We start from the raw sequence: 144,179 nt of genomic DNA, 5'->3' as shown, positions 1-144,179 counted from the left end.
TCTTAGTTGTCATCCATCTGCCTCTCCAGGAAACCTTCCCAGAATCTTCTGGCTAAGCTAAAGACCCCTAATTTTGGTACTCTTAGCTCTCTGTGCATATCACTATTTTTATTATTCAGAAGATGAGACTGAGATTATGTATGCCTGTGGCAGGCTCCTACACTGGACCAGAAGCTCCAAGAAGACAAGGCCTGTCCCTTACTGTCCTTCATCCTCCAGGCCTTAATATAGGGTATGGCTCTCCTTCGGGGCTCAAAATGCTTATTGGACTGAAATGGGAAATGCTTCCCTTCTCAAGCCCTCATTTCTCACTCTGAGCTCTCTTCCTCCCTCCTTGCTGACCACGTGGGCTGGGCACAGAGCACCAGGACAGGTCACAGATGCTTCTGGGACAGGTGAGAAGGGCAGGGGCCAGGCCACCAAGGGAGAGGTGAATCTGCAGAGAATCGGTTACAGCTTCACCCAGGCGCCTTGGTTAATCAAGACATTATGGTACTGATGCAACTAATGATGCATGTGCTGGGTCCTAGCCTTGTGTTATAAATGATAAAGCTCAGCTTTGTGAAGAGCCACAGGTATCACTGAGCAAATAGTGTGCCAAATTTCCTTTTAACGTCATTATTTTCTTCTTTTTCTCCAATTACGTAGGGGTTTATATGTGAAGTCTCAGTGAAAGCAAAGCAGGATCCTGAGGCAGCCCAAGAGCCGAAGCCTAAAGTCTACATGCGGGGGCTACCGAGTCATGGTCATGTGACGGAGGTGGGACAGCAGTGGGCCTGGGAGGGGACAAGGGCAGGACTGTTGTCCAAGGGAAGAAGGGACTTTTGTGGATCATGTGCACAGAAAAAGTGATGATGGACATTCCAACCAGGCAAGTCCAGTGAAGTCACTGCCCTAAACCAAACCCAGTGTCCTGAGTTCCTGCCTTTGCTGGTGCCAGGATGGCCTGGGGCTTCCAGGCGATGCTGAGTGTCCACCTGTATACAACGTGAGCAGCCAACTGCCCACACATGTGTGCTTCCACAGAATTCTCACTGGCCTGCCCTCTGATCTGATGGCCTACGACAACAAAATAGGAATATTCACTATCCATGGAAAAAAAGAGATAAGATTCAAATTAGCAGAAACGTAAGAACCCAGTTCTAGCGAGGTGGGCTGAAACAAAAATTATTAGCATTGATTTAGCACTTTAGTTTTTCCAATCTGTTTTCAATCATATACTGTCTTGTATTATGGGGACCAGCCTCCAATGAGAAAATAGCTTGATATGTCATATGACCCTAGGTCGAACCCCCAGCTTTTCCCACTAGTCAGTGTTGATGTTCTAATCATACATTACAATGCACTGCAGCAACCCACCTTCAGAGCCACTTTAGTTTTCTAGGTAGTTTTATGGAATAATTATGTATATTTTTTCTATATATCAATTTAGAAGAAAATTCAATTTTATAAAATCATATTTCTTTCTTCATTTATTCAAAAATTATTTTTTGAAACAATTGCATGCCAGGGCAAAGGTTAAGAAACAAACCGTTTTTGATTTTCACAGAGCCTGAATTAGCGGGCTGAAAATTAATTGTTTTCTTGTTCATATTTCCAGCCTTCAGAGTCTTTTTATCCTGCGACTGGCTTTATGGGAGAAGTCCTCCAAAGAAGTGCACACCTCGGGCTACCTCTGTCTTTCTCATGAGATCTCTAACGCTAGTGTGGTCTTGTTCATGAGACTCCAAATTTTATAGTAAGGTTGCCATGGCAACTCTTGTAAATGGACAGCTCCTATCCCGGGATGAGCAGCTGCCCGGAACACTCCTCTTACTGGGGGCTGCCTCTGCAGCCCTGCAGCCATTGCCTTAGTAGGGCTTTGCGAGAACTGGCGTGTATGTTCCCACCCAGTACAGGTCATATTTGACACCCCTGTCATTGCAACCTCAGGACAAAGTCCGTGTATGGCTTGCATCTTCTAGCACTTTCACGACAGTGGTTTAGCATCATAATAGAATATGTCAATGGGACTAGAGGCAGAGAACATGGTAGGATCCGTTTTCTACCAGATGAGGTGGGAAGGGTCTGTGGCCAACCCTAGAGGGATGTCCGGGAGCTTGCACCCAGCCAAGCCCTGGGCACCTTTGTCCAGGGCTGCATGGGGTGAATGGGACTGAGCTGGACCCACTAGAGTTTCAGTTCTAGTGTGGGAGCCATATAACTAATATGTGGCCAGTATGTGACTAGGATAAAAGAGGTTGGAGTGTTTGACAGGACCTGGTGTGGGTGGGTAGGTGGTGGTGTGACTTTATACGGGTGTGACCACTAGGGAAGGCCTCTTTAAGGAGGCAGCATTTAAAATCAGGTGGAAAGATGAAAGACCCTGGAGCCTCAGTTTCCGCATCTGCAGATGGAGACAATGACGCTTCTTAACAGATCCAAGGCTACTGTCCTGCAAAGCAACTTTAAGCTACACAGAGGTGAGGCATTGTTATTGGACAATACCGCCCTGGAGGCTGGGGAAGGTTGTGGCTCTGTTCTGGTGTCCCACATGGCTCTCAGAAGGGTGTTTGCGTACTGCCCGGCAATTCTCTTAGAATCAGGGGTCCTGGCCTGCAGAAGAGGTCTGGCCTCACACTCAGACTCTTGGCCTCCCAAACTCTTAACTCTTCCAAGACTCGGGGCAGGAGCTGACGCCTTGGCAGCACTGTGCTTTGTGGCCGCAAAGGGCCCACACCTCCCAGACTGCGTGTCCAATAAATCTTCCACGGTCACTCTTGGCACAGTTTGGTTGAATGGGGCCCCATCCTGCAATGTTGGAGATCACTATTTAATTATGCACGACCATTGGACAATTATAGGCACTTCTATAATAGCTAAACATTAATTTTAGCATCTTAATTTTATAAATGTTTAAGTGTGTTGCTCATGCAGAGCTATTCAAATGCAGATGATTAAATCAAATTATTGAATTTATAACTTTCTGGAGGTTTTTTCCTTGGAAATTAAATTTCCCAATCAAAAGTTTCCCTTTGTTGTCACCCTCAGTCATCTGCTGGGTTCATATTCATGGCGCTAATTGTTCTTTGCCCACAGTGTGCACGTTCTGCCTTGGCTTCGGCTGCCAGATTAGTTAACCACCCAGTATGTGCGTAGTGTCTGCTCAATGATTCACTGCCTGGCCCTCCAGTGTCAAATTGGAAATAAGCAAAAAGATGAACCCACACTCACAGGGAGCTTCGGGAGCTTGGCAAAGTGGATCACGGTGCAGTAGAGTTTACACCGTGATCTTCAGGTCGACACATGTGTAGACAAGGAAATTTGGATGCGGGTCCAGCCCTCCCTCAGATAGGCAAAAAAATCCTGTGGTCGCAGTGACTCCTGTTGATGTGAGGTCGGCAGATGGGCATGAACTTCTCCTCTTCTAGAGCACATTGTCCCATTATAGTTTGAGTATCTGTCACTCAAAGAGCAGTGTGCTCATGGTGGTCACCAGGCAGAGATGTTTCCAGCCCACTGCTCCAGAGCATTTGGTCATCTTCATCGGCCACTGCTCCTCTATCACTTGTAGCAAGGACCTTGTTACCTCCATGGCATTGGGACCTCAAAGTCTTGGAGCTCTCCTGAGTAAAGGAGGCCTTTTCACAAGGCTGGCTTTGATGACTGCCAAGGAAAAGGATGTTGAAAACAGACGTCTTTAAAGCTAAAACAGCAAATGCAACAGAAGACATGTTGGTTCCCTTCTCTTGGACACCTTTCCAGCTGTTTTTATTCTTCCACCTCCAGGCCAGGTGGTTTTCAGGATCTCAGCCAACCTGGCAGAGAGGCATCCTTGCTCGAGTTAGCTCTGGCCACTCCCATGGACGCCCTGGGTTTGAGAGGAGAGGGGAGGGGACCCTGTGTTGTGTGACTCTTGGTGGCAGAAAGGATTTTGTCAGAGATTCTAGAAGTTGAATGGGGCCTTGTCCCTGGCCCAGACTCAGCCAATCTGATGCCCCAGCTGGGAGTGTGGGACACCAATGAGGGGACACTGAGAGGGAACTCACAGCTATGGTGGTGGTGTCAGGGACAGGGCACAGTTTAGTGTCCAGGGACAGTGTCCTAATCAGATTGTTCTTTGGGTGTGACCACAGTGTATGTTCTCTGCTTGGACCTTGCTTGTTCTTGCCTGTTTTTGCTTCTGGAGACCGGTTCTTTGTCTTCTCTATCAATGCTGTGAAATCCGTCCAAGGAATTGCTAGTCTACTCAAGGTAGCTTGATTTGGGTTCTGTTCCTTACAACCAAGACTCCTGATGTAGCTACTGATAGAGCAGCTCATCTTCTTCACGTCTCAATCCTTTTTCCTGTGGTGATTGAGTTTTCTTTTCTGCACCTGCTTCAGGTTCCAGGGCTGACTCTGTCCTCTCTTTACCTCCTGCAAACCACCTCCTGACCCTGAAACCACAACATTTCCCCAACATTTAAGGAACCTTCCGGCCAACAGCCATGTCTGGCTGTCCCTGGATAACTGTCCATCCTCAGGCTCTGTGCCTTGGCACTGCTGCTCTCTCTCCCTAGAAGCACATTGCTTCAAAGAGGGAATTTTCAAGTCAGAGTCCCTGGGTTCAACTCCAGGCTCTGCTATTTATTTTTATGTGACTTAGGCCTCAATTCTTAATGTCTTTGCATCTCACATTCCTCATCTGAAAAATAGGCATCATAACAGTATGTAGCTCACAAAGTTGTAGTAAGAACTAGGTTCATTAAGACATGTAAAGTGCCTAGGAGAGTGGTAGGCCCACAGTCAGTACTCAGTAACAATAGCTATTTCTGAGTGCCTTGTTGGTTTGTTATGCAAATTAATTGAGGTTCCTGGCACATAGTAGGTAACTTAGTTGTGGTTAATTATTTTCATCCTCCATCACATGGACTCTTTCTTATCCTTCAGATCTGCCCAAGTCATCTCTGTGCCAAGTGTCCTGACCTCACTTGCCTTGGGCTGCCTTAGTCCAAAGGGGCAAGTGGGGAGAAGATAAAGAGATGTACGTTTGGATGAGAAATTGAGATGAGATGGGGAAAAGATCCTGCTCATCAACGTGGGCTACTGGCATTTCTCTCTGGACAGTCCTCTAATTCTAGTTTAATGGAGAAAATCAATTAGCAGGTCATTGTTGAGTTGCCATTGTAGGATCAAACTCCAGTCCTCAGTGAACAGTGCTGGTTTTCCAGGGTTTATGTTTATCTCTTTGATTCCTTTAAGCTTCTTTTTCTTTTTTCTCTCTCCTTTGGTTTTAGTACAGATTTGGTTGGAAAATTCCAGCCTGTGTGGGAGGACGTGAGGGGAAGGATTTGTGTCCAGGGACATGAGAGCAGCACATTTTAAAGGCAGGGCATGGTGGCTGCAGAAGGTGAGGGGCCTTGGAGAGAGGGCGTGGTAGGGGAAGAGCTGGGTCTGCCTAGGGATGGCCCACCTCCTTCCTCATCCCTGCCCCTGGCCAGCCCATTGTCCCTACTGCCCTATGTCCCTCCCTGCTCACTGTCTTCCAATCTCCCCTTCGTCAGAGAAGAATCTGGATGGAAATGTGGAAACGTCTAATGAAAGGATCCTGTCTACATTCCAGGAATCTTCAGAGTGAGGAGTTTTGGATGTTCCTGGTTAATAGTGGGCTACTGGGAAGAAAAGTCATCACATATTTTGAACAAGATGAATTCAGTCTACAGCCCTTTCCTGGTGACCCTCCGAGCTGCTGAGTTGGAATACCTCTTGCTGTCTTAGAATTTCTATGTGTGCCTCAGAGACAATCCCTTCCCATTTATATTTTAAATTTCTTATCAAATGCTATTACACCAATAATGATGACAGCAATAATAATACCAGTGGCAAAAATGTCTTGCTCATTTGTCACACTCCGCGTACTATTAGAATTCTGCATGCGTATTCCATTTAGTCCAGGAAGCACCCTGTATATCAGGTCATATTGTGGCCATTTTTGCAGATAATGAAACTGGGATGTGCAGAGGTTAAATGACTTTCCTAAGGTCACATAGGCAGTAAATTCTAAAGCCAGGATTTGATGCCAGATAAGCTCTTAACAATCTAACTCATGACAAGGAATCGACATGAAATTTTTACTATGGTGTGTACTGGTTATTTTTTTTTTTAGACCAGTTTTCTCAAACTTAAAGGGCGTGTTAAAACACAGATTGCTGGGCCCTATTCCACAGTTTCTGATTCTGTAGGTCTAGGGTGACTTAGAGAATTTGCATTTCTAACAAGTTCTCAGGTGATGCCCATCCTGCTGGTCCGGAGACTCATGTTGAGAACCGCTGTCCTACACCAGCATTAACTGATGATTGTGTGTTGATTGGAAGCATTCAACAGTAGAGACTTAGTTCATTTAGACCCAACTTGTAGAGATTGTCTGATCCTGTGACTAGGGCTAAGACCGTCAGTTTGCAGGGAAAAAGATAAGATCTTTTCAGCAAATCAGCAGCACATAGGGTTATCAAGAGGAGCTTGAAACTGTGAGAAAACAAACTGCCCTCTGGCACTTGTAGGTGCAAAGGCGATAATTTATCAGCACATTGTCTCCCTAAGAGGCACCATAAATTGTGCCCTGTTGTGGCATTAAATAATATTGACCCACAAAATAAGAAAGTTACTCACTGTATAGTTCTCTTTCCATTCCAATTATGTCAACGAGAAAGCATCAGTTTTGTGCTATTTCCTTTAATACCTCTAAAAAATGTTTCTTAATCTCCCCTTTCAACAAAGAGAAAGTATGCCTCAGGACAGGCAACAGTAACCAGAGTTTAATACCTTGTTTGTTTTTATTGATGTGCTTTATTTTGCGGTTAACATATATATGCCCTATATAAACAGCTTCACACAAATGGAAGACAGATTCCCTTGGCTTTATCTGCTCTGCTATTTATAAAGCCCTTAGAATATTGTCTGGAACATAGAAAGTGCTATATAAGTACTTGTAAGTAAATGCAAGTACATGTATTTTTTTTTTACATGAGTAAATAATTCACTAAAGTATGAAAAAAAAATACTGTCTGTCTTAAAGCAATCATGGGCAGAGTGGGCATGCTGGTAACCTGAGGCTGTCCCGGCCCTCCCTGGCCCATTTCTGCCATAGCAAATCCCTGAAGGTACTTTTCCTGACTCAGCTGTCCCCTGGTCACAGCCCTCAAAGTATCCACAGGCAATGGCCAGAAGTTCACACTCAAGACTGGGATCCATTTCTGATGCTGGTCAGCCACCCCCGTGCACCTGTTACCAGCCTGGTTCTTTCTGCCCTTTGATTGCTTTAAGACAGTATTTTTTCATACTTTAGTGAATGATTTACTCATGTAAAAAAATACATGTATTTACTTCCAAGTACTTACATAGCATTTTCTATGGGTTTTGCAAAAGAGACAGAGTTTATTCATGAGACAGGCAAGCAAGGAGATGGGAGAACAGTTCTCAAATCCACCTCCTGGAAGAGGGGGTTTTAGGGATATTTATGGGATAGAGGAGCAAGGCGGTCCCAGGCGTGGGGAAGGCAAGGGGGGAGGTAAGGAAAAATGAGGTGACGTGCATACACGGTCAAGCTTCATGGCTTTCCAGAGAAGGCGTGTTCGGGAAATGCCAGCCTTGGTGTGATCTGAGGGAGGAGTTTTTGGCCCCGTGACATCAAAAGGTCACCTCTCGGGCATTCGCGCAGGCCCAGTTGAAGGGTCAGTGGTCTCAAGCAGCTTGAACTGGACAAGAGCTGCTCGCTACCTCCTGAAAAGCAATGTTAAGCCCCCATTAACTCTAGTGACCCACAGTCAGAGACGTTATCTATAAGGACAGTTTGGCTACGTGACTTGCTAGTGGGAGTTTTAAGGCAAACTAGAAGTAAGCGACTCAAAGCAAGGTTAGTCAAGTTTGGGGGCTTGTTCAGGTTGGCCCTGAGGTTCAGACCTAGAGTAGGGGCTCTGGTTGAGCAAAGGGTGGACGGATGGTGGCTCTGGGTAGGGCCCCCCGCTGTGGTGAGGCTGTCAGGGAAGCTGCAGGAGCACAGTTGAGGCTCCAGTGCCAGACTGACCTTTACTCTTTCTGTGCTCAGGGTCCTTAGGAGGACAGGGGTCAGCTGTCCCTCTCAAAGCCAACCAGTGTTGGGTCGGGGTGGGGGGGCTAAGGATATGGGAAAGATACTGGGAACAGGGATGTTGGGGCCATAAGGCAGCTGAGATGGGACATCTGGGGTGGGCCTGGGAGCTGCAGAATCAGAGTCCCTGTCCCTGCTCCCCACCAGGGACCCCCTACTGACCAGAATCGAACTTCGTCTTATCCACCAGCTTGCCTCCCTCGGGCCTTGCTTAGTTCCTTTAATAAAAGGCAGACCCAGGCCCGCACTCCCGGAGATTCTGATTCAGTAGGACATCTGCATTTTTAATAAGCACATTAATGATTCTGATGCAGCTAGCTCATAAAACTCACTTTTGGAAAATCTCACTTCTGGGTCTCTTTAAAGGGGCATGTTCCTTTGTTTTTACTGTAACTTTTTGCTGCTACAAGTCTCTCAAGGAAGAAAGTAAACAACGCTGCCAGATAGAAATGAGTGATGGTGTTGCAACGAAGGATGAATTTATAATGTGTGGGGAGCTTCAAAGACTCTGAGTCACTTTCCCCGTTTGACCTTTACATTCTTTGCATATTATGAAAGATTACATAAATCAGTCTTAGGTTATTAACACAATATCATATGTGCCTAAAAATCTTTCATTAAAAAAAAATCAGAGCCTTTAGTTTTCTATGTTGAAAAATTCCCTTTGGAGTTTCTTTGCCAGATGTTTGTAATAGGAAGCTTAGAGTGCTATGCTAGTATAAACTGGCCTTTTTTTTTTTTTTTTTTTTTTTTTTTTCAGTTTTTTCCACCAACTTCTTACATCCATTAAAAAGTCTACTTCATGGGGCTTCCAACTTAGAAAAATTCGGTTGTCAAGGGATAGCCCTTTGTCAGCCACAGAAATGAGGACGTGAGCAATGCAAGCGAGAAGGCTGGATACCGGTGTAATGGGAAACAACAGGAGCTTTGAGGGGTGCTGTGAGTTGCTGTGGTGCTTGGTTCTTTGGCTTATGTAAAGACATCAAGATGGGAAACTCTTCCATCAGGGATTTTTTTTTATTGTGGTAAAATATACATAATATGACATTTACCATTTTGGCCATTTTTTAAATATGCAGTTCTGTGGCAGTAGTCACAATCACATTGTGTGCAGCCGTCACCACCATCCATCTCCAGAAAGTTTTCATCTTCCCAGACTGAAAGTCTGGACCCATTAAGCACTAGCTCCCCATTCCCTGTCCCCAGCCCCTGGAAGCCACCATTACACTCTCTGTGTCTATGAATTTGACTATCCTACGTATCTCCTGTAAGTATAATCATACAATTCTTGTCCTTCTGTGACTGGCTTATTTCATTTAGCATAATGTCTCATCAAGGTTCACCCATATTGTAGCATGTGTCAGAATTTCCTTCCTTTTTAAGGCTGAACAATACTCCCTCGTATGTATATATATTATTTTGCTTATCCATTCATCTGTCAATGGCCATTTGTGTTGCTTCCACCTCTCGGCTGTTGTGAATAATACTGCTATGAATATAAGTGTAGAAATCCTCCACCAGGGGATTTTAATGATACAAAGCGATGAGTCCTTTTCTCCTCCCCTCGCCAAGTGTGTTCTTGAGTGACATTGAACAGAAGATGAGCTGAGTGAATGGCTAGACTCCCAGAATCACTGGCCAAGCTCTTAATTTAGAGCTTGGTTCATCAATTTAGAAGTCCTCATATTTCCCCCCACAAATAAACCCTCAACACAACCTGCAGGTGGTTTTGTATTTTAATTGGGTGAGACCTAAACATCCTATTAGATGATTTGAAAGCACAGAGATAATGATGCTGCTGATGGAGATGGAGAGATAATGTCACTGTCAGCTTCAGTCTTTTGCATTAAATGTTGCTCTCTGTCTGTGTTTTGCATTTGCTTTGTTTACAGTGTGTAATCGCAGGGTTAGCTGAACTGTGGTGGGGTGGAGGAGACCTCCTGGTGAATTATGTTTGATGTACAGGGGAGAGGCATATGGCAGTTGCTAACTGTTTGATGGATTTATAGTGCTATGGATATGAGAGTCACTAGGTAGTGATGACCTGCTCCTTAGAGGCAGTGCTTATTAATGAGCAACTTGTAGGAATTCCCCTCCCCTCCCTCTATGCCAATTAACCTATAGGAACAAAAAATCAGATGAGATTGGTAGTATTGTATACCTCTTAGTTTTAAGGCTGTGTCTCAAGGGAATTGCCAACCTATTCCCTTTGAAGAGTGGGTTTTTAAAGTTGTAGAACTCTTTGGAATTGTGGGGCATGGTCAGACCAGAGCACCTGCTTCAGAGGAAACATTTTCCTTCTAGTTCTGGCCCCTGCAGGTGCCTGAACCTCACTCCTCTCTTTAAAACTGGCCGGTAGAGGCCCTCCCATGCAGTGCTCCCCAGGAGGCTGGGCTGTTTGCAAATTCAGTTTTCTGAAAAGGGCTTTGAAGATAAAAGGAGGTGTCTTCTGTTCATGCTCTTTCCCCCCTTATTTTGATCTGGCCTTGCAGCCTCTCCCTAAGACCAGCCTTCCCTCCCCTGCAGCCTCCCCTGGAGCGATGCTGGGATCTGGGAGCCCAGCTGCTGCAGCGCCTGCTGCCTCAGCCCTCCTCCTGGAGCCGGGCTTTGCTAATCCCCCAAGGATCCCCTAGGCTGGCCCTTCAGCCCTGTATCCTCCTTGGTTCTGAAACCAATCTAGCTGGCTTAGAGCTTCGGTAATGAGGAATGTACCACCTCATTTGCCCAGCTCTGCCAGGAAATGGGTAACCCAGGTCATTGAAACAGACCCTTCCAAAGCGCAAGCCTGAATATCTCTCATGATTCTCCTGGGAAGTCTTTCAGAAACCACATTGCATCTGTATGTTCCTTTTAAAAGAGGAAGTGCTGAACACAATTTAACCTTTGTCTGGTTGCTTGTGTAGAGTATTGGTCACTAGGCTGTGCAGTATTGCGGTGAGATGCTTCTGTCGTCCCTGCACACTGAACACAGCTCCAGTCTTTCTGGCGTGTTTTGTTTCTAATCTGCCGTGGGATTGAAAAATGAAGCAACCAATTAGTTAGCATCATATGTGAGAACAAGTAAGACTGATGATGGAGTGATTAAGGGCAAAGATTTTGAAGTCAGATAGCTGCAGTTTGGATGCTGAATCTATAGTTTATTGGAAGACATCATGGGCTAGTTACTCAACATCTCAAAGCCTCAGTTTCCTCATTGGTAAAATGGGGATAGAAATATTACTTTTCTGAGGGGGTTTGCATAAGGATCACCCGAGGTAGTGTAGATAAGGTGTCTGGCATGCTAATTGTTAGCTGTTATTAAACACGGTAGAGAATACTGTCCACGCCTCAGCCTTACCCACCCCTGCCCCACCACACGCCTCAGTATTCACCATCTCTTGTGTGCCAGTCTCTCAGCTGCCAGCTGCAATCACCTGCCATGATTTGCTGAGGGCTTTCGCTGGCCACTGTCATCTGCCTGGTCAGGAGTGGCCCTCCACTAACTGACACAAGTTAGTGGCTGGAAACTCTGGCTCCAGGTGTGGCTGGGGGAGGGGGTGGGCTGTAGTTCCCCAGCGGGACTGAGTCTCGCCTGCCCACACTGGTCACCTCCTCGAAATGCACCTTGTGCTGCCTTCCTTCCTTCTGTCTCATTTGCTCACTCTTCCACTAGGCTTCCTGCAATCACTTCCCAAATAAGCTCCAAGCACCTGTACCCATGTGTCAGGGTTGGCCTCTGGAGGAACCCAGACTAAGGCATCATTGTGCCTGATGGATGCTGTTCCATCTTCCTCTCGGCATCCCCTTTGCTTCTGTATGTTGTTTGGATTGTATGGAAGAGAAAAAATTTCTGTTTTCACACAGGTACATAGTTACAAATACTATGGATTTGTTGGGAGCTTGCTTTGCAATCACAGTGCGTATTCTTCAATTTAACTGTTCTAGAAGCATAAGAGATGGGTAGTAATTGTTTTCAGAATTGAATCCTTAATGAAATCTAATAACCACTTGCATTCTACAAATCTTAGGTAAGCAAAAAGCAGCGGAACCTTTCGAGAGAAGTGAAACGTGCCCCAGTGTCCAGTGTTATCCTGCTGGGACAGCTGCACGGTTTGCATGGTACAAATGTCCACACGGCCACCTGCACTGCACAGCTGACTGTTTCAAAGTGACAAGGGCATGCACTGGGCAGTGAGTGCTGTCCCCATCTGTGCATTTGATGTATGGAAATGTACAGAGGCCAGAATTTTAAAAACACTTCCATTCACTGTTACCTTTTTGGGAAGGTCAGACCTACGCAGAGATGGAAGACACAAAGTTTGCACAAAAACTAGCTTTTCTGGCTGCACCAGTTCACACACTGGCCATCTCTGATGTGTTCAGATTTAGTATACAACCCAGGCAGTCATATGTTCTTTTTTAGTACAGCTTTTGAAGTGGTTAAAATATATTTTACAACACCACCTGCTTCACTAGAGCCCCTAGGACCAGGTCTGAAACCCTGACATCTAGCATGCAGCCTGCAAAAACGCCAGCCCCTTCCTCCTCCAGCTTACCAGCTCCAGGGGAGGCAGATGGGCTCAGAGGCAAAGCCAAACTGCAGAAGGGTCTGCTGAGAATCGCCAAGGCAGCTGGGTGGAACGAGGCTTTCAACCCATCAGCTCTGTTCCTGGCAACAAAATTATTGCAAAAAAAAAAAAATACCTGCTGCTCCGCTGCCCAAGCACTGGCCATGTGCCACACACTCTGTTCAGTGCTTACATCATCTCACCGGGTGCCCCAAATGCTCCGAGAGGCAGCTGTAATTACCATCGCCATTTATGGAAACTGGAGCACAGAGAGGGTAGGTCACCTGCCCCGGGTCACACAGTGGAGGAGCAGCAGAGCTGGGGTTTGAACCTAGGTCTGTGGGACTTCAAGGATTCCATCAAGACTGCATGCCTTTGTGTTTTAATGTAAAGTGTGTGCTCTTCCTTCTTCACTCCACAAATTTATTAACTGGTTCTAATGGCACAGATGAGGAAAGGCTAAAAATGAGGAATTTCCCCTCTGGGAACAGGGTGTATTTTTGTCTATATGATGCTCACAGGATTTGGCGGGAAACAGTGAAGAATTGTGTAGAATCATGTTCCCTACTTTTAAAACAAGCCAATCGATGCACAGAATATACAGCATCTATCTCCATAGAAGTCCAACATCCCCCAGTTTTTCTCAATTACCAATAACTCTTTGGAATTGTGTTTACAATAAAATCAACAAAAATAACCTGGTGGGGAGTGACCAGCTTTTACTGAGAGACCTGCAAGCTCCTTGGGTGATTTTTAAAATTTACTTGCATTAGAGTCAAGTAGGAACAGCTGGATTTCTCTCTGATGCTTCCAGTGGGTTTCCCAGAACCAAGAAGACTCCTCAGGGTCTGGAGTTGAAACCAAGACCAAAAATAAGTACTAGCTTAGAGATGCTAATTAGAGAAACTGAGGGTCAGAGAGATTGAGCCATGTGCCCGAGGTCTTGTGGCAGCATAGTGCGCGTTTAAACCCAGGTCAGGCAGACTCCTGGCTGCAAGAACTCAGTTGTGTGTGGCTGTCATGGAGGAGGGACAAGGAAGAAGAGGGTGGGCAGCTGTTGGGCTGAGAGATCTGAGCCCAGTAATGGGTGGGGCAGGGAACTCTGGGCAATGCCAGTCCTTGTCGGCCCATGGATGGCAGAGATTGGGTTTCAGGGTGTAAATGTGTGCCCAAGTGGTGGCTGGGGGTGTGCAAATGGGGCCTCACCCGGGAGCATAACTGGGTCTTACCTAGCATGTTAGACAGTACACGCCACTGCCTTTGGCCACCTCCTCTAAGTGTCTCCGTGAATACTTCTTCACTCCACCTCCATCCCCCAGTAAGAGCGGCTGGCAGTGGTAGGGGGGTTTCAGGCACTGGTCCAGTATGTGGGGTCAAGGGAGAGGCTCCAGTCCCAGCAGGAAGGCTGGGATGTGGTCCTGGAGCTGGTCCAGGGGACTGAGCACACACGGTGAAGGCTGGGCTCAAGGCTCTGGTCCGGGACATAAAAGACCTGGGCTCATGCCCACATGCAACCCTTCAGTCTTATGTCCTATAACATTAATTCCTCTACACCCCCAACTCCCTTTCCTCACCACGGCTGCTGGGATTAGGGCTCCTGTTTGCTGTTTGGCTTGATGAATATCGATTTGTGGCCAAGGCTAAGTTTGCAGGCTGAAGGTCTTCAGCACCTGAAGCTGGGCAGGACCCGGATGCTGGGCTGACAGTCAAAACCACTCTGTGCATTGACTAATTACAAAGCAAAAAATGTGCAGCAACCTGACAGTCACCACTTTAATCATGTTATCAAATTTAGCATCATCTATAAAGGGACAGCCTGGCATTATGGGCTTCCTGATATGGTGCAATATGAAGTGCTCAGACTCCTCTATGAAGTGTTATTGTCCAAAATGCTTATCCTGAGTCAGATCAAGGCTGTAGACAAAACTCCCAGTTAGACGGAATTGCCGAGGGTGGGGTGGGGGCTGTGAGGGTGGAGGAACAAGTTCAATGACACCAGGAGGAAACAATCAGACAAATGCAGAATGTTGATTTGACAGTCTTGGCACTCTCCAGGACAAGCGGCCTGGATTCTCCAAGATTTCAATGTCATGGCAAAAATGGGAGAGGGGATTAGAAGGGGCTGAAGAGACATAATAACTAAATGCAATCCTATATAGATTATAAAATAATTTGGATTTTTTCCTGCCACTGAGACCTACACCAGTTTATCTGCACCTGCAGAAATTTGAATGTGAACTGGATAGTGAATAATGTCATGGAATTATTGTTAATTTTTCTTAGGTATTATATAATAAGTTTGTTATGTAGGAAAATATCCTTAGGAGACTTATGCTGAAGTTTTTAGGGGTGAAGTGTCATAAAATGATGAAGGAAAGAAATGCATATAGACAAAGACACATGTACCGACATATATGTGTGTGTGTGTGTGAATGAGAGAGACAGAGAGAGAGAGAGGAGAATAAAATAAATGTGGCAAATGTTAATGCTTGGTGAATTTAGGTGAGGATATATGGATGTTTACTGTGCTATTCTATAAATTTAAAATATTTTAAAATAAAAAGTCCGGGACAAAGCAGGTCTGCATGGTTTGAACTGAAACCTGCTGGTGCAGACCCGCCCCCTGTCGGGTGTTCTCCTCCCTGGGGTTTCAGACAGTGACCAGTGGCTGATCCATTTGCCTCTCCAGTGAGTAAAAAGATCTCTGGCTGTCCTGCCTGGTGGACCACCTGGGACATGGGCCTGTTTGTTAACTTTCTGTTTCCACCCAGCCGGACATATCCAAGGACAGTCTTCTAGGCTGTTGGTGTGGCTGAGGTCGCATCTCCATGTTGCTTTTTCCCTGTGCAGGTTAAAGCAGTTGTTGGTATTCAGACCTAACGATGATATGGAGCTTGGAAGGGGGAGGACGGTTGCCTCACTGCTTTGACAAAGGTTGGGATGAGGGGAGCCATGGCCCCCCATTCTCATTAGCGCCCTTTGCGTGGAGAAGGGGGAAAACATCTTGTGAATATCACTTATTACTCAAGTGTCAGAACATCTTGTGTCCGGGAAAGTTATAAAACAGACCTGTGAATTGAATACGGAGATGAGCTTCAGGTAAGAGGGGAAGGGGTCAGCTCTGTCCTAGTGACACCGCTCTTGCCTGCTGACAATTTCTGGTCATGCACGTGGATCACTAGAGGGCAAGGAGGGAGTGAGTCAGTCCAGAGCAGAATTTTACTCTACGGCCGATGGATGGGCAGAGCAGCCACCTCTCACATTCCCCTTGCCAGTGTCTGTGCCACTTACTGTGGCACTTGGTCATTAGCTTCTTGCTTTGCGGGTGCTGATCTTGTTTTCCTAACTAAACCCTTGTAGGGTCCATGCCTCCTTATTCCCCATATATCCCTCAACAGTTCTTGGAACTTTGTAGATACCTGGCAAATACTCTGTGGTTGACACAATAGATTTTAATGATTTATTCAGGTCTCAGTGGAAGAAAAAAAAATCCAAATCAAATTGTTGTAAACAGAACCAGGAATGTAGTCGCTCATTTAACTGGTCAGTCCAAGCCTTAGCGGCTTCAGGCATAGCTTGCCTCAGGGCCTCATAGGGTGCCAATGGGGACCGATCTCTCCAAATCTTATCTCTGCTCTCCTCCACATTAACTTAATTCTCAGATCTCCGTGGTGACAAGATGCCTGCTCTGGTCCTACATCCTCCGAGGTCTAAGTTGAAGTTGTATTGCATCCCATTGGCTCTAACTGGGTCACGTGTCCATCACCATGGCTGGGGGGATGTCGGCACTAATTGGCCAGGCCTGGGCCACACATCCCTGAAGCCAGAGCGAGGTCAGCTTCACTGGAAGCATCAGATCTGAGAGCAGGGGAGGGGTCGTTGTCTTCATCACCTCCTGTTTACCCCCACCCCTAGGGGGGGACATGGGGTGGCTGACACTGGACTTATGAAATTAACAGCAGTTCATCAGTCCTATATACTCACAGCCTGGTGGCAGAGGACACTGTGTGCCATGCAGGGTGACACAGAGGCTATACGTGGGAAGGAAGCCTTGCCTCCTTGGCCCCTAAGGAGAACTGATAGGTGGCAGCTGTGTGGAGCTGTCCTTTCCTTTCTGCTGAAGGTAAAAAATTACCTGACACATGAAAGATACTAGGAAGCAGATTGCCGGTTAATGATGGCTAAGGACCTGAAAACAAATGAAGAGTTGTCCCAAAGGAATGGGCTGCGAAGTATTGACCTCACCAGTCAGACCAGGTCAGTGGTCAGATTCGAATCCAGCAGGAATATCGGAGAAGGGACTCTGGTCTGGAGAGAGGTGGGGGATGGTGCCAGAATCCTGTCCAACTCAGAGATGCTAAGCTTCTGATTACTTTCAGCATTTAGCACGTGTGCAATGGGAAAAGCGACATAGCTTGTCTTATGTGTCTTGATTCCTCTAACCAGGTGCAGCAAGGAACAGAATGCTACATTTTTGACCACCCTTTTGGGATAAGCTTCTCTTTCAGAGTGTGTATGTTTCTGGGGAAACAACTTATAGTGTTGTCCGAGTGTCTCCTTGCAAGGAACATTTGAGCAGCTTCTAAATATTTTCTGGAAGCAACCTTGTAGTTGTGGTCTTTGTGAAACAAACAGCATTTTTTTTTTTTTTTGCAGAGTGCATCTAACCCTGTGGCAGATAGAATACTTGGATGAATTGAGGAGCTAGCATGGTTTGTTTGGGAGAACTCACTGAGAATTTCCCTCTACATCCTGTGACCTATTTTTTTCCCTTTTGTTCTCCCTCTTTTCTAAAAAAGGGAGATATAATTTACATACAATAACATCACAGATTTAAAGTGTAGAGTTGGATGGATATTGACAAATGTGTGCATCCATGCCACCAGCATCTCAAGTACAGAATATTTCCAACACCTCAAAAATTCCCTATGCTCCATTTTTTCTCCACCCAGAGGTAACCACCATTTTGTTTTCTATCACTATAGCTCAGTTTTGCCTTTTCTAGAACCTTATATAAATGGAAAGATATGGTATATCCTTCTTCTATGTATGGTTCGTCTGCTTAAAATAATACTTTTGAGATTTATTCATTTATTTATATATATCAGTAACTCTTTCCTTTTTATTATTGAATAGTATTCCACTGCATGAACATGCTGTTATTTTACTCATTCTCCTGTTAATAGGCATTGGAGTTGTTTCCAATATTTGGTTTTTATGAATAAAACTGCTATGAGTGTTTTGTACAAGTCCCATGGTGTTAGCTCTCACAGACCAGGATTCAAAAAAGATGAATGGAAAAAATAAAAAGAATTCAGGGGACCCACACTAATTGTCAGTTTTCACCAAGGTGTCAAGACAATTCAATGTGAACATAGTCTTTTCTACAAATAATACTGGAATACCTGGATATCTTTATGACAAAAAGAACCTCAGCCCTACTTCATGCCACATGCAAAAGTTAAGTTGAGATATAACATAGACCTAAATACGAAAGCTAATGTTATAAAAGCTTCTAGAAGAAAATGTAGAAGAAAATCTACAAATGTGGAGTAGGCAAAGATTTCACAAGACACAAAAGGAACAACCATAAAAGAGGAAATTGATCAACTGGACTTCATCAAAAGTAAAAACGTGCTCTTTGAAAGGCACTGCTAAGAAAATGAAAAGTTAAGCCACAGATGGAGAGAAGAAATTTGTAATATGTAGAACTTACAAAAGGCTAGCATTCAGAATATATTCCTTCAAATCAATAATAATAAGCAACAACTCGATTTTAAAAATAGGTAAAAGACATGAATAGGTACTTCACAAAAATGATGGAAGAATGGCCAAAACACACATGAAAAGATGCTCAGCCTCACTGGCCAGCAGGGAGATGTTAATCAAAACCACGATGAGCTGCCACCCCACCTGCAGCCGGTGCCATAAAAGAGCAGATGACTGTGCGTGAGGGAGTCCGGGTTCCAGTCCCACCCGACCCACTGGGGGGTCTTTGCAAGGCTCTGGACTTCCAGCAAATAATGACAAAAAAACCCAGAACTAACTGTGCACTCAGCACAAAGCCTTCTTTATTTTAATTTTCTTGCCCTGATATTCCAGGATTCTAGTTTGTGCCACAGCATCTATGGCAATGAGACTCCTGCTCGCGACACCCAGAGAGTTCTGTCTGGATGAAGTAAAGGAAGTGATTCCTTTTCACTGATGAATTTGAAAATGATAGACAAAAATCCTGCTAGGAAAGAAAGTTCCTAACTGAAACTTTTCTGAGAAATGAAGTATCATTTTTTTCCTGAAGACTTCATTAATTCATACATTTTCTCCTTGGATGGAATAACGCCTACTCTAAAGATATGCAAGGGTTAATTTACTGTCAATGTGTGTTACTGCTTCTTAGGAAGTAGGAAAATTACCTTTATTATGTGGAATTTGGCTTAAAGCACATCAGTGTCTGGTCTAGTGCCATATTCTCAGGGGTCTTATAAATATTCCTGCTTGAAAGTAGGTGGAAGAACTGAGAATATTTAGCTTGGAAAAGAAAAGTATCTCCCTCTCCCTGCTCTCTAGCTCTTTCTCTCATTCTCACTCTCTCTGGTTCTATTAATCCACTTCCCTCTCTTTTTGTAGTTGTAGAATAATTAAAGGGCTACACTGTAGAAGAATAGACATTAAATTTATTCTGTGTGGTCCCCAAAGTGCAATTTGGACCCATGGCTACAGGCAAATCTGTTTCTACTCAAACAACAATAGATCTCTCTGGAAATGAAATGAGTGGTGAGTGAGTTCTGTGTCCCTCAAGCTGTCAAGCAGACAGATACTTACTGAGACCATTGTGGAAGATATTCATGGACCAGGTTGAAGTGGAGAGAAGAAATCCCTCTTGCATCTTTAGGCACATCAGTTAGCAGGCAGCCATGGTGGAAAGCCCAGATGTGTGAGTCTCTGTGGGCAAGGGTCACTGTGTTGGCTGCCTGCTGCCAGGACACTCTCCTAGAACAGCTAGGTAGGTCTCACTCAGATACAAAGTGTAGCTTTTGGAAATAAGATTATAACAAATTGTTGTAAGTTTGTGTTCTCTGTAGGCAGCTTTGGTTTTTGGAAACAGTCAAAAGTCTGGTGGATCTGGGATGGACAATCCTGTCCTGTCCATGCTGGATGACAGTGTTTGGGAGCTAAAAACATAATCTAACAACAGAGGCACAACTATAGAGGAACAAAGTTGATTTTCTTGGCATGCTCATAGCTCATTGTGAAATGTGAGAGATTTCCCCAAAGTGGTGCTTTGAAACTGTGTGTGGCCACATAAGCATTGAAGGAAGCTAGACTCAATGAGGGTCTAAATTCTGAAGTGAGTTTTCAAAGACCAGTGTCATAGTTACTTCCATGGTGTTCAGCGTGTCTAGGCAAGGGATTGACATGTTTATTTCATTTCTTATGCTGGAGCATTTCTGAGGCTGCTAGAAGCTCCAACCCATGCTTCCTTCATTAGAGAACTCATCACATCCCATGGGGATCTTAAAAAGACTCAGTGGGGTGTGCCAAGCCTGGCACCCGGGTGCTTGGGCTGAGTCACTTTATCTAACCTGCCTTTGCTGCTTCATTCCCTGTAAACTCATTTACCTGCTGGTGCAGCAACATGACACTTCTGGAGGGCTCTGCCTACCTGGCATATGTCCACAGCTGGACAGCTGTTGGAACTTCCAAACACATGGGGTGGCTGCCTGATTTTTGGGATTTGGGGCACTGAAGATGCCATCTGCAGCCCTTTTTAGGGGGATCAGAGCCTGTCTTCCCTTCAACAGGGACCTGGCTTAAATTACAGATTCTTTTGTGAGAGAGAGCCCACTGAATATCCTGATCAGGTTTATATAATGAATGAGGCTAGAGCCTTCCCTTGACAGTAGGCTTTGGTAAATGGAAAAGGAGATCATTAAGGCAGATGACAGGGCTGCCGAAGGGACTGGAGAAAGAAAAGACTGGGCAGCTGAAGACAAGCATCAGGGCTGACAGTTTTGTTTAAAGTCAGTCCTGCAAGTCTGCAGTGACAATGGCAAAAATTGGCAGCCTTATCATGGAGCACCCAGAATAAATCTGTTTTACTGGTTAAAGATCTTGGAGTTGGACAAGAACATAGTTGTCTTCAATTTGCATAGTTGTGGCATAGGGAAGGAGATGGCCTTTGGTTGTTTATGTTCCCATCAAACATTTTCCGTGCTCCAAATTATCAGCCTGTATTTGTGGGCTCACCTCTCCTCCATTCTCAGTCAGGGGCTTTGGGTGGGGATGAAGCATGTGACTCAGGCCTGAGACAATCAATCCGTCATGACTCCCTGGTCCCAGTGACTGGTTCAGGGTTGGCAGCAACACCGACATTCAACGACACCTTTTTGCTGGGAGTGCTGGGACTTAGGCAGAGGTCTTTCTTGCCATACTTGAGCCTGAGAGGCTATAAAGCTGGAATTCTTGCACTTATGTTGAAATTACAAGGAGCCTGAGACAGAAGCCAGTACGGTGCTTACAGAGTGGAAAATTGGGAAGAACCAGGTCCAGACAACGTTGCTTGTATTCTGAATTTAGTTCTGCCTGAAATCTGATCACCCACTGGACTTTGCAATTCTTTTTTCTTAAATAATTTTAGGTTGAGCCATCTGTTGTTTGCCACCACTGAAATGCTGACTGTGTCAGTTCTGTGTAGCTGGTGGGACAGGACTAATGCACGGATAGAAGTTGCAGGATGGTGTGTGGCAATTTCCTGTAAGGATGCACTTTCAACAGAGCTGTATGAAAAGGGTACATGTTCCCTCAAGGGTGAATGCCTTTACGGTGACAGGATTTGCAACCTGCATAGGATGATCACTTGGAGGTGATAGTACAGAATAAATTCAAGCATCGAATGGGTTGAATTGGGCAGCTCTATAGATCTTTGTGTTTCAAAGTCACTCCTGAATGACTACAGCAATGAAATCACATTCCCGTTCAAACTCCCACTCTAGATAGCTCTACTACAAACAATTCTAATTTCACAATCCCAGTGATAGACCCTGGTGGGCAGGACTGTCGCAACTAGGTTCCCTCCACCAACCTAACTGCTCTGCCAGTGGGGTTGACCCACCGTGCCCTCCAAACTCCTTCCATCTTCTGACCCCTTGCACCTACACTCTTGCCCTTGCCAAGAATTTCCTGTCTTTCTGCTTTCCTTCTTTGCCTTACAAAAGCCAACTCCCCTCTGTGAGGCTATGTTCTCAGGACACTTCAGACCAAAGATGTAGCTCGACTTCTGACCTCTGAGTGATGCAGTTTTCTGAAGCACTGCTTTGGGACTTACTAGTACTGCTTTGCATAGTTCCCCGAGGCATCTTCCTGGCTCCTCATCTTCTTGAGGGCAGAGATGGAGTATGAATCCTAGCGCACAGCACACAACTTTGCACAGGCTGCACTCAGCTCACAGGTAAGTGATGTCCCAGTATCAGGGGCTGTTGTCAGTATCCCCTGCTGGAGTATGGCTACCTGAGAATCTCAGATCCAGGTCACTAGAGTTTACTGCGTTGCCTATGGGCTCTCCTCCACCACTTTGCCAACCCATGGTGGTCCAGCTGTGTCTAGGGTAGCTGCTGAGCCCAAGACACAGAGGAGACAGAATCATACCTCCTCCCTCCAGGTCCTTCCTACTCCACCTGCACCTGACCCCCCATGTGCTTGATGAGATATATATTCATTCATTTATTCACTAAATACTAACCAAGCACTCACAGCGTGCTGGGCACTGGGTACACAGTGATGAGCAAAGCAGATCCAGTTTCTGCCAGTTCCAGGTTGGAGTCCCGTCTATATGGAGGAGCCTGGATTGCTCCTCCCCTGTCTGCTTCTAGACTCTGAGATATCTTGGCTCAGACATCTTGGATCTGTCACGGTTTCCTTTGGAGGCAGGGCCTGTTTGCATTTTGCTGAGGGCAGGGCCCTCCTCCTAAGGCTCCTTTCTGCCTATTCCCTCTTTAACCTAAGTCTGGGATGCAGCTTCTCAGTCCCAGGAACCATCTTCTAATCCCTTTCCTCTGCTCATGAAAGTTTGGCTGGGTCTCTCCTAAAACCCAGGAGAGGCCTGGGCTCCCCAGGAACAACCTAATGGTTATAAAATATTGTGAGTTTTGCATTTTCAGTGTCTATTTGGTTTAAATAGTGTGGAGAAATTCAAATTCTAAGAAAAGTATTCATAATCCTGGTAGGTTTGGGGAAAGCAAATCCAAGCCGCCGCTGGGCTCTGGCTTGAGGTTCTGACCCCCAGGCCACCGGCGTGGGTTGGGCTTTTGGCTCTGAACCCCATGGAGGAGGCTCCTGGTTCTACCTGCTCCTGGCTGGAGGCTGGCTGAGTGCTGTGTCAGCGATGAGCGACCCTGACCGCCGCCGCCGCCGCTGGCAGGGACTGAGCCAGGCGCTTTTTCGCTCTTCCACAGCGCAGCAGCCCAAAGCTACCAGGGGGCGGGGAAGGGGTGGTGGGAGAGGGAGGATCCCGTCCCCGGGGGCCACCTGGTGCTGGTGGCTTGGCGGGGAGCCAGGCTCGCCTTTGCCCTCAGTCTGTGCCCGAGCTGTGGAGCCTGGCTGGCATCTCCTGAGAGCAAAGCGAACGAAGCCCGCGAGTGATCTCGGGGGGAACTTCCTAGAGAAGAGAAAGAATTTCAGGTTGGAAGGTGCAGGGAGGGCCGAACACGGGAGGGAAGGAGCGCTGCCCGGCAGACCCCGAGGGTGCCCTGCCGCGGAGAATCCCCCAGCGCTCGTGTACTACATGCCCACGTGCGCGCGTGGGCCGGCGCGCGGCGGCGGGAGAGCGGGAGCCGGAGCGGAGCCGGGAGACGCAGGGCGGCCGCGGGCAGAGCCGAGCGAGCGCGCTGCCGGGCGCGGAGCCCAGGGGCCGCCCACCGGCGGGGGAGCCGCGGCGCGCGCAGGGGAGGAGGCGGCGGCGGCGGCGGCCCCGGCGGCGGGGCTTCCCCGGGCTTCCCCTCCCGGGTCGCCGGCGCCCGGCGCGGGCCCAGCCGTGGAGGCGGCGCCCGGCGAGACGGAGCCGGGAGTCCCCGAGGCGCCCTCCGCTCCACGCGGGGACGCCGGGCCCGAAGTGCCTGGAGCGTCCGGCGCGGCGTCCGGGAGCCCGGGGACCCGAGGCGGCAGGTTTGGGCTGAGCCCTGCCTGGCGCCCGCCCGCCCCCGCCCGGAGCCCGCCTCCGCCCCCGCCCGCGGCCTGGAGCGCGCCTCCCTCGCCGCCCGGGGTCTGGCGAGCCGGCGCCGGCCGAGCTGCGGGAGCCGCGGACAGCACCAGCCGCCGCGGGAGCTGCTCTGGCCGCACCATGCGGGAGCTGGCCATCGAGATCGGGGTGCGAGCCCTGCTCTTCGGGGTCTTCGTGTAAGTAGTGGCGCGCCGCGGGCGGGCGCACTGCCGCGGGGACCCACCGACTGAGCCTCTCTGCGCCGCAACTTTGTTTGCGCCGCCGCGTCCCGCTGGGGCCTGGATTCGAGGTCCCCTCCCTGCCCGCTGCCCGCGCCGTGTCCCACGGGACCGAGAGAGACCCTCCCCCTTCCTTTCCTGGGACCCTCGGCGCGAGCGACCCTAGCGCGCGCCGCGGCCGAGACCTGCTCCTGCCACCCCCACCGCACCAGGGAGCGGGCCGGCCACCATTCCAGTCCCCTCGCGGGCTCCCTTCGCCGGCCCGCACCACCTGCCCGGGGATTCAAGGCTGCTCCCCTGCACTGGGACGCGCACCCTGGCCCGCGCCCTCGCGGAGAAGTTTCTCTTTCTGCGTGATCTTTCGAGGCCCGCGTTGGAAGTCCTTGCTCCTGGCCCCGTCTCCCGTTGCTCCCCGCCGTGGCCCCAGCCAGGCTCCTCCCGGGTCCCTGGCTTTGGCGCCCACGGTCCTGCTGAGCATCTTCCCGGGAGGCGTTTGCGGCGCTTCTCCCGCTGGAAAACTGTTGCTGCGGCGGCCCGGGGAGTCAGAGGCCGCCGCCTGGGGTCGGCTCCATACACCCCGGAGCCCTGTGCCTAGGCGATGTCCGCTGCGGGAGCGGGGGCAGGGGCCACTCAGGGCAGCGGTGAAATGCCCGGGGTGGCTCCGAGTGGCTGGGGCTTGGGAACAGCGATCTCGTAAAGAGGAGGGGGTGCTGGCGCAGGTTCTTTCCAAGATGAGATGTCTGAACCTCCTCCCGGTGCCTCAGGGACCGCGGCTCACCAGCCTCTGGGGCCGAAGCGGGAGGGCGGGGGGGGGGGGGCTGTCGCATCTCTCGGTTTCAGATCAGAGCCCAGAGCCCAGAGCCCAGAGCCCAGAACACCAGCTCAGACCCACCCCACAGTCTTCTCTAAGCTCCTGTCACCTGCGCGCGCACACCTGCACTCGTCTCTCCATTTGTGGGTCAGGGTCAGGTTCTCTCTCCCTTTCTGCCACATTTGAAATATTGAAGTTGCATGAACTTTCTGGATCTGTCTGTTTTTCTTTTTCTTTTCTTTTCTTTCTTTCTTTTTTGGTTGTTCTTGTTTTTGGAAAAGCTCTACCGAGCCAAACAGGAGGCTCGCCCTGGATTCCTGCCTTGATCCGGAGTCATCCGCGGCAGGTGTGCTGTGTCAAAGATGACTTCTGTTCCGTGCAGCCCAGGGTATACGCATGGAAAGAAATACCCTTTCTTGCACGTTTTTCTTTACTAGGGATTAAATTCATCCAGAGTATTTATTCACGCCATCAGAAAAGGCCGGGAGCTCCCCCAGATGCAGGCAAGCCCCCCCCCCTCGCCTTCTCACTGAACACTAGCGTTATTCACTGGGAAGAAGGAACGAGAACTTCAGTTGGGTCTTGATGGATTTGGAAAAACAAGCACTGTTCCCTCCTCTGACTCTATTTTTCTACCTTTGGAATGTACATTAAAATTAGTGATTGCTGTGTGATCGGATGGGGACATCTGATCCAATTGGCAGATAGGCTGAAGCCCCATTAAATTATTATGTGATAGAAATGATAAAATAATGTTCCAAACACAGTAGAATTTAACATTTGTTGGGTGAATGTGTGAAAAATGCTGAAATAAAGTGAGATAGGCTGTTAGGCTACCTGGTTTGATTGCCCCTGGGAATTCTCAGATTTAAAAAAATAAGAGTCCAGTAATATGTAAAATATTTATATTGTGTTCAGGTTTCCCTTCAAATATCCTCCCACACATTTATGAGATGTTTACAAGAATACAATGGTCTGTGCAGTGAATTTGAAAACTTGTTAATCATCATTTATATGCTTCTTGCTTTTTCTAAAGATGTTATATAAAAACCAGGCAGGCAGTTGACATTCTTTCCTGTAAATTCCCTCTTGTAATACTTACTAGGGGATCTGCTGTCATCTCCCCTAGAGAGACACATGGGCATTGATGGCAATTTTGGATTATTCTTGGGTTTCTTATCATCCCTTGGAAATGTTAACAGTGTCTCCAACTTGTGGCTCTTTTACCTGCAAAGACCAGCTCTGGTATTGATGCGAGCCTTCCTGGGGGTGGATCTCTTGAATGTTCAGATGCTGTTAACATCAGGCGTATACGACTTCTGGAAGGATGGCTAGGGGCAGGGAGACATACAGACAACCCTTTGTTTTCTGAGATGGGCTTTTGGCATCTTGACAGAGGCTGACTTTTGGGGGAAGCTTAATTCTTTCTTTTGCCAGCACTGGGGTGATGGCAGGATTCAGTGGGTTGTACCCACTTCTCCTCATGAAGATAGTGGTGTCAGCAGCACAGGTGGGTTTAGAAAGTCCCTCTGGGTCAGCTGAATCCAATTTCCCTGCTGCAGTTAGTGTCCAATTTAGCTGACATAATTCATCATCTAGTTCTGCTTGTTATTTCTACCCTACATCTCAGGATGAGGGAATATTTCTTTGGCGGTGGTGTCTTTGCAAACTTCTGCCTCTGGAGAAACATCACCTGTAGATGTGCCTGTTCCCTGACCACATTTCCTCTATGCAACAGCAGGGATCCTGCCGAACACGGGCCACGTACTCCTTGGAGATTCCACGTTAGAGCTAACGAAATGCATTTTGGCCCCTGGGTAGTAGGGATGTAAGCTTTCCCTTGCCGACTCCTAAAGAACCAGTTTTCTGTTTGTAGATCAGCTCTGGTGCTGAGGATTTATGCATTCAGGATGCTGGGAAGATGATCTCCAGGCAATCCCCAAAGATGCTCAGTCATGTCTAAGAACCTCAAATCATTAGGTAGAAAATGAGTAAAGAGTAATGCAAATCAGGACTGGCACAAAAAGTTTAACCTGACAGAAGATAAACTGGTTATAGGAACCCAATGTTTAGGAAAAATAAAAGTACAATGTGCAGCTTTGAGGCTGCATTTGATATTGTGAGGCATGTGGGCCTCGAGGTCCTATTGCTCCTACTCGTGGACTGTGGGCAGAGCAGGGAGGAGCAGAAGCACCCGTGGGCTCCCTCTGTCCTGCTGCCACCCAGGACTCCAGGAGAGATTCTATGAGAGTTTCTACAGATGCCAAAGCCAGTGCCGGCCCTTGCTCAGCAAGTGCCCAGTGTGGAAGTGAGGCGGCTGGTTAACCGCTTTGCAGACCAGTGGTGTGCTACCTCTGGCACAGTGCTCGCCTTTGCTGCTATGGCCAGTGCTGGAGCCACCATTTACCATGTGTCAGGCACTAGGGAAGACTATTGCATATGCCATGTAACCAGATGAAGGGGCTATATTGATATTTCTTTGTCATGGATGAAGAAACTGAAACACAGTCAAATTAAGGAACTTCCTAAGTAACAGAGTTAAGTAAGGACAGCTCTGAGACCTAAATCTAGATGCTCCAACTGCATAGTTTGGACTCTAATCACCTTGCTTTAGAAAAATTAGCAGCCAGTGTTGGTTAGTCCAGGGCTTACTACTTGCAAAAGGCATTCCATGTGATTTCTCTTCTACATATCATCTCACTTGAGGTGGATTCTGTTCATTATCCTCCCTTTAGAAATAAAGAAACCAAAGTTTAGAAAGGTTGAGTAACTTGCCTGCAGACACTCAGCTAGCAGGAGGTATAACCCATATTCCAAGAGGCAGCTGGCCCCATGTCCCGGAGCCATCCAGTCACTGTGATAGAATGTGTCCAGCACTGGGCTTCCAGACTGGCATGAAAGTGACCACATCCTGCAAGCAGTCACCTTCTGTGACCTGTGCTCTCCAGTAGAGCAAGTGCACAATGCCTGGAGTAATATATGGGAACAGCAGTCACTCTAGGTCTAAAATCAAATCTTAGAATGATACCTCAAAGGTGGAGGGCTGGCGCTGGTGGTTCACACTCCCTAGGGGGATTTGGACATGGCCCAAGTAGAGAGGGTATGATGAGGTGAGCATACTGTGGGTAAGAACATAAATGGTGGTAGGAAAGAACCGGGGCACACTGCTTTCTCTTACTGCGGATGGCCATCATCCCCCAGGACATCAGTTCACTGGAATGCTGACTGCAGAAAGGACCCTGGACAGAAGATGACCATCTGATATGCTGGACTGGGGGAAAGGTGGCCTGCCCATTTCACTTGTCCACCTGGCTTCCTTGGGGTCCTCTGTCCCTGTTTCCTTCTCTCCATCTTCCCTTCTCTCCCTTTCTGCCTGTGGCTCCTGGTGGCTCCCCATCTGCAGGGCCCTCCAGAAACTGTGAGTCTGCTCAGGATGCCAGGGCGCCCAGGTCGTGGTGTTTGCATCACCTCTGATCGATCTAGCATCCTTCTTGGAGCTCTTCCAATGCAGGAGGCCTGTGCCAGGCTCTGAGGACAAGAGAAGAAGGAAGGCCAGGTGGCCCCCAGGAGCTCGCAGTCCAGCAGAGGAAGCACACAGTGAGCCATAGTTCATTATTTTCTCCTTATGCAGCCACTGGTTTTGAAAGTTTTGCTTCCAGACATTTCTCTTGTCATTCATCCAGTTGACAGATCCTTATTTGCTGCCTTCTAGGTGCATGTACTTGCAGTAGTCACTGGTAAACTCTAGCTGGCATAATTCCAGCAAGACACGAGGAAACTTGGTGCTTTAGCTGGTCCAGGTGGTTTGCTTGAGGGCACTGGATGTCAGGTAGACTTTTGAAATATTGGCAATAACAGATCCAGATTTATTACCCCCATGAGTCCAGCGTAGGACTCCGGGCCGGGACAGCTGTGGTTGTTTGAGCAGAGTGCAGTGAGAAGGAGCTGCGTGCTGGGGAAGGCTGCCCAGAGCTGACGTCTCCCCTGAGTCTTGGGCATTGAGTGCCAGGGGTACAGGGCCTGGGCCCAAGGACATTCCCGCAGAGCAGAGGCATGGAGGCACATTTTGCATGGGGATCGGGTCACCAGCTGTGGCCTCAGACAGTGTGGGTGTCAGGGTGGGTGGGTGGGTGTGGGGTGACAGGAAGAGAGCTGGGGTGAGAATGTGGATGGGCCCAGTACCCTGCCGAGAAGTGTGGATGTTCCCTCAGAGGCAATAACCAGGAGCCCTGGAGGTTTGAGACAAAAAGTATCATGCTCAGATATGTACCCAGTGGTGGCAAGGGACCGTTGCCCGGGGCACAAGGGCCCTGCTGACTTTGGTGAGTGACAGGATACAGCTCAGCCAGGCTGTTGTGCTTCACGGCTCTCTGGAGCGTGTTCTGTTTCGCCTCGTGTCGTGGGCAGTCATCTGTGTGCCCGGTGGGGACTGAATGCTGCTCCCTGGGGTCCTGGACTGTGTCTGTATCTTCTTTACCCTCCCCACGTTCCCAGCCTGGCCTTGGCACGAGTGTGGTGGATGCCTCCTCACTCAGTTCCTGATGATCTTTCTTATAGACCTGTGAGCATTCTGCATCCATCCAGAGCAGAGCGGCTTAGGTGTGGTCAGACCACCTGCGTCAGAAGTACCTGGATGTAGTTCAGACCTAACTGAACTGACGTAGAGAACGGAGCCCCAGCATCTGCCTACTGAACGGGCGCTCCTTCTGTCCACCACGCTGGGGAACTACTGATGTGCAGCTCCAGTAATTTGAGGGTCTCCTCTGGGTCCTCTCTCCTTAGGTCATCTAGGAGACCACTCGCCCAAACCCCTGCCTTAGGATCAGAGGGGGCCACGTGATGAGCTCTGGCCAGGGGAACATGGGCAGAAAGACAGGTGTCACTGCTGGGTTAAGGCAGCATAAATCTTAGTCACGAGAGTGGAGCTGTGTGGAGAGGGCAGCTCTGCAGGGGGAGGCAGCAGGACCGTGGCCCTGGGGGGCTCTTGCTGCTGGGGTGGACTTTGTGGGAGAGAGGGAATTTTTGTGTTAACTGAGATTTTGGGCAACTTTAGCATAAGTCTATTCTATCTAACTAGTACATCTGGAATCGTTTTACTCACTCTCTAGAAACAAGTTTCAAATGAATGTTTTGAGGCAAAGGGGTTATAATGAGAGACCACAGGCCTTTGTGCCAGGTCTGTGGTGTGAGTTTGTGGGGCTCTGCCACGAACTAGCAAGTTGCTTAAAAATCTCTAAACCTCGGTTTCTTCAAGTGGGAAAGGGAGATAGTACGTACTGCATTGGATGGTATTCACTCAGGTGCTTTAACTGCCTACAGTCCGTATGACAAAAGTGAGGAGTCTTCTCCCCGCTCTTGTTCATGCCTGTTACATACATGTAGTGTCGAGGAATGACAGCGCAGCATAATGGTTACAGTCATGGCCTTTGGCATCAGGTTGCTGGGGCTTGAATCCTGGTTTTGCCAGTTATTAGCTGTATGAGCTTTTTGGCAAAGTATTTATCCATTTTAAGTTTTTGTTTCCCCGTCTGTTCAGTGGGAATATCAACAGTATCCGTGGATGTAAGGCTCATGAGTATTAAACAGGACAGTGTTCAGCTTGTCGCAGGTACCCAACAAATGGTAATATTATTATCCTTTTATTAAAATGAATCCATAATGTACACTAAAGAGAAACATCATAGGTAGCAATGATATTCTTATTACAAATCTAAACTGCAGAATTTCTAGAAAAGAATAAATTCCTTGAAGTGTATTTCAGATGATTTATTTTGGCCCTCCCCAAAATGAGGTAGGTAGCTTGCCATGAGTCCATGCAGCATGCTGGACCCCCAGGGCAGTGTGGGCGGCTTGCTGTCTGATGGGGTGGGGCTTGTCTCAGCCCTGTAGTATCTCAGTGGTGACTTCAAGTGCTGGTCCTTTATACTGGTGATTCTAGGACATTGAATCAGATGTGCTATCAGTACAGCTGCATTAGATAACATACTGATAAGAAGAATGCCGTGTGCCTACTGTTTTCTGCAGAGTGTGTTTTCTCCACCCAGAGTTCTGTTAGAAGCCATGTCCGGGAGCTCTGTTCACCAGATACCCTCTCGCCCCATCCCTGGGAGCTGTGCCTAAGCGCTGCTTCTCCCCTGCCTGGGAAGGCTTCTGTCTTGTCACCTAATAAATGGAGCATCCTTCTGTGTGAAATATTATGTGCCTCTGTAAAATGAGTTGCCTCTGCCCAGAATTCTGAGAATTGATGATGTTTGCCCACAGGGAGATAAATGCTTCTGCCGCTACAAAAGGAGAGCATTAGTTTCATAACTTGTGGATAAAGTTATCTCAATTAGTTATAAAGATTACGCCTTTTATGACCCACGCAAGGCTCGTAAAAGCTTACTAACTCTATTATTCTCTGATAGTGTTTGTAAATAGAAAAATTATCTTAGTAATATTGCTTCCTTAAAAAATACCATCTTGCTGTTCTGTGTGGATGAATTAGAAACGTTGTTACGGTGAGGAAGCTCCTCAGACAAGACTGCGGGCCAGTGGGTCCTCCTCGTCCAGCTAGAAGCCACTTGGGTGTGAACAGGAAGATTTGAAGTGCCCAGGGACAGGTGGGCAGGGAGCTGAGAGGGGCTGGGGCTGCGGAACCCGAGGACAGCTTAATCACAGTCTTTCAGTGTGTTACGGTGAAAAATTGTCCCACAGAAGCGAGGGGACTGGTTGTTATTCTGTCTCCACTAAAGACAAAGGAGGAAAAAAAAATGTCAGAAGCTGTAGGAGCAGGGGTTTAGGTTGGTTTCCAGAAAGGTAGCAGTCTGCCAGTCAGTTTCTTTCTCCTTTACCAGAGGGTTTTTAAAAATGTGCTTTATTGAAGTATTAGTTTGAACCATATGAAATTGCTGATATTTGACTGTTTTGACCTACAAAACCAAAAATGTCATTTAGTTCAACCTAAAAATAACATACACAAAGAAAAGTGTGCTATTCATAATGGTACAGCTGTCCAAAAGACCCCCCACCTGCCAAGCCCCCTTCCACACCACCACCCTGACTGCAGCATTTCAAACTCTCTCTGTGTAAGTGGAATCATACAGTATGTGGTCTTTTGTGTGACTTCTGCTCAACCTACTTTTGAAATTCATCCATGGTGTTGTGGGTCATTAACGGTTTGCTCTTTCTCATTGTTGTAGAACATTCCAGTCTATGACTGCACCACTATGTATTGATTTTACTGTTTATGGATATCTGGGTTATTTATTGTTTGGGGTTATTAAGCATAATGGTGCTGTTGTTTTCTGGTGAGCGTATTTGTAATTTCTTTTGGGCATGTACGTAAAAGTGGAACTTCAGAATTATTCATCAGAGGTTTATACAAAATGATTTGGCTTCTCTTTGTCCAGCTGTGACCCTAAAAGCGATATCTAGTCTGTCTGTTGCTTTCATCTCCATCTGCTGTATAAAGCATGCTATGGGCCTGGCAAGTGACAGAAAGAAGCCTGGGTGCCATTCTGCAGGGGGGTGGGCACCGTGCCATGATTGTCAGGGAGTTAAACCCTCACTCTGCTGATTATAAAGATGCACCCTCACATCCTCATCTGTACAATGGGGACATTATCTCACCTCCTAGGGAGGTTGTACAGATGAAGTGATGTGATGTGCGGCAGGTGCCTCATGCAGAGCTGACACAGAGGTGTTAAGTGGGCTCTTCCTTCCTCCACCTCCCTCTTCCTTCCTTGGACTGAGGCCGAGACACAGGTCAATTAAAAGATGCCTAATGCTACAATGTAATAATGGTAATACCAGTGCAGTTCTCAGGATCACAGGAGACAGCTGAGCCTTGAACTAGGATTTAGAAAGTTTGGAGGAGGCATTCTCAATACCTGTCCAGGAAGTCATTGAGAAAGGAGATTGCTAATATGTATATATGTATAGGTGTCTTTTAATTGACTGTAGCACCACCTCAGTTACAGCGAGGGAGGAAGTAGAGAAGGAAAGGAGACTCCTACTTACTTGCTAAGAAGAAAAGCTTTAACTCCTGTTACGGTGCCACCTTCGTACGAGGCACTTGTCACACATTGATGATTTAATCATGGCACACCCTCAGGAGGTGATATTGTTGTCTTGATTTATAGAGTTAAGAGTTAATTCAAAGGGCTCTTACCAATCAGTAACAAAAGAGAAAGGCTGTTCAATAAAAAAAATGAGCAATGGATATGAACAGGGAACTAATGAAAATCCAAAAATTAACACACCTTTAAGTCTGTGATTTCTACAGAAATGCAAGATCTGCATCTGAAAACAACAAAATAACATTGAGTATGGATTAGCACAGGTTTTTTCACGTGCTATCACAAAAGAATGTGCAACTATTAAAATTAGTTATATAGGTAACTGTTGATTTGGGAAGACATCTGTAAGCTGCTGTTAAGTGATAAAAGCAGGTTACAAAAGTATGCATGATGCATTTTTAATATGGCCATGTAATATAATCAACTTATGCCTATATCTAAGAAAAACGTCTGTAAAGATACACAATCAAATCTTAATGGTGGTTATTTCAAGCTGATGGGGTTAGGTAATATTTGCATTTTTATACTGTTTATTGTCTAAATTATGTTTACAGTCAACATTTATTACTTTCATACGTAATCAAAAAAATCAATATAGTTGTTTCCTGTCACAGGAAAAAAAAAGAGAAGCTTATGAAATATCCCTGGATGAGACACTAGATGATTCTTTTGTGATCACTTTTAGAAATAAAGTGGAAATGTGTTAAAAACCGATCTTTCTTCATTTTACATCAACTAAAATATATAAGAAAAATCAGAAAGTAAAGATTAGCACCCAGAATGTGCAAGTTTCTGTTGAAACAGATGTGACCAGATGCTGCAGGTGGAATTGTAAATTGGCGCAACCATTTTGAAGGACAATATTGCAACGCATAAAGAGCCATAACATATTCTGCCCTTTAATTTAGAATTCTTGGAAAAAATATATAAGGCACTAATGTAAGAGATACAAAAATCCTCATGTATATAGATTTTCATTCCTGTGTTCCCTACAAAGCAAAGTAAATATATTTGTCAAATAAAAATATAAATTAAAACTCAATGGTCAATATTTGAAGATAGGTTGGTAAATTATGGACATGCAGAATATTATATAGCTATTAAAAGAATTGTTTTTAAAAATCATGAAGAAACATGGTGAAATTTTATAATGGCATAGTTACACACACAAAAAAAGAAGTATATAAAAATATATCTCAGAATTGCAACTATCTGAAGTATGTCTGACTTGGGCAAATATTAGAAAGGATTACACCAAAGTGAATGTGATGGGAATGAATATATTTCCCCTCACTTAAAAAATATTTTGGGGCCAGGCGCAGTGGCTCACGCCTGTAATCCCAATACTTTGGGAGGCTGAGGCAGGAGGATTGCTTGAGGCCAGGAGTTAGAGAGCAGCCTGATCAACATAGCGAGACTCCATCTCTACAAAAAATAAAAATAAAAAAATTAGCTAGACATGATGGCACACACCTGTAGTCCTAGCTATTCAGGAAGCTGAGGCAGGAAGGTCTCTTATGCCCAGGAATTCAAGGCTGCAGTGAGCTATGATTGGGCCACTGTACTCCACACTGGGTGACAGAGGGAGACTGTCTCTAAAAAAAAAATTTAAAGACTATAAAATACTTGTAAAAATTAAAACAATACAAAAAGTGTAAGCTTCCTTGAACCTCTTTATCTCTCTCTGCCCTTTTTAAAGTTAAACTTTTAAATATACATTTATATATAATTAACAAAAAACCACTGGGACCACATTTTATATATAGTTCAATTTTTTTTAAAAACATAATATCTCTTTGAGATATTTTCTATCTATACAGATCTACTTAATTTTTTTTATTAGCTGTGTGCTGTTCCATTGTATTAATGTATTCATGGAATTTTATGGTGTTTTCATTTTTGCTATGACAAATAACATTGTAATTTTGCCCACATTGTAGCTCACCTGCTCAAATATTACTGCATGACAAACTTCTGCAAATGAATTTTCTGGGTCAGATACCAAATGTGTTTTAAATTCGGATGGACATTGCCAACTTGCCCACTCAAAGGGCTATACATATATTTCACTGACAGTGTGTGAAAATGTCTATTTTTCCATATTCTTGCCAGTGCTGGGTGTTAATGACTTTTATTTCTGCCATGGCAGGGAATGTAATATTTGCTTTACTTTTCATTTCTCTGTGTTTAAAGTGGAGCGTCTTCTCACATATATATTGGCAATTTGTATTTCTTCAGTGGATATCTATTTTTTTCTTTATCTATGCTTCTATTGGATCTCTGAATTGATCTTACTGATGTATAGGAGTGCTTTATATCTTATAAATATTAACCTTTTCTTTCATATATTGCAAACATTTTCTCCATGTCTATGGTTGACTTTTAAGTTTCTTTGTGATTTCTATTATTGTGTATAAGTTTTTCTTTTTTTGTAGTTATCAGTCTTTTTCTTTATGGTTTCAGAGTTTCAGTTCTATTTAAAAAGTCCTTTCTCGGGGAGGTGGGGGCGGAGGGGATGGAGGTATGATTACATGGTGAGTGCCAGGCGCACTGTCTGGAGAATGGACACGCTTGAGGCTCTGACTCAGGGGGATGGGCGGGACATGGACAATGTATATAACCTGAACTTATGTACCCCCATGATGAGCTGAAATAAAAAAAATAAAAAAGAAAAAAAAATAAAAAATAAAAAATAAAAAAGAAAAAAAATAAAATAAAAAGTCCTTTCTCATGTAAAACAGAAATGTTCTTCTGTATTGTCTAGTATTTTATACTTTTGTTCTTTGATTTTAATTTCCTAATGTATTGGTTATTTATTTTTTACCTGTGGGGTGAGGTAGGGGATTTAACCTTTTTCCCACTCATATGGTTTGTCAATTATAAAAAACACTGTTGTTTTCTCAGAGACAAATTTATCAAATATGAATTTCCATATGTCTATGGGATTGCAACTGAATTCTATTTTGCTAATCTATTTGTCAGGTATTGGCTTAACATTTTAATTATTTTGTATATGTATTATAGTATATTTAATTATTTTGTACATGTATTATAGTATATTTAGACATCTGTAGGGGAAATCCCTCCCACTGCTCGTGAAAGGAGTATAGCACAGTGGTTAAAACTGAGGGCTGTAATGCCAGGATGCCTGGGCTGTGGTCCCCAACCGCTGGGCCATGGACCGGTACTGGCCTGTGTCCTGTTAGGAACCAGGCAGCACAGCTGGAGGTGAGTAACAGGCCAGTGAGTGGAAGCTTCATCTGTATTTACAGCTGCTCCCCAGTGCTCACCGTCCCCCTGCTCCGCCTCCACCAGTCCATGGAAAAATTGTCATTCATGAAACTGGTCCCTGGTGCCAAAAAGGTTGGGGACCCCTGGTTTAAAACACTAATCTGCCATTTCCTGGCTGTGTAAACTTGAGTAGGTTGATTTATCTCTTTGTTCTTCAGTTCCTAGTCTTTAATATGGATAATGATAGTGCTAAAACGGTTTTATTGTATTGATATCAGAGACTGTGGCTTCTGTGATTTCTGAGTTTTATAATTGGTTATGATTTTCTATGTGGCCACATACATAGTAATTTTTTTGTAAATTTACATAGCTTGAACATAATGAATAGTTTCTGTTCGGTGGTTACAAAGTTCTAAATATATTAAAGCAAGCTGGCTGTGCTAATTCAAATTCTCTATAATTTTACTCTTTTAAATTTGCCCTTTTTAATTTGAAGATATGCTATCTCGGTCACTTTCTCTGTCAAACTAGGGTAATTAAAGCCTGCATATTTTCTTTTGAGATAACCAATATTTTTGTCTTATTGCTGCCAAGTTATTCTCTGTCTTCTATTTTTGGTCTTTTGTTTTTATGTTCCACCCTCCCTTGTTTCTTGATTTTAGCTGACTGGCTCAAGTTTTCTTTATTACCCCCCCCCTTTTTTTCCTTTTAGTAACTTGGATGTCATCATTTCTATGTCTATGTTCTTAAATTTTATCTCCTCCTGATGAATTGAACCTTTTATCCTTATGAAATTTCCATTTCCTTTGTGTTAATATTTCTTATCTTGAAGTCTACTTTATCTAACATTAATACATTGCTGCATTATCTTTTTGAGATTAATGTCTGCACAGAATATCTTTTCTATCCTTTTACTTTCAACTGTGTCTGTATGTTTGAAGTATGTCTCCCGTAAATGACATATAGTTGTATCTTTTAATTTTATCCATCTAGCCAATCTCTGCCATTTAATTTTAGTAATTAAATAATTTATAGTTAATGTAATTATTAATATGGTTAGGTTTAAATCTGTCACCTTGTTATTTGTTTTCTATTTGTCCTATCTGTTCTTTATCCCTCTTTTTCTGTCTTTTATATTAGTCAAATAATTGTTAGTATTCCATTTTATCTCCTTTATTGAATTATTAGCTATACCTCTTTTAAAAATTTTCGTAGTTTCTCTAGCAATTATAATATGCAATTTTTACTAATCACTATCTCCCTTAAGTCAGTATTATACCATTTAATTTACAATGTAAAAATCTTAGTACAGAATGCTTTCATTTCTCCCCTCACACCTTTGGTACATTGTCATAAAGTTTATTTTTACATACAAGTCCCATAAAACATTTAAATTATTTTTGCTTTAAACAATCAATATGCTTTTACAGAAATTAAAATTTTTTTTTTAAAAAAATTATCCACATTCTTAATGTTCTTTATTATTACTTTTAGATTTAAGTTTTCCCTTTGGAATTATATCCCTTTAGCCTGAAAAACTTCCTTTAGCATTTTTTGTAGTGCAGGTTGCCTGAAATGAATTCTCCTGGCTTTTGTTTTTTTGGAATTATCTTTATTTTTGAAAGATATTTTTGTTTGATATGGAATTCTAGGTTGAAAGTTTTTTTTCAGCCCTTTAAAGATATCATTGAATTGTCTTGTGGATTCCATGTTTCTGATGAGAAGTCAGCTGCTACCATTATTATTGCTTTTCTGAATGTACTGCGTTTTGACCCTTGGTTGCTTTTAAGACTTTGTTTTGTTTTCAGCAATTTGACTGTGATGTGTGTAGGTTTGTCTCTTTTGTATTTTTACTGCTTGTATTCACTGAGATTTTTGGAACTATGATTTGATGTCTTTCATCAATTAAATATTCTTAAGACATTATGTTTGAAAATATTTCTTCTGCCTCATTCTTTTATTCCTTTCCTTTTGGTTCTTCAGTCACACATATTAATATATTAGACAGTTGATGTTGTTCCATAAGTCTGGAATACTCTGTTCTATTTTACTTTTTAAATCTTCTTCCTCTCTGTGGCTCAGTTTAAGATAATTTCTACTGACTTATCTTCAAATTCACCAATTCTTTGTTCTACTGTGTCTATTCTGCTGTAAGTCCATGCAATAAATGTTTTATTTCAGATATCCATTTTTTCACCTCTATAATTCCCATTTTGTTGTTTTTAAGTTTTAGTTTCTCTGTTGATGTTTTCCATCAGTTCACCCATTGTGTTCACCTTCCCCTATAATCTTTTCACATATTTATAATAGAAAATCCTTTTCCACTAATTCCAACATCAAGATGATCTATAGTTCTGATTTTTTTTTCCTGTTGATTATAGGTGACATTTTCCTGCTTCCTTTGCATGTCTAGTAACTTTTTATTGTATATTAGACATTGTGAATCATACATTGTGGAGATTCTAGGTTGTTATTTTCCTGTAAGAGTGCTGAGTTTTATACTTGCATGCAGTTAATTTACTTTTGGGTCACGTTAATCCTTGGAACCTTGGTTTAAGGCTATGTTTGGGCAAGTCTGTTTTGGCTTTGCCTTTGATCCTGGGTTGTATCCCTTAATCCCAGGATGTGGTTTTTTACTACTATGGTTTAGCCCTTCTGAGGTTTCAGTAGAAGGTCTAACTTGGAGAAATTTCAACTCTAAACTCGATCTCCTAGCACTGGTGAGCTGCTGAAATCTCTGCTTGACACTTTAGACGTTACTTTCCACTGGGGTCCTTGGGGTCTTTCTCTGCACATTGCAATTTCTGAGTTAGTCAAATAATTTGAAGAAAATTTATGCACAGAACTTGGGTTCCCCTTCTGTGGCCAACCTTCTTTACAAGGAAGTTTCTTCTTTGTTGTATTACCATTGTTTTATTACTATCTGCTTTATCTTTTTCATAATTTTTTTCCTATTCTGTTTTGCTCATTGGTACTCTTTGAGGCTCCTCAGCCTGGATATGGATTTATGTTTATGTATTTTATTCTTTTCAGTGGTGTTTTAGAGGGAAGAGAGACAAATGTGTAGGTTCAGTCAGCCTTCCTGAACTCTTTAAAGAGACTTAAAATTTTTGTCTTTGACATAGTTTATACTTTTCATATACAGTTATATTTTTTAAAAATCCATTGATTTTTACTTTTACTATGAATATTTTTATGGGTTTCTGAGTTATTCTTCAAATGGCTTCACTTTATCTATCTAAAGTCCTATCTATTTTCCAGAATGCCTACCTATTTTCTAAAACTCAGAATTCACTTTTCTCTGATGTCTTGTCCGAACATGTCAGCCCTGAATTATGTGTGTAATACTGATGCAGAGTTCTACACAAGTCCCACATTTATTTATATTTTTTAATGGCTCGTTCCTGTATTTAATTTAGTCTTGTGGACCAATGAAACGATCTTTAGTCATGTAATAAGTACATATTAAATTGGACTTTTAAATACTAATACTTTATTTCTGAAAACCATATGAAACAGAGATGCTTTGAATTTTCCTGACACAAAAGATCTTTTTACTGTTTGCTAAAAGTAGCAAACTGGGGTTGCATCATCATAACAATGATGATGATGAGGAGGAGGAAGAAGAAGAGGAGGTAGAGGAGGAAGAGAAGAAGGATAGTAATAACTAATATTTATTGATTACTTATTATATGCCAGGCAGTGTGCTAAGGCAATTTACTCCTTAAATATTCAAACAACTCTATGAGGTAGACATTTTATAATTCTTTCAGTTTTTTGGATGAGAAATTCAAGGCTTAAAGAGAGGTTAAAAAACTCACCCAGTGCCGCTCTGTTAATAAGTAAGATGATAGCGCTTTGCGTGAAAATTTTAAATTGAGTGTTTTATGTGTAGGAACAATTTACATCGGATTTAGGTGAGGAAAAGGAGAGAAGGACTGGTCATGGGGCTTTCTGATAATTAAATGACCCGACAGCCTCAGTGAGATCATGGACCGGAAGGGGACTGACCCCTATGGAGCAAGCGGAGCTGTGACATTTCACCAGATGGCCCCACGGAGTGAGTGATGTTCTACCCAACGTCTGACCTGGGAGTCCTTAAGGATTGTCTCATCCATCTCCCTCCTTTTTTAAAAATTTTTTTCTTTCTATTTTTTTTTTTTTTTTTCTCAACAGAGAGCCTTTCCGAGCGCCTCCCTGTTGGCACCTCAGCGTCCTGAGTTTTGGCCCCGCAGGCCGCCGCAGCTGCGCTTGTCCTTGTCCCCTCCTACCTAGGTCATCCGACTGCGGCTGTGCTTCTAGAAAGCCTTTGTGGGGAAGCTACTCGGGAGAGCTGCTTTTATTAAAAGAAACTCTCACTGTAGCAGAAGTCCTGAGCGTTCGCTTAGGTGTGTTTGTTCCACTTCTGTGGGACTCACGAGAGACGTGTTCACAGCCCAGGGAACAATGCCAGGTGATGAGCGAGCCAGCCTTTGGCTGCTGTCCTCTCCTCGTGGTCTCCCTGGCCTGAGGTTTCCTGTGGACTTTGTGCTAAGTGTCAGGAAAAGGGGTGGAACCTGAAGTTCAGGGGCGGGGGTTTTGGGAGGTGTGTTTTCCTACAAAGACCAGCTTGAAAAACCAGCAGGCACCAGGCATCACACTGGGAATAGCTGTGCTTTGGGTCACCTATCTGCAGACGGTGACACATCACCTTCCTTGGTGCAGTTTCTTGCCCTGGGATGATGTGGGTGGGGGGCAGAGTGTTCACTCCCCTCGCTTAAGATAATGCCTGAAATCCAGACATGCATTGCCAGGGTCCCATCGTGCCAGGCACCGTGCCAGGCTCAGGGAATGTGGAGATGAGTGATGGTGCGCACCTGCCTCACTGCTCCAGTACACGTCGCCAGTGTGCAGCAGGGCCCTTGGAGATTGGGGCTGCAGTGGAGCTGGGAACTTGGGTGGGAAAATGGCGGCGCTCAGAGCTGGGAGCTAAAAGGGAGTGGAGGACATCAGGGACAAGCTTTGCCAGGGACACCGTGCCCTCCTCCATGTAGACTGTGCTGGGCCTGCCTTGGAACTCTTTCCCAGGAGTAAAAACAGCTGCTTCTTCTTCTTCTTTCTCTTGCTCCTCCTCTTCTTCTTCTTCAAGTTCTTATGCTGTATGTGTAATTAGCTCATCTAAACCTTACACCACCACCATGATGTAGATGCTGTCATTTTTCTCACTTTGCAGACAGGGAAACTGATGCTCAGGGAAGGGAGTCATTGGCTCATGGTCATTGCCAATAGATGGCACGGGTGGCATTGGAGTCCAGGCCTCTCTGACTCTGGAACCTCTTTGTTCCCATTGCTCTGTCAATGCAGTTGGGTAGGAGGATGCTTTGTCCTGAGCTTCCCATGCACTGGCCTCCTGCCCTCTGTGCCTGGCATGGATCTTGGTCATAACAAACCCATATTCAGATGCGATAGAGTCTAGTGGTGAAGATCCCAGGACCTGGAGCCAGGATGTCTGGGATCCAGTGCCGCCTCCCTCTCTCCTTGGGTTACTTTAGCCTCTCCTCCCTCAGTTAACTAATCTGCAGAGGAGGGGTAAAAATATTACCTTCTGGATGGGGTTGTCAGGGCTTAACTGCTGGCACGGTGGTGGCCAGCATACAGGGTGCACACCACAAATATAAGCCATTGTCATTGTCCATACCGGTGCTTGGCTCAAAATTTCTTTACCCTTCTTCTTGCCCCTGCATTCAGAGCAAAATGTCTTTCTGTGCCCTTCTCCGGATGGTCTTGTCGTCACTCTGACCTTGTCTTGCCTGCGAGAGCCACTTGTTTATAAGAATTATCTGTCTTAGTTCACCATAATCGCGGTTTCTTTCCTTAAGAAATGGAACCTCTCCCTGGATGTCAGCAGACATTGTTGGAAAACAGTGTCTGCTTTAGAACAGCCAACATAAAAAGCATCAAGAGTCTTGGACGAAACTTGATTAATTATGTGTGTACTTTATGCCTGAAGAGTGAATCATGGTTTTCATTTTTCTCCCAAGAATGTGAGCTGCCTGCTTTGAATTAATCCAAGAGAACAGTTTTTCAAAAAGAAAATCTCCTTACTGCTGTGTCAGCATTTAGAGTTACTGCCTGAGGGTTTTCTTTTTCCTTCTCAGAGAATCTAAAGGTATGTCAAATAATTTTTGGATTAAATTTAATTATTTCAAGTTTGAAAAAAATAAAAGGAGAAAAGAACTTTGTGAAGGTTGTGCTCCAGAAAGAAGTGTTTTCATTGTCAGGTGTTTTTTTGTTGTTGTTTCTGAGCAAAGTGCTTTGAACGTCACTCCCTGCTTTCCTGCCGGCTGAGCTGGAATCAGGTGCCCTGGCCTCCCGAACGGGAAAGCAGAGAGCAGCTCTCGCTCTGGGCTGAGCGGGGCCAATTTCACACTGAACAGAGTCAGGTCCTAAGTACGAATCAATGTCAGATAGAAATAGGTCTGAGTGTCATTTTTCTGTGTGGCCTTGGGTTAGGAAAGCTTTTGCCCCACTCAACTCGGAGCCCCTTGGAAGGAGGGCCTGGCTCTTGTGTTCCTCCTCTCTCCTGCCCCCAACATATGCCTGGCACATAGTAGTTGCTCAGGAAATGTTAACTGAGACAATGCATGTACCATGGTGAGGGGATTTCACATCCTACTGTTCCCTCCTGGAGAAAGGTGCTCTCCCTACTGGAATCTCCTGGGCCTGCAAACAGAAGGACAAAGTCACAGGAAGACACGGGCCAACTTTGTTCTTCTGACATACTGAGCATCTCAGAGGACAAGTTGAGGAGGGCATAGGTCACTCAAGGAGGCCATTTTTCTTCCCCAGCAAGAAACACAACAATAAAAAGGTCAGGAGTTGTATCAAGATGTCCTTTGGGTTTGCCCCGTGTCAGCTCCCTGGGATGGGCGGTCCCTGGCCCTCCCCATTGTGTTTTGCCACTTGGAGGCTGTGCAGGGCAGGACCAAGCAGGGAGGTGGAGAGGGTGACAGTGGTTTTGTGTGGACGTTAACTTGGTTAAATGTCCAGACACACACTGTGGTTTGCTGAGTCTTCATCCCTTGTTGTGACCAATGCCCAGAGCTGACTGTCCCACCTCCTTGTGAGTGGTCCCTGGTGGAGTCCGGCCCATTTTCCTAGGCACAGATTCTACGCTTAGAGACTCACTTGGCACCTTTTTCCAGGGAGGAGTTTATGTAGTGTGGCTGCTTTCTCCCCATAGCTGAAGCTTACCTGTTCTACAACCACAACCCACAACGACAGCTTTTTGTTTGTTTGGTGGTTTTTTTAGAGATGGGATTTCACTGTGTTGCCCAGAGTGGTCTTGAACTCCTGGGCTCAAGCGATCCTCCCACTGCAGCCTCCTGAGTAGCTTGGAAGCACAGCATTTAAATGAGTTATTTTTGCTAGTTATTTTATTTGAATAAGAGATTTAAAATTATGAGACAAATATAGGCTTGATATAGGAAACATATGATACAGAGTGAAAAATGGAAAGAAGATGAAATGAAATTATTTATGATCCTACTACTACACAGAGAAAACCACAGTTAACATTTGGTTATCTGCCTTCACTTAATGGATTATGTTGCAGCTTTTTAAAAAACAAGTTGGGGAAGAATATTTACTGGCATAGAAAAATGTTGAGGACATAATACCAAGGGGAAAAGGCAGGCTACATACAGGACTTGATTTCAAATGAGGCATACCTTTCATGTAGAAAAAGTATTATGTATTATGGCGGGGAGGTGGGTGGTGTGTGTGACACTAAAAGACCACAAACCAAATGATTTTTTTTTAAAAAAAAAGGAATGATAATATGAGTGTCATTAATGGTGTAAGTAAATATTTATTCATTCAGCAAGTGGGCACGAGGTGTTTGCTGAATGAATAAATATTTACTCACACCATTAATGACACTCATATTATCATTCTTTTTTTTTTTTTAAAAAAAAATGTTGTTACCTTCATTCTAAAACAAAGGCTGCCAAACAAAATTTGGCCTATAGCCGGTGATGAAATGGTGACAGATGGCCCTCAGGTAGTTCTAATGAGGTGTGAGGCCCCTGTCCCATGTACTAACTGTAGATTGTAATTATTGTGATTTGTTTCTTATGGTTTAAAATGTTTTCTCTATTCTTGAAAGGCTAGACACTATGCTGTCTATTTATTATTATTATTATTTGAGGTGGGATCTCACTATGCTGCCCTGGCTGTGTTTGAACTCCTGGGCTCAAAGGATCTTCCCTCCTCAGTGTCCTGAGTAGCTGGGACTACAGGAGTGCACCTCCACGCCTGGCTAGTATGCTGTGTAAAGCAAGTTAGTTTCCACTTCTGATTTGCAGCTGCTAATCTGCTAATGCCTTGAAAAGAGCCACCTTATTAAAATTGTATGTAAAGTAAGATCACTCTTATTTAGGTTTAACTTTAGTTCTGAAGAGCTCCAGTGTTTGAGTGCTTGAGTACTATGCATGCCACAGGCTTTTTTGATTGCTGGCTGGTTCTTACAAAGGGCTGGTTTTGAGAGTTGAGTTCTTGGTGCATGTGGTATTACAGTTCTTGTTACGGAGTGTGTTGTCCCCCCTTGAGTACAGTGGCAGAAGATTTTCTGACTAATCCGACAGTTAGTGGTTGAACAAGGAGCGCGTCCAGCGAGTCCCGGCAGGGGCTGTGCGTGTGGGGCACGGCAGGAGGAGGCTGTCCAGGGCAGTGCCTCGGGATGCTGAATCTGACCTCCTCTGTCCAGGTTTTTATCGGCAACTTGGATAACGACATAGAAGGCAGGCTTATCAAATTTGCGAATGACACAAAACCAGGATGGAAGGCTAATACGTAGGATAATAGAATCAAGATTCATAAAAATCTCGACAGGAATGATGGGGCTGAGACTAACAAGGTAAGCCCTAACAGGATTACTCGCTGCTGCACGGTGGGCAGCGGCCACCGGCTCAGGGAGAGGCCGGGCTTGGAGGCAGTTGTGGACCGTGGGCTTCCCAGATGCTAAGTTTTCAAATTAACTATCCTTCTCTGCTGTTAACAACAGTGGGACATCCAGGCCTAAAGGGTGCCCATCTGCCCCCTGCACTGCGCCTGCCCTCTCGAGTCTCCCCCTACCTGCTGGGACAGCACTGTCCCTCTCCCACACCCTCCCCCAGCTCACATGATTTCCAGGCTCCTGTTGGGCTGTGTGTTCTCTGGGGAGCTTTCCCTGAGCCCACAAAGCTGAGTGCGCTTTGCTGTCCTTTGAACTGCTCAGGCAGTGCCCCTTCTGCCCCACCAGGGCACTCACCACACTGTGTGGCCAGTGTCTGTTTGTCCGTCTTCCTCTTTGCATTGAGAACTCCTGGTAGGCAAGGACTGTGGGACTGTCTGCCTGTGAGACGCTCCGCCCTGAGCAGTGACACAGTGACTGGCACAGAAAAGATGCCCCGTGGGTGCCCTGGCTGGTGGTGTGTCCATTCTTGGAATATGGGGCAGGGTCTGGACCCCACACCATAGGATCTTGATCCCCTGTAGGCCACCAGAGAGTGATGGTTTTGAAGACATTGTCTGTACATGATGGAACTGTGGATGCTTCCAGGACACGAGAAGACATGGTGAGGACTGTGCCATGTACAGGTTGACAAAGAAGGAGGGTGTGGACTTTTCTGAGGGAGCCGGGGCAGCACAGGGAATACTGGGGAGAAGGGATGAGTCGGTTTGTTGAGCAGAAGGGCTTTAAAACAACTGTAGCTCCAGCCACACCTGGATTGCTTTCTCGGTAGGAGTGACACGTTAACTGCCAGATGTCTGATTGTGGAGAGGATTTTTACATTGGAAGTGGGGTAGTTGAAAGACAAGGATAATAACAACCACAACATCAACAGCTAACCCTTCCCCGGCTCTCCCTGGGTGCCACGTGCTTTCTGTACCTGAGTCCTGGTTGATGAGATGCTATTTGAACACAGACCTGGAGGAAGTGAGGAGTGAGCCATGGAGGTGTCTGGGGAAGAGCATTCCAGGTAGAGGGAACAGCAAGGACAGAAGCCTGACATGGGGCAGGCTTGGCAAGTTCAAGGAACCTCGGGGAGGTGAGTGTGGCTGGAATGGAGTGAGCACGATGACAAAAGCAGCATGGACTGGTTGGACAGTAGATTCCAGGGCCTGGTCCAGCTGGCAGGTGCATCTCCTTTACTCCTCATTGTTCAATGCTTGGAGGCAGAGACCATGATCCCAACTGAGACTCAGGGTGGGCAAGTGACACACCCAAGACTGGCAGAGCCAGGATTCTAACCCAGATCCACAAGGCTCGGGAGCCCTTGCACCTTCCATTGTGCTGTGCTGGTGGAGAACCCCACAGCCCCCTTCTCACCTGAACCGTGCTCCTGGTTCTCTGTGCTCCACCCAGCCTGGGGGACGTAGCCCTGCTTTTTCACCCCTCTTGACTGGTCCCCACGGCCCAGAAATGTGGGGTGGGTTTCTGCAGATTTCATGCTCATCTGTGTGGAAGGTTTCTGGGAAGAGTCTTTATCTAGGTCAGAATTAGAATAAATTAGAAATTTTGTGGGGACAGAACACAGAGTCAGTCTTGGCCTTGTTGGCAGAGGCAGGTGACAGTGCCAAGGGACCCTTTTGAGGGCCCCGGGGGTGGCTTTGGGAGAGGTAGGCTGGAGTGGTTTGCTCAAGTGCAAACTGTGGAGCTCAGTAACGCTGCCCTCTTTGGGGTCTTGTGAGGACTGAGTGGGCTGATGGGTGTGAAGCACTCACAACGTTCCTGGCACACAGTGAGTCTGTGGGTAGTGTCCACTGTGGTCACCACCATGGGCCTGGCACCCCTCCAGGGATGGGGCCCTGGAATGGAGGGGTGCTATGGTTTGGAAATTTGTCCCCTCCAAACCTCATATTAAAATTTGATCCCCAGTGTTGAAGGTGGGGCCTAATAAGATGTACTTGGGTCACGGGGGCAGACCCCTTATGAGTAGATTAATGCCCTCCCTGGGAGGCAGTAAGTGAGTTCTTGCTCTCCTAGTTCTTATGAGATCTGGTTGTTGAAAAGACTCTGACACCCCCTGCCACCTCCTCTCTCGCCATGTGATCTCTGCACACGCTGGTGCACCTCTGCCTTCTGTCATGACTAAGGCAGATGTCCAGTCTTAAACTTTCCAGCCATCAGCACCATGAGCCAAATAAACTTTTTCTTTATAAATTACCCAGCCTCATGTATTCCTTTGTATCAGTGCAAAACGGACTAAGACAGAGGGGGAGAGAGACAGAGGAGGGTTCTGCAGCCGTAGAGCTCCGGATCTGGTGGCCAGCAATGAGCAAGTGTCTGCATGGTAGTAAGTGCTGCCCAGGAAACTTTAATGTGACATGCTGTTGGCTGAGCCGATATTGCCATTGTTCACAGTTTGGGTATTTCCTTCCTGTTTTTCTTCTGTGCATGTTTGCATGTTCTGCAAGTAACAATGACGATGACAGAAAGAGAGTACACAGGATCTGCTTTGATTTTCCCTTTCATCTCTCAACGTATCACTGCAAACAATTGCCACAAATGGTCAGTGTATGGCTGTCTTAGCCAGTTTTGTCCTACGGTAACAAGATACCTGAGACTGGGAAATTTGCTGTGAACAGAAATCTATTGGCTCATGATTCCGAGGCTGGGAAGTCCGAGATCAGGGTGCCGGCAACTGGCCAGGGCTTCCACTGTGTATCCCGTGGTGGAAGGTGAAAGGGCGAGGGAAGGTAAGAGCATGAAAGGGGGTGAACTTGTCCTTTTTTAAGGACACTACTCCCAAGGTAATGGCATCAGTCCCTTCATGGGGGCAGAGCCCTCGTGGCCCAGTCACCTCTCAAGGTTTGGAGGCACAGGTGCCATCCTCAAGGACGTGCAGTGTGGGATGTGGTAGAGTTGAGACCAGGACCTGCTTCTGTGGATTTCTCATACCCACTGTCAGTCTCGCTGGAGCTGCCAAAAGCCTCGAATCAAGACAGCCCCCCAGGTCCCATCTGTGAGTGACTTTCTTTCCATTTCTTTTGGAAAGCTTCTCAGATGCTCCTTTGGAAGACCAGCTTTTGATGTGAGACATAGGCCCCCTCTGCCTGCCGCCTTGGTCTCTTCCCCTTGAGGAGGGAGTACCAGTGAGTTGGTGTGAACGTGGGCTCTGGTGTCACTCAGATGTGCTCTGACATCTGGCTGCACTAATGCTATGTGGCCTCTGGGAGCCTCACTTTGACCATCTGTAAAATGGGCTTAATACTAGTACATAATTCATAGTGGTTGTGAGATTGAAAATACATAGAATGCACTTAAAGTGCCCAGAACAGTGCGGGGCACATAAGTGCTGGCTGTTATAAATAATAGTATTGTTTTAAATTACTACTGATACAGGGAGGAGAGTGGGTTTCTAGTGTCAGAGCCAATAACAAATGTCCACAGGTGCAATTTGTGCTGTTGTTTTTCGGCTTCCTTTGTGCTGTTTTTCAGTACCTGGAAGTGTTCAGCAGTGTCCGCTCCTTGACCAGACAGGGAATGAGTCTTCCCCTGGGGACTGGTAATAGTGAGTTTCTAAGTGAGCACTGGGTGTGAAGAACTTGTTAGCCCTGAGTGGAAACCACTGGGCATTTGCCCCTGACTTACCGCACCCACCTCACGGTCAGCCTACCCGGCCTGCCTCCTGCAGGGGGCCTGGGCTCACGGACAGAGCTGAGCTCTCGCTCACCGAAGGATTCAGAAGGGGTCTGCAGCCTTCTCCTTCACTATCTCCATTGCATAAAAAATTTCCATGCAAGTAATTATAGAATGGGTTAACAAAGAAGCAAATAGGGGGAGATAATAGTGGATAAATCAGCCTGATTATCCTCTTTCCCCAACTTGTTTACTCACATTCGCAGTGCTGTGCAAAATCTCAAAAGCCAATTAAGACCTTCCGATCTTGACTGCAGATTCTGGGGAGGTCTCTCTCAGAAGTCTAGCAGGTCTGGCAACAGGTTGAGAATGGCAAGAGTAACTCTTCTGCTTCTGATTTTGTATATTTCAGAGAGAGCCAAGGAGCTTTATTGTTATGCTTTTAAACAAAGCAGTTGCATGTCCAGGTGGGAAGGCAGCTCTTCTGCTGATTTGGCATGTAGTGACTTGGGCACCCCTTTGGTATTTCGCAGTGGCATCATTCTGATTGGTAACGTTGCCAGTTGCACGAGGTATTGATTTCAAGACACATTGATGCCATTTGTAAAATAAGTGAAATGACTTTGGGAAATCATTAAGGTGGAGAAGCAACAGTTCAGTTATTTCACAGCTTAATTAGCTCCCTTTCACCAGTATTACTTGACCTTTAAGCTCAGTTTTTTAATATGCAAAATACTTTGCAGGGTCATGGTAAAGTCTGAATGAAGTAGTGTATGTTAAGTGCCTAATTCAGCCCCTGGCTTATAGAAGGGGTTCCTCCCTCTAGATGTCTCTGCAGATGGCATCTCTTTACTGCATGAATAAGGAGCAGTTCAGGCAGTCTGTGATCTTTCAAACCTGGTTCTCAGTGAGTCCTGCGGGGCTGGTGTTGTTCATCACTTGGGACAGACAAGGAACAGAGCAAGGTCTGCAAATTGATCTTTTGTTGGGGAACTGGTGGTGACGATGGCGGTGGTGGACAGCATCAGTCAGACACACGACTGCTGTGGACTGAATAGTCTTAATGAGCCACTCAGCAAATGAGAACCCAGCCCAGGCCAGGCTCCCTGAGAACAGACAGGCACACTTGTCCATGGGGTCTGGCTTCATAGAGTGGGTCCAAGGGTTCCTGGGGACTGTTAAATACCCTTCACTCCCAGACCAACGAGCAAGCAGTCTGAGCAGCCACGAGAGGGGAGTACAAGTGTCACACTGCACAGCTGGGATGGGAGCGGGTCACAAACCCAAACAGGTGTGGCAGTCTGGACAGGAGGACCGTGGAGCAGGCATCTGCCTGGTGCACAGTGGGCGGCTGCTTTAGTTCCCTGCACCGACTGCTGCCGTGGAGGGATGCAGACCTAAGGTTGCCAGACCTAATTCTTCAACGCATCCAGAAATTCAGATTTTGACATAAGAACTTCTGGTTTTTAAATATTGGCCACGAGTTACATTTTTTTTATAACCTTGGGAGCAGCTCAAACCAAACAGCAGCAGGCTGCATTCAGTGCAAGCTGCCAGCTGCCAGACTCTGACTGAAGATTCCATGTGGCAGGGGATTGGGTCTTTATTGAGACAGCTGACATGGATTGATTTGTTCAGTCATTGATTCAACAAATACTTTTTGAGCACCTCCGACATGCCAGGCAGGCACTGTTCTAAGTGCCGGGGACACGGCCCTGATCAAAGGCAGATGACAGTGCCTCCGCCCTTTGGAGCTGGTGTTCTGCCATGGCCGTTGCATTCTGCCTGGGGCCACTGAGTTTTTGCAGCAATAAGGATGGCCCGGTTATTCCCTATCCTCTTATTAGGAGAATTTTAAGTGAGCTGCTCGAGGTCAACCGTAGAGCCCAGTTGTGTCAAACAGGCAGCCATCGCTAGTCCTCGACTCAGGCAGTGGCTGCTGCTGGGGCCACAGCCATCAGCTTGGGGTCTCCAGCTGTCAAGCCCAGGTGCACAGACCTGTGTCTCCATTTGACTTTGCATTGAGGAATTCAGAGTTTGCAGCACAGGTGGCCATGAAAGCACCTAGTGATGTCCACCATGAGCAAAAACTTTTGGGGCAAACGTGGGGCCCCTTATCTGCCTAAACACCACAGGCCTGTCCTTTCCGCAGGGGAGAGAGGAGCTCCTGCCTTCTCCAGAGCTCAGCGCTGAGCGGGTGGTGTGCTGCAGGAAGGCGCATCCCAGAGACTCCGCTCATATCCACGTGTCTGCAGCCCTGTCCTGGGCCCCTGATCAAGGGCTGTCCCTAGGCCTTGGCCTTCTGCTTTGTGGCTGTTCTGTCTCACACACCTGCTTGCCTGTTCTAGGAGAACACAGGCTTAGCCTTCCGTGGTCAGGGGCTTCAGGTCAGGGCGGTGCAGATTTCTGCCGAGGACTTAGGAGAGACCTCGAGCAGCAGACCACAGTGGGCACCACCCAAAGGCTCACTGTGTGCCAGGCACGCTGTCAGTGCTTCACACCCAGTCCTCATAAGACCCCTAAGAGGGCAGCGTTACTGAGCTCCGGAGTTTGCACTTGAGCAAACCACTCCAGCCCACCTGTCCCGCTGACTGGCGCCAGGGGACTTAGATAAAGTTACAGGGAAGAAAACCTCAAAGACACGCCATTGAGCCCTGTTTCGGAACAGGTGCTCTCTGGCTGGTGTATTTTAATTAAAATGGCATTTCAGTGGCCCTTTAAGCCGAATTCTGTCTTCACTGTTTCCCCCTGAGCGTCCAGTGATTCTCTTCTGCCCTAGAACCCCCATCTCTGCTCAGTGGTGTGCTCTGGGATCTTGTTGTGGCCCGGTCCAGGGTGTGTATGTAGAATGTGCCAGAGTGCTTTGGGCTCTGGCTCAGTTCCTAGGACTCCTGTCTGCTTTCTTAAGACCCTGGCCTTCTGGTGGCTGCTTCTCTGAGGCAGACGCTGGTGGCTGCAGCATGGCTGGAGAAGGGACATCTGTCTTTCTTGATGCTGCTGTCCCCAGAGAGTATAATTTACTTGTTGGATGTGTTCTGGCTACAGTTACTCAGGGTGGGGTGAGGACTGAACAAAAGGCCAGGTGCACCAGGCTTTAGAAAAATTGCCATGAGGGTCATAAAAGCTGATAGACAGACAAAGCAAGGAAAGAAGACGCTCACAGGGCGCCCAGTTCCCGACCCTGTGACCAGCTGTGTGGGGAGAAATGGGAACGAAGCTTCTGGGGTTTCTCAGAGTGGGGGCTGGCTGTGTGGCCACCACAGGATTAATGAAGCCTGTGGGTGGCAGAATGTATTTCAGAGGTGGCTGCAGCCATACCCCTCACCCACCTGCTTTTCTATGGCGAGGCCTAGCCACAGCCAATCAAGAGGTGGAGTCAGTTCCCCTCCATTGAATCTGGGCTGACCTTAGACTCATCCTAACTCATCAAGTGACACTATGTGACTTCCGAGGCTAGGTGGGAAAAATCCACGCAGCTTCTGCCTGGTTCTCTTGGGAAAGCAAAGCGGGACTGTTGGCCACCCTGGATGGTTTCCTAGAGGAGAAAGCTGAGCTCTCCCTCCCCTGCCCCACCCCTGCGCTCCTCATCTTGGTTCAAGGGACCCATTTCTGGGGAGCCCATCCAGAAGCCTTGGGCTGGGCTTTGGCCACCCCCACCTGCCTGCCTGCGTGCTCTTCACGTGCCTTCTCTTCTCCACTCTGCGCGCATCTCTCGTGACGACCACCGCTGTCACCCCAGCCCCTCCCTGCTCTCCTTCTCTGCTCTGCCCTGAATCCCGTCCCCACCACCACCTGGGCCACCATTGGAACTGGAATTCCCACCCCACACCTCTCTGCCAGACCTCTCAGTGGCTCAAACTCACGATTTCGTGAGCCTGGCACTGGAAGCCCAGGTGACCTGGCCCCTTTTGCTCTCTCCAGCTGTGTCTGAACCGTGCTGAACTGAGTTCCTCAGGTAGAGACTGGCTGGAAGGCTGGGCAGTGGCCTGATGGCCAAGATCTAAAAGAGCAAACTCACATTGTCTCTGCCCCCTGTGCCCCCAATGTTTCTCTTGGGGCAACGGCCTCTCCTCGCCCAGCCAGTGAGGACATCACAGGGGTTCTCAGGGTGTGAGTGGGTCCAAGAGGCTGAAGCCGTGAGGAGGTGGGATGCTTAAAGCAGTCATGTCTGTAGCCCCAGAACGCACCTCCGTGCCCTTGCCCCTTCCTTCTTTCCTCTTCCCTGTGTCCATGGAAAAGAAACCAAACTCTGTAAAATAATTTTAAAGAGATTTATTCTGAGCTCAATTTGAGGACCATGACCTGGAGCCACGCTCAAGAAGCCTTGAGCAAGTGGACTCACTGTGGCTGGGTTACAGTTTGGTTTTATACATTTTTGGGAGACGGGGGTTACAGGTAACATCATAAATCAATACCTGGAATGCATACATTGGTTTGGCCTGAAAAGGTGGGCCATCTCGAAGTGGGGGGCTTATAGGTTATTGGTGGGTTTAAAGATTCTTTGACTTGTAATTAGTTAAAGACATGAAGCTTTGTCTAAAGGCTTGGAAAGTTTTAAGATAAGGAGCTCTGTTAATCAGAGACATATTTGTTGTGTAATTGGGGACCTGCAGGTGGGTCTTGCATAGCCTTAGGCCTGTTAGTGGGTTACAAAGGATGTCCCCAAGAAGGGAGGGGGCATGATGAGACATGTCTGACTTCCCTCCTTGTGGCAGACAGTTTAGTTTTACAATATCACCTTGGCCAGGAGGGGGTCCATTCAGTCAGTCAGTGCTGGGGGCAGCCTTAAGATCTTATTTTAGTTCACACCTGCATTTCTCTCTGTTGTCCAAACCTTCTCTCTCGGGAGCTCTTCATTTTCACTCCGCCCCCGAGTGGTGGTGGTGGCCTGGCGCCTGCTGGGGACATGCAGGAGCAGAACTGGACTTGCTCCAGTGGAGCTAGTTGCTTCCTCACTTTTGTTCCAACTCAAGCCCGTTTTGTTCTCAGAGACTGCGCTGCTGGCCTGGCCTTGTCCCTGTCTGATCCACCACTCTGCACTTCAGCATCCAGTTTACTTTGGAACCCCCAGTCCTTAGCGCTTGTGCGTCACCCTCACAGCTATTCCTTTGTGCACAGAATTGGTTCTTATTGGCAGGTGGTGATGGAAGAGTCTACAAAGTCTCAGTAATTCTCTCAGCCCTCCCCGGTTTGAACTGGCCAGGGACCATCAGCCGGGCAGTCTGGTTCACCCTTCCCCAGAAAGCTGGATTCTCCCCTTTGGGGGTTCCGGGGGGTGCCTGAGTGGGCCTCGTTGGGAACTGCCAGGAACAGAAGCAGCAGGAAGCTCAGCCCTAATGCACTTTTCTTTGTTCTGTTTCAGTTTTACAGAGTTTTTGGATCCATTCCAGAGAGTCATCCAGCCGGAAGAGATCTGGCTGTATAAAAATCCTTTGGTGCAATCAGACAACATACCCACCCGCCTCATGTTTGTAAGTACCGTGATTTCATGGCTGACTTGATCACCCTCCCAAGTCTGAACCAAATGGGTTTTTGTCTTTGCTTTTCTAACCCCTTCTAACGACGGTGGCAGCCTGCGAGGAGAAGGTGAGCGGCCCATGGAATTAAAATTCAATTCCGTGTCGTGGTGGGAGCTGCTTGGTCGTGTGAGGAGTGGTAATTGCCCAACACTCTGGAACAAGAAGGGACTTGCTTATCTGGACTATGCTGAATTGTTTCCAAATATTTACAGTAAAGGAAGACTAGAGGCCAGTGACAAGAATTGTCTTCCTCTTCTCTTTTTAGGATAAACCTTGATTTTGCCAAACTAAGGCCCCACAGATAGGTCTGTTAACCACTTTTGTGGTTTTAGCTGGTCAGTTGACCACTGACAAGACCACCCTGTGGTTCAACCTCCGGAGAATGTCTTGTGTCTCTCTCCTTCTAGAATAAATGGGCAAGCACCCAAATAGTTGGTGGAGATATTGGGATTATTTTTACCTTTTCCCCCTGCCGCATGGCAATTGCCACCTTGCACACTGCACTTCCTATGTGCCAGGCACATTGCTGAGAGCTTAGGGGAAGACTATCTTATTTAGTTCCACCCAGCATCCCAGTGAGGAAGACATCATTATTGTCCACAGTTTGCAGGTGCAGAACTGCATTCCTCTAAGAGAAATGAGGGAACTTGCCCGAAGCCACACAGCTAGTGACCAGCAGTGCCAGATCCAAGCAGCCAGCGCTGGAGCTCAGCTCTCAGTCAAGAGGGTGCCCTGCGGGTTGTGGGCAGAGTGTCTGGGACTCCTTGCTGATGCTAATTAACCCCTGGAGAACTGGAGAATTGCCATCAGACCTTTCTGGAGCAGAGGAAATATTTAAGCTTCCCTTTGTTATGGAACAATAATGTAACTTTTGGATGGGCAGCCTCATAGCGTAGCTGGAAGGTCATTCCTGTTGACCCACCATTGTGTCTCATGCCTCTCTGGGAACTGTTCCAGAGCTCTCATAGAGCACACGAGGAACTTTTTTGCATTTTGAAAAAAATCTCTCTGATTTTATAGATGAAATTTTGTTAGTTAGTGATGATTCGAAAGATCTTTGTGTCTGCAAACTCTTTGAAATGCCCATAATACCACATGAGCATTAAAAAGTATTGTTACAATTGCTTTTTAATAATTACTTATCTGCTGGAAAATAAACTAGATTTTTGTAAATCTCAGGGGAATTAAAAAATTAGGGTAGTTATGAGTAGGGGATTACTAGCATCTGAGAATTAAATCAGACTTTTTCTATTTCTGCTGTAACTCAGATCTTCTATAAATCCTACAAATAATCAGTATGTGCCTAATGAGTTTACTCAATGGCTTTAATAGCTTTAATGGAGGGGGGAGCTTCTATTATCCCTTACCCCCACTTTTCACGAGATTTTATAGTTCATGTGCTGTAAAACACAATTTGGAGATGAGTGTTCATATGGAATATTGTGAGAAATTGGTGGCTGTGTCCTAGATTTATGAACAATGGATTGTTTTGAAGTCTAGATACAAATGCCGGCTGCAGACACAAATAGGATGGAGCAATTTGCATGTTGGCGGAGGCAGGGATAAGGCCGTGGGGGAGTTACTCAGTGCTGTGCTTCTCTGAGAACAGAAGCATATTCAGCCACACATGCTGATTCATACCCTCTGATCTCCTAATGAAATAAGTTCAGCCTCTTATTTCACTAATAGTATTTGATGAATTTCATTCATTTGGTCGCAAGATTTAGAGCCATTCCATAATAACACAAGAAAGGCAATAGATGCATTTATAATACCTGCAACACAAAGATGAAAAATACTTTGTCATCACATAAATTAGATTTGTTCTTCTAAGAGTTTAATATATCATTTGTCTGCTTTTGATCCTTTAAAACCTCCAGATGTTAGTAAAAGAGTGTTTCCTAGAACATGTATTTTCTCTGATATTTAAAATGCCTTGATCTCCTTTGAAAGTTCAAATTTCCTTATTTAATATGAAAGTGAAATCCTGGGCTCTCTTTTATTTTGGGTTGTAATGTTTTAATCTAAAGGCGAACTAACTTCCTAGCCAAGGTGTTTTTTGAAGGCAGCTGGTATTGATCCAGATGTTTCTTTATTGGGTAATTAGTGCTCTAGAGTTCTGTGTGTGTGGGCGTGTTACAGGAACCAATTGGTCGAATGTAACAAGAAAATTAACAGAATAATGGTTAGGGGATTGAGGTAAGTGCAGAGTAAATGGTAATGATGCCACCAGGAAGCAGCCTAACTTGCATTTTCTCTGTGACACCATAAGCTCAAGTGACTATGTCTGTGAACATGAAAGTCAGGTGTGATTGGGACTGTTTGAGTCCAAGGGTTCCTGTTGATCAGAAAGGCTGGCTGAGAATTCTCAGATGCACTGAATCTTGACTTAACATTTCCTGGATATTCCCAGACAGTCAGCCGCCTTTATGGAAGATGCTTCCTTGTTCAAAAGAGGTCATGGCTCCTTGCTGAGCGTGTGGGGCTTATCAGAGCATCTTTGAAAACCTCCTTTTTGGTGTAGGACAACTCAGTCAGTATTGGTTGTTGCTTTTTTAGTACGCCTTTTGTTGTCAGCTATCATAGTTGTCACCTTGTACATTCAGGGGACATTTCCAGGGAGCCTGTGTGGGTAAGGAAAACCGTAAGGGCTGTGGATGATGGGAAGTCAAATCAGACTTGGGCTTTACCCTCAGGAACCCTGTAGGATCCTGGGGGAGATGGTTCTCTGATACAGAATTGAACTGGAAGGGGCCAGAGGAGAGGCTCAGATCAAGTTCTAGGGAGCTTCATCATCATCATCACCATCATCATCATCATCGTGAACTACAACAGCCAACATTTCTTTGGTACAGGGACTGTGACACTTTATAAGCAACGTCTCAGTTAATCCTTCTCAGACACCTTTGAGGTCAGCATTTTTGTTAACATCATCATTTCAGGGGAGAAAATGAAACTAATGAGATTAGTCACACAACCATCAGTGGCGGGGCCGGGATCAGAATGCTAGCGGTAAATGCGGACCCTCCCTGGGAGCCGTGCTGCCGCGATGCCTCCTTGGGGCCTCCACGAGGTGAAGAGGTGTGTAAAGGGACAGACACGAGAGCAAGGGCTGTGTAGACCCAGTGAATAGGAGTTTGTCTGGCGTATCTCTGGGGTGAAGGGGCAGAAGGAGGCAGGGATAGAGCCAGAGGACAGCTTCCGGTTGGTTAGTTATTACCTAATGCAACAATTGGGAAGCACCTGCCGTGGCAAAGCATGGTGCCAGGTGGTGGGGCCAGCACTGAATAAGGTAAGGTCTCTAGTCTGGCCGGGGCACAGACACGAACACAGCCTGGGCAGTTCAACATCGCTGGGAGCCTTTGAAGAGGTAAGACTCAGGTAGGGAGCTGAAGAAGGGACAGGTGTTCCACGAATTCTTTCCTTGGCTTTTAAAAGAAATCCACCTGAGACCTGCCCTTTCCCTTGTCTCCTTTTGCTTCAGCTGTGATATGTCTAGAAGATCTATTCTCAGAGAGAGAGAGGTCTGACAGCCACATTTTCTATTCTGGACTAGGATGCTCGTAAGGAAGACAGAAATAAAGTCATTTTCGGGAGGGTAGGGGAAGGAAGGAGACAAAGCTGTTTCTTGACAGACAGTTTAATTTTTTGGCTCTTTTTAAAAGTCCTAGACAGCTCTTTTCTTTGTGATGGGATGTAATTGTTTACCCACGGTGAGGCCTTTTCCAGGTGCCTGCCTGTCCCGAAGTTGTCTTTGCCATCACGTTGCAGCACACCTCTCTGTCAGATGCCGGAAATTAAGGCACTTTGGGCCCATTGTTTTGTCTGATGTGAATGAACCCCAGCGACAGGCTCTTCTCTGGCTAAGTTCCTGACATCAGGGCTGCTCTGGCCTCGATCCCTTCTGGTTATTAACAGTCCTCGGCGTCCTCATGCCCTTCCCCCTTCGGATATGCTGCTCCACCTTTTGTCGTCTCCCAGACATGTGCCAGGCGGCTCAGTGCCTCGCATCAGCACCAGGGATGACCCACTTGCTGGTGCAGCAGTGGCTGGGGCTTGACAGTTCCTGCTGTGTTGGTGGCATTGGTGGAGGGATAGGGTAGGGCCCTAGTTGATCACTTAGGGTATAATCAGGATGCCTGGGAAAATTAGCCTCTTTCCTGTCCCAGCCTCCTTCCTGCACTCAAAGGTGCTCACTCCTCAGATCTAACGGCACAGGTGGGCTTGGACTGAAAATTCTTTAATCCCATGTATCTGGTGAGTGTGGTTAATTTAAACAGTCTAGGTACAAATCCTCACTTGACCACTTATTAACTGTGTGACTTACAGCAGGTTGCTTAACCTCTCTGTGCTTTAGTTTCCTGTCCATTAAGTAAGGAGCCTATTTCACCTAGGGTTGCTGTGAGGATTGAATGAGTTGATTTGTGTGAGGTGCCTAGACCAGACCATGGTCCATAGTCAGGTCTCAGCACACGTTAGCCTTCGTTACTGTAACCTAGGTACATGCATTCAGCAGTGCTGTCCTCATACCAAGGGAACAAAACTCAAGCCCAGAGAGGGTTCTCTGTGTTCCCTGCATCCGGCAGCAGTGTTTGGCTGGGATTCATTGTTTTCTCTCTGGTCCCATTTAATAAGCACAGCCACTCACTGTCTTCCTACATGGGTTCATCCCAGGATTTTCAAACTTTTTTCGCCATGGAAACATTAGAAGAAAGGAAAACAATAGCAGGGGAAATTTTGCCTGCCTATGTCTGTCCTCCATCTCGTACCTGTGTGGAGGTAGAAGCCACCACCCCACCTCCAGGTTCCTCTGTGTCCATCTTCATCTCCTCCCCTGGCCCGTCTGAGGGGCGGAGGGCGTATGCACTGGCTTTGACTAGTCTGCTTTGCTGAGTGACAGTGGGTTGCTTGTTCTCTCTTTGGTCCTCTCTTACTCAGTTCAGAGGTGCTTTTGCCCCAGGAGGAAGTTGTTTTCCTCATGTGTTGGCTTCTGGGATTCATCTCTTAATTCCAATTTTTAGTTAAAAGATACTCATCCAACAGTGGGTGGATGGTACATGCAAACATGTCTTTATCTGTCTTTATTGGAGGGCTCTGATGCCCAAAGGTATGTTAGATATGTTTCCAGCAAGAACAAAGGATACCAAGGCCCAGATGCTGTTGGGACGGGGGAGGAAAGAAAGCCGCACCACACAAGACCACAGTCGCACACTCACACACACGTGTCTGTTACAGCCGCGCTGGGGTGGGAGCTGCGGTGCTTCGAAGGCTGCGTTCCCTCCCTGAGAAGCTCTTGTGGTGGGGCCCCTTGAGCCCTCCTGAGTGTTTTGCATTAGCTCAGAAAGCAATTGATCGGTGGGTCTAGAAAAGAAACCAATATGCACCTACCTGCGAAAGTTGTAAAAAGGGTTAAATTAAGTCCAGTCTTGTTGGAGTGGGAGTGAGAATCCAATTAGGAGCAGGTGAGCTGAGGCAGGGAGTGGTGCTCAAGGAGACCCCAGGCCACCAAGCCACCAGCTGGGCTCCCACACCTGGCCCAAGGCTCCCACGTTGTGGCCCACCTCTTGCTCGGTCGGTGCCTTTTTGCTCTGGGATTTCCTTTGGGAGCCTCATCAGGAAAGTGTTCCCACCTCATATTTTTTTTCTGGAGTTTTATTTCTGTCTAACCTTAGATTAAACCAACCGTGATTGTCTTATGATGTTTTCTCTAGTTCCATGTTGTTCTCCTATATCAGGGTTGACTTGGTGGGGTCATAACAGGGTTGTTCACTAGTTGGTGAGTCGCTTTCCTCTATTTGGGAGCCCGTGGCCCCGTCTGTACGTGGTGCTTAAAGAAGCAGAAAAGAGGGAGCCAGGCTGGTAGGCTTGATGTTTGCGTCTGGGGAAACAAGGACTTCTTCCACCTTGACCGTAACTGTGGACTTGGGTGAGCAGTGGCGCTCCAGTCGCTGCTCTGTAAGCCCTGAACGTGTGAGTCAGACCTCTGAAGCAGTGATGCCCATCCCTAGTGTCAGCGCCTATTGAGATGCTGTTAAAAAATATAGATTCCCAGACCTGCCACAGAAGCATATTTGAGGTAATCAGCATTTTAACAAGCCCCACGGCGACTTAGGTATGAGAGCCACCTGGGAACTTGTGGAAACTTTCACAGACTTACTGGAACTTCTGACTCAGGAGTGAGTGTTGCCTTTCCAGGTAGCCCCTGGGAAATTCTCTGCTGCTTCTGTCTCAGTTCTGAGCCTCCTCTCATGCATCTGCCTGTAGCACCTGTGCCATTTGCCTCTGGACACCCTCCATGGTGACGAGACTTGCTTATTTCACTTCTGAACAGTCCAAGTCATTCAGGGCCACTGCTGATAAGGAGGCTCATCAGACTAGTCACGATGCTTCATGGTCAGAAAGACACAGTGGCAAGCAAGGAGATGGGGTTTTTTTTGTGTGTCTCATAAACTGTCTCTGAAGATGGTTTCCAAAGAGGAGTCTCCCGAGATGATTTGAGCTCCGGCAGTCTGGTTGTAGTAAGTGTGTAGAGCATGTAAAATTATTTCAAAAGCTTTTGTTCATTTGGTTGAATTCTGTTTCTATAAAATAAAAGCATCCTTCATTCATGTCTTAGTCCCATCAGGAAGCTGCTCTCCGGGAAGCGGCATTTCATTAGAGCAGACATGAGGATTTCCAGAAGCGTCAACAGCATTTGGTTAATAGTTACCACGCCCACCCCCTCCCACCACTGACTGCTGGGCCAATTGTGGGTTTGTGAGATGCTCAGTTTCTTCCCATATTGATATCCTGAGAAGTTATCATCGTAAGGAAGTAACATAAATACCTTTTTCTTGGTTGCTGGAATGTTTAAAAACAGCTTGCTAATTATGGAAATCTGGAAAAAAGACTCAATATGGGAGGTAGAAAACCTAATCTCCAAAGCCTTCTGTGTTTCTCTGGGCCCATCACTTAGTCCTTGAGCCTGGAGGAGACAGTCACAGAGCCATCGTGAGGGTTTGAGAGGCTCCTGGACTTGATGGTACCTCGCACAATTCCTGTTCTTAGTGGGTTTTGTAGTGGGCGTTGGTTGCGTCGTCTAAATCCCACCAGCTTCATTCATTCCGTGTGTGTTGAGTCTCTGTGCGGAGGAAAGGGGCTGGGGGCGGGGAAGAGACTTTGTGCAAAATGACTAACCTCTGCTTTGCAGAAGAAATAAATATTCAACAAAAGAACACCAAAAGGAAATGAACTGATTGACTTTAAGTAAGTCTCACATGCATGCGTGTTGCCAGAGAGATGGGAACCGGAGGCCAAAGGTTCTTTCACCCTTCCGCAGAGGAGAGGGTGAGGGGAGTTCCTGGCAAAGATGATTCATCCTAATTATAGACCATTCTTCTCCATTTAAAAAGCCACCACTTTAAACATGGCTCCCAGCAATTACAAATCAATTATAACCTACAATCAGACCTTCAATTTGTAAAGTCTGTGTAGTCTCTGAGTATAGATAGGATTCATCCTTTTTCCTTTTGAGGTCAGGATTTCGGTAAGAGCACGCAGCTAGTGAGTCTAAATGGAGCCAACTGCAACTAATTATCAATCAGCCCTTCTGCGAGCAAACCGATGTCCTCATAAGGGATTGTTTGTTATTTCTTCCAGGCAATTTCTTTCCTCACACCCCTGGCTGTTATTTGTGTGGTGAAAATTATCCGGCGAACTGACAAGACTGAAATTAAGGAAGCCTTCTTAGGTAGAGTATTCACAGTTCCTGCTTTAGGGAATGGGGCTGAACTGAATGAGCTCATCACATTAAAAAAAATCTCAGTTGCACCCACTGTGTTTTTCTCTTGGTCAAATTAAGCTTGGGAGAAACAAGACAGGATAAACTTTAAGCTGGAGGGAGAGCCAATGTGCAGTCCTAAGTGAGGAATCTTCAGCGGCTGCCTGTTGTCGCTGTCCATTGTGCTGAATGTCAATTCTGTCGTATCACATCAGAGAGCTGTGCTGTGCAGGGACAGACGCAGGGTAGCTCTTGGCGGTGGAGCAGAGCAAATTCCTCACCACCGACTGTCCAAATCTCACACTTTTGGCTGATCAGCCCACATCATGGGCAATACAGAAATCAACCACAGGACTCCTTGACCAAATACCATTGACTACAGGCAAAACCCATGTATAAAATAAAATAGAAATTGGAAAACACTCCATAACTCATCTTCAATTTGAGAACATTTTGGCAGTTAAGCAACTGTTACTATGTGAAGAGTGCTTCAATCTTTGTCACTGATTGTAATGCCACTGTTATAAATTCTCCCCAGGCTGAGCCATGCCTGCATGTGACAAGATTTTGACATTTTAGGATTAAATCTGTTTTTCTGGTCTGCATATTAATCAAATGCTGAGTAAATGACGGTATTAAGGGATAGTCAAAACCATTTGACTTGTTTAGCAACCAAAATAAATTCACTGGTAGGCAAGTTTTCAGCTTTATGATCATATGGAAAACTGAATTAGGTTGATTTTTTGACACCTCATGTAAAAGTCACCCAGATCCTTGCCCCAAATTTTATTTTTGGTGCATTGTATGGACTTACCATTCACGGAGGTTCTGGGAAAATGAGAGTCCTCACTTAAAGGTCTGTTTGTTAATGATTAGGCTTTGAGGAAATGACGGTGTAGCAAGGGTCCTCTGTTTTCGTGGTGAGGGCGTGAGCGTGAGAGTCGCCTGCAGGGAGTATAGGATGTTCTGAAACAGCACAGGGAGTGTTCCTTACAAAATCAGGCATCAGCTAAGCCCTGTCTAGTTGAAAACAACAGAATTCCTCACAGGTTAGCTCAAATAAATCAGGGGTTTAATTATAGGGCAACACTAAGCAATTTCACTGCATCTACGAATAGGGAAAAGAAGTCCAGAGGTGCCTCACAGGGGCTGGAACTGGGCCATCGGAAGTGGAGACTCCCTCTTGATGCATAGCCTCTGCCTATAACATGCCTTCCCTCTTCCCACACTCTCGGCCTCATTCTCCTGCCTGGACTTTGCTTCTGCGGCCCCGTATCTCTGGTCTTATGAGGCTCAGGCTTGCGGGGCTGGTTACTTCTGCCTCGGATCTGTCTGTTCAGCTTTGTTGCCCACCACCAAGCATCACTGTGTTTCTCGGTCAGGCTTCCTAGACAGAAAGTCTGACCCAGCTTGTTTCTCCAGCCTGGACACAGAAGTCGTGAGTCCCTGCCCAGCCCCCACTCAGATCCCCACCTCCGGTCAGGTGTGTAGCCCTGGCTGCTCATCTGTGGTTTGGGGTTTTGCTCACACGTTCTGCTCTCCTCCGCTGAGGTGGGGAAAGATCAGTTTCTCCAAGCAGGGCATGGATGTCCTTGCACAGGTGGCTAGAGCAGCCCGGCAGTGTTTGGATGGATAGCACTGTGGTCCCCAAAATGTCCTGTTGGGAGCCCCGGAAACCCCTCTGCCTCACTCTTTATTTCGTGGCTCCCCTGGCCCGGAGTCCCAAGATAAGTGGCCGTGGGTAAGAACTGTCTTTCGTGGTGACGACTGTAATTGACGGCTGGCTTTGGAGCCAGGCTGTTGTCATGGCAGTAAGCGGCTCATGGTTACGTCCTCTGGACTTTTCATTCCCAGCTAAATCTCCCTTAGGGTGATATTTCAAAATTGAACATCATACTCTGTCTCCTATATGTTAACAGAGAAGGCAGAATTATTGGATGTTCTGTTTGCCTAAATAAATGAGAGCCTGCCCTATAAAAATGATGAAGAGCCTCCCCTGTGTAGAAAGCTTTAAAAAAAAAAAATCACTGCTTTTAGGAAGCCTTGGAAGTAGGCGGCGGGGAAGTGATCTTTAAAAACCAAAGACAGAAAACTAGGTATAGATTCTGCAAAGTTGTCTGGAATTCAGGACTTTTCCCAGCGAGGAGGGTTTCGTGCTCAGGTCCCTTCTTCATGCAGGTGTTTTCAGCAGACTTTGACCCAGGTCCAAACCTGCCCCCCAAGTGCCCCCTTTATGTGCATGTGCACGGTGGCCACGTTTGTGCGTCTGGTGTTGGGGGAGAGGAGCGAGGTTTGCCCCACGCAGCATCAGGCTTTTAGGAACTCAGGCTGCAGAGCAATCAGGTCTGCATACTAGAGAACGCTATTATAAAAGTCCTGCAGGATTGAAGTTCCGACAATAACAAAAGCAACAACAAAAGCCCTCTAATCCTCGGGAATACTTACAACCAGTAGTGCCCTCAAAACTGGCTGCTTGCAAGCCAGCTCACAGGACACGTTGCTTTGAATTTCTTTATCAAACACGGTCTTGTCTGTCTTTCTGACTCTTCTCTCAAACCCACAGTGCTGTAGGATGCTGTGAAATCAGCCCATATGAGCCAGCCCCCTGGGTTATTGTTAATCAACAAGTGCTCCCCATGGGGCCACTCCTTTTCCCACTTGTCCAGCCTTTCAAGGGTCTGGTCCCTGCACAGCCTTCTCTCTGGCATCAGGGACAAGCTCTGGCGTTGGTTGGTTGTGCTATTCAGATGAAAATATTAATCAGTTCAGTGTACCTCCAGAATGCTGAAATGACGTCCCTGTTGAATATCATCACCAGTTGCCATCCTGCCCTATTTCCTTAGGCATTTGGATCAGAGAGGGAAGTTGCCAGCTGTTGGTGGTTACATCACGTCCACACATTTTCTAGCTCAGCTACCTCAGACTTTTGGAAGAACTGCTCTGTGCTATGATAAGCACACTCAGGGGTTGGGGAAGTGATCGATGTAGCTGTGTATGAAGTTCACCAAGATTTATGTGGGGCGAGGGGGAATCAGCTAGTGTTGCTTATTCCCAGAGAGGCCGTGCTAGGACCAGGGTGAGGATGAGCCTGCCGGGCCCACCCTAACGCAGAGAAGACCACAGTCATCCAGGGGCTCTCGCAGCCTGGTAATTGTCATGCGAAGACAGCCCAGGGAGTTTTCTCTCCTCTCTGCAACAGAGGCCTCCCAATAGTGCTGGGAGCTTGCCAGAGAGAAGGGAGGAAGGAAGGCTTTGTGTGTGCACAACACAGTCAGTGGATCTTTCCGAGTCCCCCCACATGCAGTTCCAATTTATGCAGCACCGTTGCGTGCCCAGTGCTTCGATGGCGGTGCCAAGGGGCTGACTCCTGCTCTGCCCTCCAGCTCTGCAGACCAGCCCTGCTTCACTGCCACACTCAGAGGTGGCCAGTTGTTTCCCATCCCAAGCTTAGGTGATTTGTTTCCCTGTGATACAGGCGTTCATTTCAACGTGTCCCTCTTATTCTCTCTGCTTCTGATGACTTGTTAGAAGCAGGTGGGTTTTGTCCCCATCTCTGTGGCCTGTGACCTTAGTGACTGTGTTGGTCACCCTGCAGTACCTTCCCCTTGTAGAACAACACATTCGTCTCCCCTCATGGGCCATGAATTGCTCTAGGCAGTTCCTTCCCCAAAATGCCCCTCCACTGCTATCTTCTTACATAAATCTCAGCTAGTATTGAACTGTTAATATTTGCCAAAGGGAAATGGTCGCTCCCACGCTTTATTATTCAACAAAGCAGTGGAATGGGGCATCGATAGGTTTTTATTGCTTCTGCAAGGCATTTGACCTTCCATCACATTGACGGTGGTGACTGTGCCTTTTGTGCAGTCTTGATAAACCACAGGAGAGAGGTGCAAGCTTTTTGCAGGGAGAGCTGTGTGACTCATGTCACCTGCACCCTTTGTTCAATTTGTACTGCATCCAGCAAAGTCTTTCCAAGCTGCTTGGAGAAAGTCCCTGTGCTGTATATTTTCAAATAATATTAATATATTCCAGAAGTTCTTGTTGTTTTAAATGGCAAAAAGCACCACCTGGGCAAACCTTCTCAAAACCCGGGGAGGCTTTGGGACTCTTCACCTTCTCAGAAGCAGTGATTTGTTTACTGACACATGGATACCGTGGGAGGGCGGTGGGTCAGTAATGAGATAATCGCCCAGTGGGAATGTCCTAGTCTGCAGTAGGATTCCAGCAGCTCCTCTGATTAGAATTATGTCTGAAATGGTTGCCAGGAGGAAATAAAAAAGTTATGTTTCTTGCTACTAATAAAAGAAATCCTACATGCCGTAGTACTAAATCTTTTCATATCAGACCAGAAAATGATAGATGGATTCCTGTGATGGTAAAAATTTCAGTCAAGGAGGAGAGAGAAATTTCATGTCATGGGGGCTTGGAATTTTATGGGTCATTCTCCAAAGTCCTGTCCTAATTATATTTTGATCTAACAACCCAAACTTATCTCTGTTTTTAAAGTATCGGTTCCTATTTCTATGGCCATTAATTAAATAATATTATAATGTAACGATGATGATGATGATTTTGATTTGAGAGCCAGCTGGTTACTTTTCTGTCTATTGGTTTTGTTTTGTAGCGGTGTCCTTGGCTCTTGCTTTGAATGGAGTCTGCACAAACACTATTAAATTAATAGTGGGAAGGTAAGTTCCAAAAGGAAAAAAATGGAGATTTGGACTGTCAAGGTCATCTATTTAGGAACTTTGGCCAGAGGACACTGGATGGGACAGATTTGAGCTCGTCTGGTTTTTTCCTTAAATTGTTCTTCTGGGCTGCCTGTCCTTAGCACAGATCTTTCCTCTCCTTTGAATTATGAACTCACTGCTTTGGAAGCAGGGGGTCAGTAGTAAGGGACTATCCACTGACTGTACTTCCCTGTGGGCCAGGGTTCACTGCTGCCACCCCAGGGCCTCACCAGACACACTCACTTGTGGGTTTTGGCCTCTAATGAATACGCAAGATTACTTATGTGTTGTTCTCTTTGGGAGGAGACACGTGTGTTGGTGTTTGAGCCTTGCCGTGTGGCACATTTCCCTTACCGCCCCTGAGATCATTTCTGTTCCCCATGTATCTCTCCTTCTCTGACTGCTCTGGTGGAGAGCTCGTCTCTGCAGAGATTAGCAGTCCAGAGACCTGAATTTAAGCCCAGACTTTGACTCTCAAGGCCAAGCTGTTGGCCTTGGACAGATTAGATCCCCTCTCAGATCCTCAGCATTAATTTTATCTACCTGGTGCAGGGTGCTGGCCAGGTGCCCAAGGGAAGGGAGGATGGATGAAACTCAGGCAGTGCGTGACCTGGTGCTGCCATGTTCCTCCAACTCTATGTGCTTAGAATGGCCGTGGGGCCCTGATAAAATGCTGATTCTCAGGCCTTGCCCCTCTAAAGTTCTGGTTCAGCAGGTGGACAGACTACCAAGTGGAGAAACGCTGGCCGACTGTGCACCGGCAGCTCTGACAGGTTATTTAGGCCCTACCTAGATCCCAGAGTCGGGGGACCAGCGAGTCAGTGTATGCGAACTGTGACCTGGGGTGCCCAGAAAGCGGGCACTGTGTTGACAGCATTAGCAAAGCCTCGCCCGTGGTAGGTGTTCAGTGAATATTAGCTGAATTGATAGGAAGTGATCAATTGTCACCCCCTGCATGGGGGTCCTCACCTGAGTGAGGCAGTGAAGTATAGACTGAAGTGTGTGGGCGCGTTCAGAGCTCGTCTTTGCCACTTACTGGTTATTTGTGACCTTGGACAGCAGTGTGACTTTCCCAAGCCTTGCTTTTGGCACCTGTAAAATGAAAACAGCCCCAGGCCCTGCCACAGGGTTCTCATGAGAACTACACTGTACGATCAATGTGTGGTGCTCGGCTCTGTGTCTGGAATCCAGCAAATACTCAGTCCCTGGTACTCGTGATCACTGGCGGGGGTGGCTCAGAGTCAGGCCCGCACCCTCCCCTCTTCCCTCTGGGTCTCCCTCCCCTGCCCTAGACCAGAGAAGCCAGCCTGGGGCACTGTCTGCATCCTAGAGCTGAGCTTTCACGTCCTCTCAGTGAGGCTAAGTGAGACCTGAGGAAGGGCCGGCGGCCACCCAAATTCAGGACACAGGGCCCTGAGGAGCCTGGAGTCTCGGATCCTGGAGGCAGCAGCGCCGTGCTTAGGCGCCTTCTGTAAGTCCTGTCACTTAATCCTCACGACCTCACCTTTGGGTAGGTATTTATTTCCCCGTTTCCCCAGCAACTGACGCTGGGGGAGGCTAAGTGACCTCCCCAAGGTCATAAAACCTGTAAGTGGCAAGTGGGACATCCAACTCTGATCTTTCTGACCCCAAAGCCTGAGCTCTCCCCCAAACCACCGTGTCTAGAGTGCTCCGTGGGGAGCTCCAGTGTTGACGCCAAGGGGCCGAGGGAGGCGCTGGGGGCACCGGGGTGTGGTGGGGGTCAGCATGGGGTCATTTGCGATGGCAGCATTTTATATTGAAAATGTCCATGGTGTCTTTTGTAGACCTCGCCCCGATTTCTTTTACCGCTGCTTTCCAGATGGAGTGATGAACTCGGAAATGCACTGCACAGGTGACCCCGATCTGGTGTCCGAGGGCCGCAAAAGCTTCCCCAGCATCCATTCCTCCTGTAAGTTCCTGGCTGGGATGCTCTTTAATTCCCCCGGCCATGTTTCCTGGTCTCTTTCTTTGGGAATTTAGGTGGCGAGAAAAGCATTGGTACGTGACTGTTAAACACAGTTCATTTTTTCTTCACTGTAGAGTGGTTGGGTTGGAAACAAGATACTCGACAGGAAGTAATAAGCCTGTGGACAAGGCTCTGGAGTTTATGAAACATTGTATGTGTTACTTTCATGCGCTCGGCAAAGCGTGACCTGTGACACTTTACCCCTTGGCAATATGATTTGGGAGCCTGACAGCAAAGGGTAATTTACCACATTCCCTGGCTCCTTCTGTCGTTCAGTTCACTGTTCTCTTCAGGTTATTTCTTCATCTAAGGTATTATGTGTGTATACAAATACACAGCACATATGTATACATACGTATAAATACATACATACACATGCACACCCCAATATGTAGTCTGACCCTAGATATGTGAGCTGGGCCCAGCTTAAGGCAAAGATGGACTAATATGGATCAGGAGCAGTGTGATGTGGAAAAGGACACAGATCTTCGAGGTTTGACAAATCCTAGCTCTGTGACTTCACCTCTCTCTGCTGGAGTCCCTGCTGTGTCACATGGGAAGAAGAATGTCTCCATTCTCAGTTGGAATGAGGACTAAAATACATGACGGTGAGCGCTCACATTTCTGGGGCACCAGCCATGCCAAAATGGTTAGGGACATCATCTAATTTAATCAGTCAGTATAGGGAGAGCACTTAGCATCGTGACTCGCAGTAAGGAGTAGTTACCATGTTACTGTTTATTGCCAGAGCTGAAGTTTCCAGAATACCCTGGCAGATGTCTTCATCCATTCCATCAACGTTTATTCAGTGCCTTAGGCACCAGGCGCTGTGCCAGCGTTGGGTTGCAAAGGTAATTAAGATGCGGTTCCTGCCCTGGGGAGTGACGGGTAGTGACAGACTGACTGGTGGTATTCAGATTGGTGATTCTTGGGGTAATTGGGGAACTGTGGCCACAGGTGCCCACTGGACACAGGTGCCCATAGGACAGGATCTTCTCATGATGCCAAGCTCATAATTTCCCACAGGTCTGATCATTATCTAACTTTGGCAAGCCTGTTATCTTAATCTTTTCTTTTTTTTCCTACATACTTACGACACACCCTAAAAATGGCTGGATCAAGAAATAACTGAATGCTCTTTCCTGTGGAGTGGTTTTTGGATATTTTCTTCAGAGCCACAGGAGATTAGGGCCTGTCAACAAGATGCTGGGGTACAGGCCCTCTACATGTATTGCTGTCAGCCCGCACAACAACTGCCAGGGCGGAGTTTGTCCCTGTTTTGTATATAAGGGTGCTGAGGCTCAGAAAGGCTTAGTGACTTGTCCAAGGACACCACAATAGTGTCTCGGGTCTTTTAATAATCAAATACTGTGAAGTGTTCACAGTCCATGTTAATTTAAATAAACAACTAATTTTCTCCTCTAGATTGTTGGAGACTGTAGTGGGTTGAGTAGTGGCTCCAAGAAAGATATGTTCAAGTCCTGGTCCCCGGAACCGGTGAATGTGACCTTATTTAGAAAAAGGGTCTTGGTTAATAATACTGCATTGTATACTGGAAATTTGCTAAGGTAATGGATTCCAGGTACTCTCACTAAACAAACAATCAAAAAATTAAAATTAAAAAGGTAACTATGTGAGAAGATGGATATGTTAACTTGCTTGACTGCAGTAATCATTTCACATACATATATGCATGTATATTTTTATTAAAAAATAATGAACACTGTTTTACATGCCAGAAAAGGAAATAAAAAGGATCTCTACAGATGTAATTAAGTTAAGATCTTAAGATGAGATCATCCTGGATTTAGGGTGGCCCTGAACCCAATGACAGACGTCCTTTTAAAAAAAAGTCTCGAGGTTCATCTAGGCCTCACTCATTCCTGCCACTTAAGGCAGAACATCCATTTGGAATTGCTTCCTTCCCAAATTTGATTTTTCTCTTTGAAGTCACATTTTAAATGAGCATTTGTTTTGGAAGAGTTGTAGGTACCAGCTGGAGAAATTTCTGCTGTGTCAAGTTATTGTCTTCTTATTGTCAGGGAGTCCCTTGCTGGCATTAGTCAGAGGGACCTGGAATAGTATTCACCTGGGGTCAGCTCCCATCTGCTCTTCATGTCTCCTTGTAGGGTCACTCGAGTTCTGTCTGTTAGTTTGCTTGTTTTTCCCTTCCTCCCTCCCTCCCTTCCTTCCATTCTTCCTTCCGTTTCTCCCTCCCTCCATGTTCTGTCCTCCCAAAAACTTAGTGCTCAGTTTTAAGGGTCTTCAAGAATTAAAAGGACAGAGAAGTGAAACCCTATAGAAAAACCTTAGTCCTGGTTGAGGACTATAGCACAATTTAGTATCTACTTTTGCATTTGGACTTGGGAAAGAAATAGTTCTCATGTGAGTACCTTAAGTTGGCAGACCGCTGGACCTCAGAGATTAGAGGCCAGGCCCCACAAAAATGTTTATTTTGGATGCACATCGTCCCTTTCAATCACAAGGAAGCATTTTCTGACAGGGCTGATGTCTGATCTGTGCTAGACAAGCTTTTTGGCAGAGGCTATTCCATTCTTTGCTTAAGAGGCTACTTAAAATGTTACACATTTTTATTACTTGGCAGACACAATCCTCCGCAGCCTCTAGGCTTTGATAGTGGTATTTTCCTCTGTTCTCTTCCCCTTTTTTTAATGACATTTTAATGACAGGTCAGTGATTGGCTTGAAGGGAGCTGCCATAACAACTTAGAAAAACCACCAGTGCTGGTTTCTGGGTTTCTTCGTAGCTGAGAGGAAGCCTAGTGGTTGGTGTGACTCTGCTCCTCAAAGAGGGTGACCTCAGTGAACTCTCATTTTGATGCAAACACTCTTTTCTTCCTTACAAAACATAAATTTCATAGGCTTGACTTGGGCGGAGGAGTTCTGGGCCAAGGGATCTTCTAACCCTAGTTCTCTTGCTGGGTGGATGTGGGTTTTGCTTCTGCTCTGTTTGCAGATAATTGGCAACTGGAATGTCGCCCATGTCCTGATATCGCCCTGTAGAACAGTTGCTTTTCTTTAAACTTAAGAACAAACATTGATTTGTTTTGGAAACAAAGGATCTTGTTCTTAATCTACTATAAGCAGCCAAACAACACTTGTCAGAAGTGCTCAGGTGGACACTATCAGCAAACAGCAGATCCCTGTGGCAACGTTCTTATGGGACATGCTCTGGAAGGCGGCCTAAACCACCCTTGATTGGAAAAGCAGAGACCACAATTTCCAAGGGCAAGTGGTTTCATCAGATCTGAGGGAAGCTTAAGATTTAAAGTAAAGGTGGTGTGCCCTGCCAGGGTGCGGGATTCTGAAAAGAGAATGGTCCCTCATAGCACAATCTTGATTTAACTTCCAGAGAGAGGATAATTTAAGAGAGAAAAGTATAAAAAAACACATTATTAGTGCCGAGTCAAGTGATTAACTTCTTTCCTGTAAAAATGGTGGGAATGAGGCAACACTGTCGTCCAGGTGTCAGCAGAGGACAGCATGCGGCCAGAGCCAGGGCTGCTGTTTTTTGTAAGTATAGAGGGTTTTATTGAACACAGAGATGCCCGTTCATTTCCGTGTTGTCTGTGGCTGCTTTCACTTCACAACAGCAGAGCTGAGTAGTTGCAAAAGAGACATGTGGCCCTCAAAACTGAAAATATTTATTATCTGGTCCTTTATGGTGAAAGTGCACCAACACTGTAGTTGCCCAGGCTCTGAACAAATAGTGTTAAAAAGGTTTGCTAAAGCAAGACCAATGCACTCAAATTGTGCACATGGATGTTTCATTTTTACACAACTGTATTACAGTATGTAATACAGGGGCAATTGTTGCTTGTGGGATATGTTTTTTACACGGCAGAGAAGGTCTGGAAGGTATATGTGGCTGAAGAAGATTCAGTAGACACTTCTTGAGCCTTTTCTGTTTCCTTGGTACTGGGCTCAGCCCTTGGAGAGGGTACAAGAATGATCAGACGTGGCCCACGTCCTCTTCCAGGGTGAGGGCAAACGCTGACGGCCTCTGGGATTGAGGAGCTGAGAATTCCCACCAGGGCAACAGAGAAAGCCTCCAGGGAGGAAAAGCACTTTCAATTATAGTTTCCTAAGAAAGGGTGCATATGAGTTACATGTTTTGAGATTTTTATGTTTGAAAATATCTTAATTCTTTTCTTTAGCTGTGTGCAGAATTCGAGGTTGAAATTATTTCCATGTAGGGTTGCAGCTTGCAGCGTGCTTGGGAGACATCTGAGGGTGTTCCTTGCCTCTGTTTTGTTTTTTTCTTTCTCTGGAAGCTGTTAGGGTCTCTTCTCTATCTCTGGTCATCTACAGTGTCACAGTGATGTGCTTTGCAGGGATCCCTTTTATTGTATTTATTATTCTGGGCACTTTGAGGGTCCTGTTGATCTGGAACTTCATGTTCCTCCACCTCTGTATTCCCCGCTTCCTCTCTCGGGAGCCATATTAGGCAAATGTTCAGTCTCTTAGACTGATCTTATCTTTTTAAAAAAACCTTTTCTTTCCAATTGTCATGCCTTTGTCTTTTGTTCATCTTGCAGGGAGATTTCAAAAATTTTATCTACTAACCTTTCTACAAAATTTTCACTATGATTTTTATATTTTTAATTTTTCAGAGCTGAGTTCCTTCTTGATTTTAAAAAGAATTTTTTTAATTGTTTTTTTTTTTTCATGGATACAATCTCTCTTACCTCTCTTTGTTTGCATGTTTCATCAGCTCCCTGCCTTCTCTTTCTTTGTATGTTTTTGTATCCAGCTTTCCTTGCATATCTGGTATTTCTTGCTGTTTGTTCTTATTTAAGGTTGAATCATAAAGCTAACTGGGCAGGGCTCGTTAATCGGGCTTCACTGAAGGGTGATTGGAACGAGCTGGGTTTTCACTGGGTGACCGTGAGTGTTAGCATCTGGCCTTTGCTTAGAAGCTGTTGGATTCCCCAGAAGAGGCTGTTTACGCTCCTGCCTGGTGTAAGTGAACCTGGCCTTCCGGGAGCTAAGCAGAAGGACGGAGGCGCTCACAGGTCACTTCTCAGCAGTTCACTTAATCTCCATATTCTCAGTCTGCCTGTTCAGCCATGCCCGCTACTTGCCTGTTTTTCCCCAAGCCCAGAGCCTCAGATGGTTAAAGCTTCTGTCCTAAGAGTCAGGGGGTTGGTTTTCTGGTTTTGCAGGATGGGATAGGGACCTGGAGAGTTTAGAGTCTCTTTATAGGGACTTTCCACCTACTTCTCTGTTTCCAGCCTCACATCTCACCCCTGCCTTCTGCAGCACCTGGGGCTCCGATTCCAAAGCTTTGCAGGGCCCTGCCTGGTGAACGGCTGTTTCTCACCAGCACCTTTTTCTGCAGTAGATTTGATGGGTCTTCGGCTCTGCGAGTCAGTATCTCCACTGCCACCTGCTTCCCGTCTTCGTAGAGTGCGGTCTGGAGTGGAGGTGCTTCTGGATGGAGTTTGCGTTCTGGTTTGTGTTAGGGTTCTCTGGAGAACCCGTAGGGCATCTCCAGCCTCCTCCCTCCCTCCCTCGCTTCCATTGGCTCATGAGATTGTGGCAGCTGGCTAATCTGGAATCTGTAGGGCAGGCTAGAAATTCAGGTAAGCATTAATGTTACAGTCTTGAGCCTGAAATATGCAGGGCAGACCAGCAGGCTGGAAACTCGGGCAGGGTTTATATGCTGCAGTCCTGAGGTAGAATTCCTTCTGATCTGGGAAGCCTCAGTCCCTACTCTTAAGGCCTTCAGGTATTGGGCTGAGGCCCACTCACATTATGGAGGGTAATCTGCTTACTTCAAGTCAACTGATTATAAATCTACATCACTTCTAAAAATACTTTCACAGCAGCATCTAGACTTGTGTTTGACCAAACAACTGGCCACCATAAACTAGCCAAGTTGACCAGCCAAACCAAAGTTAGCCTTCACACTGTTGATCCTTCTTCCCCCTGCCATTTTAAGGTCAGAAATACCATCATAATGCTCTAACACCTTCGTGGTAGAGGAACCATTTGATAGAAAGGTTCTTGTTTAGCCTCGGTGTTTTTACTAATGATGACAGAGGTCTTGAGAATGGAGTATACACACCAAAGGGTCTTTGCAGGCAAGTTCGTAGGAGTTTTCTTTTGGGAAGGAATCTAAGTAGGTTTTAACTATGAATTGAGAAATTATCACAAGATCTCATCTATGCCAGGTTTAACTCCACCAAGCATGAATATTCAGTATTATAAACCAGCTGGTTCTTAGAGTGTTCAGGCAGACTTTTGCATAAAGAAAGGGGAAACAGGGGAGCAGAGGAAATTGCAAGGTTTGTTTGTTTTGCATCGTTTAATGAAATGAAATTGCTATCAAGGGGTTTTGCTGGTAGATGGGAGGCTTGAAAAATGCCACTTCTTCCTTTAAGAATTGTATAAAATGGCATGGGCTACTTAGGTCATTGGTTCCACCAGGACAAATTAGTGGTCATTTGTCTGAGGTCAGCCCAACTTGTGTGGTTTTTCTTACAACTTAAAAAAATGAAAGCTTTCAGGTTTGCTATCATGTCAAGAGACATAGGTGAACTTGGCAAGAGGGCTTTGTAGTTTTTCCCCTAAATTTTTATAATACTACATTCCAAGCTTCCAAGGCAGTTGGAGAGGTTCTGAGAAGCAGCTGCACTTATTTCGTCAAATCTTCCTCATCCACATGAAGACTCCTCTGAACGCTGGAAGGCTTGCTTTGGGCATCCCAAGCCCCTGCAGGGGGTGATTGCTTAAAGCTGAATCACATGTCTTTATGGGGGGTGTTTCTCAGCCTGTTTTGTTTTGTTTTGTTTTGTTTTTTAATCGCTACCTGCCATAGAGCCTTTTAAGACTTTTTTTTCCTAATTCCCACTATGAAATTTTAATGCCACAGATATATATCCGTTTATATACTTGAAAATAAAAGCTTCTAGGTTCACAATTATCTCAAGAGACATCAGCAAACTTGGCAAAAGCCCCTCATAGTTTTTTTCCTAGCAATGGTTTTTTCCAAATGTTTATAATATCTAAGATTTTTTCCTCTCCCAAGAACTAGTTGTTCATCCCCTTAGGGGTGATGTGAGAATGCATGTTCTAGGGCAGTGGTTCTCAGCTGGGCAGTTTTGCCTCCCAGGGGACATTTAGCAATTGTCTGGAGACATTTTTGGTTGTCACAAGTGTGTGTGTCTGTGTGTGGAGAGGAGGTAATGCCACTGGCATCTGGTACACAGAGGCCAGGGGTGTCACTGAACACCCTGCCGGGCACAGGACAGCCCCCCCACGACAAAGAATCATCCAGCACCAAATGTCAATAGTGTCCTGGCTGAGAAAGCCTGTTCTAGGGTAATTAGGCAAATATATGGAAGAAATCGATCCCTCATGTTAAATTTATCCACTCTCCCAAGTTGCTTGTCTGAATAAATAGAATATTTTTAGGAAGGGATACTGTTTAATTAATTGAAAATATTCTTCCTCAAAGAATTGGCTTACTAGTTAATTTCTAAGAAAAATAGATCAGAGTCAGAGTAAAGGTTGTAATTAAAGCCCAGTGCCCCTCCCTCTCTTCCTTCCTTCCTTCCAACTTTTTATCATAAAAATTTCAACATATAAAAGAAAACAAGAGCTAGTGAATCCTGATTCCTCCAGATACAGCATTCTTCCCTTCCCATATCCTATTGTTGTCTACACATTTCTCACCACCATCCAATGGTGGTGATGATTTTTAAAATTACTTTAGCATTTTAAGGTAAAATTTACATTGAAATGCATAAACCCTCGCCATTCAGTTCTGCAAAAATGCACATACTGTGCAACTCATATTCCTGTCCCAGCGCAGGACGCTCCACACACAGAAAGCTGCCTCAGGTCCATTTCCAGCCAATCTTCATCCCCACGAGGCAGCTACTGTTCAGGGATTTGTTTTTTCTTTTTATCTTTCTTTTTTTTTTTTAACTTTAGATAGTTTTGCCTATTCTAGAACTTTATATAAATGGTGTCACATTGTATGTGCTCTTTTGTGTCTGGCAGTGTTTGCTCAGTGTGGTGTCTTGAGATCCATCCATGTTGTTATGCGTCTGGGTGATTTTTCCTTCTTACTGCTGAAATGTGCCTCAGTGTAATGAGTATCATGCAGATTGTTTATCCGTTCTACGCTGGCTAAACACGTGGGTTGTTTCCAGTTTTTTCAATTGTGAATAAAGCTGCTATGAACACATTTGTATGCAGTTCTTTTAGAGGATGTACATTGTCATTTATCTTGGCTAAACATCAATGAGTGGCGTTGCTGGGTTAAAAGTTAGGTATATGTTTAACATTAGCAGAAACCGTCAAACCTTTTTACTAAACGCTTGTATCAGTTTGCATTCCCACGGGCAATGTATGAAAATTGCAGCACTCCATATCTTCACTAACATTTGGTGTCATCAGTCTTTTTTATTGATTTTAGTGGATGTGTAGTGGTATTTTCTTATAGTCTTAATTTGCATTTCCCTGATGACTAATGATGTTATGTACCTTGTCATTTGCATATTGGCTGTTTGTGTATCTTCCTATTTGCATATTGTCTGTTCAAGTCCTTTGCCCGGTAATTTTTTTTGTCTATTTATGATTAATTGGTGCAGTTTTCCCACATTATGTTTGCAAGCCTTCTGTCAGATAATTATTTTGTGACTGTTTTCTCTGATCGGTGGCTTGCTTATCATTTTTTAAATGGTGTCTTTTGATGAGCATTTTTAATTTTGATTAAATCTAATTTACTTTTTTTTTCTTTGATGGTTATTGCTCTCTGTGTCCTGAGAAACCTTTTCCCATCCTCAAGGTGCAAAGATATCTTTATATGTTTTCTTTAAAACTTTATGGTTTTGGTTTTTATATCTAGACTGTTTTCTAATTTTTGTTCTTGGTGTGAGATAGAGTTTGAAGTTCATACATTTCCATATTGATATCCATTTGTTGAAAAGACTTTCCTTTCACCGTGAAATTGCTTTGGTGCCTTTGCAAAAGTTAATAGATTGTATAAGTTTGCATCTATTTTTGAATTCTGTATACTGTTCAATAATCTGTGTTCATATCTTTGTGCCAAAACCATCTGATATTGATTACTATAGCATTATGGTAGCTCAACAGCTACATTAGGTAACAGCTTTATTGAAATACATTTCATATATGATATAATTCAGCCATTTAAATTGTTTTATTGTATATGTTTTTGGTATATGATTTACTGTATATTCACAGTGTTTACACAATCACTGCAATCTAATTTTAGAATATTTTTGTTCCCCAGAATAGAAAACCTGAATCCATTAGCTGTCTCTCTCCACTCACTTTTTTAGCTACCATATATGAATGAGAACATGTGATGTTTATTGTTCTGTGCTTGGTTTATTTCACTTAATGACCTCTAGTTCCATCCATGTTGCTGCAAATGACAGGATTTTATTTTTTCTGGCTGAGTGATATTCCTTGGGTACATATGCTACATTTTCTTTATCCATTCATCGTGTTTGTTGGAAGTTTTTATCTTAAAGCGGTATTGAATAATGCTGAATGCTTTTTGATCGTCTACTGAAATTATTGTATGGTTTTGTTCTTGCTTCTATTAATGTGATGTATCATGTTTATTGATTTGCATATGTTGAACCATTCTTGCATCCCTGGGATGAATCCCACTTGATCATGGTGAATGATCTTTTTATTGTGGTGTTGAATTCAGTTTGCTGGTATTTTGTTGAAGATTTTTACATCTATGTTTTTCAGGGATATTTTATCTTTTTTCAAAAAAACCAACATTTTGTTTCATTGATTTTCTGTATTGTTTAAGTCTCAATTGCATTTATCTTTGCACTGACCTTTATTATTTCTTGCTTCCTACTAAATTTGGATTTGGTTTGTTCTTACTTTTCTATTTCCTTGAGGGGCACCATTAGGTTGTTTGAAGTCTTTCTGCTTTTTTGATGTAGGTGTTTATTGCTATAAACTTACCTCTTAGTACAGTTTTTGCTGTTTCCCATAGGTTTTGTGTATGTTGTATTTCCATTTTCATTTGTTTCAAGAAATGTTTTAATTTTCCTCTTAATTTTTTCATTGCCCCATTGGTCATTCAGGAGCATGTTGTTTAATCTCCATGGGTCTGTATAGTTCTGAAGTTCCTCTTCTTATTGATTTCTAGTTTTATTCCATTGTGGTCAAAGAAGGTATTTAATATGATTTTTACTTTTTTAAAGTGGTTGACACTTGTTTTGTGGCTGAAAATATGGTCTATTCTGAAGAATGTTCCATGTGGTGATGAAAAGAATGCATATTCTGCAGCAGTTGGGTTAAATGTTCTATAAACATCAGTTAGGCCTATTTGGTCTAATGTGCAGTTTAACTTCCATGTTTCTTTGTCGATTTTCTGTCTAAATGATCCATACACTACTGAGACTGGGGTGTTGAAGTCTCCCACTATTATTGTATTGCAGTCTATCTCTCTGTTTAGATTTATTAACATTTGCTTTATATTCTTGGGTATTCTGGTTTTGAGTGCATAGATATTTATAACTGTCATATCTTCTTGCTAAATTGATGCCTTTATCATTATATAGTGACCTTCTTTGTCACTTTTTACAGCCTTTGCCTTGTATTCTATTTTATCTGATACAGGTATAGCTACTCCTGCTCTATTTTGGTTTCCAGTTGAGTAGAATACCTTTTTCCACCCATTCACTTTCAGTCTATGTGTGTCATTATAGGTGAGGTAGTTTTCTTGTAGGCAGCATATAGTTAGGTTTTGTTTCTTTATCCATTCAGCCACTCTGTCTTTTAATAATTAGAGAATTTAGTCTATTTACATTAAGCATTATTATTTATAAGTAAGGACTTACTGCTTCCATTTTGTTGCTTATTTTCTCATTGCTTTATAACTCCGCTCTTCCTTTCTTCCTTTTTTATTGCCTTCCTTTGTGGTTAAGTGATTTCTCTAGCAGTATGTTTTAATTTCTTGCTTTTTATTTTTAGTGTATCTAGTATAGGTTTTTTATTTGATTATTATGAGGCTTACAAAAAATATCTTATAACAAGTTATTTTAAAGAGATGATTTATCTTAGATCACAAAGGAAAGAATAGAAACAAAGACAAAACTAAAAAAATTATATTTTAACTCTATCCTTCACACATTATGACTTTTGTTTCAATTTGCATATTTTTATATTGCCTATCTCTTATCAGGTTGCTGTAGCTATTACTGTTTTTGATAGATTTGTCTTTTAGACTTCATACCAGAGTTATGAGTGGATTAGAGACCACAATTACAGTATTGAGATATTCTGAGATTGTGGTTGTACTTAATTTTATCAGTGGGTTTTATAACTTCAAATATTTTCTTTTTTTTGCATATTCGTGCTTTTTCTTTCAGACTGAAGAACTTTAGGATTTTTTGTAAGGTGGGTCTGGTCATGGTGAATTCTCTTAGCTGTTGTTTGTCTGGGAGAGACTTTATCTCTCCTTCATATTTTACAGATAGGTTTACTGGATACAGTTTCTTGGAAGGCAGGGTTTTTTTTTTTTTTTCCAGCACTTTGAAAATGTCATCCCACTCCCTCCTGCCCTATATGGTTTCAGTTGAGAAGTCTGTTTCCAGATGAATTGGAGTTTTTTTTTTTAATGTTATTTGCTGCTTTTGCTGCTTTTAGGATCCTTTCTTTTGGCTTGACCTTTGAAAGTTTGATTATTATGTGCTTTGGGATAGTTTTATTTGGGTCAGATCTCTTTGGTGTTCTCTGACCTTCCTGTATCAAGATATTTATATCTTTTTCAGGTTTGGGGAAGTATTCTGTTATTATTTCTTTGAATAAACTTTCTATCCCTTGGTTTTGTTGAACTCCCTCTTGAACATCAATAATTCTTAGCTTTGGTCTTTTGAGGTTATTTCCTATATTTTGTAGATGATCTTTATTTCTTTTCATTCTTTTGTCTTTTTTTCTCCTCTGTATTTTCAGATAGCCTGTCTTCAAGCTTACTGATACTTTTCTCTGATTCATTCTGCTGTTGAGAGCCTCTAATGACTTTTTCCATTTAGTCAATATGTTCTTCAGTTCCAAGATTTCTGTTAGATATTTTTTTGTTATTGCAACATCTTTGTTAAATTTCTCTGATAAATTTCTGAATTGCTTTTCTGTGTTATCTTGGAGATCACTGATTTTCCTCAAAACTGCTATTTTGATTTCTTGGTCAGAGAGCTCACATATCACCATCTTATTGGGATCAGTCCTGGAATCCTTATTTTGTTTGCTTGGGGAGAACATGGTTCCCTGTTTGCTGTTGTTTCCTATGGATGTACATCTATGTCTTTGCATTGAAGTATTATTTATGTATTCCAATCTTCTCTGTCTGGATTATTTTGGCTTTTATGGGATATGTTTGCTTATAAATTTTTTGTAATTTACCTGTTGGGTTTCTTTTTCTTTTCTTTTCTTTTTTTTTTTTTTTTCCAGCTAGGTTTTTGCCTCCTTTTTGGCACTAGATGGTGCCTTAAGCCCAGGTTTGCCTCAGCTCTAGTAAATGATCAGAGTGCTGCCCATCAAATGGGGGAGATTCCAAAGGGGATATCCTGGCAGTGTGGGAAAGCTGAAAGCTGGCTAGGTATTATGTCCTGGGGACCTGTAGAATAAACCTTCTACATCTTCATGGTGCTGAACAGCCACTCTGATTTGGCATCTCTTTTGGCTGAGTTACAGAGAAGAATTTCTAGGGCTGAGGATGCTAGTCCCACCTCCGTCGTTTTATCTCTGGATGTCCTCAGGGGTATGTTTCTCTTTAGGTACTCATGATGCTTCTTGTGAGTGGAGGCAGGGACAGGTCTCCTGCCAAGGAACCAGAGATGGTGGGGAAGCTGATTGTCAACCTCGATCTCACTTTTTCTGGTGTAGAAACTGAGAGTCAGTGGGAAATTTTCCATATACTTGGTGCCAGACAGATTGGGTGGAGGGATGTCACAGATACAGAAGTCTAATTCTCTTATGATCTGCTCAGAGTTTTTTCACTTCTTCCCTGAGAACTGTCTTATTCTCATATTTGAGTTTAGGATATTTTTGGTGATAGTCTCAGCAATGTATATTTGTTTTTGGTTTTCTAGTGGGGAGGGGAGTGAAGCTACCTTGCTTCTATGTTGCCATTTTGGAACCAGATATTCTTGATTCTTGTTCTTTTTTTGATCTCATTGTTTTATCAGTTACTGAGAGAAATCTTGATAGTTTTACAGTATGATTATAGATTTATCTGCTTTTTTTTAGTTATGCTGGGTTTTGCTTCATATATTTTACAGCACTATAGGCACATCCACATTTATAATTGTTATGTCTTCATAATATTTTGACCCTCTTATTAATATTAAATGTCCTCTGATCATTTTATCTCTTCCTATTTCACAATGTGACTTCATGTGGATACAAAGCCCCTGGGCTCATCAATTGTGAAACATTTTTATAATAGAGTTCTTATTCTTGGCCTTTGGTGATTGAATGGACTTGAATTGTAAAAGGAATTGCATAGGCAGCTATTTTGTGTGGTTTCCTTTTATCACGGTTTCAAACCATTGGCTGATAACACAGTCTTCCAGAATTTGAGCCCAGAGATCATTCATGTTGTTAGATGTGTTCCAAAAATAGAAATTGAAAATTACCAATGTCCTCTGTAATGGGCATCTTTTGGGAAATGCACATCAATAAAACATTGATGAAAGAAATTAAAAATCAAATAAATGGAAAGATGTCTCACATTCAGGAATTTGAAGAATCAGTATTGTTAAAATGTTTCTATGCCCCAAAGCAATCTAGAGATTCCATGTAATTCCTACCAAAATTCCAGTGGCATTTTTCACAGAAATAGAAAGATTTTAAATTTTGTATGGAAACACAAAAGACCCCAGATAGCTAAAGCAATCTTGAACAAGAAGAATAAAGCTAGGGGCATCACACTTCATGACTTCAAATTACATTGAAATGCCATTATATGTTACAAAAACAATATGGTATAGCATAAAAACAGACATATAGACCAATGGAACAGAACAGAAAGCCCAGAAATAAACTTATGCATGTAGGGTCAACTAATTTTTGACAAAGGTGCCAAGAACACACAACAGGGAAAGGACAGTTTCTTCAATAACTAGTTCTGGGAAAACTGGATATCCACATGGAAAAATATGAAATTATATCATTTCTTTATACCATCAACATCAATTCAAAATGGATTAAATATTTAAGACCTGAAATTGTAAAACTCCTAGAAGAAAACATAGGGGAAAAAGCTCTCTATGTCAAAATTGGTCTTGGCAATGATTTTTTTGGGGGTATGACACCAAAAGCACAGGCAACAAAAGCAAAAATAAACAAGTGGGATTATAAAAAGCTAAAAAGTTTCTGCACAATAAAGGAAATGATAAAATGAAAAGGCAACCCATGGTGAAAGATGGTGAAAAATTTGCAAACCATATATCTGATAAGACACTAACATCCAAAATATATAAAGAATTCAGATAACTAAATAACAAAAAAAAAACCCCAAATAACACAATTTAAAAATGGCAAAGGACCTGAATAGATATTTTCCCAAAGAAGACATACAAATAGCCATCAGATATAAGAACAGTTGCTCAACATCACTAATCATGAGGGAAATGCAACTTAAAACTACAATGAGGTATCACTTCACACCTGTTAGGATGGCTATTATCAAGTAGAGGTGGGATGACAAGTGTCATTGAGGGCATGAAGAAAAGGGAACCCTTGCACACTGTTGGAATGTAAATTGCTACAGCTTGTTATGGAAAACAGTGTGGTGGTTCCTAAAGAAATTAGAAATAGAACTATTATATAATGCTATCCAGGCATCTCACTTCTGGGTACATATCCAAAGGAAATGAAATCAGTATGTTACAGGGATATCTGCACCCCCATATTCATCACAGCATTTTTCACCATAGCCACGATGTGGAAACAACCTAAGTGTCTGTTAGTGGATGCATGAATAAAGCAAATGTGCTAGATAGATATATAGATATATGCACAATGGAATATTATTCAGCCTCAAAAAAGAAGGAAATTCTACCATTTGTGACAGCATAGATGAAATGGAGGACATTATGCTAAGTGAAATAAGCCAGACACAAAGACAAATACTGTGTGATCTCCTTATATCTAAAATCTTAAAATGTTGAATTCACAGAAGCAGAGACTAGAATGGTGGTTGCCAGGGCGTGTAGGGTGGGGGGAATGGGGAAATGTTGGTCAAAGGATACAAACCTACAGTTATAAGATGAATAAGTTTTGGAGACCTAATGTTCAGCTGGGTGACTATAGTTAGTAGCAATGTATAACTGAAATTTGCTAAGAGGGTAGGTCTTATGAATTCTCACCATCCCTCCAAAAAAGGTAACTATGTGAAGAGATGGATATGTTAATTAGCTTGATCGTGGCAATCATTTCACAATATATACAGATATCGAAACATCATATTGCCTACTTCAAATATATACGATTTCTATTTGTCACTTATGCCTGAATAAAGGGGAAAAAGTTAAAAAGATAGACATCATGAGTGAACACTGTTCCATAATCTCCTTCTCTGGAAATTGTCCCAGACCTGAGGACAGTGAGTGTCCATCCTTGACGGGGCCCTGCCATGGAAACATTATCTTTTGGGTTTGGAACCACCGGGCCCTTAATTTGTTTTTTCAGATCCACATCTGGTATGTATTTCCTTAGAACCAGTATGTTTTCTTTTCCCTTTTGGACAGAACTCATATGCGTCCATAAGTTATTCCCAGGAGGGTCCTGTGCAGCAAGCGTTTCGTTCCAGCCTGGCTTCCTTATGTCTTCCAGTGGGGCCAGGGGCTGCTTTTCCTGCCTGCGTTGGCATCTACTTGGGAAATGCAAACTCATTTGAGTGTTAGCCGGAGCCAACACAGAGGGAGTTGTTTGCTGAAGGAAGATGAAATGATCATTCCGTAGCCAAGTCCATGCCATCTTTGGATAATTCAGACCAACGCTTCCTTCCTGCCATCAGCCTGTGCAGTCTGTTAATTAGCACTAAATAGCACCCTCCTTCTATGCCAGCAGCGGATTTAGTACTTGAGATATAGAAATAGAAAAGGCATTTCATGCTTTTGGAGAATGATGCTCTAGAATGATCACGTCAGGTCACTCCTCAGCTTAAACTCTTTGGTGGCTTCCAGGGCACCCAAAAGGAAACCCAGGCTCTTTGACATCATCTTTGGGCCCTTGCACAATCTGGGCCTGGTGCCTCTTCAGCCTTGTGTCCTGATCCTGTCCTCTTTGTTCCCTACGTTCCAGCCACCCTGTCCTTTCCATGGTAATGCAAATGGCTGTCATGTACTGGTCATGTGAAATGTGTCAGGCATTGTGTTAAGGGCTTTAACGTTTAATCCCATGTAATCCTCATAACATACATGTGAGGTCAGTCCTATTAGTAATCCTTTTGTCCAAATGAGGAAACTGAGCCTTAGAGAGGACAGTCATTTGCCCCAGTGTTACATAGCCAGCATGTCACGGAGCTGGCATTTATACCCAGATCATCTGATTTCAGAACCCAAACCCTTGATGTTGGAGCCCAGATCTTGACAGCAACCTCAGCAGGAGATACTCGTATTCATTCCTTCATTGGCCTTTGCACTTGCCCTTCTCCCTTACTTCCCCTGTGCTGTCAGAACTCCACGTGTATTCATTCCTACAGCCCTTCGTCTGTCCCTGCATGCCAGTCTGATTTCCAGCTGTTAGCACCTGCATCTTCCTCTCTGAGGGCTCTGCTGGCCACCAGAACCCCCTCCACCTGTGCTTGTGCTGAACTGGATGTGCAGGGAATAGACGCTCAACCTGTCCTTTCGAGCAGCCTTATGCAATGATTGGTGGGGGTTGGTATATAAATACCCCAACACCCCAAGTCTGAGGTGTGCATTTTACACTGGCTCCCAGAGTTCCCTGGTGGGATTGAGCCTGAGCAGCTCACAGTGGCGACTTGCTTGATATCACACGGTGCTGGCTTCCTTCCCTTCCCCATCTCACTTCCCCACTGGGGTTTCCTGGGATCATCTTTCTAATAAACTGCTGGCACTTGAATCCATCCCAGGGTCTCATCTCGAAGGAACCCAAATTAAGACATTCCCATGGCTAACTCCTGCCTACTCCTTGAGTTTCTGCCTCAGTGTGGCCTTATGAAAGAAACCATCCTGAACACCCCAAGTACGCTTCTCATTATTCTTTGTCATAGCACTTAGTGGAGTCTATAGTCATCCTCACGGTTTGCTTTTGTGGTCAGCTTTCACCATTAAACTTCAGCTCCTGGAGGGCAGGGGCCTTGACCGTCTCCACACTGATGGGTGTGTTCCCAGTGCTTGGCTTAGCAAGCAATAGGTGCTCCAGGTATTTATTGAACAAATTGATTTGTTGGCTGAATTGAATAAAGACTTAACTAAAGCTGCATTTACACTGTAAGTGTGTGTTCAAGACCCCAGATCCACTGTTGACACCGAGTTCTCAGAACGCCCTGCATCTTGCTTTGTTTGGAGTAAGATAGAAACCCAGGCTGTTAGGACAATGGTCGGCTCTCCTGCTAACCAGCCATGTAATCTAATGGTGAACCTGTGAACTACTCAGTCTTCTCTTCTGCTCTTAGGGGCTGGAGTGGTTGTGATATGGCTACAAGTCACTTTGAGTTATGAAATTCTGTGGTCTCTTTCCATCTTGGTTTCATCAGCTTTAAAAGGGGCCTTTAAAAAGGCCCACCAAAGAAGTCCTTGTGAAAATTGAAAGGGATAAAGGATATGAGCACTATGCCAGGCACACAGTAGGTGCCTTGTGAATACTAGATTGCATCTCTGCCTCCTTGCACTGTGCCAGGCACACAGTAGGTGCCTTATGGATGCCAGATTGCCTCTCTGCCTCCTTGCACTGTGCCAGGCACACAGTAGGTGCCTTGTGAATGCCAGATTGCCTCTCTATCGCCTCCAGCAGAGCTGTGGATTCCCAGATAATGGCTTGAAAGACCAAGATGAGTACCTGTGACTTTGGGCCCTTTCTACCTGGAAGCTTGGGGTGGGACGGGAGGACTGGGGACCTGGGGTGGGGGTGGGTAGAGATAAACAAGCTTCTTTACTCCAGAGCCTTGACACTCCTTAAGTCTTGTTTTTTTGTTTTGTTTTTTTAATTTTTTTTAATAAGTAGATATTTTCAGAAGTTAAAAGTTCTTTGGGAGCCTCTTTGTGCTTATTTTCACCCAGTAAATGGATTCAATTTCAGGCACAGGTCTTCTCTCTCCCAGTTTTAGCTTGCTCAGTTTTCTAGGTCACGAGAATCTCTACAGTTTTGGAAGGAAGAAGGGAGGGAAGGAAGGATGGAGCACTGATGCTCACTTTCCTTCTGTAAGTTGATCTCCTAGCAGGTGCTGGGGAAACGCTTGATACTTTCAAGAGGCACCGGCTGCGTCTCCCTCCCCTGATCCCAAGGAGATTCGCTCCTATTTTTGCCCTTACTGAGACAGTCTTTTGGTCATATCTTCAAATAGTTTGTCCTGGGTGTTATTTACCACACCTTACAAGCAAAACAAGATTCTAATTATTTCAGAATTATTCCCTTCTAAACAAGAAGAAAAATGCCTGGCATTTGCTGCCTCTGAAGAGAGGGAGGAGCCCAATGAGCAACCCGCTGTTTCTCCCCACGGCTCCTCCTGTGAACCGGGGGCTTGTTTCTTCCTGTGATTAAGGTTTTAGCTGCTGGAACAAGTGCGGTAATGTTGGCACATGTGTCACAATTTGGCCTTTGTCACAGTATCTTTGGTAAAACTCCCAATATTCTTTAAAAAGTATTCATTCTCCCATTTATTTAGGCATCCACTCATTTATCCCACACATGTTTATTGGATACCTACTATGTGCTAGGTTTGTGTTTTGGTTAGAGAGTGGTGGATCAGACAGACACAACCTCCGTCCTAGCAGAGTTTACGGGGCGGGACCATGGTGAGCCCATATAGTGCCTTATGCCAGTTAGGAAAAGGCATCCCTTTCTCCTAACAAGTGCGACCCAAGGTACAGGGCAAAGTAAGCAGAGAGCAGGCCTTCCTCCTCTGCTGGGCAGCCTTGTTTGGGCAGTGAACACCCTGAACAACCATTCTTGGCAGCCTTGATGGATGACAATGGACATTAAACAATTACATAAATGGCCATTTAATTATAATCCTGATATGTACTAGTAGGAAAACGATATGATGCATAATAATTAAATGGTCCCCCTGACAGAGAAATCTAGGACAGTTACTTCTGAAGGAGAAGTGAGGGGACACCTGGCCAGGAGGAGGCGAGAGCATTTCTGCATGGAAGAGCCTCCAGCTTGCTTGCCCCTCATGGAGCGTGTGCAGGAGAGGGACACGAGTTGACCTGGTGATGGAGAAAGGGCCAGAGCACGCAGATCATTTTAAGACTTTTGGATTTCTGGTCTAAGTGCCACAGCATTCCTGTTTCTCTTCTTTGTATGTTCATAACCACGTATTGCTGAATGTCAAAAGAATACCTTTCTAATACCTAGCATAGGGCCAAAAATGATACATCCATTTCTGTAATCATTAGGTTTTTCTACACAGATAAATTATCTGTTTCTTAGTTTTTATATTGATTATGACAGAGAATTATTTTCAGACTCAGACAGACCCGAGTTTGACCTATGACATAGCAGTGATGCGATCTTGGGCCAGTTACTTCACGGTTTTGTGTTTCAGTTTACTTATTTGTAAAACAGGAATTCCAATCCCTACCTTTCAGGGTATGAGGGAAAACTAAATGGGATAATGTGGTGCCATTCCTCACTGAACTCTCATTCCGGAAAAGACTGGAAGTGTCTGGTCTCTGTCCCCGGTGGCAGTGAGGGAGAGCGAGAGACTGCCCCGACAGGTGTCTTCTGGAAGGCGATCGTTTGTAACGCAGCATTAGCGCGGGCTGCAAATCCCTCAGTCCTGTTTATCTCCCCATCGCAAGGTGATTGTGTGATCATTGCATGCCTGATAATGTCCTTCGTGGAATGTTTTGCTGTGAGAGGTGCACACGTGCAGCCAGCGTGTTCCTTTTGGAGTGCTTCTCATGCCTCCTCCTACGGTATTAATTTGATTCTAAGTACAGATCCATTCGCTTTGGAAACTCAGTGTCTTGAAATTTTTCAAAGCAAAAATGAGTTGAAAAACGTTTCCCCAATCATGGCCTGCTGTGCATTTCAGAATACAGAGTGCCATTTAGGTCGCTCTTAAAAGCCAGTGGTTGCTTCAAAGAGCCCCTCCTTGAGTCAGGCCTCTGGAGGTGGCCGTGTCTGATGAGCACAGCGTGGGCTCAGGCTAGGAAGTGAGGAACCGCTGGAGTCCATTTCCAGGAGCTCTGGTCTGTGGTAGCACCCATGCCTACTGAGGCCATAGAGGCAGGGACAGCAGGGTGAGGTCAGCCAGTGTGTCAGCCAGCGTGGCTCAGACACAAATGGCCAGAGTCATCACCTGCCCTTGGACAGCGGGGACTGAAAGTCATTTCCTGCTCGTTCCTCCATCGTAGTGTTCATTGGGTGGTGGCTAAAGTCGAAGAGCAGAACTAGCGGTCAGTTCTCTAAGTAAACAATATAATTTATGGAAGCAATTGTTAGAGATGCAGAGGAAGCCTCTGGGTACAGCTCGGATGCTTGTCCTAAAAGTTAGAGGCAACCTGGGAGCCGCTGTTTACGGGCTTTGTCCAGGCTGCTGATGAGAGATGGGATTCGGAAGATCTCGGGCTCATCGCAGAGGGGCCGGCTGCCTGCCCCCAGGAAGGTGCTATTGGAGGGCTTTTTCCAACATGGGGAACTGTGTGAATGTCAGCAAAAGTGACTCTGTAAAAGTGTGTCCTGTCCTTTCCTTGCACCCAGCTCAGACTCTCAATTCCACAAGCGCTGCTGAGTAATGAAGTGATAAAAGCTTTTCCTGAGGTAACAAACTCAAAGCCCATGACAGAGTGACTGTCGACGATGCTACGTTCTTGGAATTTGGTACAATGAGACCCCTGATTGTTGGCAAAAGATGACTTCGTCTTCCCACGTCTTCAAACATTCTTCAGTGCATTTGCAACACATACATGGATGGGAGTTTTCTTCTCCTAGAGGCAGTTTGTTCGATTTATTCTTAAGAGATGCTACCACAGGGAATGTCTCCTGGGGGTCCAGTGCATGGTAGAGAGAGACGATGACAGATATGGTACCTCTCTGTGGCCTGACACCCATTGCCAGGGCAGTGGGCAGATGTGGGTGTGGGCAGCAGGGCTGGGCCACTTGGGTGGGGAGGAGCCACCAGGACCCACCTGCACCCGAGACCTGCCTGCCGTGGCTGTGTGAGTAACGTCGCAGGGGCCCACAGCCAGGAGGTCTCAAGGACACCCAGGGGACTAGAGTCAGTATCTTTAGCATGAGCACATTTAGGTCCTGCATCTTCCAGCTGGTGTTGCCCAGCGGGGACCTTGCCAGTAGATGGGCGAAGTAGAGGGAGGGGCGGAGCCCAGGTGACCCTGACACCTCAAAGATGCCTGTCTCGGGGTGCCCCACTGGTATGCCTGGCCTGTGGCCTCCTGCTGGTCCCTGTGCTGGGGAGAGCTGGAACCTGCAAGGCCCACGGGGCCCACGTGAGGGTGTGAGGATTCCCAGCCTCTGGACGCCAAGTCCAGCCTGGAAGACGCCTGATGTGATAAAAGAGCACATTCAGCTTGTCATTTGGCCCTGACCAATCTCTGTGGCCCATCCATGGGGGACCCGTGGGGGACCCATGGGGGACCTTTCCCAAATACATCTATCCCCTGAGATTTTTTTGGGTGTGGTAAAATTTACGTAACATAAAATTTACAACCTTAACTATTTTTAAGTGCACAGTTCAGTGCCATTAAGAACATTCCCATCATTGTGCAGCTGTCTCCACCATCCACCTCCAGAACTCCTTTCATCTTGCAAAGCTGACACTCTGTGCCCGTTAAGCAGTAACTCCCCGTTCTCCTCCCCCAGCCGCTGCCAGCCACCCCTCTTTCTGTCTCTGTGATTTCCACTACTCCTGGCCCTCAGAGTTGTGGAATCGTACAGTATTTGTCTTTTCGTGACTGACTTTTTTCACTTAGCACAATGTGAAGCAAAGGGTTTATCCATGTTGTAGCCTGGGTCAGAATTTCCTTCCTTTTTAAGGCTGAATAATATTCTGACACACACACACACACACACACACACACACACACACACACATGCACGTATATATTTGTACACTGCAGTTTGTTTACGTGTCCCTCCATCAATGGACCCGTCCACATCTTGGCTGTTGTGAATGATGCTGCTATGAACATGGGTGCACAGATCCCTCTCTAAGTCTCTGATTTCTGGGTTTTTTTGGCATCTACCCAGAAGTGGAATTGCTGGATTACGTAGTAATTCTATCTGTAAGTTTCTGAGGAACCACCATGCTGGTTTCCACAGCAGCGGTGGCACTTTCATTCCCACCAACGGTGCACATCCAACAGCCTTGCCAATACTTGTTATTTTCTGTTTTTTGGTTTCTTTTTTTAATAGTGGACTCTCTGAGATCTTGGTAGAGCCCCTGGAGGGATGTGTCATTGTCCATGCCTAGACTTGAGTCAAAGTAAAGATTTAGTGGCTGTTTCCACATTCTCTCAACCCTTCCCAAAGCAAACTGCCCATTCCCACTGCTAAGCCCCTTCCTACGTCCCTGCTGTCACCAGCACAGAGCCCTGGTCAAGGCTCTCATTCCAGGCCCGGCTCCCGCAGCGCTTGCAGGAACTCTCCCCCACAACACACAGACAGAACACTTCCTCCCCGGCCCTCACCCTTCCCTCCATGCCAGCCACCGGCTGGAGGTTGAGTGTGACCCTGTCCTCCCCTCCAGGCTACAAGCCCCCACAGAGCAGGGCTGTTTGCTCATCTCCCCACGTCGGCCCAGCCCAGCACTTTGCACTTGGTGAAGGTTGAGTGACCAGTGGACAGGCCGAATTGCTGAACTTCCACATACATAGAAACTTCCATATCAGACTGGCCAGAGGGCCTGTTGGTTTGAGGCCCTGTGTAGCCCATCTGAGGACAGTCAGGGGCCCACAGTGTTGATCAGGGGATAGGACGGCCTCCCAGGCCATCCCCACTCAGACGTTTGCTGGGCAGCCCATCCGTAGAAGAGGAGGAGGGTCATTGCCAGGGGCAGGATCCTCCCTGAGCATCCGTCCTTGGCTGGGGAGTGGCAGGTGCTGTGTCAATGACGACTGTCCTGTGCTGGGAAGGCACTGCTGCTCAAGAGTTCTGGGACCACCCGCAGATCCCTGGAGGTAAGGGCCCTTGGAGGGCGGCCACCCTGCCTACGTGGCAGACACTGGACAGCTGTAGAGCCTGCCATTTAGCCAACACCCACCATTGCCCAATTCCAAATCCACTTGCTCTGACCCTTTCCTGGTCTTTCAGGAAACCAGGTCCTGGGGGGTGGCCCAAGGCTTCCTCTCCATTAGGAAATAAATTTAATACAGTAAGAATGAAGAATGATTTTTGTTTATTACCAATCCTTTCTTTGCACTACATCTTGCTTTTGAGGGCTGGGGATTGGCACACAAAGCCAATGCCTTTGCAGGAATGAGGAAGAGATTCTGCCTTCACTCATGGCCGTTGTTTCCTTTTGTTGTCCTGATTGCCGGCGTCCCTCTGGTTGGTTGCAGGCCCAGAAGGTGCCTCTAGCGTCCCTTCCGTCCCTTTCTGCCCCTGCAGCATTTGGGAAGCTATCGGTGGTGGTTCTGCTGTGAAAGGGGGCTCAGCAGACCTCCCTTGCCCCGTCCTACTCGGAATCCCTGCTGAGCGGAAGTGGGTTCCCGGATGTTGTCTCTTCTCCCTGCTCTGCCCTGGACATGGCAACGCAGCTCAGAGGAAGGTTGGATGAAGGCTTGACTGTCCTCCAGTTTTTCATTTAAATCCTTCCTGAGAACGAAAAATGGACCCACATCTGCACCTCTCCTGCTCCCCCAACCCGCTGTACAGTGTTTCCTCTTCAGTTCTGTCACCCGCGGTGGCACCGGCCTCAGGAACACGGGGATCTGTGTCGCATCACTCATAATTACTCACCAATTTCTTTAGTAACTCATCGAGGATGTGACCTTTCCTGTCCTCGCATCCTGACCTGGGGATTTTCCCAAGCCATGCTTGACCCAGTTTGTGTTTTCTCTCCTGCCCCTCTGAGGAGAGCACGTTCTCTTCTCTCCAGCCTGCACCCTTCCAAACGGAGAGCCCCAGGGCCTCGGGGCCAGCGCTCCAGCCTCGGCTCGTGCTCTTCCCCCAGCGGTGCCCTCCTGACCCTTCTCTGTGGTCCGCCCTGCCCGGCACGGGAGACGATGAGAAAATGAATCCACGTCTTACCTGCCCACTCGTCAGTGCTCCCTGGGAGCCTCCTGTGACTATCTAGACCCGCGTTGGCTTCTCCGTCTCATCTCTCTCATTTCCCTTGCAGAGTGGTTGTGAGGACAATGAGCACACATGAGAAACTGTTGCTTGCTATGAATTTGAATGTAAAGAAGAATTAAAAACACGGTTCTATGATTGTCCTAGCATTGAATAATTATATGCATCATATAACAGGTGCAATGAATAATAGACGTTCATAAAGTATAGGTCTAGCATGTATGTCCAGTGTTCTACTAGAGTTCAGGGACACTGGCATGTTCTTTTTCCTAAAATAGATGTCCCTGAAATAGTTGTCTTTTTTTAATTGTTAGGAATGATGAGCACAGATAATGGAAATGAAAGTTATTTTTCTTCATTTTCTAAATTAAGGCACTTGGTAAGAACACGTCCTGAAATAAATGTTTAGTTAAACCCTAATATTTCTTGACTAAGAAGAAATAAGTGACTTTCAAAGAAATCTTTAGAAATTAGAGGGCAGAGCATAACTCTGTGGGGACTATTATTAAACAGAGAAGTGGCATGATTTTGATCTAACATAGCATGTTATAAGCTTGCAAGTGACATTTCCCATCTTCATTGATCACACTTTTAAAGTGAAAGTTGAAAATTGTTTGTGTTTTTAAAAAGATAAATAATTTGCAACTTGGAGGAGAAACCCAGTAGGAGAGTGATTGATTATCAATAAGTCAAAGAGCAACATTCATCTAGAGCTAGATTTATCACAGTGTTACTTTCTGTACTTTCCATCAACAAGAGTATTTTATTAGGTTCGATGTGAACATTCTTGACCCAAGTGAAAGACTGAGAGACATCTTTTCTTATCATATATTCCTTTTCCTGTCTTTATTACCCCAGTTTCATGAGGCACAATACTTTCCAGAGGTGGGCTGCTCAGATGCTGGAGATAGGACCCTCAGTTGTTTGCTTGTGGAAACTTTATAGTTGAGTGGAAAGGTCACAGGCACTGCAACAGAAAGACACGAGTGTGAATCCAAAACAGCTTTAGCGACTTTAGTAATTCTTAATTTCTCTAAACTTTGGCTTTCTAATCTTTGAAATGGATATAATAATGTTTCATAATATTTTTAGGAAGTCATTGAACTTTCAAAATATGCTCATTTCTCAGTTTGTTTTGGTCACATGCTATTGCATTTGTTAAGGATAATGGATAATGAGTACACGTGGACCAAGATGGTTGGTGTTGGATTTGGGGGATTAATTTAGATGACAACCGTTTGAAATTTCAAAACCTTTATGTAAAGGTAAGGGACTTCTGATGCTAGACATGTGAGAGAAACTGGTACTGAACTTGTTCTTATTTTCTTATATTAATAAAACTGATAAACTGTCAAGACTGATCAAGGGAAGATAAAGAGAGGACACACAAATTACCAATATCAGCAAAGAAAGCGGAGCTATTTCTAAAGATCCTAAATATATATGAAAAGGACAATAAAAGAATATTGTGAACAATCTCATGCCAACAGATTCAACAGCATAAGTGAAATGATTCAATTCCTTGCAAACCACTGCTCACCAAAATGAATGTAAGTTGAAGTGAAAATCTAATTTGTAATTAAAAACCTTTGCAGAAAGAAAGCTGCAGGCCAAGATGTTTTTAGAGACTTAAAATCTGTACGTTTCACTGGATATAAGTTTTATGCCAATGACAAAACTAGATCAAGGCAAAAACTTTTGGACACTCAGGACATATTGTCTGCATCTTAAGGAATCTCAAAAATATCTAAGAACAGCTGGATAATTGATGAAGCCTTTCACATAGTATTTATTTTACCTTGAAAAACAAGCAGTCAGTCTGTGAACCGTGATGACATTTAAGTGGTATTTGAAATGACCTTCTAAAACAACAGGGTAACCTGAGGTCATTTGTTGTCCACTGATGTCCTGATTCAGGCCCACGGGCCCTTCTGCTCACCTCCGAGCCATGCACACAGCAGCCAGTCTATTTTCTGCTACTTTTTAAAACTCTTGGGATAAAAATCAGATTCATAGGATAAAACTCAAATGGCTTACCATGTTCCAAAAAGCTCTGTAAAGATCTAGCGCTGGCCTGGTCCTAGCCTCGTCTCAAGCCACACTCAGTCCAGCCGCAGTGACCTTCTCACAGTTTCTGGGGTGCAGCAGGCTCCTCCTGTTCAGGGCCCGAGCTGCTGATGCCTGCCTTGGACGCTCTTTCTAGTGTCTTTGCACAGCCAGCTCCTTTCTCCTTTCAAATTTATGTAAAGTGGTGTCTCCTCTGCTCCCAGCCACCATTCTGTGTTCTCAAAGCCCATTTGTTCCTTTCCTAACATTTTTTACAGTTTGTGATTATTTCTTTGTCTACATTCCTTCCATAAGGCCTAAGACCAAGTCTGTCTCATTTGTCCCCCAGAACTGAGCATGATACCTGGCTAGGCACATGGCAGGAACTGAATGAATAGTTGTTGAACTGATGGCTTCATAATGAAATTCACAACCCAGTAGCCCCAGGTGGTGGTGATGAGGTGATTGTGTTGAGTAAATGTGTGTGTTTGTATGTGTATGTGTGTTTTGTGAAGTCCATAATTTTTTCTAAATCCTGGCATGCCACGTTCTTATTCATTGACAAACACACACTTGCATTATCATAGGGAATAAGGCATCTTTCTCTAAACTGGGGTATTTGGCTGCTTGTAGTTAGATGACCTTTCACTGAATCACGGCTTCTTTATCTAATGCATGAAACACTGAAGCCAGAAACAAGGCTATATATCATCGTCCCTCCTCTGGGTAGAAGGTTGGAATCTGATTTGATTCCAAGACTATTTGACATTATCCATCCTCATTCTATCACTGATGGCCATCAAAAAAGAGTGTCTTGGGAAGTCTCAGGAACTTTATTGAAATTCATTGTACACAGACCCTGTGTCCCACATGCCCATGCTTTTGTGCTCATTCCCAGGGAGGCAGTCTGGCTTGGGGACCAGATGGACCATTTTAACTGACTTGACAAGTGGCTTGGCTGCTGCATTTTTTTTTTTTTTTGTGGTAACTGAATTTTATGGAATCATGACCTACTTTGGCAGTGCAGAACACAAACTAACTTTTACCCCTGAGCCTTGTTTTCTCAAAGCTGTGGGCTTGCATCAGGGACTGGAAAGGCATGACAGCTATGCTGATTTCCATGTCTTCAAGGAGCTGAGTGACAAGACTGGAGCTGGTGGAACTGGTGCAAGAAAAGGTTTTGGATGGCTGCAATGAATGACGCTGAGACTCCACAGCTACAATTCTCTCCTGCAGTATAGACAGCGCTCATACTGTGCTTGAGAGGGACACGGACATTAGGGTCTAGACACTTGAGTTATTACTTGATTCTTCTGATTCTTTGCAGTTATGAGATTGCATGGGAAAGCCAAAGTCAGCATGAAAATATGTAGCAATGAACTGACTACCTCTAAGATTAACCTGCTCTCAGGCGTCTATTTCTGCCGAGTCGTGGTGGGAGCCTCTCATCCTTGCTCAGTTCTCACTGATTATTGGGTGTTTTTATGTGACTGTTGTTATGGTCTGAATGTGTCCCCCCCCCAAAATTCCTATGTTGAAACCTAATCACCAATGTGGTGGTTTTAGTATCTGGGGCCTTTGGGAGATTATACAATCAGTGCCCTTATAAAAAAGTCCTCAGAAAACTGCCTTGTTCCTTCCACCTTGCGAGGATACAGCAAGAAAACCCCATCTGTGAAACAGGAACAGGCCTCACTAGACACCTAATCTTCTTTGATCTTGGACTTCTCAGCCTCCAGAACTGTGAGAAATAAATTTCTCTTGTTTATCAGCCACACAGTCTAGGCTATTCTGTTGTAGCAGCCCCAACAGATTAGGACAACAAACAGTACAATGCAAACTCATTGCAAGCTGATGACAAGGTAAAACTGCATCTTTTGAGAAAGATGTGGGATTTGATGAAATCAATGAAAGTGGAGTTGCAGAACTGCTGGAATCACAGGTGAACCCAGTGGCAAATGAGGATCTGGCAAGTTAGACCAATGAGCAATTGAAGAGGGGCAGATTCATTAGGATGAGGCCAGTAGGGTTGCTTCAGGTGAGACTAATTTGCATATCAAAGGATTATTATATATAATTGAGGAAATTGGTGAATACTAATATTTCTGTAAAGAAGTGATTCTCTTGGTGATTTTGAGGAAAAAGTGTTGTATTGTGCTGTTGTATACTTTTAGTTTCAAAATGATTTCAAAACCAGTGTGATTTATTCTTCTAAAAATCAGCTTAATTATAGCACATATTATGTTAAATATAAGGTAAAATAAATTTATTCTTGTGAAATTTAGTTTAATTTTTCAAGTTGAAGTCTCAAAAAAACTTTCTTGCACTAGTGTTAATATGACATGTTGCTCTCCTTTTTAAGTGGATTCACTTAAGGGACTATTTGCCATCAGTGAGATTGTTTGGGCCTGATAGTAACCTGGATTTCCATGGACCTGGGGTCTTCTGACACCTGTGGGTGTCTGAGACTCCTGGAGAATCAGAGAGAGGTGAAGAGACTTGTCTGAGAGGACCAGTGCAGTGGCCTGAGCTGCAACCATGACGTGGAAATTCCCCTTGGATCCCAGGACCTACCTACCACTTTGGGTGGGCAGCATACATCTGTCTTGCCTACCACAAACCGACCTTGGAGAGAAGACTGGGGGATGCCAATAATCTCCCAGAGGCTGTGAGGTTAAAGTGAGTGGCAAATTGGGGGAGTGAGGGTGGAAGAGAGTGGGAAAAATACCAGTAAGGGAGAAGTAAACTATTTAATAATAACACTAAAACCCAGCTGATTCCAAATAGCAAAGCACTTATTTTTGCCTCTAGAGAAGAGAAGGGAAAATCTGGCTCCATAGCACAACTTTTACTCTCATCCTTAGATTGAAAATAATTTGTCTCTTTTCTACGGTTGATCTGAATAATTCAGGAGCTTCCAAAGGGCGGGCTGGCCCCAGCCGGCTTTTCCTCTTAGTGCTGGAATCACATTTCATTTCTTCCTTGCATTGTGCACTGGGGATGTGCGACTGCTTAGATAAAAAGGACTTTGACTACTCACCAGCATCACAAGGACTTTATTTGGTACCTCGCTTTTCAATCTTTTTCACCCAAGTCGTCTGGAAAGACTCTTGGACAGAAACGAGCCCAGAGGTCCCTGAACAAGTTGGCATCAATACTTTTTTAGTTGTGCAGTCAGCTACCAAAATTCCAGAATAGCCTTCTGTTGCTCAGCCTGCTAAGCTTCTCAAGCAGCAACTTCTCAGATGTGACCTTACTAAAGTAAGACACGCTGGGTGCAGAGACAGAGCGCGTAGAACTTTGCGTCTGCCTGGTTTAGTGCCTGTTTGTTTGAATGAAAGAATGAACAGATGTAATTTTGAGTCTTGCATCTGCCACTTACCAGCCATGACCTTGAGCAGGTCGCTTGGCGTCTCACTCATTCACCCAACAGACATTTATTGATTGTCTCCTGGGTGTCAGGCACTAAATTAAGTGTTGAGGATCCCAAGGTGAATGAGGCAGCATCTGTTCTCAAGGACTCTGTCTGGTAAGGAGGGAAAGATGGCAAAGGAGGGATTCTCCCAGGAGAGTAATTGGCTCTGACGTTGGAAAGCAGATCCCAAAACTGGGGCCGGCCTGAGGGCCAGCAGGGTTCAGGCTTCATGCAGGAAAGAATTCAAGTGTGAGCCTTAAGTTGGAAGGCAACATTTATTAAAAAATAAGCAGGCTACCCCATAGACAGAGTAGCACCTGTATATTGCTGCTCTATTTATGGCTATTTCTTAATTATATGCTAAATAAGGGGTGGATTATTTATGGCTTTTCTAGGGAAAAGGGCAGAAATTTCCAGGAATCAGAGATTCCTCCTCTTTTCATACCATATAAGGTAACTTCCTGATGGAAGTTTCTTTTAGTAAGCTAGTACATTATCAGCAGGGTCTAGTGATCTACAAGGGTGAGCAGAAGTCATTCTTGTCACCATCTTGGCTCTTACTGGTCTTAACCAGTTTCTTCACTGCAGCCTGTTTCCCTGTTTTTGTCAGAGATCTTGGTTCAGGTCTTGATGAGTAGGGCCTGTGGGTTTCCTGTCTCAGCTCTGTATACTGGGGGACTGAATTGTAGGTGTGGCTACTCTCCTGGTCTGTGGTTTTCTCAGATTGGTGGCTTGTGGCTTGCAGGACTGTCCTGTCCCCAGTCTGTTTAGAATATCACACACTCTAGTCTGTCAATATCACCAGAGATTGATATCAAAAGTTTTGGACTTTAACTTCAAGAATTCTAATTTCTTCTTTACATCTTTTTTTTTTTTTTCCTTTAAACAAATCAGGATATTTTCCTGTTGTCAGGCTTTTGGTACCTTTCTTGTTTCCATGTGTTGCGAAGATTCCTGGAAGTAGTATCTGATCACACGAAGGTCTCTCAGTGCCCTGGGAAATAATTCTTCCAGTCCTGGAGATGTCCTCTCTTAAAGCTAACAGGCAGCTGACATCATTGATTTTTCTGATGTTTGTTTTCCTCTCTCTCATGCTAGAAATCACAGTGGGAGTGGAACAGTTATGTTTAACTTAAACTATTGCTGGCCCAGGCATCTGTTTGTGGATGCAGGGAGTATTCAGATTTCACAGGCAGGAGATCAAATAGTGGGAACATGAGTGTAAAATTTAAGCTTGCCATTCATGACAGAAGGGGTACAGAAAAGGTCCAGGCTTCTGTTAAGTGTATTAAAGTAAATGTAGAGGCTTTCTATTGACTGTAGGCCCACAATATAGGTAACGATTATTGAACACTTAGTGTATGCTAGGCATGTACCAAATGTTCTACATGCATTGTTTTATTTAATACTCAGGAAAACCCTACGAAGTCGATATTCTTATTAATCTCGTTTGTAGGTGAGAACCAGAGGGTTAAGTATCTTGCCTAACTAAGGTCACACAGCTAGTAAGAAATGAAGTCAGGATTCAAACCCAGGCACTTAGATGCTACTTTGTGTCAATATCTACTATCTTAGGGCAGGATATTGTAGTCAGTGAAGGAATCTCCAATTTGTGATTCATGCAACTGTTTTCCTCCTTAAAAACTTTGTAACCGCAGTATTTTATTTTATTTTTATGTTTGTGGGACATGTTTTGTTGCTAATAATTTTCAAAGAAAATAAATAATCCCAGTCCTGGCTTAGCATTTTTCTGAACCTGGGCAAATCATGCAGTCATTACAAATGGCCAGAGTCTCAGGTGTGTGTTGTAATGAACAGGAGAAAAAGCGATGAGGTCTGTCTTTTCACCCTTAAGAAATAGCTACATTAGAAAAATAAAATAGCAATGAAGCTTGAAATATGTTCTGGTGTAAGATCAGTAACAGGCAACCTGGCAAGTTTCATTTATTCTGTATTTATTCTCATTACAAGCCTTGAGTGCTCCCTGGGCTCCCTCTTGCTAAATCAATGTTTTCAGAATTCTCAGTGGCTTGAATTTTGTAATCTGAGAAATCAATCAAGTGCCTCGGGAGAATGCCATGTCTTATTCTTCCCTGAGCCTCCAAATGCCTTTTGTAATTAAGTATTAGTTGGAGTTCACTGCGCTTGAACAATGAGGTGATGTTTGGGTAAGCTTCGTTTGTTGTTTTTTCTTGAAGAGCATTGCTTCTGTTTTCTGGTTAACCAAATCACTGTAGTCTCAAAAATGCAATTTAAAGCCTCCATAATTATAATAGTGTCCCTGAAAACCGACTTCAGTACTTTATGGTCATTAGTGTGTTGCTCTGGCTGGCATACTTTTCCTGGCATGCACAGGGCATGCCCTGTAACCATGGAGATTTAACAATTAAGCTTTTACAATAAAAGTAGGGTTGGGGGACTTGAACGTGTTTCTTTTCAAAATGGTGCACTTGCCTGATGACCAAACGAATGGCTGTGTAGTCCCTGTTGTAGAGCAAATAATTAGGCGACTGACTCTCATTCTACATTTTCTCCTGGACACAGAATTTTCTTGGCACACTTCAGTTGTTTAACAGGGATAATTAGTTAACAGTGAAATATATGTACAAACTCATATAGAAAATGTATTTGTATGGTTTAAAAAATATTGCTATTAAATAAGAATATTAATAAATATTAAATGATAATAGAAAACAGACTCTCATGTACCCACTGCTTGGTTTAAGAAATAGGATATAACTATACCCTTAGAAATCCTGTATAACCCTCCCTGGTGGCTGATCCTTCTCTCCCTCTATGGCCATTGTCTTGGAAATTTAAAAATCATGTCTTTGCTTTTCTAGATAGTTTTACATAAACACATGCACACATGTGTATACATTTCTAAGTGATATATATTGCTTAGTTTTTTGAAATTTACATAAATGAAGTCATACAGAATATATTTTTTGTGACTTGCTACTTTTGCTTACCATTGTTTTTTGAGATTCTTCTATTTATTGATGTACGTAGGAGGAGTTTATTCATTGTCATTGCCATATGGTATTCTAAGGCATGACTGTACCACAATTTAAAAACTCATGGACATTTGGGTCATCTCCATTTTGGAGCTATTATAAACAGTGTTGTGAATTTCTGTGCATTTATTCCAAATATAATTCTCAGATATATTCCTTGCAGTAAAATAGCTGGGTCATTTGCTTACCTTCAAGTTTAACAAATAATACCAAACTGTTTTTCCACTCTCACCAGCAAGTTATGAGTGTTCCCTTTGCCCCTCAGTCTTGCCAGCACTTGGTCAGAATTTAGTTTTTCCCAGTCTGGAAGATGTGATGGTAGCTTCTGGTGGTTGTGATGTGCCTTTTCCTGATGACTAATGAGCTGGACCATCTTTTCATAAGTTTAAAATGGAGCTTAGATTTTTCTCCTTCTATGACATACCTGTTCATGTCTTTTGCCCATTTTTAATTGGGTTGTCTGATTTTTTTCTCATTAATTATTAGGGTTTTTAAAAAATATTCTAGATATAAGTTCTTTGGTTCTGTTTGTGACAAATGTCTTCTCCCTCTCTGTGCTTGTCTTTTTTATTTTCTTTATGTTGTTGTTTTAGCCTTCCTCAATTTGTGTATCTGTTTTTTCTTTATTTATTCATTTATTTTAATAATGCTTTTATTATTAAATAGTATATACACACTGTAGAAAGTCAGGGTATACAAAGAATCAAACATGTTTGGTTTTTTTTTTTTTTTTTTTTAAAGAAAGAACTTTACATTCCTACTGCCCAGAGGGTACCAGCGTTAGCATCTTAGTGCACATCCTGCTGGATGTCACATATATACGTGTGTGTATGTGTATGAGTGTTCAGATGACCCTTGAAACACATGAGTTTGAACTATATGGGTCCACTTATACGTGAATTTTTTTTCAATAAATATATTAGAAGATATTTTAGAGACTTGTGGCAGTTTGAAAAAACTCACAGAGGAACCACATACCCTAGAAATATCGAGAAAATTAAGAAAAAGTTAGGGATGTCATGAATGTGTAAAATATATGTAGATACTAGTCTCTATCATTTGCTACCATAAAATATTGCAAATCGACTACAAAAAGTTAAAATTTATCAAAACTTATACAAACACAGACCATATATGACATCATTTGCAGGAAATGTGAATAAATGTGAAGATGCAGTATTAAATCATAACTGTATAAAATGAACTGTAGAACATACTCTACTACTGTACTAATTTTGTGACCACCTCCTGTTGCTATTGCAGTGAGCTCAATTGTTGAGTATCCACTTAAAACACTGAGTGATGCTAATCATCTTCCCGTGAGCAGTTTGTGTCTCCAGTAAATAGCGTATTGTAGTAAAAGTGATCTCTCATGGTTCTCATGTATCTTTCATTGTGTTTACTGCAATACCGTAAACCTTGAATAACACCATGGAATGCAAGGGTGTGGGGAAGTGTAATCTACTACATCTTTCACCTTGTTTATCTTTAGTAGTGTCCTAGCTATTCTCAGCCCTTAAGAATCAGCTGGCTGGTCAAGTTCCATGAAAACCCTTATTGAGATTTTGCTTGGAATTTTATTGAATCTGTGGTTCACTTTGGGGAGACCAAGCTTGTTAATTGTACTGTTCAAGTCTTATATCTCCTATCTAATTTTTCTGTTTTTTCTTAATTTATTGATTACAAAGATATGTATTAAAACATTCTACTATTATAGTAAATGTAATAGTTCTATGGTATTTGTAATTTCATTCATTTTTGATTCATATTTGTTGATGTATAAACATAGTTTAGAATTGTCATACTTCCTATTATACCTTCTAACATGAGGTCATGACCATCTTTATCTGACATTAATATTGACACCAGCTTTCTATTGGTTGGTGTTATCTTTATCTATCCTAAGACTTTTTGTGTCCTATGTTTTATGTATGTAATTTTTGAATTTTTAGTTGGAGGGCTAATTTCAGTTATATTTCTTGTCATTATCCATATATTAGAATTTATTTACATAATTCTTTCTATACTTCTTTCTCCTTTCTTGTACTATTTTCACGTCTGACTTCATCATTTTCCTCTTTTTGTGTGAAAGTTCTGTCAAACTTCTAGCTTAACACACATAGTTGACAAAGTCTCTAGTTAATACTTTTTCTTCCTTCTGAGCAAGGTAAGAACGTTAAATGCTTTAGCTCTGATCAATACATTCTAAATTATTGAGTAGTCTTGTTGGCGTTTTAATTCTAGACTGATTCTTCCTCCTTCCTCCCAGCAAAAACACCAAACTGTACACAGTTTAACCCACAGACGCCTTCACTTACCATTCTGTTTTCTATCTTAGGCTTCCCATCTTCTGCCTAAAATATATCCTTTACATTTCCTTTTTGATTTTTTTTTTTTGTGGCAAATGCTCTGTGTTTTTTAATTTCCTAAGCTTCCTTTATTTGACTTCATTCTTGGAAGATAATTTTGTACAATATAGAAGTTTGACAGTTACTCCCTCTCTGAACTTTGAAGGTATATTTCACTGTCTTCTCGCTTCACGTTTTTGGCATTTTTGAAGACAGCTATAAGTCTTTCTCCTGCTCCTTGGTAGGTATTCTTTTCTTCCCTTATGGATACTTTTAACATCTTGGTTTTGCTTTTGTGTCATAAAGTTTTATTATTATTAAGACATGTCTAGGTGTCTATTTTCTTTTACATATCTTGTTTGGGATTTGTTGAGCTTTATAAACTCAGGTTTGTATTTTTCAACATTCTGAGGTATCCTCAGCCATTATCTATTTGAATATTGCTTCTTCCCCCTTTTTCTCTATTATTTTCTTCTCTAATTTAGAACTCCAGTGACAAGTTTGTAAGACTTTCTCACCATATTATCCAGGTCACTTAACCTTTCCTCCACTATTTTCCATATTGTTTTTTCTTTTAACTGAATTCTGGACAAAATTTGAATCTATCTTCCAATTTACTAATTCTCTATTCAGCTTTGTCTCACATGCTGTTTATCTATTAAGTTATTAAATTTAATTACTCTATATTTCATTAAGAAATTCTATTTGGTCTTTTAAAAATCTGTTATTTTTTTATAATGCTTGCTTTCTGTCTTTATTTTTAAGCATCTCAATAATTTCTTCAATCATATTACAAATAGTTATTTTATATTCTATATCTTATGACTATAACATGTGAAGTTGTTATGAGTCAGTTTTTCTTATATACTCTTGCTCATGATGCCCTGAAATCTTTTGTGTTTGGGATTTTTACTCTGGGCTTTTAATTTTTCCTAGAGCTTTATTTTTGGTGAATATTCTGATCTCTAAGTTGAAGATCAATTCCTCCAGAGAGAGGTTTTGCCACTTGCTGGAGAGCTCTGCCTACCCCAGGACCACTCAAAATTAATTCTCTGCTTAAAAGTTTCTTTGGAGGCCATATGAGAAGCTTGAATTGGACAGCAAAAACCTGTGAGAGTTGGCTTGTAGTTATAAAATCTCTCCACAGAGAATAAAGATGGAGACAGATAAGTTTCCCCGATGTTTCCTTCTAAAGGGCAGGCTTCTTTTCTTACTCCTAAGCAGGTTGTGTAGTCTGTGGGGTACAAGATTTATTCAGGGGTCTTCTGTTATGTTCTCCACCTTGGATGGGCCTGAGAGTTTGTCTCTTCACTCCTGTGCCCCATAGAGACATCAAATGTCTGTGGGTCTCCATAGACACACTCAGGGTCCAGTGTGGCTTTGCTGTTTCCTTGTGCCCTGGGTTCTTCCCTTCCCTTCATTTGGGGAACCTTGCTCTTATTAATTCTTCTCTTTGTGTCGCTACAGTGATATGTTTAAAAGATTGCTTTTATATTTCATACAACATTTAATTATTCAGACATGAAAGTAGTCTGCCACAGTGCTGGAATTTTATGAAGTATTTTTGTATTAGAGAACGGACTAAACTTGGGCTTAGAATTAGACACGTCTGGGTTTGAGACCAGCTTCTACGTTCAGTGTTTCCAGCTATCCGTTTCCTCAGGTCTGCTAATAACAACACCTTTTACTCTGTTTGCAAAGTGCTTTCACAAATATCAAGTCTTTTGAGAGCTGGGTGAGGCAGGTGTTGTTGTTATCCCCATCTGGTGAGTAGATGAGATTGTTGAGGGGGATACCACCCTGATTTGGAGCCCAAGTCTCTAACACCTCGAAGAGTTCTGTATTTGTGACAGGCTGTCTTAGATTAAATGATGTAAAAGAAGCCAGCAAGTGGATTTCAGTTTGTTGCCTGGGGCAAGTCTGTACTTGAACACTATTTTGAGGGAGATTCTGAGCCCAAAGCCGGCTTTCTTGAGAAAGAGTTCCTTTGACCATTGAGTGGTGTCTGCAAAGGTCACGGGGGAGATGAAAATGCAACATATTTGCTTTCCCAAATTTAAAATGGCCCTCCCGACTTTGAAAAATCCACAATTCTCACATGAATGTGAAATGCATCTTTTTTGATTTGGATATTATAAGTAACTGGGGAGACAGTCTTTGCAAATGTCAAATAAATGATGCTCCTTGTCCTATTTACAGTCAGTTTCCTTGGGGTGTGTGAGATGAGCATGGATGGACTTTGGTGATGGGGAATTTGTCACCAGAATAAACAGAACGTGGGGGAAGCTGAAGAGCCATCTCATCGGCTGCCTAGTCACTTGGGGGTTCTGAGACTGGCATGTGCTGCAGTTTTCTTCAGGAACCAGAACAATGGCCCCACCTAGCTCAGAACAATAGCTTGAAGTCAGTTTGCTTCCCCTTTCCACATATGCAGTACTTAAGAGAAGATTTGACAGGGCCCTGTGGTCAGCACCCATCACAGACTGTCCCTGTTGGTCCGCAGTTGAGCCAGACACCTCGGGGGTAGCAGATCTTCCCGATACAGCGCCCGATTACGTTCCCTTCCTGTGCAGGCTGAGGTCCTCAATCAAAGCTGCTAGAGGCAAGTTACAAGGGTTGCTTTCCCTGAACAAATCCTGAGGCAGGTGGTATAACATTTCATAAAAGGCAGGAGGAATTGAGGCCAGGTTTTTAGAAGATGGCAAGGCTGTAGCAGTCATTAAGACTCCAACGGCTTCTGAAGTCCATGCGCCCCAAGGAGCACATAATCAGATGAGCTCATTGGGCAAATCCGTGGCTACTGTCCTTCTGTTGGTCTCTCAAACATGGGCATTACTATCCAAATCTCATCATCAAATTTGTGCTCTGCTGAGTCCTTTGGAGGTAACCTAAAATCATTTTTCATTAAAATATTATCTTTATCTGAATCCTGCCCATGTTCTTATCAGCTCCCCTATGAGTCATTTGGAAAAAGGTGATTTCTCCCTTTTGAAGGCTCATTCTTGTGTTTACGTTTTAGATCTTTGTGGCATAGCATCACAGCTAAAAAAAGGGAGAGTTGCCCTGGAGAGTCCCGAGGATTTAGACCTTCTGTAGATGAGGATGCTCTGATATGCAAAACTATTTCCCATGTTTGTGACTGTTCTTAGCTTTCTCCAGGGCAAGGACTAACATGTATGATTCCTCATGGGCGTTTTTCATCAAGCACTGTGGGGTGGGTGAGGGAGCCAGCGTGGCCTCTGTCATTTAAAGGTCCCTAATCCTCCCCCGCTGAGGCTTCCCCTCCTCGTAACTGCCTGTTCCTGGGATCGCTGCCCCCAGCGGGTCTGCAACTGGCCGGCCACCTTCTTCCCCCACCGGTTCTCTCCCTACCGCTTGCTCTTCCTCTGCTCTTCCTTCTCATCGTGCCTGAGTTGGTTCTTTTTTTCAGAACAAAATCCTCTTTGAAGACACGAAGTGAGGTTACACAAGGAGTTTGCAGTCTGCTTTTTCCTGTTTGCATTTCCTGCCTCTGACATTTGCTTTCACAGTAATTATGAGCTTCTGGGTTCCTTTCCCTGCTCCCTGTTGCCTGTTCTCAAACAAGGCTGCACAGCCCCTTCCGTCCTGAGATGGAAATCTCATCTGGCGCAGGTCGCTCAGGTGTCAAAACAGGGGACCTTGGCCTGTTGCCGGAGTACTTAATAGGGTCCAGTTATGTTTGTGGAATGAATAGATGGTCGCTATCGTTATTAATCCATTCATTCGGGCATCACGTGTCAGGTGCCTTCTACTGCCAGGCAGCATGGTGGGTCCTGGCGCTTCAGTGGTGACCGTGCTAGGTGCATGCCTACAGGGGGTATGAAAGCAGACAGGCAGTTAGGGTGCTGCAACTGCACTGATGCTAGGAACAGCTGTGATTTTAGCTCCATTAAAAGAGAATCACAGATTCTGAGGGGCTGCATTAAACTTAGGTAAATAATTTGAACTTTCTGAGCCTCCATTTCCAATCCATAAAATGGCCTGATGACTGGGTCGTTGTGTTGTCCTGGGGATGGAGACAGGCAGGTCATGAAAGCCTCACGCCCAGTGCCTGGCAGGTGGAGGCCCTCGGCTCTGTTTCCTCTTCCACATTCTCAGATTGATGTGGGGCAAGTAGCGTGGTTTTGAGAAAGAGCATAGCAGAAAAAGCAGAGGGAAGGCAATGAGATTAGACCCTCACTGAGCGCCTCATGGTACCAGGCACTTCGTCCGGCATATCGTGGACGCTCCATCACATTCTGCCTCGCGGCTCTGTTGGACGGCTTTTTGCCTGTCCGTTTTACACATGGCAAGGCTGCGTTTCAGACGTTGAGAACCTCGCTCTAGGTCACACAGATAGGAACCAGGGTGCTGCACACCCAGCTCCACCCGGCTGTGCTACAGAAGCACATCCTACCGTGGTTAATTCTCCCCTCCACCTCTGACAAGCTGTACGTTCTCAATTCATTTCACATTTCTGGGGGTGTATCCACCAAGTCTACTTGGCTATCTGGCCTCCTTTAGTGGCTGAGATGGTTCTCTCTGTCCCTCTGGTAGGACAGTCCCAGGGTGTAGGATTCAACAGCCCCAGGCTCAGCCTTCCTCCCCCGGGGTGCTTAGGGTCCACTCGATCTCCTTCGTCCTAGCAGATAGCTTTCGGCATCTCTCCAGCATACCAATTCTTGCTAAATCTTAAGGCCGATAGTACTAGAGTAATAATTCTACCTGAGGCTGTCCAGCACTCTGACCATGCCTGGAATCACAGTCAACTATACTGTAGAGTTGAAGGACTTTAACTCTCTGGATTCCAGATAACTGAGGTAAACCCTCTTTCCTCCGTTTGTCCTCCAGGCTCCAGTCTTAGTTCTTCATGGAACTTGTCATGTCATTCCAGTTTTCCTTTCCCTAACAAAGCTCCTCTAGGGCAGGAACTGGGTCTTATGCACATTTCCATCGCCAGAAAAGTTCCTGGCTTAGAGAGGCCATTAATAAATAGGTGGTGATAGAATGAAGGAATGAATGACAATAGCATATCATTGGGCCCAGCCTTTCCTTCATTCAGCACGTGTTTATTAGGCACCTACTATGTGCCAGTCAATGTGTGAAATTCTAGTATAAGTCCATCATGGAGCTTGTCTTGTGGGACCTGTTAGACGTCTACCTAGCTATACCTGTGCAAAGAAAAGGACTTATGTATAGATGCTTAAGATAAGTATGGACCCAAATCCTTTCTTTTAAATTATTGATGAATTAATTGAATAGTTGAATTGATTGATACTTTTAATATTCTTGAATTACAATCATTGCAATGAACTCTTATCCTTAAATGAAATATTAAAGGAATTATTGGCATGAGATTCAGAAGATTTCAAGGATTTTGAGAATTCTTTTCCTACCAACAAAGATAGACTTTTTGTCTCCTACATTAGAGCAAAACAGTCTCATTGTTAATGGATTGGGGAAAAAGTGAGATTTAAAAAGAATCACTGTGGGTACTAAGTTGAGTCTCTTTTGTAATTTTCATCAAAATTTTCCCTTGAAACCCTAGTGCTGGTTGGGTAGCTAAATCAGATGTTAATGATTTTCTGCCAATAATTTCATGAGAAATAAATAACTGTCTTTCCTTAAGCTCTGTTTGAATGGTTTAGGTTATAGATGTTCTGTGGACCCACCTTCTCTATGAGATTTATAACAAGAATTCTTTTTTGACAATGAAAGCTCTTAATGGTTTAGAATATTAATAAATATGGTTTGTCGTGAAAAAGAAAACAGAATGAGTATTTTAGCTAGGCTGAAACCCTGAATTGAGAAACTATAAAATTGAAGCTATTAATACAAATTAAGAAGCTAGTCATATTAAAGGATCTGGGGACACAGGGACACTAAAGTAGGTCCCCACATGATGAACTTGTTTCTGAGGAATCCCAGGAGACAACCTGTGTGCGGGGTCACTTAGCGCAGGGATGGCCTCCTGGCCGCTGCCCGCTCATCTGAAGCTTCAGGCTTTCTGCAGAGTGAGCTGGGAAAGACACCTGCCCTGACTCATCGCACTGAGTCCTCAGGTTTGTTCATTTCACCGACTAATGTCTACTGAGAGCCTCGGGGGCTGCAGAGTTGTGAGAGCCAGAGAACCCAGCCCTAGAATTCTATGTATGTGAGTGTGCACTTACATAACTAAGGAGCTGCAGACCACAGAAGCAGACCTTCGAAAACGTCTCTTTCAAAACAGGGCTTTACAGGAGCGAGCCTGTGCACAGCAGTGGCTGCTGCAGTGGCGATGTTTAGCGAGTGGCCACTCTGTGCCAAGCACTGTGCTGTGCACAACGTCTCATTCACTAATCCTCACAGTAACTTCATGAGTCCAATGCTACTAACCCTACCGCGCAGATGAGGAAACTGAGGCCCCAGGAGGTGAGCTCAGCAGGACCCAGTGGCGGAACTGTGCACCCCACGTTGTGCTCAGTCTTCCTCACAAGCCACACTCGTCTACAACACACGGTACTCCCTGCTGTTGCATGGATTATCTAGTCCCCAAATCACCTGCATAATTTAATCTGGGGTTGCTATTGTTTTAAATAAAATCACCCCAAACTTATTAAATGATTGTTTCTCTAGTGTGGAGAGTAGGGACAGATGGATGATGTAATTTTAAGCTCAGACGTAAAGGTCCATGGCAACAGCAGGCTGTTGGTGCTGGAAAGCAGGGCTTGCGTGAGGTCTCAAATGGGCAGCCCCCAGACCCCACTCTGCTGACTCACAGGTGTGTCCTGTTTGGTCACCACTGTATTAATTTTTGATTAGTTGTTAACATTTAAAAATGGAGGCATTTCCCATAAATATAGGATTCCTCTCCTCTGTCGGAAGATCAAAGCTGATGGGGACACAGAGCCTGCACTTCCACGTGGCAGACCCCAGCTGGCGCGAAGGCAGGGCTGCATCTTTACGGAGGTGAATTCTCTCTGGTGTACCCCAGTCCCCACCACTCCCAGTTGTCTCCCGACAGTGGGCCCAGGTGTTAATTGCCATTTGTCATCACCAATGAGCCACTGATTTTTTTTGGACAGCAAAGTATGCCTTGGATATGAGTGCTTAGCTCCACTGAAGCCCAGAGAGGGAAAGCAACTTGCCCAAGATCATGTATTCTGTTAATGACAGAACCAAGATGGCAACTGGGATGCCCGACCCCCAGCACCACACTCCTGCTGCTAAGGGGTCGACTGGCACTAACCAGGCAGGCCTGTCTCCCACATCCTTGGTTTCAGATGGTCTTGTGGAGATGCACTTGCATCCTCTGCAAAACCCCCTTCAACATGAAGATTTATTCAACTCGCTGATGTTGCTCATCTCTCCGAAGATAATACTAACTCTTTGAGCATCATAAAATGGAAAATTTGTAGAGATGGCCTCATCAGAACATGGTTGTGTCTTCAGTGCCAGGAATGATCTGTTTGTCTGGGGAAATGTATTATAATTAGCAAAAGTGAAAAATACAACATAAAAAGCAGGGTCTGCCTCCCCGATTCTTATCTCATTTGTTTTTAACAGATTTTTGTTTTATGGTGCCAATTTGTTCACTTCTTGCAATCATTAGGGTCCAGAGATTTTCCACTTGGTTTAAAAGTCAACTGGGGATGAAGGGAAACTCCTCACATTATTGCACCTAAGCTGGCTCCGGAAATAGAACTTGCTTTGCAAGGGCAAGGGGAGAGTTGTGAACCTGCGGTAATTCATCCGGGTGGCTAGAAAGAAGAATCAGTGATTCTTTTTCAGTGTCTCCAGGCAAGCAGATGTCCTGTTCACAGGACACAACTGGCATCACCTCCCGCACTGGCTCCTTTTATTGAGATGCTTTGCTTATCACTCTCATTGACAATAGCCAACTGTGCATCTCAAGGGCCAGAAACAGGGTGGGACAGAGGCAGCCATCATCTGTCATCTTCTTCCTAGTTTAAAGCATCTTTGCTTTTCACAGCCAGATCAACATATAAATATGTATAACCAGCTGCTTCCATCCACGAAAACCTACTACAGGCTCTGGAAACAAGGGGCATATGCTCGTCCCACGGAGCACTGTGCCTGCCTCCCTTCCATCAGTAGTAAAGGGGGTGTGTGTGTGTGCGTGTGTTTCAAACTCCAGAGAGCAAATGAACCAGTTGGATCCCTAGGACAGGTAGACTCAGTACCCTCTCACCCCACCAGCTTGGGAGTTTTCTGCTCATTCTGTTGTTGGTTATGTAAGCAAGATATGAATACATTTTATCCCACCTTATAATCACCATCTTCCAAAATGTTCAATGCCCTGTCCGTATACTCACGTCTCAGTTTTGGTTCTTAGGCTGGAAGCTAGGACTGTGTTTAAAAGGGAGGGACAGACACTCACTTGGAATGGACGTCATCTAACTTGTTCCACACTAGGATAAAAGGTTGTATACCCTACCCCCAACCCCCTATCCCCCGCAGTGCCTCAACTGCATGTTTTGTTTGAGAAGAGAATGTTGTATGGCTAGAGTTGGAAAGCATGGCAGCCTTCCCATTTCCTTTTTTCCCCGGTCGAACTTGAATCTGTGCCTTGATAGTTTAGAGTCCTAGGATCTCAGAGCAGGATGGCTTATGGGAGATTTAATCCTGGCCCCCAACCCCTTAGCTCACCCGAGGAGGTGACAGAGAAAGTATGCCATCATATTAAGTCTGTGCTGCTTGGTAGAGTCTAAGACTTACTCGAGTAGTTATTGGAAAAGCAGGAGTACAAGGGACCAGTCATTCTTACAGCTCAGACATGTCTCCTGGGCAGAGGGAATCTCAGCAAGTCCTGTGTCAAAGGACATTATGTTGGTTCAATAACTGTATAAATATCAGTGAGAAAGTGACAAGCATAAGGTTTTATATGAAATTGGAGCCTGATTGTGTCATCTAGAGAAGTAAGGGCACACAGTGAGGCTTTAGAAATATTATCCAAAGGCACAATGGCATGTGTCAAGGAAGACTGGCTGCTGCCAGGTGCCCATGGGATCTAGGCTGTTGCACTCAGCCTTTAAAAATGCCTTGGGATCCCTCCTTCTTTTCAAAAAAGAAGGGGCTTCAACATTTTCAAGGCGTCACAGTGTGGGTCCTGGCTCTGTGTGGGAGAGAATGCATTTTACCTGCTTTCCAAAGAATGAGTCAAAGTCCGTGCTGCGAAGCCGGGCAACTTAGAGCTCTGGAGGCGAAGAGCTCAGGTGAAGGCCCAGGATGTCACCTGGAGGGTTTCCAGGGCCCCTTCCCTTCTCCATGCCCTGATGGTGCCCAGAGGTGCAGGTGGTATTGGCTGCTGAGCTAATGACTCATCTGCCTTCAAGTCTCCAAGTTATTTTTTTTATGAGGACACAAAAAATTTCTGCTCAGCCTCTACCCTATGTTCATTGAATTTTTTTTTTTTTTCTGTTTCTTTTCCCTGAGAGATGCCAATTTGGCAGCACCCAGAGCTGCCTCTCCTCTGAGTCAAGTCTTGGAGACTTTCATCCATAACCCTCCGAAGCCCCAGGGCAGTTCTTTTATGCTTCCCACACTTAGTGTAATTAGGCGGATAGACTTGCTAAGCCATCTGATCTGAATAAAGTCCATTATTCCTGCAGCAGGAGGCCAGGATGGGGCCAGTACCAATGGGAGCCAGCTCTCTAGCCTGCCTCCCCGACCCGGATACCTCCTGGGAGAATGCAAATGAGTAGAAGGAACAGAGCAAAGTGGATGAGGATGGAAATTAAGAAGCTGTTGCGCTTGCTAGATGGTGGCCAAATGGGGCCGTGTTGGAACATGATGTAAATCACTTAATACCCTTCCATCACAGCATCCAGAGCAGGGCCGGGCAGTGCCGTTTCTCCCATATTCTTACTCTAAGCAGAATACTTCATATACGTTGGCACTGCTTTGCTGTTTGAGTGCTAATCGTTTTTCAGAAGTGTTTCAGTGCACACACCACTCACCCTTGCATTCCTTACTTTTGCTTCATATTTATACCTGGGATAAACCTGGTTTAATATTCAGCTTAAAAAAGGAAAAAAGAAACAGTAACTTTATTTAATTTGGTTTCTGAAAAAGTTCTACTTTGGTTTAAGTTTGTGTTCATAACTGAGATCCCTTTGGAGAAGGCATGTTATTTCAGAGATAATTTGGAAAAGCTACAGGTTGTTCATTGTTATGTCCTCTAGCCATAATTACCTTGAACCTACAATTTAGGGCCCTGCTTTACTCACTTAATTGCATCTTAAGTATTGTCTATATTGCTGTATGATCACAGTAGTCTTCATGGTTGCATCATAGTGCATTGAATGGAAATGCCACAGTTTGCTAATCTATGCCTCTGTGCTGCCCACTTTCAGTTTTTCTGTAATTCTAAATAACTGAGCAGAACATCTAGGTTTCCCTCATATTTTGTATTATTTCCTTAAGATAGACTTTGAGATTTCTGTTAGAGATGATGAATGTGTTTTAGACCAGGGCTTCTTAGCATCTGCCTTCAACAAAAGCCTCTAAGCTCAGTCGTAGCTGCCATTAGAATCACCTGGGGAGTTCACACACACATACACACATGCATGTGCACATGCACACACATGCTAGGTCCCACTCCGACACTGCAGAGTGCTGTCAGTGGGACCTGGCTACCAGTATTGTTTTAGCCTTCCAGGTATTAAAGGTGACTCCCGGAGTAGCCAGAGTTGAGGACCATTGCTCTAAGCCTGCAGAAAACCCACCTTAAATCTCACTGAGTTCCAACTGTGTTTTAAAGCTGATTGGGTAAAACGTTTGGGGATCATATATGCGATACCCACCTTCCACACTTTAGACAGTGGATTCAGCACAGCCAGGAGTCGTCTTTGCAATTCCAAAAAAACAATCACCATCATTTCTGTGAGAAAATTGACGTCTCTGTCAGACCCACTCCTCCACCGCAGTTGCTGGTCCCATCTCAGCGAGCGTCACCGTTGTACTTCTTGTCTCCCAAGCCCAGAATCTGGGGCTCATCCCAGCCCCGTTACTTTCCCATGCCCTTCAAATCTAAGCAGTTCTCACAGTCTCTTATTCTATATGCACTTTTAATCTTGTACAATGTAACACGTTATGTTAAAATTACCTGTGAGCACGGTTATGTCCTTCAGCTGGACGGTGAGCCTCTTGATGCCAGAGATAGTGTCTGATGCATCTTTATTCCCCGTGTTAGGAGGTGAAGTCTGTATGTGGGTGAGAAGGAATTTTCAGACAGAGTTTAGGATAGAAAGAAGCACAAAGTTTATTTACTGTCTCTCGGGGGCAGAGAGAGGTCACAGCGCCAGAAAATAAAGAGAGGTGCCACCCTGAGGTCAGATGAGGCTGACTCTATTAGGGCCCGCGGGGCTGGGGGATTTGTGACTGTAGCCCCGTTAGCAGAAGACAGCTGAGAAACTGGTGTCAGCTCCTTCTGTTTTTCACAGAGTAGACTGATAACAGAAATTAATTTCTTCTTTCCTCTCCATAGTGGGAGGCATCTGGTACTGTCTCTTCCTGAGGAAGCCTGGGGAGTTTGTACTCCTACTGTCCACTCAGGATCTTCTTTAAGGCTGTTTAAACAAATTCAGAAAAACCTTTTTATGGGCAGTGAATTTTTGACGACAGTCTGTCAGATAGTCTATTCTTTTTCCCTCTCTCCTGGAAACTGTTTTCTCTTTTGGACTATGAATTGACCGGTTCTGGTGAATGTTAATGAAGATTTACACTTTTTTTTGTTTGTTCAGTTTCAATTGCTAGGTAACTACCTCTGTAAAAGAGGTATTTGTGTTACTAACCTCAGGGACAAAGTTCACGTTACTCTAAGTGGCTGTTAGAAATTTATTTTTCTTGTTAGCAAGACTGTTCTTTCACCCCACACCTAGCACGCTGCCTGTCTAGCTCAAAGGAGATACCCACCCATTCAGTCATTGTCGAATGAATGAAATAGAATAGGTTTGGTTCACATGCGAGTCTGGAAGATCATTCTCATCGTTGAAAGGTTCATGCCAGCCTGGTTCCAGCAGGAGCACAGATTGCCTAGATGGTGTCTCGTGCCAACCTGGGCTTGGCCTTGGGGGTGTGCAGGATGGCAGACAGGACACCCTGCGTCCCTGCCACTCACCACCTGCTAGAGTAACACCTGCTGTTTCTCTTTGGCAGTCGCCTTTTCGGGCCTTGGCTTCACGACGTTCTACTTGGCGGGCAAGCTGCACTGCTTCACCGAGAGTGGGCGGGGGAAGAGCTGGCGGCTCTGTGCCGCCATCCTGCCCTTGTACTGCGCCATGATGATCGCTCTGTCCCGCATGTGCGACTACAAGCATCATTGGCAAGGTGAGTCCCTGCCCAGGCCTCACGGTGGTCCACCTGCCTCCTCCAGGGACATACATAGGAATGTGCTGATCGGAGCGGCAAAGGGCGGGGCACTCAGAGTAAGTACCGATTGTCAGAAACCAGGGTAGGCTGAATGACAGAACGGATAGATACAATTTTGAAGCAAATTTGCCTGTTCAGGTGAGCTCTGGCCTTCATGCTGCCCTTCCTGGGGGTAGAATGGGAGCTTGTCCTCCTCCCTCACGTTCCAGGAGACTTTGCCTGAGTCCTGCCAGGTGTCAGGCCCCTGGGCTTAGCGTCACCCTTGGCCTCAGACCCAAATGTGATTTTCCAGCTGGATCACTTCCCTCCTTCCTCAGACTTGATGCCACGCAGCTTTTGGCTCCTTTCACATGTAAAATCCAGGCTACAGGGACATAACTCTCACCTCGGGTGCTCTTCCAAAAGGTGTGTCCAGCCACAGATTGATTCCAGCAACATTCCGAGCCGCAGCTGCAAGACTAGCATGAGGCTTGCCTACATGTATCGCTCCTGGGATATTTGTTAAAAATCAAAATAACACAAAATAAGGGAGGAACTTGTTCCTGGAATATAACTGAAGCATGCCATGTCCCTCTGTAGATAAACTGCAGCTCGCAGTCTGCCTGAAAGACAACCACCCCCTGCAACAGCAAACAGGGAGCAGAGACAGGTGACATCCACAGGGCGTGTGGCCTCCGGGAGCAGCAGGGTCTAGGGCGGGGTTTCCCAAGGGAATCTTCTGATCACCTTGATCAGGCCACCCGGAGCTAGTAATTGGAGTCCCTGGGGTGGGGCTGGGGTGGTGGCCTGCCATTGCTGGTGAAGTCTGAGGAGGGCGGGTGAAGAGCTTCACTGTATGTGTCCACTTTAAATAAGCAAAGCAAGTTAAATGTGCCTAGATCCAGCTGCCCTGGACGAGTGCCTTTCCGCTGTCATTTGTGACCCGGACCTCCTCTTCCTGTCCTCTTATCCTGCTGCTGCAGGTCACTGCCCTCCTCCTGCCCCTTTCTGTCTTTGCAGCCAGCTGCCTCGTGGGACTGCCCTCTTCTCGCCTCTTCCAGGGGTTTGTGCAGTGGTAGTGAGGCAGAGGCGAGGCTGGAGGTGAGGGGTGCTCCTCACTGTGCCCCATCTTCTCCAGGACCTCTTGCTCCCCAAAGCACTGCCCCGCCCCCACCCTGCCCCCTCCTGGAGTTCCTGCTCTAGGTCTCTGTGCCCCAGCAGGGCTTTGGGCTGCAAGGTGAGGGTGCAGGGAAGGAGATGCTGACGCGGGGTTTGGACAGCGGGATGCAGCAAGCACCAAGTGCTGACCAAGGCCTGAGCCCTCCCTCGCTCTCTGTTTTCACCAATGGCTTGGATGAAGTTCTGGATGATACGAAGCCACATCCTGAGAGGGAAGGATGGAGAGAGTCGCTGAGCCCACGGCAGCAAGGGCATGTGTAGTGCATCCAGGGACCAGGGAATATTTTCTTACAGAATCACCATTGTCCATCTGGTTAGGACATTTCCCCATGAAGAATGTTATGCCCCGAACAGCCTTTGATGAACGGCTTCTCACTTATGCCCTGTGAGCCACAGTTTCTTCTCTGAGCATGGGAACAATAATCCCCCAGTATTTCACAGAACTGTTTCATAGATTGAATGAAATAAAGGACTGAATGTACTTTGTAAATGGAAATGTTCTACACAAATGCAAATTGGCATCATCGTTGCTTACTGTATCATTTTAAAGAAAGGATGTGTTCTGTTTCCCGAACAATTGACATGGAGGCAGACGTATTTTTGAAACAGGATCTGTAAGCTATGAATTTGTAAGCTCCGAATGCTGGGTTTTCACTTTTATTCCACCACTTTGGATTTGGGGAATGATTGAGGGTTTCAGAATTGAATAAATTTTTCCTTTATCTTGGAAGTCGGTAAGAGACTTTGCATAGTGATCTTGTACTACAAACCTAAGATGTGAGGTTGGCCTCTCTTAAGCACTCGCTGGCCCTAACCTGTTGTGTCACTCATTCCCTAGTGGTGGCAGGGTCATGTGGCCATGGAGAAAGAATGCAGAAGCACAGCTCTTGGCTTGAGGGGATGGTGGATTTGAGATGCAGCTGCTGTACTCACGGCCTGCTGGCAAGTGGAGCTTCAGAACCATCCTACCCGACAGGCACAGAGAGGAAGTTGAGCAGCGTAGGGAGAATGTTAATGCTCTGTGGGCTGACAGGAAAGCAAAGCAAGAGAATGTATGTTCAATGATGGTTAGTGCCATATTTGGCGATTAAACTGAAACCGTGTCATGGTAGACTTCTGCAGCCAAAAACCGAGCGTGCATCAGCTGGCCCAGGTCATTGGTATGGCCCAAGTACCAGTTCAGCTCCGCCATTCTCTGTCCAGCCAGGAGAGGAGCAAGCCTTTCCTTGGATCTTCTAATGGGCTTTGAGTCAGGCTCAGTTTACCTGAATACCCCTTCGTGAGGCTGTCACTGCCTACACCAGTTGTGCTCACCTAGGGGGGTAAAGAGGTTGTATATGTACCTCCCAGGGGACATTTAGCTATGTCTGGAGACTGTCTTTTTGGTTGTCACAACTTTGCAGGGCAAGGGGGGTAGATGCCACTTGCATCTACCAGGTAGGGGGCCAGAGGCCAGGGATGCTGCTGAACATCCTACAGTGCACAAGGCCACCCCTGCCCCATAACAGGGAGTTATCCAGCCCCAGTGTCATGCTGCCAAGGTGGAGAATCCCTGTCCTACGTCGTACCTCAGCTCCATCTTTCTTTCCCCTGCCACGTGGTAAGAAGCAGCAGTGTTCTGGGGAGTGGGGAATTTTATTAGGGAATCACGGAGGCTGCAAAGGTTTTCAGCTTGGAGGAGGGATGGACAGCGAGGCCTTCAGCTGATGTGTAGGTGGATGCTGGAGGCAGGACGCCTGATTAAGATAAATAACTTGTTTTTCTTTGGTGAACTGAGCTGTCCATGACCGTGGGCGGGGGCCATCGTCCATCGTGATGGGAACTCACAGGCAACCCCAGAGATATCAGCAAAACTCCAGTCCCTCTCATCACAGCATGTTGTGAGGTTTTATGACTCCATGTCAATTTTGATAGAAGAACTGTGCCTAGTGTGGAAATACATCCCATTACTCAATTACACACTCATAACCCATAAGTAGCCCATGGTCTCCAGTGGCTCACTCTGCCCACGATCATGGGTGTTTTCTGTTACTGACACCCCGTGGCCTTTTCTGCCTCCTCCGGCCCACTCCAAGCCCTCAAGTCTGCTGTTGCATTAAATGAGGAAAATATAGGACCACAGGCCGTGGCATGGGGAGGGACACCAGAAACACTGAGCAGAACTTCCCCATGAATAAAACCAGCCAGATCGATACTACAGCTCTGTGGCTGCTGTTCCCATGTCCCTGTGACATGCTGGCTTTCAGATCAGCTGGAAGCTGGGGCATTTCACAGATGGTACTAACTGCAAAGCCAGTGCCTCACAAAGGGGCACATTTTGGTGACTAACCAGGTGTTTTAGGCACTAAAACTTATGGAATTCCCATGCTAGAGAAAAAAACAGTGTCACAAAACCACCTTCTGTCTCTACGCGAACCCTGTGTGTTTCTGGTGTCTGGTCAGCGGAGAGTCGCTGCTGCAAGTGGCAGGAACCTGCTGTTTGCTCCATCTCTGGACATGACACCAGGCTCCCTCTGTCCCTCATGTCCCTGCATCTGGACTCGTGCTCTCCTCGTGTGACTTCAGATTTGGGGGTGACCTGTTAGCCAACACTGGTTTCTCTAAGTGAGGGTTGTTTGAAGCAGCCTTGGGCGTCTGAGTGGTGTTTCGCTGTAAGAAAGAGGATCTCGGTCTCCGTCTGGGTGTGAGCTAGAAACACAGGCCTCAAGGAAAGAAACGGCCGTCTGTTCCCACCCGGCTGAGGTTGGAAAGCGTCCCTGTCCGTCAGCCACACACCTCGTCTGACTGGGCTGGAGTGTTCAGGATGGCTGTCAGTGCTGTCATTGCCCGAGGGGCTGTGATGGGCCTGTGATTTGAAATGAATTTACTTGTATAATAGTTACCAGACTTCAGGAGATTATCCATGCTGCACGTGCTGGTGTTTTGGGGATGGGGGCTGCAGTGTCTTAGCCTGAGGATTCCTCAGCACTTGAGATTCCGGGGTGAGGGGTGAGGGCAGATGCTGGTTACCTTACCGTGGCCCCAGGCATGTGTGCACGTCCAACAGTTCTGGTCTTGTGAGTGGGTCAGGGTGGGTCTGCTGCCTGAAGCCCATGGCGTCCTGGTTTCACTGCTTTCTCTAGACCATCCTCCCCTGCCCTCCGACCTGGGTGGATGCTCACCAGTCTGAGCAGGCATTAATATGCATTCCTCACCTTCCTTCCAGGTAGTGGCCACGCAGTCACACCGCGTCCATCAGTCGTTTAGATTTGAGCTCCCGTGGAGAAGAAGCAGTGACTACTATTCAGTCTCTCTCTTCGACCAGTTAGAATGACTTTTGTTTCTAAGTGAAGTTTTATACCAACCATGGAAATGGCCTATTTTCTAGGTGTGCCCTGGCAGGGTTTCCAAATATTCTCAATGCATGGCTTCAGTAGGGTGACACAGGGGATCAAATCCCTAAAGTGCTCCTACCGTAGGGCATCCCAGCCCCATGCACTTGTTGAATGCTCCCGTGTTACTGATGAGGCAAAGGAGAGGACTGGTGTGTGTGGGGGGGGAAACGGTTCCCCCAAGGACACACAGGACGGCAACTGAATCTAGCCCTGAGTTACTGTGCACCCATTTCCCTCAATGGACTTAATTCTGCTGTGAGCAAGGCATTGGTCGAGGTGTTGAGGGAATCGACAGCCAGCCCTCATAGTTTTGAGTCTAGCATTAAACATTAACCAGTTGCATGCTTTGTCACTATCTGCCACTCTGATTGCACAGGGAGTGGGAGGGCCTATCAAAGTGTGTATCTGGGAGACTTGGTCTAGTCTGGAGGTCAGGAGAGGTGTCATTGCACAGTGATGTTCAGTTGAGCTCTGAAATATGATAGAAATTGGGAAGGGGTTGAGGAGAAGGGATTCCCAGGAATGCAAGATCGGAACTCCACATGTGGAGCTCCAAAAGGGGAAGAAGCAGGTGTATTTGAGGAACAGAAAGGGAGACCATGCTTCGGTAGAATGCGGAGGGGGAGATGGCTGGGATGGCCAGCAGGGCCAGGGATGCAGCCTTGAATGACACAGGAGCTTGGTTGTTCTCCAAGAGCAGCGGGAAGGATTCAACCAAGCAGGAGAGTGGCCTCATCTATTAATATTTGTATTTGAAGGAACGTCACTAGCTGCTGAGTCTGCACGCACTCAAGGTTCATGCTGCCATCACAGAAATGTCTAAAGTAAAGGAGCTTTTCTTTTATTTATGCTTCTTTACCAGTTTTGCTATTGTAGATCAGTGACATTACATGCACTAAATTACTACATGTATTTAAAAGAACCAAAAGCTATTTATTATAGAACGTTTTATGTTTTACTACTAGAAATGCTGAAGGTAGATCCAATCCTATAAAAGATACTGAAATATGAAAATATTGTCCCCATCCTTAAAAATTATTCTGCTAGATCTAGATTGAGCCTGGATACCAAGAATCACAAAGCAACTGACAAGCGTGATGCACCTGTCTAAACACTGAGCAGTTTGTTTTCTTTAAGAATACATTTCCTTGACAGTCACTTATAACTTCACCTACAGGAGACACAGGAAAATTAGCTTGTGATTAAACTGAAGTGTCTACACAGTGTGTTGCTTATTGGGAAGTGTTGGGAAACTTACCACCCTGAGCACCGATCGTTAAGGAAAACCCTTGCCCCTCACCTGCCCCCAGGTGGACACACCTTTCACCCTGTGGGCCTGCTGCACTCTGAAAGCTGGGACCTCAGAGCAGTCACATGCTTGTGAAGCCTGGAATGAGCCAGCACAGCACCGTGGACCATCACAGCTCCTGGGTCAGGACACCAGGGTTCAAGCCCAATTCTTCTGGGGAAAATGGGGCTGCTGTGACCTGCCCATAGGAAGTTTGTGCGATTCAACAAGATAATACATGTGACAGTGGAAACCCCACAATGGAGAATGGCATGCAGCACCCTAAACAGTTCCAAATTTCTTTTGTTAGAGGAGGACCTTTTTGGCAAGAATAATCCATAGACACATTTTAAAGTGCACACACATGCACACTGAGGGCTGTTGGGCGGGCTGCTTTCGTGGGGGCTCTATTGGGCACCCGCTGAATGTGCTCTTTAGAAGGGGTTGCCCGGGGTGGCGGGCCTGTCTCCCCTGCAGTTGCGCCCTCCTGCCTCATCTGCCCCCTTTCTGTGAGAGCTGTAGCTCATTGGAGAGATTGGGCCTCTCCCACCAGAGGTCTGCTGAGTTTGCCAACACAGGCATATTGTAAAGTGCTTTATTCACTTTGTGACTCAGAAGGTTTATTTCATCCCTGAGAAACCACTTTACCGCAAGGCAGAGGCCAGCATGCCCGGTGGCTTTCTGCAGCACACCAGCTATATTGCAGGACTCTGGACGGAACTTGCTAAAGAGAAAGAAATATGGCCTCGAGGATATTTAGATCCTGTAGAGATGGCTTGAAATCTTCCAGAATTTAGAATTGATTTTAAAAATCAGGAATACAAATCCAAGTTGATGCAATGCTCCAATGTGAGTTAAAGAAATAAAGGGAAGAGAGAGTCAGGTGCTCATTTTTTTAATGTTTACATGCTAGACATGATGACAGTTTGCAGAAGCTACCAGGATTTATGCCTCCAGCATTGATTCTCTGTTTTTAGTGTTTCAGGGGTTTTGTAAGCAAACAAATTACTGGAACAGGTGGGGAAAGTGCTTTCTGGGAAACATAACTGGCCACATTTGAATGACTAGTAACCCGAGTCTCCCGTTCTGCTGTTTCCTGCCTAGATTCCTTTGTGGGCGGAGTCATTGGCCTCATTTTTGCATACATCTGCTACAGACAGCACTACCCGCCTCTGGCCAACACGGCTTGCCATAAACCGTACGTCAGTCTCCGAGTCCCCACCTCGCTGAAGAAAGAGGAGAGGCCCACTGCCGACAGCGCGCCCAGCTTACCTCTGGAGGGGATCACCGAAGGCCCCGTATGACTAGTGTCCTGGGAGGACGGACGCTGAGCCCCAGGCACGCTCTTCCGCCCTGATTCTGACATCGTAACACGATAGAAACGGTTTTCTGTAGTGTGTTTCTCATCAGTTGTTTCTCAAAGTTATCCTTCTTCCGCTTCCATTTCGCCCCTGGTATTCCTGCTACTTTCAATGTCTACTTTCAACATTCTTGCATCTGCAAGGGAAGGACACCAGGAACATTGTCTGAGAGACGTGTGGAAGGAGGCTGCGAGGGTGGGGTTGGGCAGCTCAGCCGGTCCCTCTATCCGAAATGTCTGCTGTTGTAGCCACCGTCCTGTGTTGTCATGGTTGTAAAACATAATAAAACCTCCCACCTGGAAGGCTTGGTGTTGGCCGCCGAGTGCGGCAAACGTCATTCAGAGATGCAGTGGGTTTCACAGCTGAGGCCCAAAGCCAGCTCTGTCTATAGGTCATTCCAGGTGCTGAGCTTGGAAGAAAGGCTGAGAAGCTTCCTGAGCCATCAGCTTCTCATAGCATTTGTCTCTGAAATGGATGTGAAACTCAGAGCTACAGCCTTAACATTTCCAGGGCCTTTTGAATCATTGAATCTAGAAGCAAATGAGATGAACAACTTCATGCATAGACCTCCACCAAATACAAGGAGCGTAAAGATGCATGAGTGTGTGTGCGGGGGAGGTCACTGCAGTTGTCTGGGGGCTTTGGGCACAATAGCCTTCCAACCTTCCAGTCTCGGTTTGTGAGCCAGTTTGGTAGCTCACCCTCTTACAGTGAATTGTTTTGGGAGGAGGGCCTCCCTTGGCCCCTCTGCAGGAGGTGGTGTGACTGATCTCATAGGTGAGGAAACTCGTGCCTTGAGTCCATCTCAAGGGAAAGGCCGGGTGGCCACTGGAGCTAAGAAGCGGCTTCAGGGTAAGAGTTGTTCCCCTTTAGGATCCAGGTTTTGCAGAGCTCTGCTCTGAGAGTTGAAGTGGCGATGTGTTCCTGTTCCTATCTAGCAGGAAATGTTCCTGGGTGATGGGGCTCTCGTAGAAAGTACAGGAACAGAATCAGAAATGCACTGTGTCTCTACTCAGCTCTTTGCACTGTTGAATGCTGCCAGTCAACATTAACATTTTCCAGTCTGAGTATATAGCACACTGCTCCTTGGCCAGCTTGTGTTTTTCAAAGCAGTGACATTCCCTTCATCCAGTTCTGATGGGATGATACACCATGTGGTTCTATAGATTCCTGGGTCTGGGTGCTGCCAGGTAATGCATCTTTGATGTCCAAAGAGTGTCACTTTCCAGCAGTTAGCATAACAGACTGCATTTTGAAAGACTCAAGTGGCCGTATAAATTGTCAGCGGAGCAGCTCTGGGCTGGGTGTGCAGTTAGAGGCATCAGGATGCCTTTGATCAGCCATTTCTGCTGCGGGCTGACCCGTGGAGTGCGAGTACCCCTTGCTCAGGGAGCCCTGTGCAGCCCTCTCCAGCGGGGGTCTTCCCAACTGGCTTTGGCACAGAGCCGTGTGCTTGTCCCCGGGGTAAAATGGGAGAGGGGAACGCTGGCACTGACTTCCATCTGCAGTCAAACCATTGATTTTTAAAAATTACAGCAGTTTTACTGGAAAGTACCTTTGAGAATGAATGTGAGATACTTGAAAAGCTAAATCATAGCAATTCATAAAACATAATTTTAAATCCAGAGCTCAAATTCACATAAAATTAGAAAATTAAACAATATTCAGATTTAACTAAACATTCTATAATGTTCAGAAATAAAACCAGAAATAGAAATGCAGGAAAAGGCTCCTTTGCTACTGTTTAAAAAACAAACACACATAAAAAGATGTAGCTCATATCCTTATTTGATTCTAGTTTTACCCGAGTTCTCCAATAGCAAGCAGGAGGAAAATGAAAGGTTTATACTTCAGTTAATGACGACGTAAAACCCAGGACCGTGAAGTGTAAATTTAATATAAATACTTACATTTAAAGATAAACATCCAGGAAGGACTCTGCAAAGTAACAAAGAACAGAGTATTGTTAATGCTCATAATTACATTGAAAGTCTTAAGACAGGCCACGTAAAAGCTTTGATTAAAATGTAATTAAAATGACAAAAGACATAATAATGTGAAGTGTATGGCAGGATCCTCAGAGACATAATTAACAGCGGAAGCCGGTTCACAAAGGCAGGTGTTTTTGTGGATCCATATGTTTTAATTTCATGCACTACTAATTAGGAGTCTGTGTGTCTGGCTCCGGTTTAGGCACTGAGGAGACCCGGTGAATAAAACAGATTCCTGCTCTCACGGAGCTCACGCTGGGCAGGGGACGGAGATCTATGGCAGTTTCCACAAAGGCCAGAGGATCTCTGGAGCAATAAGGGAGGTTTGGCTGTGTGGTTTGCCTAGACAGGAGGGACCTCATGCCTTGGGGTCCTCAACCTCAAGAAGACTGATGGATGCACGAGTGGCGAGGAGGCAGCTGCATCTCTAGCCTCTATGGAACCACATGGGTTTGGTGAGAAAATTGGTGAGGAATGAAAACCATGCAGCCTCCCCAGATATCCTCCTCCTCCTAAGTCCCCAGAGCCTTCCTCTGCTGCTGGGTAGGGACAGACCCCCAATTCACTGAGCCCGAATTCCTTGCCAGGCCAGTGGGTTTGGGGTGGACACTAAGAGTCAAAGCTAATTTGATTTAGGGAAAATAAAGTAGCTTGACATGTCTTGCCCACTTAGGTTTGTGGCTGCCACATCTCACCCAGGCAAGGCTGGAAGGCGTGTGCTCAGTGGCACAAGTGCTTTCTTGTGCTCTTTGGAACATTGCTCCTTACTCTCCATATACCTTTTCCTAGCTTAGTCCCATATTTTGGTTGAAAATTATAGCTGAGTGAGGGTGACAGATCTAGAATTACTCAGATCTTAGCTCAAACACAGGTTCAAACCCACAGATTTATATCCCAGCTGTACCATGTGGCCTTGGGCAAGTTACCTAGATTCTCTTACCCTCAGTTTGTTCGTCTGTAAACATGGTGACAATGACAGTACTCGCCTCAGTGGGTTACTATGAAAATTAAATGAACCAATGCATGTAAAATAACTAGAAAAAGTGCTTGGTACTTGAGAAGTATTAGCTCTTGGTTTTATTATTTCTTACTGACTAATCTTGGAGAAAAAAACTATTAGTGATTACTCACCATGAAGCTTTGAACTAGATGACTTTGGAATTTCTGTCCTCTAAATCCCACAGACACGAGTCTCTCATAAGGCCTTAGTCTCTTCTCTCCTTTTGACTAACAGTGGCTAAAAGCCATGATTACTAATTGGACTGACAATACGGTGGCTTAACACTTTAAAGAGAACTATCTGGGATTGACAGAAGACCAATCAACAATCTGAATCATGGCAGGGAGAAGACAGGGGAGAATTTGGGTTGTGTACACTGTGGCATTATTAGCACAGTTCACAAACACTTATTCCTGCTTTGGAACACTGGGCCTTCCAGTAGGCAATTCACCCCAAAGAGTAAGTGACTAACTTGACAGATAAAAGAAGAAAAGTGGAAAAGACATTGAAACAAAAAGTTGGCTCATCCAACTCACAGAAAAAATTTGCTAGAGGGTGGTTGGTGTCTTCACAAAGCCTTTCACTTACACTAACTCTGGGTCCCTGTTGAGAAGGGTAGGTTCAAGGGCCCTTTGGCTACCTTACCTTTTGACTCCTCAGGAAGGATGAAGGGCAATGGCTTCAAACAGGCCTAAGAGTTTGAGACTGAACTATGTAAGGCAGTGGCAGGGAATAGTGGTGGCTGTACTTAATATGCAGAAAGTCTTTGATCAGTATCGGCAGGGCAGACTTTCAATCTTTTAATCCCTTTGAGATGAAATCTACAAGCTGCACTGGAAAGTGGACCCAAGGTGGCTGTGTGACCCTGGACAAGACTCATCTTGTCATCTGTAAAATGGCAATGATACCTGCCCTACATAACTCAAGGGTGGTTGTCAGACTCATAGGAGATAATGAGTGTGAAAACTTGGGAATCTGACCAGTTGTAATTGCACTAATGGGAAAAGATTTCATGTTCTCTCTTTGTCTCTTACTCATGTGTGCCCCTATATCTGCAGTCAGGCATTTGTGGCATAAATAGCTGGGTTAGGAGTGGGGTGGGTAGTCTTGAAGCAGTGTTGGCAGCCTCACTGTGGAAGTTTCTCTAGATTCTTTGTGTTCGTGGGGAGGAAAGAATTTCAGGATGCACCACGTAAACAGGTTTATTTGTTTGTTTGTTTATTGAAAGCAAAAGTACGAGAGAGAGAGAGAGAGAGATGGATGTAGTGGGCAGGCTCAAAAAGAGCAGCTGCCCTGAAAGGAAGTGGTTTTGGTCTTTTGAAGTCTTCCTTATTGAGGAGAGGAATATTCAAGGCTAAGGGGTTGGCTTTTACTAAGAATATGGGTAGTAACTGGGTTCCCTCCCATTTTCATACTTTATATAGTTGCTTCAGAACTATCATGGCAATTTCAAGGGGGGAGAAATTTTAAAACCACAATGCAAATGATATTTTAATTAGCCAAAGTTCATGTAAGGTGACCTAGATGGCTGACAAGGCTGTTGAAGACAGTTCTTGACTGTGGTTATCCCCCCCCCCCCCCAGTAAGCATCTGCCTGAGGGTTGTTTACTTTAATGCCTGCACCCAGTCTTCAAGCCCCTGCATCCAGCCTCAACCCTGACTCCTAGTCTCCTACTCTAACAGCAGAGGGTAGGGGTTAAAATGGCACCTTTGACGATGCCAGCCAGGCCTATGGCCAACAGCCAGGCCTGTTCTCTTCCACTTGACACTGGTCTGCTGCCTGGGAGTCACAGGACCTCTTTGCTTTGTAAACAGCATCCCGAATTCTTTCATCAGTTGAAACTGCCATCCAGCGGGGTCTTGCTTCATGGGAACTTCTGCTGAGAGAGGGAATTGCTGTGAGTCAGTAGGAGTGACTGACAGAGATTCCAGAGAAGACATTGCCGTTTCATGGCCTCTTAAATGAATCCATCAGCGACAAGGCTCTTGTCTGCTGTGACTTTCAGCACAGTCTCTCCCAGTTGTCTTACATTAAGAGTAACAGAGTGCTTGGGAGAGCTGTCAACATAATTAACAAACTTAGAAAGAAATGATGATTCCTGGCAGTTCTAATAAAACAGAAAATCACAGAGAAACGTCTACAACTTTTCACACTGGAAACTTACCTCATAAGATAATGATTTGTAACAGTAGTTTCACTAAGAATTGGTAAAGAAAACATGAAAACTTACAGGCTGTCAAGAATAATTAAAGGCAATTACTATATATTTTAAACATTATCAGTCCTCAAAACATCTGACTGCTGAAGAGGACAAATTCATTTCTGATTGTCCTTGATAATCTCATGTTTTTTAAATTTCACAAGTCCAACTTAGGAGCCATGGTTCCTCAACAATGGCCATGGTCAAATGACCGGCGACAAGAGCAGAGCCCTGATGGGTTACAGAATCCTCAGTCCATGTGGGATCCTTTGGGATGGCAACAAGTGAAGCCACCATTTAGTGTTGTGTCCAGGAGTCCCAAGCCATCCATGAAGTCTGACCTCCTTCAGTCAGCTTTGCTAACCTGAGGGGGTTACCTATTTTTGTTTGCTGTCCTGCACCCTGTTTCCCTTGATAGGGTTCTGCTTTTCTTGGGGAACTACTCCTGGCTCCACCTGTCCAAGTGGTAAATATGGGGCTAGGCCCAGCGCCCTCCCCCCAACACACTTTGCTTCAGGGGTGACCATGTGACCTAGCCTGGCCAATCAGAGTATCACATCTCTCTGACCATAGTGATTGGTTAAGAGATGACCATGCAGCCCACAGCTGACCAATCAGAGCTACTGAAACTGAATTCTACAACTGCTGCAGGAACATTGAAAAAGAGATGCTCTGTTTTAGCAGGGGCTGCTGGGAGGGTGGAATGGGAACCTGAGGATCCGCAGCCATCTTGCCAGCAGGAGGGGTCACCTGTTGTGGGTGGAGCCCATACACGGAGGGAGTGAACTGATGACGTCACTTGGGTTCCGGGTCAAGCTGTGCAGAAACCAGCCCTACCCTTGGCTTTTGAGTTAGTTGAGCCAGCGCATTCGCTTTGCTTCTTCAACAAGCTTTGGTTGGAGTTTGCATCCCACGCAACTGAACCAAGCGGACACTGCTCTCGGCAAGGGATGGTAACGGCGAGTCCGAGTCCCGAAACGGACGCGGGGCCCACTTCTCCCTTCGCGCTGGTCTCTGTCCTCCCGAGTGGAGCGCGTGTGAGCCTGGCCTTTCGCGGCCGCTTCCTCTGCTCCTGGTGGGTTCTCTCGTCCACCTCTGCCCTCCGGACAGCCGCGGGACCCTGTTTGTCCAGCTAATGTTTGGAACAGTGAAGTGGAGCTTTATGGTATTCAACTTTCTCCCTCATTAGCACACTGTTTGTCTCAGGTGGTGCCGGCTGAATGCGAAGCGCAGCACTGTGCTGGTTTGAATTCCACGGCCTGCCTTCATCAGCCTGAGTGTGCACACACAGCTGGGCTGCAGCGTCACTTTGTCTGATGGCTGTGAGCCACAATTTTACCCTGTCATTGATGCCCATTATGTCATTTTGGAAAATGTAAGGAGGTGGCTGTCCAATTTCTCCAGATAGCTGTATATAAATAAATAAGTGTACATTGAAATCAGCCCTTCCTTTGATGTGCTCTGAGGGAAAAATGAGGTCTTTGTGGTTTGCTTCCCTTAGAAACAGGAAAGTAAGTTAATAAACCATCAATATTGCAAGCAATAATGAAACACATTAAATAGCATTGGTAAATTATTTTTTTACAATTACAACATCAGTTTTCCATGATAAGTGGTAGCAGTTGCCTACTCTCTTGAATACCATCCACCTGCAGGAAGATGGGGGGTTTTGGGGATCCCAGTGAGGTTTATGAAAAAAGAAGCACTACAACTTAGTGGGCAAAGAGGTCACTAGGCTTAGTGTGCACTCAAAGGCCATGTCTGCAAATTTCATGATGATACGGAGGCTTAGGACAGTCATCAGAAAGTTTTATGTTAATAAAAGATTTTTCTTCTGTCATTTGCTACATGAGACCAAAATGTTTATCATCTGCATTGAACCAACTAATTATCTCGACTTTCAGATCTATTTTACACTCAGAAGAAAGCAGAGGTGTCGTGACATGGAAAGTTGATGTCTAGCTCCAGTAGATATTGGAATTCTGGAAAAAATAAGACCCCCCCCAAAATTTTTCACCATGATTCCTTAGGTAAATAGGACCTGAGATTCTGTTTTTATGGAGCAGGAAGCCAAGCCTTATTAGGAGCAGATCTGAGTCTAGTACTTCCAAAGAGAAGTAGGGAATTGTGATGGTGCTTCTAAACAATATTTCCAAATTATATATGTTCTTTAATGGAAAGAAATCAAGAAAGAAAGTAGAGAGGGAGAAAGAAAGAGAAAAAGGAAAAGAAAAAAAAAGGAGGAGGAAGGAAGAATGGAAGAAAAAAAGCAGAAAAAGAGGGGGTGCAAAAAGGAGAAAGAAACCAAGAGGGTTAAAATCTATTGCAGTATCACTGGCTAGAGGGGAGGACCCTTGAGTGTTGACAGGGCTTGGGGAAGGCTTGCAGGGGTTGGGCAGAGTATGATACATCAAGAGCTACCATTTGCAAACAAACCGAGTAAACACTTGTGTCTTGCATGGCAGAAGGTAAAAGTAGAACCAATAAGTAGAAGAGAGACTTCAATTTTAAGAACTTTCCTAAAAGGAAAATCAGCTTCCCAGTGAGGCAGTGAGTTCCCTCCCTGTCTGGAGACTTGCCAGAAGAGACCAAGTACATATGGGGTATGTTGACAAGGAAATTCAAACATTGGGGAAAATGTTAGACTGACTACTGAGATTCTGTTATATGTTTCATATTTGACTCTTGGAAACTGAGCAGTCATCTTAATAGAATACCTAAGAGGAGCCTGAGCCATTTGGAAACAAATAACCCTTAGATTTATGCCGAGTTCAGATGAAGAAAAAACTATAGCAGCAACAACAAAACGCACACCAAGTTAATGCTTTGCAGTAATGAGAAGGCGATTACTTCCCTCCAAAAACTCCACAGGGAACAATAGTAGGTAGAAGAAAAATCACAGGCACTTCCCCTTGTTATCTAGGAAATGACTTGAGTGGCCCTTCTAATTAGCATTCCTATGCAGCCCTGTGCTATGTGAGCCCTAGTGAGATGATTATAAAGATTGCTCAGTCTCAAATTGTGTGTGGTCATTGTTGGCCAGAACACTGCCTCCCCCACAATGACATGACTAAGAGGCACTGCAGAAGCCACTTAAACTCCACGACACACAGCATAATAAGATTTGAAGCTATTGTGTAGTTCTGCAATGCAGGGAGCCTCAGCATATTCTGAGAATGAACAAGCATCCCTCTTCCAGTTAGAGCCTTGCTTGGCACCCAGCTCTACACAAAAAGCCTTGTAGGTGTAGGTGTGGTGGGTGGGTGGGAGGAGATGATTACATTTAAAATCAAGGCTTACGTTTGGATTGATCACAGTTTTTATGAAGCTGACCAAAGTCCAAATTCCCAAACTACTGCTTAGAAGTTCTGATGGGAAAAAATCTCCTCCCACCTGTTCTTGGTGACTATATTTTACAGATATGGTGACTGCCATTTCCTGCAGGCTGTGCTAGGTAGATATTTGTAAAATCATAGTTATTGAATGTTGGGTCTCTTTTTAATGTGCTCATTAAAGAAAAGGAAATCATTTGGCATAATTCCCCAAGAATAATAAAGAAAACCAAGGCACCACCAAATAATAGTCTCACTTTTGCATTTCCTTACTTTCCTCTTCTGGGAGCTCATCAGTATTTGTTATGTGAGTTTCTGGGTCTTCTGCCTTAAAACCACTTTAGGCAGAGGGCAGAGAAGTGAGGAAGAGAGACGCTTTTACAAAACTCAGAAGTGCTGAAAAACAAAGGGGCCCATCAAGGCCCTGGAAGAAATTGTCTGGTATTTACTGTTCTCATGGGCCACAGGTGAGCAGCTTTTTCCTCCTTATCCAAACAAGCCCCAGCCTTTGGCTCTTCCAAGGAAAAGGCTGTCAGCTAGTCTCGAAGGACTTTTTGTAAACATTTAGTTAATTAGATGTTAAGTATATCAGGCGGGAAATCATGAGTAACTTCATATTCAGAGAGTTTGACAGGTATTAAATCAATTGCTAATTGTGAGAACAGGAGTTTGTATGAGACAAAAATATACCTAAGAATTTGCATTTTTCGTTTCTGTTTCTATGGCCTAATTTTTCGCCTGGTTATAGGTCACTGTTTCCTGTTTGTTGGTATGTGTGATAATTTTTAATTGTGTACTGGACACTGTAAATTTTACTTTGTTGAACATCTGAACTTTGATGTCTTCCTGTGAAGCGAGTTGGACCTTGCCCTGGTAGAACGTTATTTGAGGATCAAATTGATTCTTCGGAGGCTTGTTTTTAAGGATTATTGAGTGGTCTTAAAGTAGCCTTTATTTTAGGGCTAGTTTAGTCCCACTACAATGGCACAACCTTTGTGAAGTCTTTTCTAAATGCCCTGGGATTTTAACTTGATCTCTCTACTCTGGCTGGTTGAAACCAAACTATCTTTCAGTCCCGTGTGAGCTCTGGGAATTGTTCACTTCACAGCTTACAGACAGACATTCTTTGCCCAGGCCTGTGGAGTTTCATCCTAAATATGCACAGCTTAGTTTTCAGCCAGAAACTCAAAGAGATACCCATATAGATTTCTGGAGCCCTTTATTTACATAGCTCTTTCCTCTCCAGTATTCTACCTTGCAAAGCTGCCTCAGTCTCCCTAAACTGCCATCTCTGTCTCCTTAATTCACCAAGACTGCTGTGTTCTGCTCAGGGTCTCTTTCTTGGCACTGATATCTGGAAAGTGCCTCTGGCACAACACTGGTGTGATGGTGAGGCTCACCTTGTTACTTCTCTCAGGGATTATGATCTTATGCTATCAGTTGTCCAATGTCAGAAAACAGTTGTTTTACATATTCTGTTCATTTTTCTAGTAGCTTATGGTGGGAAAATAAATCTGGTTCTAGTTACTCTGTCATGGGCGGAAATGGAAGTTCTTAGTTTCCTAGTGTCTGTATGCATTGGTTGCACTCTTTCTGCTGCCAGCAGTTCATCAGACAATACACAATGGAATGGGAGTTGGGGTTGGGGAGAAGATTGTAACCCCATGGGAAGGCAGTCATATAAGTAAGTCCCCCGTGGGGAGGAACAATGGTGATATGTAGTATGGGTATGTCTTGGTCTTCCCTGTCCAGAGGCCCCACACTTATACCTTCTTCCTTCTTCCCATTATCAATCCTGACCCACTTTTGTCCCAGTTGGACTGTTTACAGGGGTGGCAGCAGATACTAATCATGATCTAATAAGTCAATATGGACTATGTATTTTCTCCCTAAAGTCCTGGGCCCTTAGTATAGACATGATGCACATGAATAATGGTGCCTTCGTGCAACAGGGAAGGCCAGTGGGGGTGACTGGTGTTAGAGGGGGCTTTTCAGATTATACCAAGCAGGCAATTGTCTATGACCATGGACGCCCTCAACCTTAGCCCCCTACATGCTGCTTCTGCTCAGTGTCTGAGCTTGGCAGGAATTCTAAGGAAGGCCCATTCCTGGGAGACACAAGGATCCTCTGGCAGGAGACTTGGTATTGAAGACTTCCCCTTGGCTTTGCCAGTGTCTTAGAATGACTCTGCTGTCTAAGGTCCTTCCCAGCCTCCACCCCTCCTGGCCTCATCCCCTCCCAGCCTCCTCCCCTCCTGGCCTCCATCCTTCCCGGCTTCCTCGCCCCCCAGCCTCCTGCACACAAGCCAGACCTGCACCTGATCCCGCAGCTCTCCCAGCCTCCTCCAGCTCCCCCGATTCTCCACTTTCTACAAAAATCTCTTACACATCTATCCTGTCTTGGTATCTGCTTCTCAAAGGACCTGAACTAACACAACAATGAACTTTCTGAAAGCATCTCTGTTTGCATTTGAATTTGTGTAACGTTCTTTATATGGGAGGTTTGGAGCTTGGGGTTGGGTCCAAGGACTCCTGCCAGCTGCGTGGTCATGATGAGATAGTTAGCCTGCTCCCTGCTAAACCTCAGTTTCCTTATCAGAAAAATGGAGATAACGAATTACCTACCGCATGGAGTTATTGTCACAATGAAGATAGTGAATTCAAGATCTCAGTGCACATGACAGTAGCTGCTGTTTACTGAGAGCTTCTCATCTGCTTTATTTTTCTCCTGTAACCCTCACAATGGAGATGTGTACTGTGATTCCCGAGGCAGAGCCAGAATTTGAGCCCAGGCACTTTAACTACCACCCTATGTTCTTCCCCAAACAGTACGTGCTCAGGAAATGATTCCTGTGATTCCATCATTAAATCCAGAGTATTTTTTCCACTTTTTACTCCTGTGACCCTGGGAAGGGTCCTCAACTGATGACAGTCTTGTGTTATTGTGAAAGTAAAATGAGGAAGAGTATGTAAAACACCTGTGCTTGGCGCTCACCTGAGTTTTGGCTATTACTATAATTATTGCTAGTATTAACTTTGAACTAATTCCTCTTTCTTTGCACACTTTCTGGGGACAGTGAGGAGCAATGGGTGTGTGCTCCCAGCTTTCAGATGCTGTGTCTGCCAAGTGGGGATTGAAACAGACTGTGGAGGAGCTGAGTTGTAAACGGTCCTCTGATTACTACAGCCCGTGAGAAATCAGTGCTGATATTTCATTATGTCCTTCGCAAGCCTGAACCCTGTTTAGGACCTTTGCTTTGTCCTTCTCTGGCTCAATCTGCTGCCTGCCCAGGGCCATCAAAAATAAGTGCCTCTGCCGACAGCTGAAGGACATTAAAGACAGGTGGTGATGGCCCAGTGTGCTCATCAGCCGCTGGGCGTGGACGGTATAAAAGGCTGCGTCCAGAGGCTGCCATAACCAACCTGCAACCTGGCAAGTCATGGGATCGGCTCCACGGATAGCAGTTGTCGGGGAGCCCAGGTGAGTGCATGGCTGATCGTCTTCATGTACTTGTCATAGCACAAATGGGTACGTTTCCTTTCTTCCTAAAGCAGCAGGGAGGAAATAGGAAATGTGTGGTGCATAATTTATTTTCCTCTTCTCTTCATTTGTGCCATACTTTATTGATAAGATCTACCCAAAATCATATGGGTGTTCTGAGGCACGTTAGGCAAAACTGTTAACAGGCTGAGTTTGTTCTGGGTGTTGCCATCCTCCTCTCCCTGTCTCTCTGCCCCCCAAATATCTCTCAGTACCCTCCATCTGGCTAATGTGCCTCAATTTTCACTTCCCTGCTTTGCTTATGTCAATAGTTACCTGGGTTTTATGACTTACTCTCTCAGGGTTCTATTTGATTAACATTTAATATATTACTCACTTATATAATTTACTTGTGCAAACGTATGAATGCCAATAGTGCTAGGCATACTGAAGGACACAGAGAAATATAAAATGTGGCCCTTGCCTTGCAGACACTAATGCTGTAGTCCAATGGTTCTCACACTAACGTGTGCATCTGAAGCACCTCGTTAAAACAGCCTGCTGGACTCGGAGGTTTTGATTTAATAGATGTGGAGTAGGGGCCTGACAATTTGCGTTTCTAACAGTTCCCAGGTGCTGCTGATGCTGCTGGTCTAGGAACCACATTTTGAGAACTTAATCTAGTCCGAGACACATGTTTCTGGAGGTATTGAGAGAATTGGTCCAATAATAGCTGTGTTGCTATGTTGGTGGGCACATTTCTTAATAGGTCATCCCAGAGGAGGTGACATCTTTGCATGCTCACAGGGACTGTCTGGAGATGTAACAGTCAAGAAGTTGTTTTCATAAGGTACATCCAGACACTGGCAAACAAAGGAAAGGGGTCAGGCGGTGGGAAGCAACTTGGGCATCCCTGACAACCACTACTGACTGTCCCTGTGGCCTTAGCCAGTACTTGCCCTGACCCAGGGCAAGAGAGAGGTGTGTACTCTGGGAAATATTTGCTTTCCTCATGTTATGGAGCAAACCATGTTTTTGTTCAAGTGAATGTTTCAGAGATATTTAGGCCATTTGACAGACCTTTCAGTAAATACAACACCAAGGTAAAGACTCTCATGTTCATTCAACCAACACATAGTGACATGTTGCCCAGAGAAGGCATGAATAATGATACAGAAGAGAGACACCATGGTCCCTGCGCTCTCAGCCTGGTGGGGGCCTCTAGGGAACCCCAGGATCTGCAGCACAAGGCAGCATCTGAGCCATGCCTCGGTTATTCATCTCTTTACTCATTTGCTCCATAAAGAAACATTTTATTATTATTATTGAGCATTCTTGAGCACCTAACAGGAGTTCAGAGCAAAAACAAATAATAAACATCCCTCCAATTAATGCTCTTAGATTAAGCTTCTGGGTAAACTTGGATTTTTAACATGAATCTACTTTTATTCCCCCTTGAAACCATGCTAAAGCTACAGAAAAGGGTTTTTTTTCTTAACCATAAGCTACCAAGGTCAGGGAAAACAGGAAAGGTGACGATAGCCATAAAAATTTGGAAACCAGGAAGCATATAGATGAGAGTGAAAAAACTAGTCTGAATCCTGCACCCGCCGTGGAAAGGCTGAGGCCAGCTCGCTTTACAGAACTCCCCAAAGGCTCTGGAATAGCCACTCGGGGTGTCTCTGTAAGGGGAGGTTAAGGGAAGGGGACTAGAATAAGGATGAGGGAAAGTGGCATAGGAAGCAGTTAATCCCAGATTCCCCCTCCCTCATCTAGAAGACTCCTCTCCCTCTGAGAGGAGAAAACAGAGAATACCACACATAATTGGGCACAGAGTACCATACCCACAGTCCCCCCTGAGGGCAGTCTGGGGGCCTTTACAGGACTGGCGAGGTGGAGAGGGATGCAGCCAGGCAGGCGGAGCAGCTGTGCAAAGGTAAGGGGCTGTGAGAACGCACTATGTGCAGGCGGGGTGGGGGTGGGGGTGGGGAGTGTGCACGTGCTTAGAGAGTGCTGTGGTCCAAAAGGAGGCCAGTACTGCTGGGCTGAGGTCCGCAGTGCCTCTTTGGTCACTTCACGGCTCTGAGGCCATTTAGCCTCTTTATGATTAAAGATCAGGGGTTCCCAAAGCTGCTCCCTCATCAGAGTCACCAGAGGAGCTTTGTGAACACACTCATTCTTGAGATTAGGAGCTGTAGGTATGGAATCAAACCCAAGAAACTGGTTGTGTCAGAGGATTCCCAGATTTCAGGGGAAGGGACAGGGCTGGGGGGGAGGGTGTGGGGCAGGGCTGAATCTGGGCTTTAGGGTCAAGGGTCACATTGGACTTTTTGTAAAATCTGAAGCAGATGTATTTTAACCTATTTGAATCAGAACAAAATGAATCATAACTTTGGGTCGATTTAAAACACAAACATGACAAGTTATTTTGTGAGCCGTTCGTCATTACCCAATCCGAGCAGTTATTGCTGATATGAGGTGATTTAAATATGAAAGTGAAGATCGATTTCCAGATAACCTACTTTCATTACTGGAATTTAATAGGTTCTCTAATTTCCTTTCTTCTGTATATTAATAACAAGTCAGTCCTAAGATGAGCTAATGTATTTCATACCTACTATGTGACTTTCTGCTATTCAAAATATCCAATTTTGAGGGGAAAATGCTTTAAAAATACCCTAAGGAAATGTCATTCCCTAATGTGCATAGTTTAATTCCTATTTTGATGTTCATTTATTTCATCTTATCTTACTGCAAAATCAACCAGTACCCTCTGAGTTTCTACTCTCTTTGAGGCCTGGGTGTGGGAAGCAGGAAGCTGAACTGCCATGGGGACTATGAGACAACGTGAGCCAGGAGCCCTGTTCAAAAGTAGTTTACAAGTGGGCTGGGGAGATAAGACTAAAACGCATGAAAAAATTACCAATGATCCAAGACACCATATGCTAAGATCAAATGAACAGCCCCACACTGAGGGTTTGTGTGGGAGCTGTCAGATGAATGAAGGTGTTGCCGGTAGAAATAGGAGGGTTGGGTGGGGATGCTGGTTTGGAGAGAAAAAAAGATGTTTGTTGCAAGCATGTTAGGTATGAAAAGATAGCAGAGAAAAATGCAGACAGGCAGCTGGAGATAAGGGAAGTGTGCTTGGGAGAGGGTTTGAGACTGGAGTCTTCCCCTTGGAGAAGAGCTGACGTTGAAGAGTAGATTCATTCACTTACTTATTCACCAACCAACATGATAGGTCTTTAGAAAGTACTTAGTATGTGCCGGGCACTTCCAGATGTTCCAGGGATCCAGCCAGGCAGGAGAAGCCCTCGTGGAACTTGTATTTTACCGTGTGAAGCTGACCATAGCAAGCAATTTTGCCAAGGTTGCTGTATGACTTGAATATTTGTCCCCTTGAAAACTCCTGTTGAAGATTAATCCCCAATGTGGCAGTATTCAGAGGTGGGGACTCTTAGAGGTGACTGGGTCATGAGGACTCTGCCCTCATGAACGGGTTAATCCATTCATGAATTAAGGGATTAATGGGTTATCATGGGAGTGAGCCTGTGGCTTTATAAGAAGGGGAAGAGAGACCTGAGCCAGCACACTCAGCCCCCTCGCCAAGTGATGCCCTGCACCACCCTGCCCTGCCTTGCTGGTTCCACGGAAACCACAGTGAAGGCTATGCCCGTATGTCCCCTCTCCCCTCTGCCTCCTGGACACCTGGTGCTTCCTCGGTGGCCCTGCACCATGTGCGCTGCCTCCTGTTTCTAGGATCTGTGAGACTAAAAACTTCTTTCTTCATGGTTGTTATTTCCATGCCTGCATGTCTTACCACACCTGATGTGATTAAAACAAACCCTGGCTACATTTTAAATATGAGGCAAAGCACAAAGTTTCATGTTGGGGATTTAGCAGAAAAGGAAAAGAGAATCAAGTGCACCCTCCCCCAAAATATCTCCCACTCTGTGTCTTGGGCTCAGAGAGGATGCAGCCCAATTAACTGCACCTTCTACATTCACTCTGAGGCACCCCAGACTCTCTCATTAAATAATATATGTTGATGTATTCACAGGATTGTACGTAATAAGGCAGAGATGTGCATGCTAAAGATTTTGGAAAGTTACAAAGGTTGACATTTAAAAACAAAACAAAGGATTCCTCTGTGACAATATGATGTACAGTTTGGATTCTTTGCTTATAAGTAAAGAAACCAATTTAAATAACACAAAAAGGGCAACAGGGTAGGCATCCGTATGCATTGGAAGGAAGGCAATCAAGGACAGTAGAACAACCCTGGGAGGGACAAAGCCCACAGCACAGCTACAGGGGCTGGGAGTAGAAACTCGGGAGTGGTGTCTGGAGGAAACTGCTCTCACAGTGACTTGGCCCCAGCTAGCTTCCTCCATGTGGGGTTTTCCGCTAGAGTTGAGACAGAGAGCTGATGGCTTGGCTCAAGTCACATGTCCCTCCTTTGAGGCAGGGAAGAGGCCACTGGTTGGCAGTGCCCCCGAGTCATGTCAGGGGGTTGTCCCCCCAGTGGAGAGCTGGGAGGAAGGGTGAGGCTGTGGGGAGGAGGCCACGGTCTGGTGAGCCTGGGTGTGAGACCCAGATCTGCACTGACTCTCGGGGTGGCCGTGGGGAGGTAGCTTTGCTTTCCTGTGAGATGGGAGCGCTCACTGTCGGAGGGTTTGTGTGAAGATTACCTGCATGAAAAATGCCTGCTCTGGTTGCTGGCTTGAAAGAAGCACTCAGTAATGCTATCCTTTAATCATAAGATATTCTTATAAACTTTGATTGGACCAAAGTCCTCATTCCACATGACTTCTGGCCTATCAGGGCTTTGCTTTTCTAACTTGTTTTAATTCCTAGAGGTCAGCTGTAACTTCCAAAACATAATCGGGATCATAAACAAGGCATTTTAAAATTCTTCTAAGTCAAAATGTTTAAGATGATTAAAAGATAAATTGTCCTCTCATTGGCATTTTGTAACTTACGCAGACCAAGAGCTTAGTCTGATGGTCTGACCACTCCCCTGATCCCCAACTTCCAGATTTGGCTGTGCCACTCTCCTGCTGGTGACTTCAGGCACATCCCTCCCCACCCTGGCTTTCAGCTTCTTCATAAAGTAAAGTAAAGGGGTTTAATTGGATGGCCCCAGTAATGACTAACATCTCTATGCTATTTTCAGTATGCAAAATTCTTTGATATCTTCAAGCGTACCAATCATCACGTAAAGTTAACGTAAGTCTCTGCAGTCCACCATTTATCCATGACAACAGCTGGTGTCTTGCTGTTCCAGTGGTCCATGGGCACAGGGGTTGGCACCATTCTTCTCTGTAGAGAAGATATGCAGATATGACAGCCTCATCTCAGTCTCTTGGAAAAGTGACTGAGGCAAGAAGAAGCCATGCACGACACAGCCCTGGAGAAATCAATCCAAACTAATTGGCTTTCCAGGTATAGCCTCGTCAGGAAACAAGGCACAGCTGTAATATCTTAGGAGCAAGACTTTTCACTGCCTGCTTCAGAAAAAGTAACAGATTCATTCCCAACAGGATGTTTCATTCTCCAGGGTGGAGGGCATGTAGCACCTAACCTCTTGTTCTCTATCAAAATTAAGCTTACCTTGTAGCTCTGTGCATTCCTAAATTGATTTGCTTGTACTGGTGGTGGATGGTAGTGTGAACTTGCCTTTGGAGACCGTCAATATATAATTCACACGGCTCCTGGGATGCCTGAGTGGGCAAATATTTCCTCCTTCCTCATCTTTGATGCCTGAGTGCTTCATTCAGTTCTTCCACGTTAATTGATTTCAGTTTTACCCATCATTATTGTTTGAAGACATTTCTTATTCTCCTTCATTTGGGAGAATGCAAGTGATTTTTTAGAGATAATCCACTCTTTATTAACACAAGTTAATTGAATCCCCAAGAAGTTAAATGAATTTCTCAAGGTCACAGGGCTCAGAATTCAGGTTTTTGACACTTGTCCAGAGCTCTTTATACTTCACTGGATATGCCCACAAGGAAGACGGCAGGAATATTCTTTCATTACCTCAGTGTCATTTTTATGAACAAATAGTGACAAAGAGCCAGAGATGCAAAGGAGTGGAACAGCAGTGGAGGGCGTGGGAGGGATGGGAGCTTTGTACAATTAGATTTGGGTCATAAATTACAGTAGGGAAGTAGACAACACTATTTTGAAGGCTCACTTTGTAAAACTTTCACCCTGAACAACAGCATGAGATAAAGATGCCTTCAGCCCCAGATGTCTTAAATTTCAATTTCTTTTAATCTGCTTTTGAAACCCAGCAAGACATTTCTGAGCACCTGTGGTGTTTAGCTAGCAAGGCACTAGGCTGAAAGTTAACTCTTGTCCACTGCTTTCCTGGCCATCCTCGCAGAGATACGTTGTTTCTCTCATGGGCCAGTGTGTGGGTTTATCACACAGCACAGAGGGACAGCTCCAGCAGTTTCTGTTCTGGTCCTGCAAGGAAGGATGGGGCAGAGTGGAGACAGGGCTGGGATGTCTCTACCCAGCCTCTGTGAGGGCCCTAGCTCAGTGGGAACTTGTTTTGGGGAGGGTGGGCAGAGGAAGAAAACAAGGACAAGTCTTCCCTTTTGTGCCCAGCAACAGTGGGGCTTTGCCCATGGGAAGGGTCCTGGATGGATCTCCAGTATCTTCACTAAGGAAAGAATCTTGCTGGCCAGGCGAGGTCTCCTTTCCATTCCTTCCCATAGCCACCAACCTCCCTGGGGATTTTAGTGATTCTGGGTGCCTAGAATCAATTTTGGCACCACTAGTTACTAGGCATTCTTTTACAGTGACTACCTCTATTTTACTCTACCTCTATGTTGTTTTACGGCATAGAAAATTAACCTGATGTGACACGTGAAAGTATAAACTAAAAATTCTAAGCTCCCCAGCCAAATAAATGGATCCCCTGTTGGCCAAGGGGACTGCAGAGAAACCTTAGAAACTGAGTTCCTGGCCATAACTAGATGAGAGGTCAGATATGTCTCATTATACCCCCTCCTCTTTGGAGTTTAGACACGATGACTGACCAGCATTAATTTTAAGATGGAGATCGTAAGACACAACAGACTCTTTGTGACAATAACTTAACAAATTGTAAACAAGACCGAACATTAGGCAAAGCAAGGATTAAGTCACTCCTACAGGCCATCAATCTTACTAAACAGGTCCTTTTGGCCCAAATATATTGTGACTTTCTTTCCAACGTGACTCTGACATGGCATCACATGACAGATCACAGACCCCCCCCTTTATCTCAGCTTAAGCATTCCTTTCTACTGATTCCAAGTTTCTAGACAACACTTAACCCTTTAACCAATTGTCAACTAAAGAGTCCCTAGACCCACCTATGACTTGTAAGCCCCCCACTCTGAGATGTCTCACCTTTCTGGGCCAAACCACTGTATACCTCCTGTGTATCAATTTATGATTTTACCTGCAATTCCTGTCTCCCTAAAATGTGTAAACCAAACTGTAATTCAACCACCTCACGCATACTTTCTCAGGACATCTTGAGACTGTGTTTCCTTGGGCTGTGGTCACTCATATTGGCTCAGAATAAATCTCTTTAAAATATTTTAGAGTTTGGATTTTTCTGTTGACAAAAGGTTTTGTGTCTCTAAAGAATATGCCACTGGTGATAAGATGAGATGTGGGTTTACCACAGGGATGCCATCTGTCAGGGACCAACTCTTGCACCACTTAGGAGATGCCCCAAACATCGACCCAGAACTCAAAACCTTCTCCCCAACTCATGCTCCACTGAAGGCCTTTCTGGGCTGTTCTCACTGAGCCCACCAAGGCAGAGAGATGGTTTGGGGTGAACTCTAGGGAAGACCTTTTCAAGAGCATTTGGGCCTATCTACATGCCCTCAGCTAATGGTTTACTGTTCCCTAAATGACTCCCCATAATAACAGAAGTGATTACAGTGAAGGGATGCCTGCCTGGTGATGAAGAGAAGCTTCTTACTCCACAGTTGACTTTGGTCACCCTGGATCTCCAACAGCAGGTTGGAGGGAGGAAGAAAGAAGACAATGATGCCAATCTTTGAGTGATGGGATTCCTTAGGCAGTGAAGGTGTTAGAAATCTGAGGGCCCCAGTTACCCCCTGCTGGCTCAGGGGCAGCAGAGACTTTCTCTCCAGGGATAGGCACTAGAAGCCATCCTTTAAGAGCTCTGCACGGTGACTGCCTATTCTGATCACCCAATGTGGCTTCTTTTTATGAGGGCCTTTTAGGGATTTTGGAGGAGCCCAGGCTTATAAAATAAATTTATTATTTTTACTTTCTGTAAAATATAGATTTCTGCAACCAACACAAGTGCTTAAATCAAGAAACTTATAATCAAACTCTTTACACTTGAACACTAGATTCCTGCCTGGACACAGTTTGGAACCTCACTTTAAATAAAACAACTTGTAGGATGATCAAGCCTGCTAATGAGCAGGTAGGCAACTTGTCCAGGGGAGGCCACGCCCGCCCAGCAAGGAGCTTTCCGTTATTGCC

The 144,179-nt window shown here is 45.0% G+C and overlaps 1 protein-coding gene across 1 annotated transcript; it reads left to right on the top strand.

The window, feature by feature from the left end:
- The first annotated feature begins 23,818 nt into the window (after positions 1–23,818).
- Positions 23,819–123,947, top strand: PLPP4 (phospholipid phosphatase 4). The gene is made up of 7 exons (XM_045567776.1): positions 23,819–24,044; positions 54,155–54,263; positions 61,950–62,040; positions 66,698–66,761; positions 68,609–68,733; positions 116,252–116,422; positions 123,389–123,947. The coding sequence occupies exons 1-7, from the start codon at positions 23,989–23,991 to the stop codon at positions 123,586–123,588; spliced, it is 816 nt and encodes a 271-aa protein (XP_045423732.1). The 5' UTR covers positions 23,819–23,988; the 3' UTR covers positions 123,589–123,947.
- Positions 123,948–144,179: the final 20,232 nt, after the last annotated feature.

The sequence above is a fragment of the Lemur catta genome, chromosome 14 (assembly GCF_020740605.2).
Source record: "Lemur catta isolate mLemCat1 chromosome 14, mLemCat1.pri, whole genome shotgun sequence".
Taxonomy (NCBI): Eukaryota; Metazoa; Chordata; class Mammalia; order Primates; family Lemuridae; genus Lemur; species Lemur catta.
Note: the sequence above shows the minus strand (reverse complement) of the source record. Positions and strands in the feature narration are given on the sequence as shown.

What these genes read in the sequence shown, in the direction of transcription:
- PLPP4 (XM_045567776.1), top strand. Translation starts at nt 23,989, where the DNA reads ATGCGGGAGCTGGCCATCGAGATCGGGGTGCGAGCCCTGCTCTTCGGG. An exon ending in CTGCTCTTCGGGGTCTTCGT is followed by an intron (nt 24,045 to 54,154) that starts GTAAGTAGTGGC and finishes GTTCTGTTTCAG; the next exon opens with TTTTACAGAGTTTTTGGATC. An exon ending in AATTAAGGAAGCCTTCTTAG is followed by an intron (nt 62,041 to 66,697) that starts GTAGAGTATTCA and finishes TTTGTTTTGTAG; the next exon opens with CGGTGTCCTTGGCTCTTGCT.